This window comes from Rhinatrema bivittatum, chromosome 12, assembly GCF_901001135.1.
Source record: "Rhinatrema bivittatum chromosome 12, aRhiBiv1.1, whole genome shotgun sequence".
NCBI lineage: Eukaryota > Metazoa > Chordata > Amphibia > Gymnophiona > Rhinatrematidae > Rhinatrema > Rhinatrema bivittatum.
The window spans coordinates 52,542,915-52,664,000 of record NC_042626.1 but is presented as its reverse complement, the minus strand read 5'-3'; the positions used below and the strand labels follow the sequence as shown (position 1 = coordinate 52,664,000).

The window sequence follows — 121,086 nt, the reverse complement described above, 5'->3', positions numbered from 1 at the left end:
GTTCATTTCAGATTTAGACCTTTGTTTATCCTAAGGAGGTTTTTGGAGACTGATGATCATTGCAAGAGCCGTCAGGCTACACTTCGAGAATCTCTTATACAGTGCATGGGCTCTCCAGACAACATCCAAAGGCGTTTTTCCTCCTTTAAAATACTAACATATACATCCTCCCAAAAATAAAAAATCTGTGGCACAAGCAGGGTTTCAGCATGCTCAGAATAATAAGAGCAAAAAGTAGGGTTGCCACCTTGCTCCATGCCATAAGGACCCTGCTCCAGTCCTGGGTTTATCCTCTTGCCTACAGGGACTTGCAGTTGCGATTGTCCCATTACTTTATCTGGCACAATCAGAACTACAAGTTCCTGTATGCACTGGGATAAAACCCGGGACTGGATTGGCCTGTTCTTCAGCCATGGAGCGAGGTGGCAATCCTATCAGTGAGCCATGTGCAGCCTTTACCAATGCGGTACCCAAGCAGCGTCCTTTATTTAAAAGCAGTATCATCCTGCTACAGCTTCGCACTTTAGTAGATTTTGCAGCTGGTTTTAGTTTTCCCCCAATGCCGTTCTTGTTCTTTGCCCTAGCACGGTGCTGTTCAGATCAGTGCCTTGCTAAAGCAGCCATTGGTTAGCTGCTGCTGCAAATGAATTCAAGCGAGATAGGGAGGTTCTTTTGAATGCAGCAGCTCCCCTGCTCCCTCCAAAATCGGACACCTGCAAACTGGACGTGCCTGGGGGTGGGAACTGGGCATCTGCCATTGCTCGCACAATACATTATTACAGCATGGAAGGGGAAATTTGAATTCAGACCACACTGAAGGTGATCAAATGAGACGCTCAGCGAAAATGGTTGCTTAGTGTCCATCTTGCCGAGGCTGTATCCATCTCCTGGCTAGACCTGTGGCTAGCAATGTTTGAAAAGCAAAGAAATGTAGCTACATGAGATTGCAACTTGTCCAAATCAACTGTTTATTTGCCATTTTTCTAGCAAAAATTATTTCAACAAAATATACAAATTAAGTACATGTTAAGGCTGATATGATGGGTATAGTTTAAATGCACTGTAGACAGGAATAAGAAGTAGCCCCTAATGAGTTAATTATCTTTGTCCATGCTTGAGCATCAATGCCCCTCTGTTCAGGGGCATGTGCTATCAGTTAAATCCAGAGGGTGCCTGGGAGATTTAATGCAGATGAGTCATACAGAACTAAGATACAATGGATAAGCAGCCTTTGCACAGCTGTATGACCCCGCCCCAGGACGAGGGCCACTGCTCCCATTTTACTCAATACCGTGCTCCTTCAGCTGCTGGAAGACATTCCCAAAGTAGTGAGCATCAGGGTATCCGTTTCTGTTTAAAAGAGCACAATCAATAAAATTGTTAAAACTAGAGCAGGTTCGGATAATTCACACAATTTTGTGGCATGGGTTACTGTCACATGACCTCACTGTACTTGGCATGTGTTGTTACATGACCTCTCAACCAAGCCTAGCTTTCAGAACTTCCAGGCTGAATATTCATGAGCAGTTTGGTCCAAACAAAGAATCCAACTGAATTTGGTTCTCCCCTTCCCGGTTTCACATCTTCTGCATCAAACCAGTTGCTCCTTTTAGCTGTGGGGCTTTTAGGGTGAGGGTGATCCAGCCCGTGCACTGTACCAGCACTTTGATTATGAAGCAGGGTGGCCAGCCAGTTCTGGGTCATGGGGACCAGATGAGCCAGTTCTGGGGTTTTACCTCCTCCTGCCAAAGCCTAGGTGAAGCAGAAACAGGAACTGGGAAAGTTTGGGGTAGGGGGGGGGGGGGGAACCAGGACTGATTCAACTGTTCCTCATGGCACAGAGCCAGATAGTCAATTGATGTTAAAAATGTTTAATATAATAATAAAATACAAGGAGCTGTATACCTGCTCCTCAACCCTGCTGGTGGGCTCTCCGCTCTGGATTTTGCTTTCTTACCTAGGTGGAATATGCAAGGAATGGCTGGGTAGGGAAGGGGTTGGGGACGGATTGATTACGTACTGATGAGCTGCTTGATGATGTAATGAAAGGAAAGGCTGTGAGAGACCTACAGAATTCCTGACCCGATCTCTCTCTCCCCCACCCCACCTGCGAGTATGTGTGCCCGTGAAGGAAATCCCAGAAGAGAGATGTTTACAATCGCATGCTAAGTGACTCCGTGACTTGGATGTGTGGGACACAAGGGCGTCTTGTTCACCTGGGGTGAAAGAACAGGGGGCTCTCTGGGTGTGGGGCTCCATGGGGAAGGAATGGCAGGATATGGGGCAGTAGACTTGCAGGCTTGTGTGCAAGCCTGCAAGTCTACTGCCCCATATCCTGCACTTACATTCAGCCATGGTGCTGAATGTAAGTGGTTTAGGAGGGGTACGCATGTGAGATGGGGGAGAGTTTGTGTTGTGGGTTGATGCGAATGGAGTGGGATGGGGAGGGCGTTAGGGGGTGAAGATGGTGGGGGAACTCTTTTCCCCTTGGGTAGAGAGTTTGTGTGTGGCATACGAGCAGCAGGCGAGGTGAGGTAAGGGAAGTGTGTGCGCATTCCTCCCCGCCCCTATGGGTATGTTTGGGGTGGGGGGTGAAGGCGGGTTTATTATAGGTGGTTGTGTTGTGGACTTGGTGCGTATCAGGGGTGGATGACTGGGGGGGGGGGCACCAGTGGCTAAGCATGAGAGAGAGAAAGGGACACTTCCCCCTTCCTCCCATGTGTGTGTGTGTGAGGTGGGGTGGCTGAAAGAGTAGAAAGCGGAGTAGGGATGGGGGGTGAGAGTGTGGGCACTCCCCTCCCCCTCTGTGTGTGAGTGGGGTTTGGTGCATGTGGGGTAGTGATGGTGTAAGTGTTGGGGGCTGGGAATGGTTTGGAGGGGGCATCAAGGCAAAGGACTTCTGTGTTGGGGGAAACCTCTCTGCCTCAACCTCACAATCTCCTCTTTGCTCCCCCCACTTTGTGCTTCCTCTTCTCCGTTCCCTCCCCTCCCCATCCCTTCTGTTTCACTCCCCCTAACTTTTCCCACTCCCCCCACTGACCTCCACTCCTCCCTTTCTTCACTCCTCCTTTCACCTCCTCTCCTCCTCTTTTACACACCTGCTCTCCCCTCCCTTCGCCACCTCCCATTCATCCTCTTCTTTTCGCATGTCTCTTACCTCATGCCCTCCCCTCCTTCTTCCTGTTCACTTCTCCCCCCTCCCACATCCCAATTTGGGGATTTTCCTGCTGCCGTGGGGCCTGGGAAACCCCACCAGTCTTTCTACCATCACCACCTCTTCTCTTCCAGTGGTGGGGCCCGGAGAAACCTACCAGCCTCTGTGGTGTCAGAGCGGCCACCATAGCCTGATCCTGCCGCTCTACCCCTCAGCCCGCTGCCCGAGACTGTCATCGTGGGTATCCCAGCCCCCAGCTCTGGATGAGCACCACTACGGACGCGCCTATGCAGACACGCCGCAAGGCTTACCCGAAGCACCTAATATTTCTATAATATAGAGAGATACAGAAAAGGCCGGCCCATCGATTAACAGCTCAGGTCTTCTGCTCCATGGGTCGGTCGGGGCTGGGGATGCTGCGGAGGGATCTCCCTGGTGAAAGAGGGAGTAGTGCTCATTGCACCATGCCGACACCTAGTGGCCTGATTTAGGGTCCATGATTCCTGGGTTCTAGGGGTCCCGGGTGCATAGTCCCCGGCCTAGGACCATCACTTCAGTGACAGGGCTAAAATGTAAGTTGAGAGGGGATATAGAAACAGGGGACAAAATCCCCAGGTATTTGTGAATGAAGTCTCAGATCCCAGCTCTGACTCCAACTGAGCTGGAAGCCCACAGGAGTGGGAGGGGGGGGGGGGGGGGGGGAAGAGCCAGCTCAATCCTCTCCCCCCCCCCCCCAAAAAAAGGTTGTATTATATTTAATTTTCAACTCATTCTCTTAACCCCCAGATAGGGAACGCCGCTTCTCTTTGACATTCTGACTGGGCTGTAAGATGTATTTATTAAAAAGCTAAAAAGTAATTCAAATGGCCCCTTCCAGCCATCAAACAGAAGCGGCGCCCCACAAGGGAATCCCGCCGTTAAGGCCTCTCTTTGGTTCTCCTCCACTCTCTGACATACTTGAGTTTTCCTCCTTGCTGGGAAGTCTTATGCAGGATGTTCCACGTTAGTTGGTCCCCGGAGTGATGCGGATGGATTTTAAATGTCAGCCCTTGATCCAGGGCCCTCCCCAAGAGCGGCAGTAACTTCCGGCCTTCCTTGTTGTCCGGTAGGAATGCTTCAAAGCGTCCACCTTTATAGCTTCGCCCTGGGTTTGGATCACCAGACTTTGGGCAAAGAGAAACACAAAAGAGGATTCGAACTCCGTTACTAGTGAAAATAAGCTGTTTTTAACACTATTCTTATTAACTTGAGGATTTTTCCTTTTTATATATCCCAACCGGTTTTATCTACAGCCCAGGGATTGCAGTAACAGCCCTCTGACCATGGGCCACAGACTGCGGATCCTGTTACACACACACCCCGAGCCTGACCAGTAAATGTCACTATTGTGCGAGGAGGAGGGACTCCCTCCCAGGCCCCTTGCAATGCCTCTACATCCCCACCCCTAACCCTGGTGCGCTGATTCAGCACCGTCCCTATGCCCTGCCAGCCTGTGCATCCGCGACAAATGCGGGAACTACAATTCTATGGATGCAGGATTGGACCCGGCCCCATCACATCACATGAAGCTGACTGGTAACCATGGAGGAATGGGAAAAGAACCCGGCAGGAGAAGCACATGGACTCCAAAGGTGAGGAACCCATAGCATATCCTGACCAAACAAACCAAAAGCTGCAACTAAAATTCTCTCTCGTAGAAAAGGCCCCCTCTGATTCCATGTGGAAAAAGATCTACATTGTGACCCAGCAAACCTTATAGCCTCAGCTTGTGCAAGAAAGGCTCTATACTATAGCCTTAGGAGTTTATACGAAGTGCAGGTTAACTAAATGTCTTATCCCTTCTCTTCTCCCACTACCATAACAAGAAAGAATGTCAGAAATTCCAGGCTACTTACCCCCTGTACCCCATTGGGAATGTTGTATATGACTATTATGGTTGGGTCTCTGTAATAACCGGCTAAGCTCTGAGACAGGATTCTATACGTCATTGTGCCTTTGATTACGTGCTCAGAATTAACTGGAGGGGAACGGAGGCAAGCAATACACGTGTCTTCTGAGATGGAGAAACAACTTCTGCAGAAGGAATGCCCACACTGGGCGGTGGCTGTTCCAGTATCTGCCTTCCTGCACTGATCGCAATTCCTGGACATCTTTTCCAGTGCCTCTTGGCCAACGCTGGGATGCCTTAGCTGGGATTTGGCTGCGATCTCCTCCCGGGCCTGGTTTGTTTGGCTACCCAAGCTCAGTTTGGAAATGAAATCTGAGTGCTCGCTCAACGCCTTCTGTCCCCCATAATTCTGTTGTGCGTTATTCAGTCCTGTTGGCAATGACAGTGGGCCACCATCCCAGGGGTGAATGCTGGGTCTGTGATCTCCTGTTTCATCATGAAGGCCTCCCTTGGTCTTGTTTTTCAGAAGGTGAAATTTATCAGGAAGAGCTTTTTTGACTTTGGAGACAACCATCTCCGTGCCACCTGTCTCCAGCCTCACCAAGTCCCTTGGTTGAGTGAGGCCTTCTTTTTCGGAGGTCATGCCTTCCTGAAAAGCTTTAGCTTGCCCTAAGTAAGAACCATTTTCTGTCATCCTGTCCCTGACCTCATCACTATTCAGTGCCAGCAATTCTTTTGGTTCACTTGAATCATCCTCACCTTCCATTCCCCGAAAATCGCTGATGCTCTCTGGAGGTTTTTTTTGAGGATCAGAGTTCATTTCTCCAGTAACGTCTCTATTCAAATAGGTTTGATGGTCTGAAGTGAATAGCAAACTATCAGTATCCAAATGTGGATCAGAGCTGGAATTATGTTTTATATCCCAAGCATGACCTTGCTCTCTGTCTTCTTCAGTTCGAAGCTGCATGGATATATGTTTATCATAGACAAAAGGCTGTGATGAATGCATCAAAGCCTTTGATTTATTTAGGATAAATTTGGTGAATTCTTCTGTTACGCTCAACTGTGCCTCCTTGGGGTATGTGAGAAGCAGACTGTATTCCAGCTTGTTCAGCCTAAGGTTAGCACAACGGCTTAATAAACTGCAGCACCACTCATTTAACACCTCATCATGGGGGCCTTCAACACCAATCTCTGAGTAGCTGAAGCTTTGGTAGGTGAGATCGGTGGACAGCCTATGGTAGAGAGACTGTAAGGACTGCTTGACCGAGTCGAGCTTTGTTTTGTCATTGGCACTGAGTTTTAAAATAGTGATATCCTGTGTGTTTTCTTCATCAATCTGAATTCCACCTTCATCACATAGCTTGGTAATATTTGAGGCATCTTTCATATATGACCATAGCCAAGTGTATAAACACATTTCATCCAAAATCTTGGTATCCTTTGCCACTTTGCTGGGTTCTTTAAATTTAACTTCCTGCCAAGGTGGATTGACTTCTTTCGGTCTCCCGGCAGAGAAGCTATTTGATCTCTTAAGAGTAATTTTGGGTTTAGATGGTTCAAAGTCTAAAAAGCTAGACATTCCAGCTGTGTCAATGAGACTTAAATACTGCAGCGCATCCAAGGCGCTGTCATGGGAATACGGTTTCAAGGGACCTAAATTCTTCCTGGCACCAGTGCTGTGAAGAACCTTATTGTCCTTGCTCATACTGAATGAAGGAAAAGTCTCAGGAGTCTTGGGCAAGATGTCTCCTTTCATCCTATCTGTCACCTGAGGATCTTTCTGCCCAATCTCTCCGGCAGCTGTACCAGTTCCAGGGAAGATTCCCATTTCAATGTCTCGAATAGGATTGAGTTGAGTGATCTGTAATGTCTCTTCCTTTTTCTGGTAGTCATCCTCCTTGGACCAAATGCCCAATGAGCGCATGCTCTCAATATCAATGGAAGGTGTTGGCTTCAGAAGAGAGACCTCAACTTTCGGACTGCTGAAATTAGCTGCTAATTTGTGTTCTGCCTTCAGTTCAAACTTGGTGGGACTTGTTCTTTTTGGCGAAATATCACTTTTGTATTCCATCGAACCTCTAGAGCTGCTTGGCCTCTGGCGAGCTGCGGAGTGTGGGCCAACTGATAGTTCTGACGTTTTAACCAATCTCCCCATTTCATTTGGAGGCATTAAATCTTGAATGTAATGTTTGGCCTGGGATACATCAATTATGTTGCCGATGAAGTAAAAGAACCTGTCATCCTCAAGGCAAAGGAGAGAGGGACATAGCTTTTGAAGCTCTTCAGGCACCATTTTCAGGGTTCTTCCATCACACTTCACATCTGTTTTGCTTATTTGCTCTTTCCGAAGACTTGCTTCAAACTGCTGATACTGATGCAGAAGATCAAAGTGGGCTTTTGTCAAAGCGCCAATGTGATTGGCCGTTTCAAAGCCTGCCTGTAAGTAAAGCGTAGTTATACCATCACTGCTCACATCTACCACTTCCACATCATATTTGCATAATATTTTTTGGAATTCTGCATGGTGGAATTTTTGTATGTACATGTATATATCAGAATCCATCACCAAAGAAAAGTCATCTAACTGTTCAATGTCCTGTTCATCCTTGGGGTTTCTGTACATGGTGTTTGGGCCATCACCTTCAACAATTCTCAGATTCTGTATTTCAGGTTTATTACTTGGATTTCCCTTTTTGGCTTTGGACCTTGGATTCCGCTTCTCAGCCTTGGACCTTGGGTTCTGGGTTTCACTTTCAGCCTTGGACTTTAGGTTCCAAGTTTCGAACTTGGACTCTGCCAAGGGACAACTGACCTCTTCTGAGTTTTGAGTGACTCTAACCATGGATGTGTCAACTTTCTTGATGTTACACTGAAGTGAAGGATGTTCTTTTAAGTTCTTACTTCCAAGGCCTAACATTTTCAAAACATCATTGTTGAAAGCCTGAATTTCTGTATATTTCCCATTCACAGTGAATAATTCCTCTGTCTGATCAAAGCTAAATTGAACACCCTTGTGGATTTCCCTCAAACTCTTCATGGCATGTTTGATGCTGTCTGGAAATCTTCTGTAGTCAACTATCATGGAGACTCTGGAGAATATCTGTGGAAACACGATTTAGGTATCAGAGATAGCAAAGCTTTTCAGACTAAGAATCAAGCAAGAACCCCCCACCCAGTTTTTTAAAAACATAAGAACATTGGAGTTCCATGCTGGGTCAGACCAATGGTCCATTGATCCCAGCATCCTGTCTCCGACAGTGGCCAATGCAAATGACTTAATATAGATGTCCCAGCAGATCTTAATGGAGAGATCCATTCTCTGTTGCTCACTCCCACAAGAGGTGGTGAACCACAAGTCTACCTGGTTAATAACTGTGGATGAACCTGTCCTCCTGAAACTTGTCCAAATCTTTTTTAAACTCCGCTCTACCACTAGCCTTGAACACATCCTCCAGCAACACATTCCACAGCTTAACTGTAGGTTGACTTAAAAACATACTTTCTATTATTTGTTTTAAATCTGCTACCAGTTAGTTCGATGGCGTGTCTCCTAGTATTTTCTGAAAGGGTAAATAACCATTCCCTTTTAGCTTTTCCACACCACTTATTTTATAAACCTCTCCCTTCTCAGTCTCTTCTCTAAGCTGAAGAGTCCTAACCTGATCAACCCATATTCATACAAGAACCATTCTATTCTCTTGATCATTTTGGTTGCACTCTGCACCTTTTCTAGTTTTCTTATACCTCTTTTGCGATGGGGGTGACCAGAACTGCCCACAGTACTCAAGGTGTGGTCCTACTATGGATCGATATAGAGGCATTAGGATATTCAGTTTTATTCTCCATGCCTTTCCAAATAATTTCTAACCTTCTATTTGATTAGTTTAGCTGCTGCTGCAATCTGGGCTGAGGATTTCAATGATTTGTCCACAGTGGTCCTGTTCCTGAGTGGTAACTCCTACTTTGGACCCCAGCACTGTGTACCTATAGTCAGGAATATTTTTCCATAGGTGCATCACTTTGCATTTGTCCACATTAAATTTCATCTGCCATTTACATGCCCAATGCCCCAATCTCACAAGGTTCTCCTGCAAGTCCTCACAATCAGCTCATGTTCTAAGCTTCTCTAAATCATTCTGTGTCATCTGCAGACTTGATCACCTCACTCACTGCTCCCTTTTCCGGATCATTAATGAATACACTAAACAATACTGGCCCCAGAAGACATCCCTCAGGCACGCCATTCTTTACCTATCTCCATTAGGAAAACTGATCACTCAATCCTGCTCTGTTTCCTGTCGTCATAATTTTGGGTGCAAGTCACACCTCCCCTGGGGCCCTCGCTGGGGCCATGCTCTGCCCTGCCGCCGCCTTGAAGGCTTGCATGGCGCAAGTTCAAGGTTCTTATTGAAAATATTGTTTTTTACGTTACGTTATGCTTTACACTCCTTGTTATTTGTAAACCGGGTTGATGTGATGCCTATCATGAAACTCGGTATAACAATAAATAAATAAATAAATAAATAAATAAGACCCACCCCTGTATAAACCTCCCTCACAGTTTGCTCATGGCCCAACATTGAGCCACATTGGCTCCTTGCTCTGGCCAACCTTGCGCTTGTTCTTGTTGCTGTGTGGCCTCAGGGGGCTTTTGTTTGGACCTGTTTTGTCCCTGTTCATTTGTTCATTTCCTAGTTCCTGTCTGGGCCTCCTGGTGGCTCCCTCCTCGTCTTGCCATTGGTTCTTGTTTGCCTGCGTCTGTGTTTACCTTGCCCTGTTCTTGTGCTCCTGTCCAGGCCTTCCTGTGGCTCTCCTGCTTCCTTTGGGTCTCCTGGTGGCCCTTCTTGCCTGTGGGTCTAGGTCTCCCAGTGGCCAAGCCTGTCTGCACATCCCTGCTTTGTCTGTGTACCCAGAGTGGCTTGTTTACTACTTAACATTTCTTGTTTAGGTCTTCTTGTCTTGTTTTGTTTGTTCCTGGATTCGTTGCCTGTCTGTTTTTCTGCTTCCCTGTCTCTCAGTGGCCTTCCTATTCCCTTTGGTTCTCTCAGTGGTTCTCCTGTGTCCAGTTTAGGTCTCCCTGCGGTCTTTCCATGCCTTATTCCTGTATCTTTTCTAGGCCTCCCAATGGCTTATCCTGTGTCTGTGTTCCCTATCTTGCCTTTGTCTTGACCACGCCTCTTGGAGGCCTATCTAGCCCGTCTGAAACCTGCCATGCATCCCCGTTACAGTTTAGCTCATGTTTTTCCCTGTTCCTGCTCTGCCCAGCCTTTCTCCCCTGTCCTGCTTTTGCCTTGCCTTCCCAGTCAGCCTTCCTCAGACATATCTTCATTGTGACTCGGACTGTCTTTGGCCCTTGCCTCTGTTTGATCTTTGCCTGGAAACTGCCTGCCCTGACCACAGCCTGCCATGCACCCTGCCAGAGAAGCCCTGCCGGCCGCCAGAACCTGCAAGGTCAACCCAAGGGGGAGGTGGTCGGCCACCTAGAAGACCCTGCCCTGCTCTGCCGTAGAGCCCTGTGCTGCTCCTGCTGGGGGAATCCCCACATCCAGCATGCCTGACCATGACACCTAGCTTTTAACCAGTTAACAATCCACAGTAAGACACTGCCTCCTTGGACTTTTTAATTTCCTGAGGAAAAGGATTTTATCAAACACCTTCAGAAAATCCAGAAACGCTATATTGAACGACTCACTTTATCCATCCATACTTTTATTCACACCTTCAAAATTTTCTAACAAATTAGAAAGGCATGCTAAACTTTTTTTTAATAATTTTTTTTTATATTACACCTTTTGTGTCTAGTCAGCCACTTCAAAGCGGATTACATTCAGGTAACCCTAAGTATTTTCTTATTTCCAGAGGGTTTATAATCTAAATTTGTACCTGAGGCAATGGCAGATGAAGTGACTTGCCCAAGATCCCAAGGAATGGCAGCAGGATTTAAACCCTGGCTTCCTTGTTTTACAGCCTTCTTCTCTAACCGTTTGGGTAGTCCACCATGCCAGATGTTGACCAAACGTAGCTTGCACTCTAACCCCTCAGCCCTCTCACCTTCCCCTCCTCCTATCTGTCTCTCCTCTTTCTCCCCTTTTCTTCCCCCCCCCCCAAGCAAAAAATTAATGATAATATCAGACATAATCCAAGAAAAGAACCCTGACTTTATCGCCGTAACCAACAATGATTATGACTTATTTTCTATCCCACGCAAGTCTCGCAGAGGGGGAGGACTACTCCTTATCATAAAAAAACCTCTCTCAATGAAACTGATACCTCACAACCTTCCTAAGAATTATGAAATCGCACTGTTTGAATCGGATTTTCTACAAATATGTCTAGTTTACTGCCCCCCCCAAACTACTAAACAATGAGATCTCCCCAATCTTAGAATTCTTAATAACTAACATTAGTTTGAAAAAACCTACTATAATTCTCGGAGACTTCAACCTCCACACTGATTACAACCCCAGATCACAAAACTGCCAAACACTGCTAGACATGCTTTCCAGCCGAAACCTGAACCAACTAGTAAACAACCCTACTCATAAAGCGGGCCACACCTTGGACCTGATCTCCACCAACCATTACTTCTATGACACAACCATTTCATCCAAACCAGTCCCGTGGTCTGATCACTACCTATTACAATGCAGGACACAAGTGAAGGCCAATCACATAACAAGAACAAATGAACCACCTTCATTCAAATACAGACCTCCATTCCAACCCAGTTTACTCCAACAAGAACTAGGAAAACAAATGGCGAACCTTGACCTCTCCAACATAAATAACGCCACTCAATCTTGGTTCCACATTACTGAACAAACTGCTAACAACATAAACCCCGAGAAAGTGAAACTGTTTAAAAAAAGCAGAGAAAAAAAAATCAACCCATGGTTCAACTCTCACCTTAGATCTATGAAATCCAACCTCAGAAAACTGGAAAAAGAATGGCGAAAATCCAAAAGCCCAGTATCACTACAAAGATACCGCACACAACTCTCCACATATAAAAAAATGATTCTGAACACCAAACGCGACTACTACAGTCAAAGGATAAAAAAACTCCACAAATCAACCCAACGCCCTCTACAACATTGTAAGAAACCTCTTATATGAGAATAATAACTCCCCCACCTCCGAAACAAACAATTTAAGCCAAGACCTTGCCAGGTTCTTTAAGAATAAAATAAACAAAATAGCCAACACCTTCAACAAATCTTTGATAACAGAAGAACATCTGGACACAACAAATATAACATCATGGTCGAATTTCAACCCAATTACAAATATTGAAACTGAAAAAATGCTAAGAAAAATAAACCCAGCTCGTCATGATCTTGAGATATTGCCTTTAACTCTCGGGTTGGGATTATCGCACATCATTGCCCCCACCTTAGCAGCAATCATAAACAAATCACTCGAAGAAGGTGAACTTCCAACTAAATTAAAAATTGCAACTATCACTCCAATATAATATTAAAAAAAAACAAAACCCTTGATCCAGATGATTTGAACAACTATCGTCCCATCTCCAACCTTCCCTTACTAGCAAAGATGACTGAGAAAGCAGCACTGCTACAGCTCAACGAAAATCTAGAGAACAAAATCTTACATCCATCACAACATGGGTTTAGGAAAAATCGCAGCACAGAAACCCTGCTACTCAATATATCAAACAAAATAATAAGAGGCTTCGACAATAAACTAAGCCACCTACTAATTCTTCTCGATCTCTCTGCGGCCTTCGACACCATAGACCACAAAAGCCTGATATCAAGACTTGCAAACATAGTCCTTACTGGCAAAACCCTTGATTGGTTTACTTTATTCCTAAAAGACAGATACTTCAAGGTCACTGTGAACAACAACTCCTCTTATCCCTTCCCCCTCGACACAGGGGTTCCTCAAGGGTCAGCCCTCTCGGCCACCCTCTTTAATCTATACCTACTCCCACTCTGCCAACTCATCGCAAGTCTAGGCGTAACATTTTATATGTACGCCGACGATATTCAACTCCTCATCCCAATAACCTCCACGATCGAAGACACACTGAAACTAACAGCCAACCACCTGATTTCAATTAGAAACATGCTGAACCACCTAAAACTTTGCCTCAACATGGTCAAAACCGAATGCATACTCATTGAAAGAAACAACACAGGCCTAATGACCCCATTACCCTCCTTACAAATTGGTAACACTAATATTCAACTGAAGAATAATAGAAAGGACCTTGAAATTTGGTTCGACACCGAACTAAACTTAAAAAAAAACCATTGCAACGAAAACAAAAGAAGGCTTTCATAAACTCCACATACTAAAACATCTCAAGCCACTACTACACCAACAAGAATTCAGAACCGTCCTGCAAACTCTCATCTTTACCAGCCTCGATTACTGCAACTCGCTGCTAATCGGCCTTCCCAAATCTACCATAAAACCTCTCCAACTGTTACAGAATGCCACAGCCAGAGTTCTAACAGGCAAGAAAAAATCTGAACACATCACCCCTGTTCTGAGGAGTCTTCATTGGCTCCCGGTTGATCAAAGAATCAGGTTCAAAACCTTAACAATCCTACACAATGCAATTTACAGAGCTGATAATACCACCCTCGATAACATGATCCAAACACACAAACCTCAACGCACAAGAACCTCAAGCAAACTGCACCTAGCCATACCCTCTCTTCCTTCAGCCAAGCACTCCAACACTAGGAACAGAGCCTTCTCCATTGTGAGACCAAAAGAACTCCTTACCGGATTACTTAAGCTCACTCAGTGACATAAAATCGTTCAAAAAGGAACTCAAAACCTGGATATACAGACAAACATTCACAGATGGTGTTGGCTAAGCCTACATCTAACACACCTGAGACTCAATGACTTTAACTTGTTTTTTTCATGAAATTTACGCAGCAGTACTCGTTCTTACTCTGATTAGATATTGTTTTACACTGTATGACCTGTTTTCTTCGACTTTTTCAATGTTTTTGTTGCGTTTTTAGTTAACACGATTCCCGTTTATATCGTTCGCTATATGTAATGAGTTGTTCAACTGTAAACCGTAGTGAAGGCAGAGCGCTATTCTTCGGTATATAAAAATCTCTAAATAAATAAATAAAGTCTCCAAAATACAGTGTTTCTTCCCCCTAGCAAAGACTCCTAAATACTCTGTTATTAGTTCCCCTCCTCCACCCTTAGCTTATCCTTCCCTGTCCCTCCCTCCCCCCCCCCCTTCTATCCCTTTCACTGACATCAATGGTCTGGTACCTACCAGCCCACCTGTACATATATTGTTTATTGTTAATTTATATTTTGAATGTTCCTATAAAATCTCTTTCTCTATCCTTCCTACTGCTGTCCTCTCTCCTCCTTCATTGCTGCTCCCCTTCCCAATCCCTGTTTATTGCATTTCACTCTCTTGTTAATTTGTTACAATGTAAACCGGCGTGATGTTCCGACGAATGTCGTATATAAAAAGCAACAAATAAATAAATAAATGTTCATCCATAGGCCCAGTAATTCTCTTCTTATCAATAGCTTCAACCATTTTGCACAGCACCAGCATCAGGCTCACTGCTCTGTAGTTTCCTGGGTCAGCTCCCTATCCCTTTTTAAAAACAGGTGTTACATTGCCTACCCTCCACTACTCAGGTTCAATGGCAGATTTTAACTATAAGGTACAGTTTATCAGTAGCAGTTCTGCAATTTCTTATCTGAGTTCTTTCCAGAATTCTAGGGTGAATACCATCAGGTTCTGGTGGTTTGCTACAATTTAGCTTGTCAATCTTCTCCAGTACGTTTTCCAGCTTCAGTTTCATGGTAATTTGCTTCAGTTCCTCTGAATCACGACCTTCAAAGAATGATTCATGCATAGGTATCTCCCCAAATTCCTCTTCAATAAAGACTGAAGCAAAGAATTAATTTCAATTTTCTGCTATGGTTGTATCCTCCTCGAGTGCCCCTTTTACTTCCGGTCATCTAATGGTCTGACTGACTCACTCAGTTTTCCTGCTTTTGATATTCTTGAAAAAGGGTTTGTTTTTTTGGGGGGAGAAACTTTCCAATTGTTTTTACCTATGGACTTTACGACAAACTTCAAACAGAAAGTATTTACATCATTTCCCTTTGAAATTTGCTGTGAGCACTTTTGCACCTGCTTTTTGTATGGGTAGATTTTTCATGGAAAACATGCAAAGACTGGAAAATACAATCTGCATGCTCTTTTTAATCCTTCCCCAAATAAGCCCCCAGGAATGCCTCCCCTAAATGCGGCTATAAGTACGTTGATTGTGGAACAACGCAAGAACTTACAGACAGTTTGAAGGCTGAAGAGACAACTAACTTACGTGGATAAGTCACCATCTACCCATGTAAAGGACTTTGAAAATTACCCTCCCCATTATTAGTTTTTGCCTTTATGTCAAGTTTCTCCTCAAATTCTCTCCTGGCCTGCCTTATTAATATTTGATATCTAATTTGCCAGTTTTTGTTCTTTCCTATCTTCCTCATTAGGATTTGCTTTCCATTTTCTAAAGCAGTAATTCTCAACCGGTGTGTCGCCACACACTGACAGGTATGTTGCATGCTAACCGCAGCCAGCGAGGCTGAAGATCCGAGGATCGGTGCTGCTAGCCACCACCGGAGACCAGGCCAGCGGGGATGAAAACCAGTGCTGAAGGCCACTGCTTGAGACCAGGCCAGCGAGCTGAAGGCTACTGCCGCCGCCCAAAACCAGGCCAGAGGGGCCAAAGGCGAGCTGTTCAGCTGGTGGCCTGTGTGTTTGTGAGACAGGGAGGATCGGTGTGTGCGCGAGAGAGATGGAGCATGTTTCTGGCTGGTTGTGGCTGTGAGACAGAGGAGGCATATGTATGTGTGTGTGTGTGACAGAGAGAGAGACACACAGAAACTGGTCGTATGTGTGTGAGAGCGAGCGATAGAAACTGGTCATATGTATGTGAGAGAGAGCGATAGACACTGGTCGTGTGTGAGAGAGAGAGAGATAGACACTGGTCGTGTGTGCGAGAGAAAGAGAGAAAGAAGAGACTGGTTGTGGTTCCTAAGGAAGAGGACAGCTTCACAACTATTGCTGCTTTTGGTATGGCCTCCAAGGGAAAGGAGTAGGAGAACTGCAGGAGAGGGTAAATAAAGGTGGCTTTTTAAGTTCATTTTTCTTGATTGATTGCCATTTTAATTATTGGGTATTATGTGATGTGACTGTTTTGAAAAATGTTATTGGTGTTTGGAGAATTTTAAATAATTTTTAAGAGTTAGATGTTGTTCTGTTCATCAGCTGTTTTGAAACATTTATTCATATAGTTTTACAATTATTTCTGTATGGGAATCTATAACAGCTTGGCTTTTTCTGTTTTTTCTAATTGGAGGTGTATTACTGTTTAGGGCTTGGTTTAATATTTGTAGTGTTGCCTTTTTATAAGTAGGCTTGTTCCGTTTGAGTGCATGCCATAATGCAGGTGTAACTTTGTGCAGATTAGTTTGTGTGCATTATTGCAGATCCTGATACTATGTTAGGTGCTTCACTTCTCTTTCCATTTCTCTAGTTTTGTTCTGCATGCAGAGTGGCTTTTTTGGGTTTCTAATCCAGTTTCTGTCTCCATATTTGTAATTTGTGATCTTTCTGTACTTGGTGAACGTTGATCTTGTGTGCATGTTGATCTTGTGTGCATGACCGAGGTGAGATATTTAACTAGCATGTAGGCTAATAAAATATCTCACCTTATTTGTTGTGTTTTCTCAATAGGACATCCACTGGAAGTGAACTGCTGTCTTTTTATAAGTAGGGCCATTGTACCTAGTAGCAGAGGGAGTTTGTGTTGCTGTTATTGAGATAATACCAGAATATATCTTTTTTGTATGGCGAGTTGTATGGGGAATGTTCTAGTTCTGCTTTATACCCATTACTGAGGGTCGGGGTGGGGTTAGCCTTGTGACTGTCATGTGTTCAGTGTGTCATGCATATCAGGTGAGTCCCGACAGAAAAAAAGTTGAGAACCACTGTTCCAAAGGATGCCTTTTTGGCTTTAATAGCCTCTTTCACAGCACTGTCTAGCAAAACTGGCAATTTTTTTTTTAACTTGTGGAATACATTTTATCTGGTCTTCCAAGATGATTTTTTTTTTTTTTTTTTTTTTAACAATCTCCACATCTCATACAAATTTTAATTCTCGCAATTGCTCCTATTAGTTTCCATCTAACTCATTTTTTCATTGTCTTTTTAAAGTTAAATACTTCTACAATAGTTTTACTTAATATTTTCCTTCCAGTGATTATCTCAAATTTGATTGTATTATGGTCATTATTGCCAAGTGGCTCCTCTATCTCTTCTACCAGGTCCTGCGTTCCACTGAAGACTACATCTAAAATCTTTATTGCATACTTATTAATCGCCTAAGCTAAAAGTATAATGTATAATAAAAACACACATAAACTTCTAAATGTAAAGCTAATCAAAATATATATCATAGCACAATGTACCATAAAATACAGCATATATATCATAATAAGCTTCAATTTAAATGAAGTACATAAGTACAAAGGCTATCAACAAATAAAATAAACATGACAAAACCATAAAAATGCTCAGAATAAAACTACATAAAAGCACACAAATCAACTCGACCCCTAAAACAATGATGTGGACTTGGGTGGTAGATGCTAATTACAGTTATTAAGCCCTTATTCAGACCCATGTGCAAACAGAGAGCCATACAATATACTATGATAATTCAAAGGTCTGTCTGAACATGAATGTTTTCAACAAGGTCTTAAACATTCCATTAATTGCATGGTTTCTGGAAAAGAATTCCAAAGCTCAGGTTCAGCAATTGAAAAGAAGCACTCTCGTGTTTCCACAAGATGCATGTTTCACAGAAAGAATGTAGGCCTCTCTAGGCTGAATGAAGAGCCTGTGTCAGGCAACAGATTCATAACAGGGCATTTGCTCATGGAAAAGAATAAGTTGTCAACAAAGTACAAACAAGCACTGCCATTTTGTATTTGATACAATATTGAACTGGCAGCAAAAGTAAAAATTGTCCCCTCTGTCGGTTCCCAGATCAGCTGCTCCATGAAGCAGTCATTTATAGCATCTAGAAACTTCACCTCCCTGACATGCCCTGCGGAGACATTCATCCAACCACTACTGGGGAAATTGAAATCTCTCATTAATACTGTGCTGTCAGATTTATTAGTCTATCTAATCTGTTAGCATTTCAGAGTCTGCTGCATCATCCTCATCACATGGATGATAATGTACCCCTACTGCTATACTATCCTAGACTTTTGACATTTCTACCCATAGAGCTTCCAAAGTTGAGTTGTTCCCCGAGGAACTCTTATCCTGTTGACTCTATGCCATCCTTAATACACAGTGCCACCCCATCAGCAATTTGATCTGACCTGCCCATATATTCTGTACCCTGGTATCACAAAGTCCCATTGGTTATTCTTCTTCCAACAGGTCTCTGAGATGCCTATTATGTCTATATTTTCCTTTAGCACCATACATTCTAACTCTCCAATCTCATATTTTAGACTTTTTGCATTTGCATACAGAAAACTAAATCTATATTTTTTTAATTTGTAGTCACAATCTGCTTCTTAGCAGCTGATTCAGGTAATTCAGAATCATTCACATCTTTCTGTTCTTTGTTTAAAATCATCTGAGCCACTGACTTCCACCACTTCCTCTCTATCAGGATCCTCTAAAGCCATGCACCCCTTGTGACTGTCAGCTGTCCCCCACCGTGTGAGTGCTCTCCTTTCCCTTTCTGTCACTGACCTCCAGATTGTTACATTAATGCTTAAAAGTTCATTCCATAGCGATGAAAATGCTTGCGAAAACTGCCAAAGGGCACCCCCACCTGGCACCTTGTGCTGCTCGACCCTTAGCTGGTATCCGATTCCTCGTAACCAGTCTGATCAGCTCACTCAAGCCAGCGGGCTAAGCATAGGCAGTTCAGAGGGGTTGGGGAGCTCTCCCCTCTTCTACTAGATCTTTTACTGGGGGAGGGTGACAGGATTAAAAAAAAAAATGCCTGTGACTGAATCCTCAATGCTGTGGCATCGACCAGTTTGGTGCTCTCGTATTGAAGGTCCAAGTTTGCTCTGATAGAATATATATATATACACAAACTACCCCCCAAAAATGGAGAATGGTCCATTAATGCACTTTAGTATGTCTTAACAAACACCATACATCAAAACTTTTTGATTATATATTAAAACAGTTTTTGGAAATTTTTTTTTTTTAACATTATAACCTCCATTTTATAATCTATAATTTAACATGTGAATATTTAAGACGTAACACGTAGTTCAGCTCTCATCTGTGGTGTTCCTGATTACATTATATCCTTTCCCCTTGGGAAATTATAGATTATAAAATGGAGGTTATAATGTTTTAAAAAAATGTTTTTTCCAATGAATGTTGATTGTTAATAACAGTGTTATCATGTGGATATGATGATGAATGAATAATTCTACTCAGTCAAATGATATTTATTAACAGTGACCAATATTGCATGGTTTAAAAGGAGACATACTACATTTGAGGGTTAGATCGAGTCTAGCAATAGTATAGAGGCAAGGGCTATGATTAGTGGTATATGCAAGTTTGCACATGATTTAATGTATGTTTAAGTGTTGTTTTACTTAAAAGAATAGGCGGATTATATTCATAAGGTTATATTGGAATTGAAAATGTCTTTATTAAATTTATATTTGAAATAAAAACTGTTTTAATACATAATCAAAAAGTTTTGATGTATGGTGTTTATTAAGACATACTAAAGAGCTTTTTTCCATTCTCCATTTTTTGGGGGTAGTTTTGTTTTAATACAATAAGCCTGAGTTAGGTAGATATATTGCTTTTTCTGGGATAGATATATATAAATATATATATATATATATATAGGGTGGGGGAATGCTCAGTTTTGCAGAAGTTGCATGTTCATTATTAGTTCTCAAGGGTGAAACATGAGAATTCCTAATAAAATTCAAAATGAAAGTACACTGTACGTCCACAGAGAATCTGGGGGGGCCCGTGTACAGACAGCTCCGTAGATAGGTGCTGCTGCCTATTTATAGCACGGAAGGTCATCGCCATTGAACGAGGCTTGTGCTGCCTTCCCCCCCCCCAAATCATATTTTTGACTACTTCACCCCAAGGTAATTTTTAAAATCCTAATTTAACTTTGGAAACAACAAAACAGTCTCCTCTCACCCTATCCCCTGTCTCCCTTCCATGGCCCCCCACAGAACAAATGGAACGTACGACACCCCCACCTACCAAATAGATCCCCCTTCCTTCCCCACCCCCAAATGAAAACTCCATGTCCTAAGAGTATCCAAATCAAATCGGGCAAATGCAGCACCAGGCCTTACCTCATCGGGCCCCAGTTCAGTGGCGTGGGAGGTCACTCTCAGTGGATAAGTTTTGCCATTGACCGATAAGACGTGACCTTTCTTCTGCAGCACCCGCTGGGCCACTAAGCAAAGAAAACAAGAAACTGGGAGGGTAGTTACTACCTCGATTACGAATGGGTAGACGGGATCCGCCTCTTGTCCCATGACCTCCTGGGATACCTTCACCAGTGATTCAATAACAGCTGCGCTTTAGTAACCCAGTGGACAGACATTCAGACATATCTGTTAACTGCAGGACGCGCTCTATGGGAGCAGACCTTTTTTTTTTTTTTAATATATATATATATATATATATATAGCTCCGAAAACATGCAACATAATCCTCAAAGGAAGCTTTTGCCTGCACTATTTTTGACAGAACATCTTCCTACACCTTCAGGACTCTGACAATAGCTCCCTCTCATTGCCCCGGCTGCCCTCAATTTCCCTAAAACGCCCATCCGGATCCATGCGCCACGCACTCTGCCATATCTGGGCTGCCTGGTTTGGCACAAGCCTTACCGTCGGCCTCTTCAAAGGTCACGAGGGCATAGGCTGGAGGCTCCGAAACAATGCTGATGCTTTCTATTTCTCCTCCGCTGTTGCGGGAACGCAGGAAATGGATTGTGAGCTTGTCCTTCAGCCTTTCGAGGGGTATTTCAGTAGGCAGGCCCTCCACACGAACAGTCTTCTGTTCCATCCCTCCTTCTGCTCCACAGAAAACCATGTTTAAAAAAAAAACAAACAAAAGCAGCAACAATGGTAGATTTCAGTCTATGGTGGAGCCTGACTCACTAGGATCCTGTGTATTAAAGGGCACTTCTATCCCGATCCTAGTGACTGACCTTGGCAATATATTCTACACGCCTACAATCGAAGGAGGCCTCATTACTATCCTCAGTCCACAGCTGTATGTGGCACATTTATAAACTGGAGATCTCGGTAGAGGCCGTGAAACGTATTATTGGCTTGGCCTAGGAAAATGTTGCAGCTATCTTTCAGATGGGACCTTGACACATCACATCTCTCCATGCCGGGCCAATGAAAGGTAGCACAGCCCACCCACATCTAAGGCTCCGCATGTACGACACACACCTGTTATTAAAAAAAAAATAAATAAATATGTTGTTACAGGCAATAAAGCTGGAGACAGCAAGTGTTCTTCCGTGATAAGGGCCTGAAAAAGCCCTCTGTGCCTAGGGTAGTGCTGAGGGTATTTAAGTCTTCATGCTCCCAAGTTCACAAAAAATGTCTCCTCCCCCCCCCCCCCCTTTTCTTAGGGGACATCAGAACTACCTAACCCAGCATGCACTGGGGACAAAACCGATACTGGATTGGCCTGACCAGAAGAAATGAAGCCAGGGAAGTTACAAAAAATACTTTCCGAAGGTCACCGTGGCAATGATGGACAGGGTAATGGAACTGGCGGCTCTGGGTTTGCAGCCCGGTGCTCTTCACACATTTCATTGGACCATTCAATGCCTGCTTCCTCCCCCCCCCCTTCCAATTTCTTGTTTGATTCTTGGCATGAAATAACAGAGGAATGATCCTCACCAGCCCTCATCCCATTTCCATGCCTTCCGCTCCGTTTCCATCTGCAGCGCTCTCAGGAACGCACAGTCCTTCCCCCGCTCTTCCCAGGAGCTGCACGGAAGATCGATGTCTAGCTCAGAAGTTGAAGATCTGCTCCTTTCGGAATGGACGTTCCCCGCAGCAGGGAATCCTTGGGATGACTTCACTCATGCGGCCCCCCTCTGGGACAGAGAGGGGATGAGAGGGAGCGCCTGGAAGGACCCACAGCGAGGCTTCCGGAGGCCCAGCTGGGGATGGGGAAGAGAAGACTTGCCAACGGCAGAAAGGAAAGCCATGAATCTAGCAGGTGGCATCGGTCAGAAACATGCACGGGCACAGAGAGAGAGAGGAATGGCAGAGGATACCCAAATCCAGTCCTTGCGAATTTCCCAAACCAGTCCGGTATCCCAGGGTGCCTGGGCCGGCTCAGCAGCACTACTGTGCACTGCCCCTTGTGGAGGGATCTGGTTCTGCTGCCTGGGTCAGGTCTTCGCTGCAGAGGGAGCAGCGACAGCCACCAGGAGCCTCAGCCACTGTTCAACAGCGACACCCGGTGGTCGGATTTATGGCCCACGACTGCAGGTCCCTGAAGGAGCCCTGGTGCGTAGCCCCTGGCTGAGTTCTGTCACAGCAATGACAGCAATAGGGTAAGTTGAGGGGGGGGGTTATAAAATAGGAGTAAATCCCCTGAGTAATTTTGAATGAAGGTTCGTGGTGCCAGATCCCAGCCCTGGTTCTGCTGGGCCTAAAAATAATAATAAAAAAAAAAAAAAAAAGAACCATGGATGATTTCTATATTTCATGGGGCTCTGGTCTGGAAGTCTCGAGGACTGAATTTATTGGGGAGTGGAAGCAGAAAGGAAGGGAAGGCTAACGCCAGTTTTTTTCCAACACCGACCCTTTCAAAACCACCAGCATACCACAGAAACCTTGGACCATCTGCGAACGCATCTAGCAGGCTAACACATGGGACATACGAGGGCAGACGTTCCGGCAAGTGCCACGCCGGGGCGGGGGAGCCATTTAGTTGAGGCTGCGATGAAAGCGTCTGGGTCCGTCTGGCAGGCTGCAAGCTCGGTAATAACTAGAAGCTCTAGAAGGAAACGCAGGCGCCGAGGAGGCTGGGTCTGGCCAGCAGGCTATGCAGGAGTCCTAGGACCGGCACTGGGAGCTGTTCAGATTATTACAAAGCTTTGTAGTTAGCTGTGGGAAGGGAGGATGTGAACAAAGTGGGGAATCTCTGTGTGCTCTTTCTGCCTGAGATGGAGTGCGAATGAGGAAGACGACACAAACTGTCCTGGCTAAGGGAGAAAGATTTTATAAGCTGTCATGCTCTGTGGCTGGCAACTGGGATTGTATCCTTGCGGTGTGGAGAGGAATAACTGGACAGACTGAATGATGGGTTGATTGCTCTTTTTTTTTTGCTGTGATCTACTATTTGTAGGTTTGGGGGGGGGGTTGGCTTTTCAGTCAGTTGGTGAGTTGTGTGAACATCCACCTCATGAACACAAATCTTGGTCGAAATTTAAAGAGCCAGTACTGTACTTTGAGGGCAGGGGAGAAGAAAAGATGTGCCAGAAGTGCATGGGTTAAGGGAACGAAATTTGCGCTGAGAGCTCACAATCAAGTTTTCAATTGGGGGAAAAAAATCAAGAATATGCCAAAACCTGTAGCTGCACGAGGCACAGAATAGCTGGAGTTCGTGTTGCCGGCCAAAAATTAAGAATGTACAAGGATCCTCCCAGTTGCAGGGAGGATCTTCCCAGGGTCTGTCTGACCTTCACTCAACCCAACTGGCCAGAGCAGTCGCACGAAGCTGGGCACGCAGGAACGGGCCCGTGAGTCCTGGGGATGCCAGAAACGGCCGAGCCTCTGGCATGCCGCAAATCCTGCTCTTGCCTTTCTGGTCCGAAGGCACCTTTGTAACCAACCCAGCAGGCACCTAAACGTTTTGATGACCCTCCCCTGCCAAAAGCCGTTCTGTGAATGCAGAACGGTTACCTGGAAGCACAGAATAAGACAGGCCCGTGGGGCCTATCCAGTCTGTCCAAATCACTTCCAGGTGCTGATCTATCTTCCCAGATAATCTCTGGACTTCCCCTTGCTTTCCCACAAGTACAGATCCCCTGTGCATATCCCGGGCTTTCTTGAGTTCTGTTACTGGTTTTGTCTCCATTGCCTCCCCTGGGAGAGCCGTTCCGTGCATCCATTATTCCGTGAAGCGCTGTTTTCTGATGCTGCTCCTGAATCTACCCCCTGGAAGGCTCAGACCATGACCTAGAGCATGAACTGGGGGTACCAATGAGGTTTCCAGAATATGCCCAATGAATATGCATGAGGTGGCATTGCATACAATGGAGGCAGCCCCTGCAAATCTCTCTCATGCACATTCATTGTGGATATCCTAGAAACCTACCGGTCTAGGGACTCCTCTAGTATCCCGTTGGGTACTAGGGCATTCGCTTATCATATCCTGCTGCTCTCTCCTCTAGGTTATACATAATTGGGTCCTTAAGCCTCATCTCAGAATTCTCCATGGAGCGTGTACATGACCATCCACGCCAGAGGTGGCTGCTCACATGTCTCGACAGTAAAGCCCGTGAGGAATTGCGTTCCCCGGTGGAGACTTTTCCTGCCTCCCTGTTCTAACATCTCAGTGAAGCAGCTGTGGCCAGCCTAGAACAGCTGGTGGGGCAGCCCGCTGTGTAGGCTGTAGAAAAGGCACCAGGGGGTTCCTCGAGACAGCAGCTGGGATTGCCAGGGTGAACATCTGCAGCCTCTGGAATTTGCACCCTCTCACCTCTTAGGAAAGTTATTACCGGCACCTCCAAGAGCGCGAGGGGTCCTTAACAGTTCCCCCAAAATTCCTAGTTCCCATTTTTGTTACAAATCGGGCAAGACATGACCCCTTACCAGCTGCACCTCAAACAATAACACAAAAAACCCCCAAAAAACGGTGCCAGCTCAGAGCTCAGCTGGGGTGTGTGGTGCTGCCCCAGGAAGTAAACATGCGGTTCTCTGCCCAATCTGTCGCCAAAGCTCTGAAAACTTACCTCAAAGACACAAAACTATCCGCCCCCTCCACACACAGACAGGAAGGCTCCGACGGTTATTTTTTACTCCAAATAAAGGCACTGCTGGTGCCTTTCAGCCTTTTAACCTCTGGCTGGTCCCACATCCCTCCAAATGCAGAAGGCAGAGGTGCTCGGCCGTGGGTCGATCTGGAATCCCAGTTACCGAAAATGGAAGGTTTGTCTGCAGCTCCCTAATGTGTTTCGCCTTCACCCGGGGCAACCGAGCTCAGAGGAAAGAGTCGGAGAAATGCAGGCGAGGGCGGCCGAGCCCGGTGGCCACCTTCCCTCCTGCAGGCCCCGGTACTGACCCGGCAGCGGCAATCATGGGACCGGAGCTGAAAGCGAGCCCCGCTCGCCACTTTCTGGAGTTTGCAGCCCTGGGCTTTGCGCTCCCCCACCCCAGCAAATGGAAATATTTTAGCCTCCTCCCCCCCGCCCTTCGTTCTCTTTTATTGGTTTCATTACAGCTCCAACGCCACAAAGCATCGGGGACAGGTCTGCAAGCTTCTGCCTCTTACCTTTGCCGAAAACAACCGGGGGAGGGTGGGAGAAGGGGAGAGGAAGAGGAAAGCAGAAACGAAAGCGAAAGCGCTGCTTTCTTTTACGTTTGGTTCTGTTTGTGGGGTGGAGGTTTTTTTTTTTTTGTTTGTTTTACTTGCCCGGGCTGTAGTCCTGCGTCCGGCCGCCAGGGGGCCCGCCAACCCCGCTCCACTTTGAGATTACAAAATGGTAAGAAATCTCCGCAAGCTGTTAATAAAGGTTGCATTGTTGCTGTTATTTCGTTAGTCATATTTTCTGCTCTGGAGAATATCCAGATTGGTTTTCTGGAGGCGTTTAATTGTTTCCACGGGGTATCGAAGGTGGATCAGCCCGCCTTTCCCGCCTCCTTTCTGCTACAGCCCCGGTTCTCCTGGGCACTGGTGGGAGTAATTGGCTGCCTTTTCACGCGGTGTTTCCAGCACCCAGGGACGTGCCCTGCTCAGCTCTCGTCTAAGCTGGGGCTGCTCTGCCACCGTCAGCTCCTGCCCACCCCATCCTCTCCTCCACCTCAATCCCTTCCCAACACTGCAGCGTCTTGTTATGAGAGGGGGAAGGTAGACGCACAGTCTGATCGCTTATTTGGATTTTAATTCCATTTACACATGCCTTGCAGCAGTCTCTTTCGATGAGAGAGGTGGGCGCACGGGTAATTTGGGGCGGTGTAAATGTTCACCTGAAGCATCTTGGAGACTTCAGACCAAAATAAAGAAAAATCAGGTTTTTGGGTTTTTTTAATGCAGCCTTTCTTCATGTAGTGACCCACTGGCACTTCTCTGCAACACTGCCAGACGTGAGCATGCAGGCCTTGCCACTACTTGACACCTCAGTAACTCCTTGTAGGACAATGGGCTCCTTTGGATTATGCCACTCGCCTGTTAACGGGAAGTAGGAAACAGGACCATATTACACCAGTGTTGAAAGAACATCATTGGCTTCCAGTTTACTACAGAAGCCAATTTAAATGTCTATCAATTCTACACAGATCATTATATGGAGATAGAATAGAATGGTTGAATTCAGTTGCACAGACCGCAGCGTAATTTACGTTCAGCAGGTAAGGCCCCATTATCAATACCATCACCCAGATTGGCGCATTTAAACTCAGTCATTGGCTGGCCCAAAGATGTGGAATGTGTTACCAACAGAGATAGGATTGGAATCACAGCCGAATACTTTAAAAAAAACCAAACTAAAACCGTGGCTATTTGAGCAGGCCTTTGTCAATTAAGGGTATTCCTCTTATACTCTGCCCTTCTTTCCCACTAGTGTTAGTGCTAACATGAAGTTTTATTGTAGGAATGTTTTGTTATTTGTAGTTATTTTATAGACTATTTATGTATTGGTTTTCGAGGTTTTGATAATTGTTGTTTTATTATTTTATGCTGAATGTGTATGTTTACTATGTCACCGATATGATACTTTCTTTTGAATACCAGTATATAAAAGTGAACAAATAAAATAAATGAACACCTACTGGTGAAGGATCACTCCTGTGTGTGGCTATCTGTGCGAAACCCACCAAGGATGCCACATCACAGGCATCTATGTGGCTGACGTTTAATGCCAGCTTACAAAAAGGGAGTGAAATAGCCAGAGTTTGAAACCAGTGAGCAGCAGCAATGGCCGTTGGCCAGTAGCCAGGGTCGAAGCCATGACCATTGGTGCTACTGCTGACACGTTTCAAACTTGTGCTAATTCATCCCTTTTTGGTGTCTGTTACCATACATGAACCATTTATACAGTTGCATCTCCAGGTGACAGTGCAGTAAATGAGATTTAATAGGAAACTTCCCAGGTAGCATGCGAGAACTCGCCTGTTCTAGGGCCTGACACAGCAGTACCCAGGGTGCCCGCTCTCCCATCGCAGCATCCAAGCTTGTAAAACACAGCCCTTGCCAAAACCTTGAGGGTCCCCATGGAATAGGGAGAGAGAGCAGGTGGCCACTATAAGGGAGGGGGAGTGGCTGGACAGGCTCAGACCCGCCATTGCTTAAAATCAGCCCACCGCCAATCCCTTCTTCTTTCCAGCCCAGCAGCAGGAGAAGAGCTGAGGGGCCTCAGGCCATGGCCACCTCCTCTGCCAGCCTACATCCAACTCATGCTTTGACCACGCAGGTCAAAGTGCGATGCTCCAGTGCCAGGTGGCAGATAGGGAGGACACGGCCCGAAGCACTGCCGCTCTTCTCCTGCCCGCCAGCTGCGAGAGGGAGCAGGGAAGGACAACTCCCCCCTCCCAAATCCTCCCTTCATCCCCCCCATCCTTGAGATTTCCTCTTCCTTGCTGACTCCATCTCACCCCTAAAAACCTCACCCCACAAAATAAAAATTACAGACACACAAAGAAGGGTTGAAGAACTGATTCATTTTTATTATACAAATAATGTTACACTATTTACCATAATACACAAAATTTATGCAAAGAGGCTGCAGAATTTCCAACATTTTCCCACAGAAATGTTCTAACATTTGTCACAGATTTTATCCCTGAGCTGCTGCTGGAAACGGGGAGGCTCTGCGTTTACCCTTCTCTTCTCCAACAGGAAGGGCGCGATGGGGCTCACACTGCAAGGCACTAGTTTCAGGGCTGGATTAAGGAGTGTGACACCCAGGGGTGGATTGGCCTATTCGGGGATCGGGCATCCCCTGGTGGGCCGGTCGCTCTAGTCACGTGGTCTGCCGAGCGCGGCTGTGACAGAGCTGCGCTCGGCAGACCATGTGGTATCTCCTGGGCCGGTGACACCTGAAGGCAGGACTGGAGAGCAGGGGTGGGGAAGGGTATCCAGAGAGCAGGGCTTCTGGAGTGCCACAGCAGCATCCCTTTGAAGGGAGATTGGCACATCACTGTAAAGCACACGCCTCCTCAGCCCAGGCATTAGGTGCCTTCAAAATGTGGAATCCTTGATTGGTGCTTCTGCCTAAATCCAGGCCTGACTATAGTCTGTGGTGATGCTCCTGAATGTCTTCACCTGTTGTCTCTTCCCCTACCCTACTGGCTCCTCATTCATACTCACTCTCCATACAGAGCCCGGGACTCTGCTAGCAGGCGGCTGCACTGCCACACACAAGCCCAGCTGGCTCCTGGCTAAAAATGGCCAGCAGTCTCTGCAGAGGGGGGTCACCCAACCAAAACAAAAACAAGCTACGGGCTGGGTTAGAGCTGGCCCCATGCAGAGAGACAATACATTATCCTAAAAAGAGAGGAAAGTGAGCTAGCGGAGATAGGGAAACAACGCAGAGAACATAGCCCAGGTGTGAAGCTGTGGGAAGTACTTCGGGCGCAAACCCCAGTGACAGGAAGGGGAAGAGAGAGATACAGCAGTTTTTCCATCTACACCATTCCATGCCTATCGCACCATTTTTTATTTTTCATACACAAGGCCCTCAGCTAAGCCCCCCTGTGTGATCTTTTGCACACATTTGAACTTTGCGGTAGCAAGGCCTTCATGTTGAATGCATTTAAAAAAAAAAGAAAAAAGAAATAAAAAATCACCTCCAGTTTTTTTGTTTTTTTTTTTCCCCGCTGTTTGGTTTGGTGACAGCAGGATTCGGGTCATAAAAAGGGAATAGCAAACCTGGAAGAAGCTGTGCCCCCCACTAAATACAGAATGCACCCAACATCAACAAGGCTGCAAGAGGCAATTTATTTTGTGCAAGACAATCCGTAATCGGTTACCTTGCACGCCAGGGAAAGGTGACGCTGGAATACCGCATGGACAGCGGAGAGCAAAGCTTTAGCAGAGCCCCACGCAGGCATCACACGGCTACCTGTGGCGCATGTATTCAGAATCGACAGCCGAAGCACGGCCTCAGAAGCCACGGTAAGAACAAGCCGTGCCGGTCATCATTTATGGAGACCGCGCGGCCACAGCACTGCCGCCAGAGCTGGCGTCCTCTTCGAAGGTGGCCACGGCCCGTCTCCCCAGCGGGACGTAGGAGAGCACGTCCACCTCGCCCCCGCCGTTGCAGGGCTTCTGGAAGTGGATTTCCAGCAGGTCCTGCAGAAGCTCCTGGTCCATGATGTCGGGAATCCCCGTCAGCAGCACCGTCCGCCTGCAGACGGAAGGCCTGAACTGTACACCATGGTAGAAAGAGAGGAGAGAAAAAGCACATAACTGCTGTGGAGAAGGACTTCAGACGGGGGTCGGGCTTGGAGAGAGAGTGGGTGGTACGGTACAGCTAGGGAGGGTTACGCCTGAGCAGTTATCCATCCAGAGACAGGGGGAGCAGCAGGTTCCGATCCATTAGGATGATCACGTTCATCAGAATAATCTCATCTAGCTCACACCTTGCCCCACAGACTCCCGTACACATTAATACACCCTACACACCCACCGGATCATTCACAGCCACACGCACTGGGTGCAGACACCAACGGCACCTGATGAGTGCACATTCAACAGAGACAGGCCGATGCAATACCGTGCACAGAGGCTAGCGCATGGCTTTGCATGCAACTGGGCACGTATCTCGTGCCGATGGCGGGACGCTCGTATTGAGCGTCCGTTTTCCCAACCCTCACCGACAGCCACCTCCCCTGGGCGCCCGATGCTGAGGCAGTGCCAGGGACGCACACGTTTCCCTCCTTTTAAGTATTACAGGAGAGGTGGCTGGGCGTGCGTTGAGGAAGCGGGCTCTCGACACTGAGCGCCCGTTTTCCAAGCACAAATACTGCATCGGCCTCAAAGTGAAGTAAAAGCCTCGCCCTATAATGTAAGACTGTTTTGAAATGGAGGAAAAAGACCTCAGAAAACTGATGCCAAAGCTACCACAAGCTCAAAAACAAACAAACAAAAAAAAACAACCCCCAAAAAACCATGGTTCTTTCAGTCACAGGTCAAAAAAAAATCCTCCAACTTTTTAATTTTATTTCTATGAATTGGGCAAGGCTTTAACTTCATTTGGTAAACCTCACTGTTCTGCTTCTATTGATTGATTCACAAATGCATTTAAACCAGACAGAGACCCCGTCCCTCTCCACCACTGACCTTCATCCCCTCCCCCAACCCGGTCTCCGAGACCCACATGCGGCCAAGATTCCCTGCCCGTCCACGTTAAAGACCCCAGGATCTCTCTCCCCCCCTCCCCCACCCCCCCACTACCTCCATGTTGACACATATGCCTACCTTTAAATCCCGAATCTCTCCTTTGATGTAGGGCGTCACTTTCAGCGGGTAGGTTTTGCCGCTTTCCAGGGGAACATTGACGGAGCCAATCTTCGCCAGTTCTCTTCCCACTGTGGGGTGGAAGAGGCGCTCTGAATCCATGATCTGCGATTATCCGGCCATTTAACAAAATTGCTCCCCCTCCCTACCCCCAGGCTCCTCGGAGAGCAAAAAAAAAACAAAACAAAAAAACAACCCCCTCAGTCTCTGCCCCAGCAAGCGAGTCAGCCCAGACGGCCTCAGAGATTACCATCTCTTAATCAGATTTCCTCTTGGGCTACCTGTCCTTTTTGCTTTGCTGGCTGCCCTCCAGCTGTCGTGGTGACCTCCTCTCACAATACCTCGCTGGCTCTTTACAGCAGGTGCTCCCAAACCTGTTCTGAGGGTCCCGGTTCCACGACCACCCACCTCTCACCTTTCCCCCTCCCCCATGGTCAGTTGGGTTTTCGGGATTTCCACAATGAACATGCACCAGACAGATTTGCATGCGCTGCCCTCCACTGTATGCAAATCTGTCTCATGCATATTCATTCTGAATATCCTTGGGCCCCTGAAAACAGATTTGTCTACACCTACCCTGTAAGGAGGCCGGGGATTGGAAACGTTTATGGCCAAAGAAAGCAGCAACTCTGCCATAGCCAACGTCAAAGCCTCCAGCGGTGATACCACGGCCCACCCTAAGCAGCAGTTTTACCACAGAGCATTAAGCAGGGACCGAGAGCACCCTGTCTGGATGTTATTTCACGCCTCATCTAGAGGGGCAAAAGAGGGGGGATTCAAATGCCACAAAAGAAAAAAAAAAATTGTGAAAAGCCCCGTCCCCAGGTAAGTTGGCTGTCTGAAAGCGCCCACCCCTTAACCTAACTGCATGAAAGCACATGTGGGGGGTGGGGGGATCAAAATTGTGTACACTTCTAGGGAGGGAAAACACCACACGCAGATGACACTTTAAGAAGTCCCCGCAGAAAAATCGATTCTCCAAGAGAAAGCGTGCTTCTGCGTTCCCTTGGAGAACTGGTGCACCCTTGCATAAGAAGTGGTGGCATGCATCCCTCCCCCGCTGAGGCCTTCCGCCCACCTCCGTCTTCCAGGAAGGTGATGACCACGTTCCCCGAGTCGGGCAGGAGCTCCCGCTCCTCCACCTCTCCGCCCCCGTTCTTGCGCTTGGTGAAGAACAGTTCCAGCTTGTCCAGAAGGGCGCCGGTCTTCTCGGAGTCCGGGATGTTGGAGACCAGGATCCTCCTGTGGCACGGCTGCATCTGCACCTGCAGGGTGGACGAGACGGAGCGAGAGACGGCTGCAGCCGGCAATCCGTGCACAGCAAAAAAAAAAAAAGTCTATCCCTACTGATTCGAGGGCAACTAAACACCGTGAGGCAGCGGCCCTGCTGGGAGGAGTTAAATGGCCGGGAATGCTCTACGGTTAAACATCTCCCCATGCATTTATTTTTAAATAAAGTAATGCTAAACAGAGCCACTGCATGAATTTAACCTTTCAAAAGCCTCCTGCTCCATAGGTTCTTGGGAATTTTTCACACGACCCAAAAGTGAGATATTTGTAATAGCTCTGAAATGAAGGTGAGAGAGTGTGTGTGTGTGTGTGTGTGGGAAGGGGGGGGGGTGTTACTCCCTCTTACCCAACTACTTCTGGCCTGATCTGTAATTTCCTGCACTCTGGGAGCGGAGTGGGGGGTGGGGTGGGGTGGGTTAGAGGCCAATAGATGCTTTGGCCTCCTGTGGCCAAGATATAAAGTCACATCTTGCAGGATGCGCCTCTTATGGTGTTAAGTCTCACCTCTCGTAAGTCTGGGCAAGAGATCTACGAGAGGCAGGCAGCCCAGTGTTGCGGGAAATGACACTTGCAGTCATTTCCTTAAATTTACCCTGGATCCATGCTCTAAAATCAGGCATGGATGGTATCACTAGGTTCCATGCACCCCTGTGATGTGTTGCACTTTTAGTATGTACCTGCCAGGAGGTACGAGGGCTGTAGAGGGAGTTTCAGGAGATTGCCCTGCGGAAGCTGGTCACAGAGAGAGATCTATGAAAGAAAAAAATAAAAAAAAAACCACCTCTCCCTCTCCCATTCCCTCCTTCAGCTAGTCAACCACTAGTTGATCATTAAAAAAAAAAATCCCTCCCTCTCTGTCCCTTCCCCCTATCAGCCAGCAACATTACTACAATTACATAAGACTAGAAGAATTTTCCATACTGGGTCAATCTGTCAAGCCCAGTAACCCTGTTTCCAACAGCAGCCGATCCAGGTCACAAGAACCTGGCAGGATCCCAAATACTAAATGGATCCTATGCTAAAATCATGCAGTGATAAGCAGTGGCTATTCCCCAAGTCTACTTCATTAATAACAGTTTATTGACTTGTCTTCCGGGAACTTGTCCAAACCTTTTATTAACCCAGGTATGCTAACTTCTTTAACCACATTCCCTGGCAATGAATTCCAGAGCCCTATTTTGTGTGGAATGAAACATAATTTTCTCAGATTTGTTTTGAATGTGCTACTTGCTAACTTCATGGAGGGCCCCCTAATCCTTGTATTATCCAAAAGTGTAAATAACAGATTCACATTTACCCGTTCTAGTCCTCTCATGATTTTATAGACCTCCATCATACTTTACATCTGATGAGCGCTATTAGCTATGCACTCGACTGGACGTGCGTTTTGGACATGCTAACCTCCATTTTGCATCGGGGGTTATGGACGCACGTCCAAATTGCATGTTGAGCCGTGCACTGCCCACAGCAGTTTACTAACAGGCTGATGCAATAAGTTTTGCTTTTACCAGATTGTTTGTGTGTGTGTGTGTTCAATGGTGTAATATATATAACCACTCAGCCTAACCTTTTACACTTATCCAAGTTGAACAGCCCTAACCTCTTTAGCCTTTCTGTATAAATTAAGACCATGTAGTTTCCTAGGAAGACTTATTTTTGATGCCGTTTGATTCTTTTTAGCTGATTTGTATAAACAGATTATACAATGTAAGTTTGTTTTTATTTTACTGTATATGGAGTATATTTTTTATTTTTATGTTATATTATTGATGTATGTTCTATGGTTTGTTTGTTGTTTGTTTTTTTTTATTGTTAACCGCCTTGATATAATATTGAAAGACAGAATAGCAAATAAAGCAACCAACATGATTTTAAGTTTTTGAAAGTAAAGGCACAGCTTGGGAGTTTGAAACCTTGTGCATGGATTTTTTTTGCAGAAGCAGAGTAGTATTGCACTATCCCCACTAGCAGGGCCCAGAATCACGTTTCCTCTCCCTCCTGTAGACAAAAATCCTAGAAAGCCCATCTCATACCACCCCGGATGAAAAGAATTACATTCTCTTATATAGTAAGAGGTATCACTAACAAGATATACTAAGTTATCAAACAGCATCTGTGACATTGTAACTTATTACATGGCATCTGCCAAATTCTAACTTGTGTTTTGTAATATTTAAGTCCCCCCCCCCCCCATGGTCATGGTGGAAAAGCATCCCCTTTTTGTCCACAGTGGTACAATCCAATTTCTGTTCTACTGCACACATGAACCGAGATGAGGGCGTTGGCCAATTGTGTCATGTGTTTGACTTAAATGACTCCTCCCCTCCTCCCTCTCCAAGCTGGTGCTTCATCATGAACAAACAGAAACTATATCGCCTTCGGCAGGTAAAACTCGCTACAAACATCTTGCTCTGGACAGACAAGGCTCACCTTTAAGGCTGAGGGCATGAGCAGCTCCACAGGCCGGGCCTCTACCCGCAGGCGACACTCTTCCAGTTGGATATCGTGCATTCCCTTATCAATGATCCTCTGAGCCACTTGGGAAGGAGGCAGATATGGAGGGAATGGAGTTACGTTAGTTGCGATTAAAGAAAGACACAAACTTGGGGGGGTGTTAAGGAACAGTGGGAGGGTGATTGCTTCTTGGCCTTTCTGGCTAAGATCAAACATATGGGTCTGAGGAGGGTCCCATCTTGATCTTTTGGCTGAAATTAAAAACCTGTGCAGGGAACATTAAACCTTTTGGGTGCTGGTCAGACAGGCTTCCAGTCCTGCATTCTTGGCTGGTAGCCAAAACATGGTTAAACCAGGGCCTCAAGCTTTAACTTGAATTCAGTAAAGCTGCCCACACACCACACTTTGATCTGACGCATATAAAGTAACTCATTGCACTCTTTTCTGAAACCATCAGATATTGTTGGCTTGGGAACTAACAGTGCATGCCAGTGGGATTTGACATTGGGGTGAGGGGGCTCTCCTTTGCCTGAATACATCCAGTGGACAGTGCCGAGATGGCACCAGGTTGTCAGCTCTGGTTTTGCCGCCACTGCATCGAGGCCCTGGTGTTCTGTAACAGCAGGAACTAAAAGTCCCAAGATGTAATAACAGTAAAACCAGAACTGGCCCAGCCTGCGACATGGAGTCCTCTGGGAAGTAAATCTGGCACGTCCTCGCATCTTACCCTCTGCTTCTTCAAAGGTGATCAGAACACACCCCCCAGAAATCGGGTACTGGATCTTGGGCTTGATTGAGATGCAGTCTGGAAGTTCCATGTCTTGGACGTGTCCCTTGAAAACCACTCTCCTCTCAGGCCTGGAGGAGCTCTGAATAAGAACGCTTGTGATCAGTTACTGCAGTGTAAAGAGAGAGACTCCCTGAAGACACTCACATGGGCTCCCTCCTGTATAAGATTCCCCCTGTATGGAGCAGCCTTTCTGCTGAAGATATATCCTCCAATTCGAGCGTACAAGGGAATCCTTGTGCGGTGGTAATCTTGTACGGAGGTATTTGATGAGGATAACCGATTTGCAGTTATCCTTTCTTTTACCTCCGTCTATTATTCTTTTTATTAAGGTCAAAAATATTTTTTAAGTGCTCTTTCGTGCAATTTTTCTTAAAATCCCTTCTCCCCTGCTGCTTTTCCGACCCACTGCTAGTCTTTAGTCATACTTATCAAGGTCATCGCCTTTGTTGATTTCTCATGGGTACGGAGCTGCTTGTCCGACACGGGCCATGTTTCGGCACGGGTGCCTGCTTCAGGGACTGTGGGAGAGTGTGCTGTGTCCTATGTGGGGTTCACAGCATTCTAAAGTCTTGTCAAAAGTTTCTGCTGTCTCTCGTGCAACGCCTTCTGTGTTTGCCACATAGATTACCACCGCACAAGGATTCCCTTGTACGCTCGAGTTGGTGAATTGTTGAAAATGGAAAGAGGTTGGTTAGTGATTAGAAGATATATCCTCAGCAGAAGAAGGATCCGTGGCTCTCAAGGGCTCATGTATTCATAAGTTTCCATACTGGGTCAGACCGAGGGTCCATCAAGCCCAGTATCCTGTTTCCAACTCCTGCCCTGGTGGCCTCTCCCACCCCAGCTGGTCAGGTTTTCAGGATATCCACAGTGATTACGCAGAAGATAAGTTTGCACGGACATTGGACACCTGGTACATGCAAGTTCATCTCATGCATATTCATTGCAGATATCCTGTGGGTTCACCAAGACAGGCTTAGGAAGTGCTGAGCTAAAGATACCAGTTGGCTTCAAGTCATCAGAGCTGAGCCAGTCCTGATTTTACCCTCATTCTATGGACTCATACTTCCCCCTTTTCTAAGAAACATTGGCGCCATCAGGTCACCCTAATATTTCAATTCTCTGTAGGAGAATCTATGTTATGTTTTACTCATTAATCACACCAGTCTATACCACAGAACACCAAAACAGCTTGTGGTCCTTTTAGATGGTAAAATCATGCCCCAGCCGCTGGGGGAATAATCTGGCCCTTTTTCTGTTTTTACCTTCATCTCTTCCTGCAGCTCTCTCTTTTTTTCCACTATATCTTGCAGCTGGACCTCCAGACTGTTCTTCATCTTGAGCAGGTTTGCAGTTTCGCCCTCTGCTTCACGTAACGCAATCTGTAATCGAGAGAGGAGGGCTGAGATGCTGCTATGTGGTGGATATGCTTTGTGCGGGGGTGGAAGCAGAGCTGGCAGGAGACTGAGCTGCTAGCGGGAGAATCTAGGATGGTCCCACTTTTCTGACATTTCTTTGATGCACTGTAGCTGGAAGAAGAAGGGACTACAAATCCTAGCATGCACCAGGTGTGTGTGTGTGTGTGTGTACCAGTCATTGCACAATGGCGACACCTAGTGGCTGAATTTCAGGCTCATGAATGCAGGGTTCTGGAAAGAGCTCTGGTACAGTTAGTTTAATGATTGGACTAAAGTTAGCTGGCGGGTGGGGGGAGAGAAAAAAATCCCCGGGTAGTTGCAATTAAGCTGGAAATCCAGAGGAGCCGCAGGATCCACTCTTGCGTGTATATGCAGCATATAAAAATCTTTTAAATAAATAAAATTGCCAACTCGAAAAACAAATTAAAAAAAAAATGGGGCAACGTATCAATGTATTTGATAAAACTGAATGCTGCAGAGAGGCAGCCGGCGTGCCATGGGCGGGTACCATTCTAAGGGGGGGGGCAGGGGAACAGACCTGGTGACCCAGTTTCAGGCTCGCGTGCACCCGAGCTTCGTCTTCCACACTCGTGCTTAGCCGGAGCGCCCGGTCCTCGAGCTCGTTCCTGGTCTTGTCTGCCTCCGCTCTAGCGTTCTCCAGCTCATCTTTATCCTTTTGCAGCTCTGCATACTTGGCCTGGGGGATGGAGAGGGCAAGGCATTAAATGAACCATGTGCTTTTATGCTTCTGGGCACAGTTGACCTGGACACGTTCCAGGCCGGATTCTGCAGCCCGTGCTTGCGAGCACAAAGGGCCACAGGAAATTCAGTTTTAAACTTCTGTCCTATTAGAGCAGAGTATAAAGTAACTCGTGTGTCGCCGAGACAAATCTCTACACGTAAGAGGGACCGGCTCACCCGTTTCTTTTATCTAGAGCCAAACTATAGCTCCATGTCCGAGCCGCTCCTTCATGTAAGGGATATGCTGATCTGATTTCCCTATTGAGTCCTCTAAGAAAAAAAAAAAACCAGGGCTACATCTCCCTGCAGGCAATGCGCCCAAACCAAGAGTTGTTCAGTGGGTTCTCCCATCCCAAACATGGATTAGTTGGTCCCAGCATAACTGGCCTGGGTGACCCTGACCTTATCAGATCTCATAAAGGTCAGCGGTGTCGGGCGTAGCTGGATGGGTGACCACCAAGAAAGAACAAGTGCTGCAGAAGGGTAGATGGCAAAAGCTCTGAAGATGTTTGCCAAGACTGCTTCAGCCTCTCTCTAATGAGCTGGGAGCCTTCCTGTTAACACCCCCCCCCCCCGAACTGCAGGAAGAACCAAAGTCTTTCTACAGCCGAGCACTGGTAGGGGCAGAGGGCTCAGTCCTTGGAGACTTTGCCTCCAGCAAGGGGGACCTGTGACACCCCTACGGCTGTCCCGAAAAAGGTGACCAAAAGGGAGGATGAGATTTTTAGGACATGCAGGGCTCAGAATGGGGTGGGCAACGGCACAAAGAAAAAGTTGGAAACGGCCACAGAAAGTCAAAACTTGACAAGCCTGCAGTTGCTGGGAACGGGAAGTACCTTGTAGTTCTCAATCTCCTGTTGCATCCACTCGGGTGTCATCGGCAGGTGGGCATCTGAACACTTGTCTTCGAGGTTGCAGAGAACAAATGCCTACATAACGAAGAAAAGATTTTTTATTTTAGGTGGAAAGCACCGTCCTGTGTGCATTACAGGAGGCCTTCCTGTGTGGTAAGCTGAACAGTCCAGCCTTGCGCGCTTGGCTAGGGCATCCACTTTGCTCGTTAGTAAGGGCCACAGTGTCACAGTAAAGCAGGACCTCTAGGGGACCACGCAGGAAATAGACCCAGCCAGCAGAAAAAGTCCAGTCAAATGCATTTGTTTCAGAAAAACAGTTGCCCAAAGGAGAAGGCAGAGCCCCATGCAGACATAGCGTAAACAGCCCCAAAAAAAAATGGACTTAGAGATTCTCAAAACCAAGGGCGAGGAGAGGGTTGGCCATAATAAAGGAGTGCACAATTTATTCCCAAAAGTGTAAAACTATTGAAAAAGAACAAAAAAACAAACAAACAAAAGAGAAAGGAGACCTGGAAAGAAGACCAAAAGAGGATGCCACTCATTGAGCTGTCAGTTACTGTTTGGCCTATTTCAGTCCTTGAGGTCTGAGGGTAGGGGTTGCAGCAGCTGCCTCCAATGAGGGAAGCTTGCGAGATCTGCGATTTCCACAGTTTTATTCTCCCGACGATTCCCTCCCCCCCAGCCAATAAGCTTTCTTTTCTCTCTCTGTGCCTCCATTGTCCCCAGACAAAACAGGCCGACGAAGCGATGGCGCACGGAAAACCGTCGCTCACGATTGGGCGCCCGCTCTCCTAACGTGTTCCGATCGACCTCGCCAGGGCGCACGACGCAAAATGCAACTGGGCTGCTGCGGTAAAAAGGAGGTGCTAGGAGAAACCGCGCAACCCTAGCGCCTCCTCAGCCATCGGGCGGCCAGGAGAGGCGGCTGTCAGCGGGTTAGGAAAAACGGACGCTCGTTAATTGAGCGCGCCTTTTGCTAACCTGACCGCCGGCACATTTTTTTTTATTTGACAGTTTTTGTGTTCCTCTGACTTAATATTGCTACGATATTAAGTCAGAGGAAGTACCGAAAAGCAGTATTTTCTGTACACGTTTTGGGCTCCTCACAAATTAACGCCTGCTCCGGGCGAGTGCTATTAGCCATGCACTCGATTGGATGCGCTATCCCCCATTTTGCATCGGGGGGAGTTATGGACGCGCATCCAAAACGCGTGTCCAATCGTGTGCACGGTATTGCATCGGCCTGAAAGAAAGTAAGATTGTTCCTACTTCCCTGTCAAGATACCACAACTTGGGTAGCCAGACACGACACCCCCTCGAGGTGGCTGTACTCCCAAGTTTCTGAGGTGCTGAATTGTACCAGGTGAGCTGGGATCCTGTTTGGATGCAAGATTCAGTCTAAACGCAGAATGGTGTGACCCGATGAGAGGAAGAGAGCAATTGTAACCCAGGGGCATAGGCTCTCATGGCAGGTCTGGATCATTAGGAGCACCCAGCCTCTGCCCGATGTCATTCCTGGTGTGAATAAAGACCGCCAGCTGATCTCTGTCTTTTCCCTTCACTTAATCACAACTAGGGATGCCCTGCACTTACCCCCGGGCTAGCCTCCACCACCTCCCCTGGGAGGCTGCTACATGCATCTGCCCACCCTTTCAGAGAAGAAATATTTTCTGACATTGCTCCAGAGCCTAACCCCTTTGGAGCCTCGTACCGCGACCTCTTGCACTATAGCATTGCACGTACATAAGAAGGTTTGCTTCTTATGTACGTGCAATGGGGTAGATTTGTTCGCGTAACCCGGCGCGAACAAATCTGCGCCTGATTTTATAACATGCGCGCATGTTATAAAATCCAGGCTCGGCGCGCGCAGGGGGGGTGCACAATTGTGCAACCTGCGCGCGCCGAGCTGAGCAGCCTGCGAAATCGGAGAGGCCTCGGAGGGAACTTTTTCCGGCCCCCCCCTCCCCTCCCTAACCCACCCCCCAGCCCTAACTAAATCCCCCCCCTACCTTTGTTCAGAAAGTTATGCCTGTGGGCCAGCTGCCAGCGCGCCATTCCTCGGCCCGGGGGCTGGTTCGGAGGCCTCGGCCATGCCCCCGGGCCAGCGCCATGACCCCCCGACACCCCCCCCGAAATCCGCGCCACCCCCGACACGCCCCCAAGCAAAGCCCCGGGACTTACGCGCGCCAGCAGCCTATGCAACATAGGCCGCTGGCGCGCAGGGCTTTTAAAATCTGCCCCAATGCTTTTTGAGGTGTTTGAATGGGCCTATCATATTCTCTCTCCTTGAGGGCTTCCTAGTCATGCTGTGTTGGTCCTGCAGAAATCTGTGACACCTTTTATTACCCCAATATCAGACTTATTTAAAATATGATGTACGAGAGCTTTCTGGACCACAGGGTCCCTATATCGGCAGAGATACTTGGAGTATCCAACCCAACCAGCCAGGGAAGAAGTGTAAGGGAAGCCGAAAACATCATCTCCTTCTCTTTCCTATGTCAGATTTACCTCAGTACTCCAGTTATTCACATCCATTTCTATCTGAAAAAGAAACAGAAAGGCTTTCACAAACTGGTTAAAAATGAAATGTGGCAAAATCTCTGAGTCTTAATGCTTAGGTTTTCATCCTTGTTTTGTCACAATACACCTGAATTAAAAAAAATTAAGTTAGGAATATTGCTAAAGCCCTTCCCAGAGTCCATTCTTCAGCTGTTTATACCACATTCACACATTGCATGTATTAAAATCAATTGGATTGCCTGCATGCTGCTCTGATTATGATCAGCATAGCAGCACCCTGAATTACTTAAGATTTTCCTAATGGTGGGACAAATATATTCATAAGAGGTTTTAAAAACAATATTGTAAACGATATGTGTTTTTCCTCTTGCATGTAACGAAGGAAGGGGCAGTGATATTTAAGAGAATAAGATATGCCATACTGGGTCAACCAAGGATCCATCAAGCCCAGCATCCTGTTTTCAACAGTGGCCAATCTAAGTCACAAGTATCTGGCAAGTACCCAAACATTAGATAGATCACAAGCTACTATTCCTTACTGATTAATAGCAGTTTATGGACTTCTCCTCTAGAACTTATCCAAACCTTTTTTAAACCCCATTACACTAACTGCCATAACCACGTCCTCTGGTAATGAATTCCAGAGCTTAACTATGCATTGACAGGCCGATACAGACGCATGTTTTCAACACGCTAGCTTTACCCCTTATTCAGTAAGGGGTAATAGCGCGTCGAAAACGCGCGTCCAACCCCCTCGAAACTAATAGTGCCCACACCATGCAAATGCATGTTGATGGCCCTATTAGTTATTCCCGCATGATACAGATAGTAAAATGTGCATCCAAGCCGCACATTTTACTTTCAAAAATTAGCGCCTACCCAAAGGTAGGCGTTAATTTCTCTCGGCACTGGGAAAGTGTACAGAGCTCCCAAAAGTTTAAAATAATCAAAAATAATTTTAAAAAATTTTAAAATCGCCCTGCAGCTCGCAGGTTGAAAACCGGACGCTCAATTTTTCCGGCATCCGGTTTCCAAACCCGTGGCTGTCAGCAGGTTTGAGAACAGACGCCGGCAAAATTGAGCGTCAGCTGTCAAACCCAGTGACAGCTGCCGCTGAAGTCCAAAAAGAGGCACTAGGGATGCACTAGTGTCCCTAGCGCCTCTTTTTACCGTGGGCCCTGATTTGAATAAATTATTTTTCTGAATCGCGCGCACAGGAGAGCGGGTGCTCGCCCGCTGTCCCGCGATTTTTACTGTATCGGCCTGTGAGTGAATAATAATTTTCTCTGATTTGTTTAAATGAGCTACTTGCTAACTTTATGGAGTGCCCCCTGAGAGAGTAAATAACTGATTTAACATTATTTCATTTCAATAGCTCTAGCTATAGATTTTTGTGCTAAATCCAAGTGGACACTGGAGCCAGACTGCACAGTCTGATCAGTTGATCTAACCCCAGGGGCTGCTCCTGGTTTAAAGATAACTAAGTCACACTTTAAATAAATATTCATTATTTTAATATGCTCTTTATTAGCAAAGAGAAGAAAAAATGGAATTCTGATCAAATAAAAATCTGTTACTTAGCTCCCTGAATTGTGCCACTGTTTATCTAGTACAGTAACTTTTTAAAAATATTTGTTAATTTGTATCCATGTTAAGGTGATGTCTCACTTACAAGTAGGTCCATAGTAACTAAAGAGTAACTTTAGCTATGATTACAAATATTTTAGTCACAGTAATTGTGTGTTGAAAACAGTTTATAAGGGGGGATAACAAACAATAATGATGCACAGAGAGGGTGATGGATGCAGGGAACAGTCTCTCTGGGGAGGATGTGGTAGTATGGCAGGTAAAGCCAGAGATGAGGTAGGGCTCTGTGGCCATGTCCCCTCTAATTTTTAAAAGGTTATATGCACAAAATTGTTCTTTTGTGCAGTTGTTTTTTTTTTGTTTTTTTTTTAATATTGAGAGTTCAAATTTGTGCATGGGGTTCATGATCTGTGTGCACCGCACCTCTTAATGGGAACAGTGCAGCAGGAAGAGAAGATGGCCAAACACTGGTTGGACTTGTGTGGTCATTTATCTGCCATCAGAAGAGGCAGTCAAAAGCCCCTTCCTCTTACCCCCTTCTCAGTTAACAGCACATAAGCAACCTCAGTTCCTGCAGGAAAAGAGGAGGAAACAGGGTTTCCTCCATACATTATCTCCTCCTTCTCACTCTGCTCCCCTCTTTCCACCTTCAGCTGCCCTGCTCCCCCCATCCTGAAGCTCGGGCTGCTATATAACCACTTCCAGGGCTCTGAGCAAACGCTTGTGGATGGGCACCTTTCATTTATTCCAGACTCACACTCTCCTCAGCCCCCTCTTGCACCACCCACCCAATCGCTGAATCCCTCCCAGGTCCTGCACTCCCAACTCTCTATTTTATTTCCTAGGAATAGTTTGGGTGGCTGAGTGGCCCTTTTAAAGAGCAGTGACCCTCTTTTATGCGTCTGTGAGGCTGAATACAAATAGCCTGGGTCTTGTCACCAGGAGCACAGGAAATTGATCTGGAAACTTGTTCTGATCCTAAACCCAGAACTGCAGACTTTTAACCCCTCCCTCATTTTTTATCCTCTTTTATAGCTTTGGTTTTGTTAGCAGGAGATTTAATTCGCCTTGCGTTAGTATGCAAAGCGCGCAGACACCCACACAGCAGTTTATTCCATCTGCAGAGAAAGCAGAGTATTCTAGATTAGGATTCTCCAGATTGCGGATTTTAAAGGGAGACCCGCCATAAAAAGCACCCCCTCCCCTTTTACCTCAGTGCTCAGATGCCAACCAGATCCTCTCCTCTCCCAGGGACGTCTCCTTTCACTTTCATTTACCTTTAAAGAGAAACTGTCCAACGCCAAACCCACTTTCCAGCAGGCCTCTCCCTCCTGCCCGCCCTCGCCACTAAATTTAGCTACAAGGCTTCAAATCCTACTGTAACCCTCCCCACCCCAGGACTGGACTTAGGCACAGGCACCATGGGCATTGGGTGCCAAATCCCCCCCCGCTTTCCAGGAAGAGGGCATCCCTTGCCCTCGCTCCACTGCCTCTGGGTGCCGTCATTTTAAATCTTGCCCTGCCCCCACTTATGGGAGGGGCAATATAAATAACTCCACCTCTCAATTGTGTGATGTGGCATGGACGTCTGTAGCAGACCCACGCAAGTAAACGATCGGCCGGGGATGGTGAAAGAAGCTGGAGCAGAAAATAAAAACATAAAATAAAATAAACATGCAATATCACTAGGGCAGGTAATAGAAGCGAAATCGGTGCATGCATATCCGCATTCTTATGTTCTTATAGCAGGGCTTCCCAGCCTTTTGGGGAGCGTGGGCGCTTTTTCAGCCTCTAAACCTTTTCACAGTCTCCCCCAATTGTCTCCACTTTTTACCTGCAGTTTAAATGCCGCACAGTGAGCTGATTAATGTAATAACAGTGAGCACTCCCCCCTCATTTTGTAATCCATGGAACTCTAGTGCCTCCTAGTGGTAAGGCTTTGGTATTTTTGGCTGCTATAAAAGACAATGCGCCATTTTGTTGTGAGATGACTCCCTGAGAGTCTCCTCAGCTTCCAGCATGCTGCCCTAGAGGAAGCCCGGGGTGCAGGGAGGATAATGCCAGCTATTTTCTGGGATTCCTCCTGTCAAGGCTCGGGGATATCCGCAGAGAGTGAGTACGATGCGGTTACAGCAGTTCCACTGGCAGTGAATTCCCTAAGCTAAGAGCAGCACTTGCCCGAGTTGGACTTATTTTATTTTATTTATTTTTATTTAGAAAAATTTATTAAACGCCTAACACAAAATGGCCTAGGCGCTATACAAAGTAAACAGACATAATAATAAAAACAATAACATAAAAATAACATACATAAATATGGGTTTCATAGAAACTATCATAAAATGTTCCAGACTATCATTAAGGACATATCCCTGGGAAATCGCTAAATTGCATACGTGAAGTAAGCTTATCAGGGAAATTCAAAAGTTGACACTCCATGAATTCACAATAGAATTGTAACACATTAACATTGTAATTATGCAATATTAAATGCACGAATTAACAAATAATTCTTAAATACCATCTTGAATTTTTTAACATCATCCAACACCCGGATTTCAAAAGGGATTAGGTTCCATTGGACTGGAGCCGCAATAGAAAAAGAAGTTTCTCTAGTATTAAAGAGACGTGCCTGACGAACTGTAGGAATTTCTAATAAATTCAACTGTGAGGATCTTAAAGATCTAACAGGTTTGTAGATTCGTAAAAGAGCATTAAACCTTGGAACTTAACAACATTGCATCAGGCAGTAATGTCATCTACGCACCTGCTGATATTTTCTGGGATTCCTTTGAATGTATCCAACCTGCATTCTCTGTGCTTAAATGTGCCAACAAATACACAAGACCGTTGGATTCAAAGACGAATGCATTATGTAGTTTTATTTTGGAGCTGCACAAGTGCATGGTATAGAGCAGGGCTTCCTAAACCTGTCGTGGGGACCCCATAGCCAGTCAGGCTTTCAGGATATCCACAATGAACATGAAGGAGATAAATGTGCATATACTAAGTCCCGATGATCGACAGGGGCTGGACAGAGTACACCCAAAGCTTTACCCCTGTGAAAATCTTGCTATTTTTGGAAGATGGTGTACTGGCAGGTTACAATTGGTAATGTATAAAACTTAATATTTATGTCAAAATGGTGACAACCACACCAGTGAGATCGCACCACAGCGATATCACTTCAACACTGTCCTCCCGGTGGCTGGCACCATTTTTAAAGTGACCAGGTATGGCTTCTGCTTGTCTATCACCAGGATCAAGGGAAGGGGGAAGTGAGGGGCTGGAATGGGAGCTCCCCAGCCCTGACACTTTTAAACAGTGGGGATGGACTCAGCCCCAGCCTGGTTCCAGGCAGGCCCTGGCTCAGAGCAGTTGTTGGACCTGGGAAGGTCCAACCAGGGCCACTGGAAGCCCTAAAAAAAAAAAAAAAGGTTGGTTTGGGTTTTCTTTCTTGTTAAATTTGTTTTGGTTTGGCAAATGAACCTAATAAAAATGAAAACAAACAACTCCCCCCCCCCCCCAACACACACACAAAATAAAACAAGAATTTGGGGACAGCAGCATCCTACTTGCTTCTGTGACCCCCTCCTGAGGGCTCACCTTCCCATTCTCTCCCTTCCCTAAGTGCCTTAGCTCCTGCCCTGCTTGCCCCCACCATGGCCCCATCCCAAGTTCATTCCCTGCCCAATCCCCGTGGCTCCTGTCCTCTCTCTCTTACAGCCACATCCCTGGCCCTCTATCCTTCTTTTTCCTCATGGCCCCCATCCCCAGAGATTTTATTTATTTAGATTTATTACCTTCCTTTCAGGCCAATACAGAAAGAAACGCGGGAGAGTGGGCGAGCGCCCGCTCTCCCAGCACACACACAGGCCACTCCCCTGTGCGCGTCCCTAGCGCCTCCTTTTTGACAGGAGCAGCGGCTGTCAGAGGTTTGACAGCGGATGCTCAATTTTACTGGCGTCTGTTCTCAAACCCGCTGACAGCCACGGGTTCGGAAAACGGACACCGGCAAAATTGAGCATCCGTCTTCCAACCTGCAGGCAGATTAAAAAAAATTTTTTTAATTAAAATTTATTTTTTTTTAGGGCCTCCGCCATGATATTAAGTCGGAGGGTGTACAGAAAAGCAGTTTTTTCTACTTTTCTGTACACTTCCCCGGTGCCGGCCGAAATCAACGCCTGCCTTTGGCAGGATTTAGTTTCTGAGAGTAAAATGTGCGGCTTGGCTGCACATTTTACTTTCTGAATCACACATGGGAATAACTAATAGGGCCATCAACATGTATTTGCATGTTAAGGGCGCTATTAGTTTCGGGGGGGGGGGGGGGGGTTTGGCACCACGTTTTTGACGCGCTATTACCCCTTACTGTATAAGGGGTAAAAATAGTGCATCAAAAACACATGGACAAACGTGTGCTAACAGAGCGCTCCACTGGAGTGCACTTTACAGTAATAGCCCGCTAGTGAATTAAAAAAAAAAAAAAAAAAATCAACCAAGGTGGGATATAACTAGGGACCTTCATTTTCAGTTTTTATTTTGTCCCAGGAATTTATCAAGGTTTATTTTGACAAAGAACAAAAATGGAAGAAAATTCAGTGCAAAAAAGCGACTTTAATTTGGTGGACAGAAACCTCCCACAGCCACATCCCCTCCCTCAACTGATTCTCCAGCTGATCCCTTTATCCCTCACCCCAGCATTTCCCTTTCTTCTTCCCCTCTTCCATTGTCCCCCCCCCCCCCCCCCCTTCATTCTTATCGGCTGTGGTGACTCCGGGCGCCCCCCCTCCTCCCCCTCCCTGTGCAGCAGAGTCTGCGCTGAGCCAGAGAGGCAGGGATCCCGTCAGAAAGCTCCTGGCTGGGTTGCTGTTCAGCAGTGCTTGGGTGGGTGACTGTGAAATCAGCTGGAACCGAAGCATCGGCCACAGCTTGGCTTCACAGTCGCATAAAAGGAGGGTGAAAATCAGTTTAAACTGAAAATGAAGGAGCCCCTAGCTAGAACATATTTGAAAGGCAACCTTTCTAGTCAGAAGGAGCCTTCAGTAAGGACTAAACTTCATATCCACAAGACTAAGACTACACCACATCTCAGTAACACCACCACCAAAATCTCTCGGCACAGCACTAGGTTGCAGCAGCTCTCAGATAAATTCAAACGTTTCAGTAAACCAGGCTGCAGCAGTGCTATTAAGACATTCCTATAAAGGTAGCCCTTTAGAGCACTCTCCCCCACCCCTCCTTCCAAGCATTCCCTCTCCTTCCTGTTCCCCCTTCTCCACCTCCTTCAGTGCTGATCCATCCCACTATGGTCCCTTTCTTCCATCCCCACCATCCACCTCCTCTCGCCAAGCAGTGGGCCGCTAGCAGTATCAGTTAAGACACCTGAAATTTCAGTCATCTGTCTGTCCCAGTTTCACACTCTTATAAAGCTATAAGCTCTTTTCTAACACATGACAAGCCACGTGTCACCCACCATTAGCAAATAAACCCAAACCACTCCAAATACACAAAATGCAAATGAATAACTTATCTTGCACACTCGGAGATGAACCTGAAAAATTCTTTTACATTTTGTGTATTTGGAGTGGTTTGGGTTTATTTGCTAATGGTGGGTGACACATGGTTTGTCATTTGTTAGAAAAGAGCTTATAGCTTTATAAGAGTGTGAAACTGGGACCGACAGATGACTGAAATTGCAGGTGTCTTAACTGATTCTGCTTGTGGCCCATTGCTTGGCGAGAGGAGGTGGATGTATACCGTGCTGCGCTCTTCTGTTGATTTGTATTTATTTATTTTACACTTTAATTTAAAACATGTTTCATCCTGTGTTTTGTATTTATTTTTTAAATATGAATTATATGCATAAATCTATCATTTTAATGTGGACCAAGCCTTTTCTGTGTGTACATTTTTGGGTTTCTGTGCATTTTTGACTCTAGATACATTAGTATACCATTAGCTTCCTGCATTAGATATTAGCTTATACATTAAGAAACTGTGTGCTACATTTCAGCAATTTTAACACGCAGCCTGTTACAGCAACTCTTTAAGTTTAATCACTGCCCAATAGTCCCAAGAAGGGAAGCTATGCAGCAGGGCTCCTTCCAGAACCTTGTTATCACCTTAACAATGACCATAACTCTTCCCGCAGTGCAGAGGTTGTGAATACTACCTCAGCAGCAACCCCCCCTCTCCCCCAAGGGTGTAGAAGACCCAAACTGGGAATTCACTCTAGGCCCCTCTGCATGGCAGTACACAACACTGCCACTAAGCCATTGGGTCAGCCGTTTGAGTTCCAATCCCAGCTCTGCTCTTGATTCTATGTGACCTTTGGTGTCACTATTTCCATCTGCGCAAAGCATGTGTCTTTTTCTACTCACCACATTAAACAAGAACATGGATTACTAGCAGTTTTTCTATTAACTTATCTCTGCCTATAACCAAGAGTATTTACTTTTGCACCATTTTATTCTATTTTTTTTTTTTAATACTGATGGTAAAATGCTCCCCAGGGGCACACTTTCTATTTAAAAAAAAGTGAATACATAAATTAAATGGAGCTACTAGCTACTTACTGTTTAATCACATAAGCAAAAACATTTTTCCATTAATTAGATCACATTTTATATTCATTAAAGTCCACCAGGCCTCCTGGAATTTCATCTGGTTTAACAGCTTAGCTCCAAGGTTGTCACCACTTGAAAATAGATTAGGGTCATTTTAGAGGGAAGAGAGAGGACACAGGAACATAGAAAATGACAGCAGAGACAGACCAAAATGAACCATCCAGTATGCCCAGCAGAAGTTTTAGGATTGTATCTGCAGCCCGATGCAGGTTATCCCTGTGCAGAAATGTTACACCAAAAGTAACAATATATAGCCAAAAAGAGCCCCATTCAGAAAATATACATATATCTTATTTTCTAAATAGGGCTTGCATCAAATTAATGGGTATTAGCAAGCTGGACACGAGAGATTAAAAAAGCATCCTGTCTTCTCAATCATGTACCCCAAAGTCATTCATAAATATTCACCTTTGTTTTAAATATTTTTCATATACAATTTAAAACTCACATCTCTAAAAAAGCATGTTTCTTGAAAGCCAACTGTATTTGCACTTTACCCCTGAAGCAGTTAGTGTGTTAACAAAATACAGGCTGACATCTGGTTATAGTACTATTGTTGGCTTTCAAAAACCATGCTTTAGAGACTTTATATGAATATACATATAAAAGAGGTGTACAGAGGACACTGATCTATGAATGACTTTGGGGTACAGGATTGAGAAGACAGAAGAGGACAGTTTTTTTTAGTATATTGTTGGTTTGAGCTGCCTAACTGCACTTTTGTATTTTTTGAATACACCGAAAGTAACCAGAGGTTCTTCATTTCTATCCTCCAGCCATTTGGGATCCTCTATGTTTATCCCATGCCCTTTTGAATTCTATGACTGCTCTTGTTTTCACCACTTCCAGGAAGGCACTCCAGGCATTCAACAACCCTTCTTGTGAAGAAATATTTCCCAACATTGTTCCCAAGACTGCCCGCTTGGAGTTTCATATCATTATCCCCTAAGCTTTTGATTCTGGTACATTATTAATACCTTTTAGGTAATTTGAAAGTCTGTATCTTATCCCATAAGAACATAAGTTGCCACACTGGGTCAGACCGAGAGTCCACAAGCTCAGCATCCTGTTTCCAACAATGGCCAATCCAGGATACAAGTACCTGGCAAGTACCCAAACACCCCCCCATTTCTTCTCTCCTCTAAGGTATACAGATTTAGGTCCGTAAGAGGAGGACTTATTTATGGAAGTTTGCTGACGAACATAATTATTTTTCAGGCCCAAACAAGGTAATTTTTTCTTTATCTGAAACAGAGGCACTGCCCCTCCCACTGCAGAATAACTGGCAACTGGAAAGATCATGTTCTCGATACCATATGAAAAAACTTTTTTCACCAGTGCAATGTCAAAAAGATAAAGGCAAGCAGCACAGAGCAACACGATCAAAGCGAACCACGTGGAAAACAATCCAGACAAAATAATGCATAACACGGTGCTTTATTTTCACTTTCCACAACATCTGTATAAGTACAACAGTCATCTCATTCCATATATGCACAGAACTGACAACTTAGATAGAAAAGTAACACCAGAAATAACAGACAGGAAAAAGACAATTTCCAAAATTGCACTGTAAAACATTAAAAAAAATGTTCATTCCTAAGTCTGTAAGGAAAGAAAAGAACCCTGAAAAGACAGTGATATTCTGCAGCATTTTAAAGCATGGCAGACTTTTAAAGTCTAAAATTTTCATACCCTAACTTATGGATCCACATGAGCAGAGATGTGGCGCAGTTTTACAGCCACTGAGATTAAAACCCAATAAGCTTCCTTCTTGCAATTTAAGCTCACTTCACACTGTGCCTTCTGGCAATCTGTGACCAAGTGACATTCCACTCACTCATATTTAGGCAGCCCTGAATCTCCCTGCAAAGTAGATCACAAGCAGCAGTTGCCACATTACCCCTCCAGTTCCACCGCCATTCCTTCAATCCTGGCCCTGACGTGGTGGTGGTGATAATTTTCAGTTTGAACTTAGAATCGGTGCAACAGTATTCACGGTCCAACTGTTTTATTTCACACTAAGACATTTTGCTGCTTTTGCATATAATCTTTGCCAAAAGGATTGTATTAGTAGAACATAATTAACACTGGGTATAACTGGAAATGGGGAACAGACAGTTGACTAATTTTGATGTATCACTGATATAAAGTCTGGTAAATTATTTTTATGCATTTTTTTTGTTTAGCTTTATAATAGTTTGTGCTGCTGGTGAAATAATTGTTAGAACATACCACTGCTGCTTATGAGCAATCTCTGCTTACTGAGTGGGCAGTGAAGGCCTCTGGAAGGCGCTATCAGCAGAGGTCGTAGTAACAAAAACAGCATCAGAATACAGACATGCTTGGCACAGATGCAGAGGGAGATGATGGTGTCCTCAGTAGATATGGGAGAGGCTGGGCAGACCAAGAGGTCTGGCAGCAGTTAATATATTATTGTGTCACGGTGAAACTCCCACTACAGGATTGTGCTGCAACTCAATGTATGCTTATTTAATTAGGTACTCACAACCATACAAAAATGGGATGCAGAGAAACTGCCGCCACAGCTGCAAATTCTTAACTTACATTCTGTCACATCTCTGATACATATTCTGCAACGGCAAGTTTCCAGGACAATGCAGGGTCCTCCTTGCACCACTGTATTTTCCCATGAAGTGTCAAGCTTTTTGGTTTATTTTCTGCATTCTTATTCTTAGCTTTAAAAAACATCTTTAAAAGAATATATTAACATCTATCCTTTCCAATAAAATAATCTTTTATTTCCCTTCTCTATACAACAGAAAGATACACACTTATGTAACATCGTATATTTAACATTTCATTATAGATGAGCATGATCAAAATACCTGGAGCTTTTTTTTTTTTTTTTACAAAATTCTGTAAGCTGTGCCCTCTTCCTCAGCAAATAGCCACAAAACTGGATCCAACTGGTGCATATGAAATGGGACATCACCAAAGAATGCAAACACAGAATCCAAGCCTGTGAGAGGTAATTTGGGACACTGTTCTAAACATGGTTGCTCTTAGGCATTCAGGGAAAATCACCAGGAAGCAAAGTAAAGTCTTTAATACAAGATGGATACAAGGAATTGCCATATAGACTTCTGAATCGCCATGCTGCTTTTAAATGACCACAACCTTGAAAAAAAACAAATCTTTATTTTGGGTCACAAATGTACATGCCTGCATCAATTTACAGCTGGCAGTCCCTGTGGGGCTCTCTTTACTTTGATCTTTACCTGGTGCTGTATTCTAGGAAGCTCAACATATGTTATGGCAGCATAGCTTGGTATTTCTCTAATATTCATTTATTAATTTAAAATATGTTACCCACCCTTCCATGGTTCAGGGCGGGGTACAACCAAAAAAATATATTCTCTGATATTAGCGTGAAGCATCTTCCAATCTAATTGGTCAAAATTGGTTCTGGTTTTGCTGAACTGCATCTTTAACCTGAAGGGTGAGAGGCCAGTTTAAGGCATTCCAGTACTGGATAACTGTGAAAAGTAATCTTGTACTAATTTCTTTTAACAATGGTTTTATCATTTTCCTGTAGGGCACAATATTCTGTAACTATTTTGCTGCCATGGAACTGGCCTGTTCCATGTACAACAATGTAGATGTTTTGCTTTCAGTCCAAGAATCATGCTCAGCTGTTCTACAGAAAAGCTCCAGGATCCCTGACTGATGGTTTTCTTTGCCTTTAAAGCAGCCATGGGTAGTCTGCTTCCCGAAGAGAAGAGAAGCAGCGTGAGGGAGCCCAAATGCTCTTTCAAATACTTAAAGTGCTTGTTTCTTACTGATCTTAGTCAACTGTTCTTTGGAATTATATTTTAACATTTAATACAAATGACCATAGTATCTACATTTTGCTGCATCAAGTTTACCTTCATTTAAATATATATAGCACAGTAAATACTTTCACAGCATTTTCTCCAATGGAGCGCACTGGGTTATTTAAGACAGCAATGCAGCACTGTAAGTGCCTGTCCCAGATTCCCACTGCAGAAAGAGAGGAGGGAGCAATGTTCTTATAGAGAAGCAAGGAGCTCCTGGAGAAGAAGGGGAATGAGGAGGTCAATCTTAGAAGCTTCCCGGTGAGAGGGTGCATAGAAAGAGAAAGAGAGGCCGACACTTGAGGGGCTGGATGAAAGAGGGGAGGGCTAAACCCAGGGTGAACCACACCACTGCTGGACCCGATGGCTGCTCGTCTGTATTTAGCCTAGAGGTTATGCTGGCAATAAAATAGCTTTCCCCATGTTGGTTAGCTTGGAAAATAAAGCCTTGAAAAAGGAGAAAACTGAACAAGATAGAGCACCACTTGGGAAGGTAGGAGGTAGCAACCAACCCTTGTCCACAGGAAAAGAGCAGATGTCTAATCGAGTCCAGCTGGCCCCAGGTCGCTACCTCTTATGGGCATTAGTTTTTAAAAGAAAATATACACTTCTGGGGTGCTCCCATTAGAACGACAGGGGGAATATGTAAAAAAAAAAAAATAAATAAATGGGAGGGGATGGGGGAAGAGCATACTGACAGCTTGGAACCAACTATAATTTTCCAGCCAGGAGCTGCTGCCTCCTACCACTCCACTTAGGTTACGGATTCTGGAGGAGATGTGTGCGACTGTGACCTGAGGGAATTATTTCTTCCTTAAAGGCGCATTTCAGTCTGGTAAATCCAATGTTAGCAGAGCTGAAAATTGCCCCTACGGAGGGGTTAATGGTTTAGTGCTAGCACTTGTCTATGCTAAGTCCCACAACAAGCCTCTTCCTTCCAATGTTCTTGTTGCTGCCAGTTCCAGCTCCTCTCAGTTACCCCTGCTCCCTTTCTTGGGCTCAGTCAGAGAGGTACTGGCGGCATGGTGGGGGGGGGGGGGATGCAGCCCAGCAGGGAATCGCAGCACTGCCCAGGATGAGCGTTGCCGAGACTCACCAATCCAATAATCACAAGGTGAAAACATCTTAAAAAGTAAGATGAGCCTCTAACACTCCATGTTAATTAATATCACCCACCAGGCGGGGGAGTATTTCAGCACAATCCAAATTTGCAGTCAGTTATACTGAAATGCCTGTTTAAAGGCTATAAAATTGAATTTGGAATGGGTAGAGAGTTAAAAAAAAAAATAAAAAAGTTCAAAAAGAATGTTTTGTCCATTTTTGTGTTGAGGGAATCAGGAAAGGCCTCACCACTTAAAAAAAATAACCTAACCCTGTACCCAAAGCATCTTCTGTCCTTAGCCACCCATCAGGGGATCGGGAAGGGGTGTCAGACGTGGTCACAAGGCATCTTCTTCGATACCAAGAAAAAACAATTGCAAATTAAATTTCTAGTTTTCCATTTGTATGCTAGGAAAATCTTCAGTCAACAGAGAGGGTTAAACAGTTTTGAATGTCCACCACAGTTTTAGAAGATTGTGGATATTTTATTAAGTAATTCTTGTGATGTGTCAGCAGAATAGCCAAAATCTTTAATACAAGTCAGCAGTCCCCCAACATGACCGTGTTTCATGGAAACTGCATCATTGACTTGTATTAAAGATTTTGGCTATTCTTCTGACACATCACAAGAATTACTTTAATAAAATATCCACAATCTTCTAAAACCGTGGAGGACATTCAAAACAGTTTAACTCTCCCTCTACTGCATGATGATCGATGCTGGATGGTTGGGTGTATCATTGTTTTAAGTTTGCCTGTGCTAGGAAAAGCTTTACAATTTTTTGAATTTTCCACTTGTCCTGCTGCTAGCTGCAAATGTAAAATTCTGCAGCATGCAGGGGACACTGTTGCCTTAAAGAAACTCATTCTGCATCTACATATACATCAGGCCAATTCATTGTGTTCTATATGTGCTGGTAAGAGTAGTATTCACCTGATGTGCTATTTGTAAGTAAGAAACAGCATCCATCACTGAGCCACTGAAGTGCAACCTTGAGAAGCATCAAGGTCATCTGTATAGGCACTAAAGGGTCCCATTTTGCAAGGGATTTCTCCCAATGTATGCCTCTGGGAATAACCTTTGCTAAATCAGGCCCAAGCTTTTAGAAACACAAAAAGCTACAGCCTACTACTTATCCCCAAACCTAGGGGTACAAACACTGGTCCGTGGTCACCCAACCCCGAGTTGAGTTTTCAGGACATCCCTAATGAATATGCATGAGAAATGTTTGCATACATAGGCGGTGTATGCAAATAAATCTCATGTATATTCATTAGAGATCCTAGAAACCTGACTGGGGGGCTCCCAAGACCGATTTGAGTAGCCCTGCCCTAACAGAATATTGCTATTTTCTCACATAAGAACTATAAATAAATAAGGTTCTGTCAAAAAGCATCTTTGATATTCTTTAGCTGACGGACTGCTAGATCAACAGGCAAGTTAAATTTTAAGCGACTGAGCCGACTGAGGATGTTGAGGGCACTCTCGAAGCCGCTGTTGGCCATATAGCTCCAGGGCTGGTAATGAGACTGAATTAAGAACCCCGACTTACAGATCAGGTTAATCCAGGAGACCAAGCGCTGCTCATTCAAAGCCATGCAGACCAGCGCTTTGAATTCAGAGTCAGCACTGCGCTTGAAAGGGTCATGCTCGGTCAGCACGGTGTGGATGGCCGACAAGAGACTCTGCTTGGGGGTGACGGTGGCACTCCCAGACACTGGCAGGGCAAAAGACTGGGACAGTTTGCGAGCTGGGGACTCCACGAAAGCTCGGCCATTCTTAGCATTGTAATATTTCACGAAGAGTTCCCAGGGGTGCATGGTCTGGGGGGCAGTGGTGAATGCTGGGATCAAACAAGCAATTGGGGCCATCACCAAGCTCATGCCTTGTGAGGAGGCATAAAGCCCATGGGCCAGCAGGTCTCGGATGGCTACGGCCAGTTCCTTCCTGACAGCCATCGTCAGGTCGTCTCGCCCAGCCAAGGAAGCCTCCTGCTTGGCAGTGTAGCTGATCACGTGATCTGTTTGCTGCTGGTGCTTTGAGGCCAGCTGTTGCACTTTGTGCACGGTGGATTCCAGTTTCCTAACCAAGGGGGAATAGTCTTTGGTGGCCTCGTCCTGCTGCCACAGATTGTGAGGGATATGGCCCATGGAGCAGCCAAACTGGCTGATGGCAAAGATCTGCAGCACAGCCAGAGCTCGGCGCAGCAGCTGCAGCCCTGTTTCTCGCATCTTTCGTGCTTGTTCAGAGTTCACTGTATAGATCCAAAATGAAAAAGAAGAAAGAGAAGAACAGTAATAGTTAGTATTCAGGTAGTGCCATCAGCATACACAGCAGGGTTACAGTCTTATATTTCAGCAGGTAGGGGTTTTGTGACTTGCTCTAGACACAATAATGAAGGGAGATTGAACCTAAAACTAGAATGCACAGTGAGCCCACTTCATGTGGTCATTACAGGAGTAATAAATCCTCAAGGTACAAATTGACTATGTGCATAGAGGCATATTGAAATGTAGCCTTGTCAATTTTAACTATATATACTATAATTAATACATTTCCCAAAACCTCCTGTGTGTCTTAACTAGACAGGCCCTGTGCCATGGAGCTTAGTCTCTTATGTGCATTTGTACAGCCTTGCATATGTGCAGTAGCAATACAGAAATGACAATAATAGTAAAACATAGTATCCCAAATATATGCCATTTTTTAAAATCAACCTTAATATAAGAAAACTGCATTTTCTGGTTACTCTTCAGGTGCACTGTGCCTTTTCTTTTCAAGTAGGTAAGCCTCAAGCAGTCCCTCAAGGCTCTCTGCTCCTTACCTTTCCAAAGAGAAAAGGAGCCCACTCCACTCCTCTGCCACATAATAATGCTTTAACAGTAAATTAGGATAACAACATCACGCAACAATCACAAAGCTCTGGACCTGGTGTGTCTCTTAACAGGGGGCGTTCAGCAGTGCAGTTTTTCTGTCAGTTCCATGACTGTTCTGACAGCGAGAAGCATGACCATTCTCCTTTTAGAACAGCAGTACCACAGCCACTACTTGCCCCGATTTTGTGTAAATCAGAGTGGAGGATACAATGGGGTCTTTTTTTTTAATCACCTTGGTAAATCATCTGGTCAATTTTTCCATTACTGTGTTTCTTGTAATGAAGAGAAAAAAAATCAGTTTTAAATACTTCTGTTTTTGGGGATTCATTTCAAAGGGTCCGCTCATAATCTTGCTTTAATGTGCAGCTACCCTGCCCCTTGCATTATCAGATCTGCTGAAAAGCTGGAGATGAGGAGAGGATTCCTGAGATTACTCCAGCTGCACAGAGCAGAAAGACAGAACTGGTTGGACTGACCAGAAAAAAAAAATGCTCTTAAGAAAATAAAGAAGTCTCAGAGGAAGGATATAAAAAGCCTTACTTAGGAAGGCAAAGAAAAGGGTTAGTTTCCGATTAGGACCCACCTTTTCCGTTTCCAGGGGGCTTCCTCACATTCGGCTTGGAAGAGCCTCCTCCATCACTTTGGTCTATTGAGCAGTTGCAATGCTTCTCCTCACTCAGGGGGCTTCCAACTTCATCTACAAACAGCAGGGAGAGGCACAGACGTGAATTAATTACCTCTGACTTCGGAGAGTGTCCCCTTGGCTAGATCAATCAAAAGGGAACAGGTTCACTATCTTTGACTGCTTTTTCAGGAGAAAAAAAACAAATCCCACTTACCTGATAATTAAGAACATAAGAACATGCCATGCTGGGTCAGACCAAGGGTCCATCAAGCCCAGCATCCTGTTTCTAACAGAGGCCAAACCAGGCCACACATTTTCTTTCCTTTATTCCTGCTACACCAGTCCTGAATGCTGGGATTTTATCCCACTCCCAGCTGATGGAGGCAGAATTCCTTTTTTTTTTTTTAATATGGCATCACCGATTATTTAACCTGCTTGGGGAACCCAAATGATCCAGTATTCAACTGACAAAGCTCAAAAATCAAAGTTTAACTAAGTTTTAAAAACTTGTTAAATAACTGATTAAGGAGACTTCTATTGAAAGTTTTTTAAAGGTAGGGTTTCTGCGCCGGTGTAGCAGAAATAAAGAAAATACATTTATCAGGTAAGTTTAATTTTTTCTTCCTTGTCTTTCTGCTACACCAGTCCAGAACGTTGGGGATGTACCAAAGCCCAAACTACTTCAGGTGGGTGGATTTTAATCCCGCTTTTAGAAAGCTTGCTTCATAGTTCGCGTCTTCTTTATGTAGTGCCTTGAAAATATATGTAACCATGACCAAGCTATGGCTTTGCAAATTTCTTCTGAATTTACTGCACTCAACTCTGCCCATGAGGAAGCCTGTGCTCTCAATGAATTGGCCTTTATCCCATCTGCTACTTGTTTTCCTTTCAGCACGTAGGCCGTCAATTTACAGTTGTCACCTTGGAACCGATCTCTCCTTTGTTTTGTTCGGTGCTGTTCACAAACAACTTTGTCCGTTCTTTGAAATGAATTTGTGACTTCTAAAAAACACCAAAGCTCATCTGAAATCCAAATACCTTAGGGTCTTCCTTTTTCTTTACAGTCCTCTTCTGAAAAAGGTGGCAAAAAAATGGCTTGATTTATATAAAGAGGAAATGACTTTTGGGAAAACGGTTGGTACCGGAGATATAATTACTGAATTCATGTCAATCCTCAAAAAAGGATCCTTACATGACAAAGCTTGAATATCCGATATTCATCTAGCCAAGGTGAGCGACACTAGGAACAGTTCTCGGTGTTAGATACTTGATGGAAGCCTGCTGTGGTGGTTCAAAAGGCAACGTGGTTAGCACCCCGAGTACTAAATTTAGGCTCCACTGTGGAATTAATGGATTAAAAAGGAGGTCAAGATCTCTTTACCCACTTCAAAAACTGCATAATATCAGGATGTGAGGTTAGAATAAGGCCCTTAATCTGCTCTCTGTAACAAGATAGAGCTGCCAACTGGACTTTTAATGAATTGTGCACCAAGTCCTTGGATTTCTCCCTGCACAACATCATAACCTTATATAAAAGTTAAAGATATGAAGCCTTTTCTTGTTTTTTTAAATAATTGTTTCCTCTCAATAGTCAGGCTGTAAGACAAAATGGAGAAAGATCTTCCATTTGAACTGGTCCTTGGTGTAAGAGACACAATCTTAAAGAATCAAATAGCACATAGGAACTGTGATGTTTTTTCAATCCCCAGAATAAATAAACGGGGGGGGGGGGGGGTCCAATGCTAACAACTGAAAAAAAAATTCAAATATAAACTAATACCGACAACACCCCCAAAAAACCATGAAATCACCCTTTTTGAAACTACCAACTTGCAAATATGCTTGATATACTGCCCACCTAGCCTATTAGAATTAAATATCTCCCCACTAATTGAATTCCTAACAACACACTTAAATACTCCAAAACCCACCATTGTACTAGGCGACTTCAATCTACACATGGACACAAATCCCTTATCTAACACCTGCCAAACACTAGTGGATAATATGACGGCACTAGGATTCACTCTAACCACTGACAAGCCCACTCACAAAGCAGGACACTCTCTTGATATAATCATTCATCAACCACAATCACCTAGAACACATCAAAACAGACTATACACAAATCTCTTGGTCAGATCACTTCCTCATACAATCCGCTATTAAATACATTGAACCCCAATCAACACAGGAAAAAAAAGAACCCATTAAATTTAAATATTGACCACCTTATAACTTAGAAACACAGAGACAATTCAGACGAAATTAACAAAATTAGATCACACCGACTGCTACTCCACTACCACAGCATGGATGCAAATAACCCAAAATCTAGCCGATGAGATAAACCCAATAAAATGTATTAACATCAAGAAACCCAAACAAACAAACCCCTGGCATAATGAAAAGATAAAGGAAGTCAAAAGAAATCTAAGGAAAAAAGAAAAAGAATGGAGAAAAGATAACACAACCGAAAACCTAACTAAATACAGAAAACATCTAGCCTACTATAAACAAGTAACTCTCAATACAAAGAAACAGTACTACAGCACTAAAATAGAGAAATATGAAACAACCCAAGAACTTTATTTTCCATAGTAAGAAACCTAACCAATGGCAAATCTGACTCTCCACAAAACCCACCAGTAAATAGATGCAATGAAGTAGCCACATTTTTCAATGACAAAATCAAAGAACCTAAAAACAAAAATTCCAAATACAACAAAACAAGAAATTAAAATGAAAAAAAGAGATGTTAAAAAATGGACGACATTCAATGAAACATCAGAACAAGAAATCGAATCGATGCTAAAAAAAAACTAAATCCCTCCCCACATGCAAATGACACAATACCAACCATAGACATAAAAAAGTGGCAAACACAGTATCCCCAACATTAGCAAAGATCGTTACTCTATCCTTAGAGGAAGGAACCATGCCAGAGACACTAAAAGGGGCAATAGTAAAACCAATTCTAAAGAAGAAAAACAGCGACCCACTTAAATTGAGAGATTACAGACCAGTATCTAACCTACCCCTAATTGCAAAATTAATAGAAAAAACTATACAAAAGCAACTAGCGGAACACTTAGATAGCAATAATATCCTGTATCCATCACAACATGACTTTTGAAAACACTATAGCACAGAGTCACTACTGCTTGCGCTAACAGATTACATCAGGAGAGGTTTCGACAATGGTAAACATTACATTCTTGTGATGCTAGACCTATCAGCAGCCTTTGATACCATAAAGCAGTCATACCAGTTGTTAGGGGGGAGTTCGAAAATAACATTAGACTCTTTGGTCTGAAAAATGGAACTGAGGATGTTTATATTTTATACTATATATATATGAATGTTTTGTATCTTCTGGATATGTATGTTCTGTGCCTCATTCCAATAAAAAACTTAAAAAAAAAATAGACTAGAAGAAATAGGATTAAGTAACAAAACTATCAAATGGTTTAGATCATATCTAAGCAACAGATATTTCCAAGTACAAATCAAAGACGCAATGTCAGAAAAGATAAACCTTCAAACAGAAGTACCACAGGATTCAGCCCTATCGGCCACACTCTTCAACATATACCTCTTACCGTTATGTCACCTGCTGGCTGGTATGGGCATCACACATTATATATACGCTGACGATATTCAATTAATTGACGACACAATTGAAAAAACATTAGACATAGCTAACATGTATCTAGATATCAAACAATTACTAAACCAAATGGAATTAATTAATATAGAGAAAACAGAATTTATACATTTACAACGAAAAAATATTGAGATCATTCAAAACCCAATTATACTCAAAAATAACCAAAAAATAGAATTAGCAGAAAAAGTAAGGAACCTAGGAGTAATAATTGACACAGAACTAAGCTTAAAACATATATCTTTACAAGTAAAGGAAGGATACACCAAACTCATGGTGCTTAGAAGACTTAAACCACTTCTAACAATTGCCAACTTTCGATCAGTGCTGCAAGCTTTGATTTTTGCAAGCACTGATTACTGTAACACCCTTCTACTAGGTCTACCATATACGTCACTAAGACCATTACAAATTTTACAAAACACAGCTGCTAGAATCTTGACCGGTAAAAGCAAAAAAGAGACCACATCACAGAAACCCTGGTGGAATTACACTGGCTGCCCACTGAGCAAAGAATTCAGTACAAAACACTATGCACGATACATAAATTAATACATAACGAAAAAGCAGAATGGCTGAACACAGCCCTTCGCGTACACACCCCAACAGAAACCTGAGATCAGCCAACAAAGCACTCCTAACTATTCCATCAATCAAAACAGCAAGACTAATACAAGTAAGAGAAAGAGCACTATCACTGGCAGGACCCATACTATGGAACACCATGCCACTGGTGTTAAGATTACAAAGTGACAGCAAAACCTTTAGGAAAAAATCTAAAAGCCTGGCTCTTTAAACAAGCTTATCAAAAAGAGAAGGAAGAATAGTACCCAGGGAAATGCAAGGGACAAACAATTTGAACACCCACACACATAACCAAAATCAATATGTGTGTAGTTTTTGTTATTTTAGTTTAATCTTCATTTTTTTCGTTCATCTATAAAGGATAAAAGTAAAATGATAAAGCTAATCTTGTATCCAAAACTGATTCAATAAGAAATGGACATGATTTAACACACTTACCAAATAGTATTGTTTACAAAAACTATGTTACCGAACCTTAATGGCACCTGTGTAATTTGATATATTTTAACATTTTTATGTGCCTTATTGTAAACCGTTGTGACGGTACCCATCTGAACAACGGTATAGAAAAAAAAGTTAAAATAAATAAATAAATATATTTTTGAGCATGGATGGATAATCTATGTTTAGCCTCATTACGTCTGCATACCAGGTTTCCTTGGCCAATTCGGATAAGACTACTTTTGTCTTTTCTGTCTCCACCTTCGTTATGACTCGTCCTATATGCCTTCCTGGGGCCAGGACTGAAGTAGAGCATCTATCCCCTTGGGACGTCTTTCTATACTTTGAAAGAAGAATCATTTTACCATTGTATTTTTGTAAGTGGCCATTAAATTCATTTTTGACATTCCCCATCTCTGCCCTATTATCTGAAATGCTTGGGTGCTCATTTCCCATTCTCTCAGATCTAGGGCATTTCTGCTCAAATAATCTGCTCCTATATTCTGTCTCCCTATAATGTACAGGGCTAAAACTTGTTGCAAATTGGTTTCTGCCCAAGCAAAAAGAAGGTGGTTTATCTCTTCCAATACACTCTGACTGTGTTCCCTGTTTATATGGGCTGCTACTGGTGAGAGAAAGAGAGAGCGTGCCTCTGTAGAGGCTCACAAAAAAGTTAACTATTTATACCACTGTAAGAGGGGGCACTTTTACATACGCAGTCATACTTACAGACAACACAGTTACCAGGTCCCCCTGCAATTTATCACAAACCACTTGTGACTTAACTATTCTGAATAATTTTGTGTCATCTGCAAATTTGATCACCTCACTGATCCCTGAGAAACTCCACTGTTTTCCACGGAGAAAAATCACCATTTAATCCTACTCTCTGTTTCCTGTCTTTTTTTTTTTTTTTTAATTATTTATAACTTTTTTAAAAATTGTACAAACCAAATACCAGTTCATAACAGAAACAGCAGGTATCATACTTAATCCAAATTTCAAAAGAACATAAACTTAGGACAAATCAACATTACAGTATGACATCTTAATTTTATCAATGACTATTTGGGGCTGAAAAAAGAAAAAAAAAAAAGGGAGTATCTTATTTTCTTAAAATCTTTTAGAGGATAAACTTAAGATAAGGCGGCATAAGACAACCTACATCTTTAACTTAAACCTCTGGCGATGATGTGGGTTGTTTTTTTAATTCTATGAAACCTGCTAATTGCTCTGGAGTGAAGAAAATATTGCATTCATCTCTCTAACTAAACATTTACAGGGAAAATGTAAAAGAAACGAGTAGCCTAATGCAATAACTTCTTGACGAAGATTTAGGAAACTTTTCCTTCTCTGCTGAGTTGCTAGGGTTAAATCAGGAAATATTTTAATATTTAAATCGTGAAATTTAATGGGATATTTCCTAAAATAGACTCATGATTTTATTTACTTCGAAATTTGTTACAAGAGAAATCAATGTTCCCTTATCTATAACAACCAATTCAGAATTTTCCCAAAATGTTTGTCAAATCACCTTGAAACGGGATGTTGATTTCTCTATTTCTAGTAATAGGTAGGAAATAACAAGTGTTAACTATTGGCATATCTATGTCAGAAAATCCCAAAATCTCTGAGAAAAATTTTTTCAAAGTAATATAAGGAGTCTCTCCTATAACACGAGGAAAATTTAGTAAACGCAAGTTCAAACTTTTTGCATTATTTTCGAGAGTCTCCATACGTCTGTCGAGCCTTATTCGATCTTTAGCTTTCATAGCTTTAAATTCTTGATTCTTTTCATCTTTTTTCTCCAAAATTAACACCCTGCTATTTGTCTCAGTTAGTTTTCTTTCCAGGGCAGATATATCTTGATATTGTTTGGCATTAGCTTGACTCAAATTTTTACAAGCAATTTTCATTTCGAATCTAAACCCTACCACCAGGTCCCAGAGGCCATCTAGAGTCACCACAGTGGGACGGGGGACGCCATTCTCCCTGAACCTGCATCGCAGCCTGGTGAGAGGTCGATGGTGCTTCCTCCAACTAGCTGTCCCGACCTCTGCATTACACTCGCACCTTGCTCCTCTCCCTCCGCGGGGTCCGCATTGACGTTTACTGACTGAGGTGTTGACAATCGCGGTATCTCCTGGTTGGCGCTCCCCTCAGGCTCGAGGGCAATCCCGGAAGCACAAACATTTCCTGGGTCATCTCTTACGTCCTCTCCGTCACCTCTCTGTGCCGGTGGCTTCCTTAGATCGGGACTCAGCGATGCCTCATCCAGGGGCGCGAGAGGCTCTCCCACGCCGCTCCGCCCAAAGGGATCCTCGGCTCCTGGTTCTCTAGTAGGTGTTGACAAAAAGCGAATAATTTCTTGCTGAATAGGTGAGGGTAGAGGCTCCATCGGGTATACCCTCACCTTACCTTTACGTTTAGGCGGCATGTTAATTTTATTAGCAGAAAAACCAAGAAATTCGCTCGCGACCTTAGCAGTGTCCAGCTTGTGCCGCCATCTTAACTGGAAATCAGCCCTCTCTGTTTCCTGTCTTTTAACCAGTTTGCAGTGCATGAAAGGACATCGCCTCCTATCCCATGACGTCTTAGTTTTCGTAGAAGCCTCTCATGAGGGACCTTGGAGGCTTATTCTGCTCAAATTTCAGACTGTCCGTACTAGTTCAGAATGCCTTACTTTAATGGAAACTTCCAAGGATCTCTTAGTTTTTTGTTTTTTTTTTTAAAGACTTCCTTCAGGGAGTATTTTTATTTATTAGCTTTTTTTATACCGACATTCGTGGGTACATCATGCCGGTTTACAATATTACTGAAGGAGGAAAATACAAAAAACAAGGGTGGGGGGAGGGGAGCAGCTAGGAGGAAAATAGGAACGAGCGAGGAGAGGGAAAAAAGGACAGATGGAAATAATATAGGAACAGTACCTGATGGAGAACAAGGTACAGAGGGGGCACTTTTACACTATAACATTGCAAATTATACATTCAAAAAGCACTATAAACAACCTTGCAAATATTGCTATCAATAAAGGTAAGGGGTCTAAGGGCTGGGAAGGTATATACAATGCTGCAGAGTTATGTAAACATAACAGGGCACAGGTAAAAGGAGGGGAGAGGGGAGGAAAGGGGAAGAAGATAGTGGAGGAGGCACTATATACAAGCAACCGGATTATACGGTCGGCAACATGACAAGGGAAAGATGAGGTAAAAGGAGAAGGCAATAAGTACAATAATGACAGGGCTCTTTCTCTGGAGGAAGAGAGGGAGCAGGGGGATTAAGTAGGATCGGGGTCAGGGTAAGCCCATTTAAAGAGCCTTGTCTTAACCCCTTTTTTGAATTTCCGAATGCATGGTTCCAATCGGAGCTCAAGTGGCATGGTGTTCCAGAGGGCAGGGCCTGCGAAGGAAAGGGCTCTTTCTCTAGTGGCATGGTGTTCCAGAGGGCGGGGCCTGCGAAGGAAAGGGCTCTTTCTCTAGTGGCATGGTGTTCCAGAGGGAGGGACCTGCGAAGGAAAGGGCTCTTTCTCTAGTGGCATGGTGTTCCAGAGGGAGGGACCTGCGAAGGAAAGGGCTCTTTCTCTGGTGGAAGTGTGGAGTGCAATTTTAAGGGTGGGGGTGTAGAGGGTTCCTGTGAGTGTGGTTCTGGTGGGACGACTGGAGGAGTGGAAGCGTAGCGCATTCTCAAGCCAGGAGTGATTGTGGTTGTGCAGGGAGTTGTGAATAATTGTGAGAGTATGTATCTGATGCGGGAGGAGATAGGGAGCCAATGGAGTTCCTTAAGAATGGAGTAGAGGCTAGGCAAAGCAGATTGCAAAATGAAATGGCACTGCTCTCTAAGTTACCACTATAATGGAAATTTCAAGTAGAAGTACATCCTCTAAATCGGAGATATTTTCTTTCTTTGCTCTACCAAAACTTTGGCTATGAGGAAGGGAACATTAACTAGGTTGGCTCACTTCAGCTACCTTTAGGTTGGAGCATAGCTACTTTCTTTCAATCAATTTTTCCTTTTGGTTTAGGAGATTAATGTCTACAAATAAAAAAATAATTTTCTGCTAAACCATCAGAATGTCTACTCAACAGCTGGAGGCAGAAAATACTGGATCACTGGGTTCCACAAGCAGGTTAAGTAGTAGTAGTAGTAGTAGTGATATCATACAAAAAAAAGCAGCCATGGAATTCTGCCTCCATCAGCTGGGAGTGGGACAAACCCCTATGTTCTGGACTGGTGTCGGAGAACGACAAGGAATAACTAGTTACTACATGTTAGCGGTGTTTGATCATCAACACTCAAAAGGCCAAGTCTCATCTGACCTCAACTGCTTATGAAACAGCATTTACTTAATTAGTTCTCATTCCTCACCAATTAGGGGATTTTTATAATTTAACATTAAAGCTTTAAAATTAGTCCTTTCATCACCATTAGGATGTTCCCTTTATTCGGAAGGAGCCATTTACATATGATAAAATATTTGTTTCTGCATTCTGACATATACTAATGACATATATTAGGTTCCTAATGCTGAAAGAAAAATAAATGAATTTCCAACAGGAAGTCTCTCTTTAAATGAGTCTAAAGTAAATCAGTAACTAGTGAACTACTGCTGCTTTGCAACAATCAGTTGTAACTGTAACCAGTTGCTTTTATAAGATAACCAGTATCTACAATTACCTCAGTTGCATATGAAAACAGACACTGACCTTGAATAAAATTGATGAACATTTCCAAATCTCTTATTTGCGTCTTTAGCTGGTCCACCAGCTGCTCTTTGACCCTTGCTGGATTTACTATTTGAGCGATGGCAGCATCCACACGCTGTCGCAACTCTTCCGGCGAGAGGGAGTCAATATCCTCATTTAAATTCATATCCAGTTTCTTTATCAGCTCGTCTATGATCACCTAGAGGCACAACAATGCAGCAGCCAGCATCACAAATATGCCTCCAGGATTTGACACAAGAGGCACAGATTGGATTTAGGTGGAGCTAAACCCCGTTTTAACATCTCTAAGCCACAGCCAATGATTTGTAAGGCAAAAGGGATTAAATCTGTTTCTGAAAAAAAAAAAAACACTTGTGTGCAGGGAGCACAACTGTAAGCGTACAACTCACTGACAAGGGGCATTAGATTGACAATTTTTAAAAACATCAAGGTGAATTTTAAGACTCGCACGCGGGCGCACATATGCTCGCGTTTGCCGGCACGCGCAGATGGACACGGTGATTTTATAACATACGTGTGCATTATAAAATCGGCTATGCGTGCGTACACATGCGACTTTATATTGACACGCACAAATGCCAACTCGAGCGTGCACGTGGAGGGAATTTTAGTAGATATGTGCACTGACGCAGTTACCTGTCTCCTCAGATCGCCCCAGTAAAGAGAGGATTTCCCTAAACCTCCTAGCTAACTTGCCTACCTTTTACCCCATTAACCCCAACCCTTAAATCTAGCCTAGTTTTTATTTCATTACTTAAATGCCGTCCATAGCAGAAGTACAGTTACGCAGTAGGAACTCCAGCACACATTTATGTGTTATATAAGTTATGTGCAGGCTTCATGGTACAGACTCTGCCCACACAGACCCCGTCCCTTTTTTGAGCTTTTAATTTTGTGCATGTACTAGGAGATACGTGCGTACTTGCACGGTTCCCAAAATCCGCACACTGCGCACCAGGCCGAGTCACGAGTGCATCTCCCGGCTTTGGTGCGCATAACGCTTTTAAAATCCGCCAGATGGTATTTAATAAAAATTGTGGCGATTTCTATGGCTTTATTTATTTTTTGCAAAATTTCTCAAAGTCAGATCTGGCCTATGCATATCAAATCCAGTCTTGCCTTTCCACCTCAGAGGGGGTTAATATGTAGTTCTTCAAATCATCTCATTAGCTTCAGGATTTTAAAGCCAGATCTAATGCACAGAGCAGAAGCTTCCAAACAAAAAAAAAAAAAACCAACCAAAAAAAAATCTACAATAAAAATGTGATATGGTTCATCCCACTGGTGAGTATAATAAAGTATATAACCAGGAAAGGACCAGAAATAATGTGTTTCACTGCATCAGAGCAGACTTAGAAAGTTCTTCCTAATGTAGAACCTAACTGAGAAAGCAGTCAGACCCAAACAAATTTCCTACCCACTTTGTAGTCTCCCACTTTGCAGTTTAAGAGATCAGACAAACATTTATCTGGGATAGGTCAGGTACAAAAGATCCTGCCTGCAGGCACAGCAGGGATGGACTAGACCTCACAAGGTCCCTCTGTCCTTTCTTTTTATGAATCTATGATGATTTCTAATTAAATAAAGCAGCACACAGTTTGCAAGGAAAACCACAGGAAAGGCAAAAATAAAATGTAAAGAAACTAAAAGTTGTGGACTTGGTAACTTTATTGTGCCCACATATTTCCAGTTACTCTGCTCATTGCCCCAATATCTTATTAGTCAAGTTTCCTACAGTAAAACTGGTTTTATAAGAAGATAAGGTCTGTCGTCCTACTTGAACTTTCAACCAGTTTCATTCAGGTCTCTGCCACACAGAACAGAGTACACCTGGTTCATATTTCCCATATGCCCCTGATATTCCTGACACTTAAATCCCTTTTTCTCTCCTATAGGGGAACAGGGCAGTTCAGTTGAAATCTCAGGTAGGTCAGAGGCACTTTGAAAGCTGCCTTGCCGTTGGTTGATAGTGATAACCAAATGCAACTTTCTGAACCAAAGTAGTGGCCATCACAAAATGTTCACACATTTTGTCTTCCCATCATCCCAAGATAACTACTACGCCTTCATAGCTACTAGCAAACCCAGCACCAAAATAGTATTCTATTTATTGCCTAGCAACTACTTGTCAGAAACCAGTTTTGTATGTTCACTAATACACACCCACAAGAATGTACAGGAGAACTTTTATTTAAAAATCAGATCCTGGGCACAGCTAAGTTAAGACTAGGTTCTATCCTGCTGAGCCCAGGACTCAGGTACAGTGCTGTGACCTGACTTCATAGGCAAAGAGGAGGAAAGGCTCATAGTGCAGCTTCTCATGAACACCTGCTGGCCAGCTTAGGGACCAAAGGGAGAGACAGCAGGTCTCCTTCAGTCAAAGAGCTAATGGTGCAATACCTGAGCTAGAGTGAGGAAATTAAGCCATTAAAAAGGTGACAAAATCAGGCCCAGATAGTCAGACACAGGGGAACCAATTTCCAAAAGCCCCTTTGACACACAGTGATCATGTCGTCACATAGTGGTGAAAACTGGTGGTGAATTGGAAAGGCAGGGGTAAGGGGGTACATATGATCACTACTGGCCACGCTGACTGAATCTAAATGAACCATTGTAAGCTATGTGTTGTACAATGAACAAAAAGTGCCAAAAAATCATTTCATCCTCTGGCCCCAGCTCCACTGTAATTAGCCCCTACTTTATTTTTACTAAAATTATTTTGCAACAGAAATATGCATTTGCTGACTGTTCAATGTCAATAAGTTAAAAAAATAAGTCCAGAACAGGTTTTTAGTGTAAATTTTCAGGCGAGCCCCTCCTGACTTTATCTGCTGTCATTTACCAAGTTACTCTGCAGTGAGGAGAGAGTAAGTCACGTGAATCAGAAGCCCTCACCCGCTGTCTTTCCATGACCATGGATTGTGGGAGCGAGTCGTAATTCCCCTCCTGGTATGCAAAGGTTTCCAGGTCATCCAACTGCGTCTTCAGCTGGACAATCAACTCCCGCTGCTTCTGGCGCTGAACTTCGATGCGCTCCCGCTTTTCCCGCTCACTCTGAAACAGGTTTTATTGGGAAAGGAAATTTAGCATGTTAAGTGGCAAAGCTAGAATGGAGCGCTTGTGTAAGACAGCAAACTACAGTACCTCATTTAGTTCCTCATATTCCCTGAGTGGAAAAATCCAGGCTGACTCCCCTCTCATAACCTGGAGTCAAACAGCTTTTCTTTATGGACTGGTGAAATGCTTTTGCCAAACAAACTCACAAAAAGCTGACTGAAGACAGCAACATTCTGGCTCCTGCTCCTGTTATTTATTTATTTATTTATTTATTTATTTTACGTTTTTTTTTATACCGATTTTCCTGCATAAAATGCATATCAAACCGGTTTACAATGAAACAGAATGAGCAGGAAGTAAAATTCCTTAGTCTAATACATCTGTTACCATCGAGAATGTAAATTTGTACTTAAAGCATCACTTACCAAACCCTCCAGGCGCAAAGCATGAGAATAAAAATAAATCAGAAATGTTTAATTAGCTACTCAAGCATTTTCTAAAATAAACAAAAAGTTTACAACTCTGGAAAAAAAAGCAAGCAGTAGTGGTTAGAGCAGAAAGCTTGGGAGTCCTGGTATGTATTCCCCTCCCCCAAACCCTCACCTTGTTTGACCTTGAGCAAGTCACTTAACCTCCCTGTCTGCAAATTGTGCATTGTAAATTCCCTGGGGCAGAGAAATTGTAATCATATTAAAATATTTTAAACTAATTTTATCTACAATATCAACATTAAATGGATGTAACTAATTACCTTATTGAACCAATCTGACCTGCAATCAGACAGCACATGTAAAATAAGCACCCCACTGCTGTATGTTTGTCAGTGTAACATGATTTTTATTTAGTGAAACACAAAGCAAGGAATTTGAGAGGGTCGATTCATCAAAAAAATGAACTTTGGCATGATGAATTCTAGCCAGACTGTGCAATGGTCTCCAAATTCCTTTATATATAAAATTAAAAGAATGAGGTAACATTCCACAGTACTCTGACTTATCAGTGACTGCCATGATCTTATCTGAGAGAGTTACCAACTGGACATGCTGGGCCAATTCTGCTTATACCTCCCTGCTTTTACTCAGATTCTTCCTGTGCCTATTTCCAGCTCAACCAGAACCAGGATGAGGATCCAGATGCCATAAGGTGAAAGTTATGCTTACCAGATAATTTATTTTCCTTTAGTCCTAGCAGACCAGTCCACACCTACGGGATTCCCCTGCTTGCCAATAGGTGGAGGCAGAGAACGTTTTCCATCTTTGGTTTTTTTTTGCTTATGCCATTCACACTATAAATCCTGGGATAGCTAGGAAGTTCCTCAGTAGCATCTTGTCCTAGCTTATTAGGTTGATGTCCCGCATTTTGCTTTTTTTTTTTTAAACCCCACCCTTTTTTTTTCCTCTTTCGGGAGGGTACTTGAATTGGTCTGCTAGGACTAAAGGAAAGGAAATTATCTGCTAAATATAAATTTCACCTTCCTCTTTGTCCTACAGACCAGTCCTCACCTGTGGGATGTACCTGAGCAGTAACTGAGGCCTTAGAGGCCCCCAACACTGCTTTGCTAAACTTCAAATCCTCTTCTACCTGCAGGTCTAGCCTGTAATGGTTTGTGAAAGTATCCCAGGAAGATCATGTGGCTGCCCTACAAATACCCTGGGTGTTCCAGCACTACTCTCCACTTATGAGGTTGCTTGAGCTCTAGTAGAGTAGGTGCACAAGGCCCTTAGGACCTGCTTCCCTGATCAACGTATGCCGCCACTATCGCTTCCCTAATCCAGCATGCAATTGAGGGCTTAGAAGCTGCCTGGCCCTTCTCTGGCCCTCTAACAGGGCAAGCAACCTGTCTGACCTCCTAAATTCATTGGTGACCTTTAAATAATGTAGCAGCGTTTTTTGGATGTCTAGCAGGTGAGGGCTGCTCCCTGCCTATCCCCCCCCTGTCCTCCTCAGAGCTGGTAAAACAGACTCCTGGTTTGTTTGAAACTGACAGCACCTTAGGTAAGAAGGATGGGACAGGACGAATAAATACCCTGTCCTTGTGAAGTGACAGATAGGGCTCCCTACAGGACAAAGCCTGGGTCTCTGAGACTCTTCGGGCTGAGCATATTGCCACTAGAAAGACTGCCTTTAAAGTAAGATCCTTTAATGTTGCCCCTGTAAGTAGTTCAAAGGAGCCTTGGACAAGGCCCTAAGGACAACATTAAGGTCCCACGTGGGTACTACCTGGTGCTTCGGAGGCTGCGTGCGTTTTACTGCCCTCAAGAAATGAGCTATGTCAGGGTGAGCCCCTAGGGAGCTTCCTTGCACTTGGCCCCTAAAACAGTCTAATGCTGCCACCTGCACTTTGAGAGAGTTTAGGACTAACCCTCTCTCTAGGCCAGGGCTTCCCAAACTTGTCTTGGGGACCCCACAGCCAGTCGGGTTTTCAGGATATCTACAATGAATATGCATGAGAAATCTGCATACCATGGAGACTCAGAATATGCAAATTTAACTCATACATATTTGCTTGTGGATATCCTGAAAACCTGACTGGCTGTGGGGTCCCCAGGACAGATTTGGGAAGCCCTGCTCTAGACCATCCTGCAGGAACTGCAAGATTTCCCTTGTTTTCACTGTTTTTTGGGAGACTTTCTTCCCTTGCAGCACTCCTCAAACACCTTCCAGACCCTACCATACGCCTGGAAGGTAGAGTGTCTCCTAGATCTTTGGCTACTACTGCCATTGAATAACCTGTTCCTCTCAAGAGCCAGGCTGTTAAGATAATAATGATCTGGCTTTCCCCACTTGACTGGGTCTTGCCTGAGCAGGCTCTCAGCTTCCCCTAGCTTTAGAGGTGCATCCCTGCTCAGCCTCACTAGGTCCGCATACCATGACTTTCTGGGCCAGTCAGGCACCACTAGAATGAGCCAGCCCCCGTGATCTGCTGCTTTCCTCATACTCTTGCTATTAAGGGCCACAGCGGAAATACATACAGCAGCTGGTCCACCGGCCACCCTGTTCCTGGTGCCTGCGGAAAATTTTTCTGCATTGGCATTCTTTCCTGTTGCTATCAAGTCTTATTCTGGCCTTCCCCACCTTCCTACCACTCTTGAAAATGCTTCCTCCACTAATTCCCATTCTCTGTGGTCTAGTGCATGCCTGCTGAGGAAGTCTGCCTGCGTGTTCACCTTCTCTGCTATGTAACTGGCTGTTAACCCCACCAGGTTCTTTTCTGCTCAGCTCAGCAGCTGTTCCGTTTTTTCTTCTAACTGCCAACTTCATGTCCCTTCTTACCTGTTTGTATAGGACACTGCTGTGGTGCTGGCAGAAAGGACTCTTACTGCTCTCAGCTCCAACAGGTTCGTTGAGGCCTCCCTCTCCTTGGCTGACCATCTGCCCTGCACCACCTGTTCTTCACAATGTGCCCACCACACCTAACCTGCTGGCATCTGTCGCTACCATCACCCAGTCTGGCAGAACTAGACTGAACCCTGCTAATAAGTTGCTTTCTATTAGTCATCAACGTAGGCTGGCTCTGGCCTTGGAGGTGAGCCTGAGCCTCTCTCCATATTTTTGCTTGCTGGGGTCCCATCTTAAGAGCAATGCTCTCTGTAGTGGGCACATATGAGCCATTGTCCATGGGTCTACCTCGATGGTCATTGCCATTGACCCCAACACCTGCAGGAAATCTCTTGCTGCCGGTTCCTGGTCCCTGTAAGCTTCCTCACCTGGTAACTCAGTTTTGTCTGTCCTTTTCCACATCAGAAAACACCTTTGCCTGCTCGAAGTCAAACTGAGCCCCCAGGTGCCCTAACTTTTGGGCAGGCTGCAAACTGCTTTTGGCCTTGCTTACTACCCAACCTCAAGGAGCGCCCTCACTCTCCTTGTGAAGCTGCTGCTCTCCTCCTGTGACCTAGCTCTGATCAGCCAAGTGTCCAGATATAGGTGGCCCTGGAATACCCTCCTTCCTTAGTGTTGCTTCCACTACTACCATCACCTTTGTAAAGGTTCTTGGTGCTGTGGCTAGCCCAAACGGCAATGCTTTGAACTGATAATGGTTCCCTAGTACTGCAGGTCTCCGGTATCTGCAATGCAATTCTCTGATGGGGGATTTACAAATATGCTTCTGCTAGGTCCAGCACAGTCAGAAATTCCCCGACTGCCCTCAATGTTTCCATTCTGAACCCCCTCAACCTTGAGGGCTCCGTTTACCCTTTTCAAGTCTAATACCAGGCAGAACGCCCCTTCTTTTTTGGGTACTACAAAGTATAGGGAGTAACAACCTGTACCCCTCTTTGGGACTGGAACTGGTACTATCGCTTCTAGTGCCACCAGTTTGTCTAGGGTCATTCTGATTGCCTTGTTTTTCTCCTGTGATCTGCAGGGGGGACTCCAAAAAGAATTCTGGAACTGTGGTAGCCAACTCCAGGGAGTACCCTAGGCAGATCACCTCCAGGACCCACCTGTCCCTGCTGACTCAGGCCCACTCCTTGAAAAACAGTGTTAGGTGACTGCCCACTGGAGGAGGCTCAGGGTGGGCCCCCCGACTTCACTTAACCCCTTTAAGTTAAGTCTTTCTGGCGATTCATAGCCTACACAGCGGCAGCAAAAGGAGCCTGTGATGGAGCACCTCCTTTTTGTCCTACATTGCACGCATTTCCAGTCCCTCTCAGCTATCGTCTTGCCGCTGGAGGGGGGGGGGGGGGGGGGGGAAGAGTCTGTGTTCCTGCCACTGTGGCTAAGGACACCAAACCGTTCCCTATGAGCTTGTGCCTCCCCCTCCTGGAACTGCCCTCTGCAGACCACGGCTTGCTTAGGACTACTACTATTTCCCCCCCCCCCCCCCCCCAAAAGGTGAGTGGGGTTCCTCCCAGAGTCTTATTATCTTGTTCTGTTTCTTCTCTCTTTTTTTTTTAATAGTTCCTAGCTATCCCAGTATACACTTCCACCTAACCAGAGGCAGAGAACTACTGAGGAATCTCCCAGCTTTCCCAGGATATATAGCCTGAGTGATGTAAGCAAAAAAAAAAAAAAAAAAGTGGAAAAATTTCTCTCTATTAGTCTCTATTTAAGTCTCGTTCATTATATAGTTTTTTTAATTTTGTTTTATTCACTGTTTTCCTATAAGTTCTATGTAAAGCCTCTGTTTGCTGATTTTGAAGTTATAATGTAAACCGAACTGATGTTATCCTATGAAGTCCGGTATATAAAAACCACAAATAAATAAATCTGCCTCCACCTACTGGCAACTAGGGGAATCCTGAAGGCGTGGACTGGTCTGCAGGACAACAAGGAAACTATTGTTTGCGACCATTCATGGATTCTTCCCCGCTATCTTATATTACAGTTATCACCGTGTCAGTCCTGGGCCTGAGGCCATGCAACAGGCTTTCTGGAACCTTGCAATCATGGGCCCTAAATTTGGCCACCAGATGTCACCATTGTGTAATAACTGGAAAACCCCCTGCCCTTCCTAGGAACTGGGAATGCTGCCTCCACAGAATCCCCTATCCCCATTTATCTAGGAAGTGGAAGACCTAAACCAACAATCAAATCCAGGTTCTTTCATGTAGGAATGTTTAGCATTGCTACTTGGCTACTGGGTCAGCCCAGCTTTAAATGTTTCTAAGAAAAGTAGGACTATAAGTCAGTCAACAGATGTAATAGAGTCAAGCCAGCATTTGCTCAGCTTCTCCAAGTGGCATGGAAACAGATGGTAAAGCTAGGCTTGCACTGCTAGAATCCAAGTACAGTATGTTATGGAAACAATGCATTAATGTACTTGGGTCCGCAGCTGTACAGAAAAATACAGCACGTGTACTGGACACAGAGTGACACGCAAAAGGTTGAATTAGCACATTTGAAACATGCAAGGAGAGGCATCCATTGCAAAGACTTCAGTGACTAAAGTTCAACAACTAACACATTGAGCCTTGCCATGTATTGTGCACAGCTCCTCAAACAAATTTTGCCTCCTTGCTAACTTCCTCGGAAGGCAAGCCATGATATTGCTCCCTTATGCCTGCATCAGTAGTATTGATACCAACTAGAGCAAGGGGGGGGGGGGGGGGGGGGGGGGGGGAAAACATTTTAACTCAAGAGCCACATGTAGGGCCATGACTGGAAGAAGAGGTAGTGGAGTCCAAGGGCCTCCATCAGAGATCTGCTGAGCAGGGTGGAGAGGGGGTGGTCCCAAGATTGGGAAGTGGGAAGAATCTGCAGAAAACAGGAGAGGAAGGGATTGTAAAGCTGAACGGGTGGTGTGGATAAGGAAGCTGAATGGGCCATTTGGTCTTTATCTGTGGATCCATCAGGTCTAGAGGAAGTGTATAAAGAGGAGGCAGCAAAACACTGCACGGAGCGGCAGTAGCCACAGAGGCATTCACGGAGCAGGATGCCAGTGGCCAGTGGTTGGTGTTCCACCTTCACGGAGCGGAAGGATGGAGGCCTGCCATCTCCAAATTAAAAAAAAACAAACAAAAACAGGGGTGGGCAAGAGTATGTAAAATTAACGAAGAGTTCATAAGCTATAGGTATTACCAATTATTAGGCTTATTCAATATTTGTTGATAGATAATGTGGCTTTCAATGCATACTTCACTTTCAATACATATCCAACATAGCTCTCTGCTTCAACAGCAGGGGAGAAGAAAAACTAATAGTTCACGCATATCCAGCATAGCTCCTTGCTACAACGGCAGGGGAGAAGAACAACAACCAATAAGGGCTGAATAACATAGTCTGGGTATATAAATAAGTATGTGTGTAGCTTGCTTATTGTGGCGGTTACTACCCCTAACTAATCAAGCTTGATATTTCACTTGGATGCAGCTCCATCACTGCTCTCTGCATTAATGGTGGGGGTGAAAGGGAAATAGAACCAAAGGTTACTAGGAGCCAAGAGAAACAGATAAGTATGAGAAAAAAAGAAGTGTGAGGCTTGCGGGGCAGACTGGACGGGCTGATTGGTATTCTTCTGCCGTCATTTCTATGTTTTTGTTTCTATATATTCTGTTTCTATGGCTCTAGTGCAGGGGGTGTGTGTGTCCATTTGCGCTTACTGCTAGCCCACAGTGCTCCACAGCAGGCCTGAACCTGAGGATCATTCTGATCAGTTGGGCTACGGTGGACCCACAGACCATAGTTTGGACACACCTGAATTAGAATATATTGTCAGCTTATTTTGTTTTCTTTTCAAAAGGACTTCCAATTTTACAGACAGCACAAGACAGCTGAATTTAAGCTCTGTCTTGAGATTTAATTTAAAAATGTATGGGTCACACTATCCTGTGATCTAGGTGGCTCACAAAAACATTCATAAAACAAAACATTGCAGAATAACAGAGCTCCCTTCTTCTAACCTGGCAGCTTTGCTATCTAGACCAGCAGGTTTGATCTTGGGCGTGTGGCCTGCACCAGCCTACCACATTATCTGCTGCTGAGTCCTACCCCATGAATCATAAAAAGCAAGAAGTTTGGCATATGAAAGGAGAGGCTATGACTAAACACAAAAGCATTCTTCTGGTTAAAGCAGCATGCTCATAATGTTTTCTCAGAGTCACCTTTTACATATCCTGCAAAATGTAGTATCTTAGCTTGGGTCCTTTACACTACAGAATCTCTGAAAAGGAACAGAGCAGAAAGAACTCTAGGTCTCAGCCATACGCAACACAGCATTTTGAGACTCCACTCCCTGGCAAAAGTAGCTTCCAGAATGACTGCGGGATGTAGGGAAAATATTTATCAACCTTAGGGGTGACCAGAGGTGATAACTTGCCTGAGTGTTCCCACATCCACAGTGATCCAACTACACACAGCATGTAGGTCACATTTAGGGTCCTTTATTTTCAGTTTAAACCAATTTCTACCTGTAAATTACAATTTAAACAGATTTTCACCCTAATTTTATGTCGAATGAAGAGCTGCAAATGCGTTTAAGCACCTTCTGTCACTGCCAGAAGCCAGTGCAGGCAGAAGAGCATGCTATATTTCAGGTCCCACGCCCCTGGCAAAAGTGGTTGCTCTGCAGTGCTGGGGATGCGGCATTTCAAGTCCCGACCTTCCAAACACCTTTATGTCCCACCCCCTTTCATCCAGCCAAAGCACCTGCTGCCCTGTCCAGTGCCACCAATGCGATGCACTGCTTGAAACTCCCCCCCCCCCCTTCTGCAATCACTTCCTGGCAATGCAAACGCAGCAGTTCAGTGCAGGGCTGCACTGCAGAGCACAGAAGCCACATTATTAACATGCTACTGGAAGGAGCCCGAGCAGAGGTCTGGATCCACCACTATTAACAACATTCAGTGCTGTCAGGGGGTGGGAGGGAAGGCGTCTTGGGGGAGAGAGGGGCTTGTCTGGATGGGAAAGTGGGGGATTCTTGAGGAAGAGATTTGGAAAGAAGGGCGACAAAGAAAAAGCAGGGGAAGAGAGTGAGAAATGTTATCTGTTGAGGATATATTAATGCACAGTGGCATAAGTGCTTAGAGGTCAGTTTCAGTTCTACAACAAAGGACTGTCAATTGTAATTATTAAAACAATCTACCTTTTTTTTTTTTTTTTTTACTGTCCTGGCTTCTGTCCATCAAAATAAACTCCAATATTTACCTAGAAAACTAAGTAATTCCCTTTTTTGTCATATTAAACCTTGATAAATCACTGGGGGGGGGGGGGGGGGGAGGGAGGGAGAACCACAAAAATGAAGGTCCCTCGTCAAACTAACACTATCTAATGGTTTCCACCACTTCAATGATGGGGAGCCTATGGAATTAGCACTCCAAGTGACACACGAACAGTTCTGCTGGCATCAAGTGCTCCAATTCTCGGCTGTAAATCAATTAGTCCTACTGAAGTAGACACCCATTAACCGGTTAATTTTAGATGTCCGCATTACATGGCACTTGAGTTGCATGTGGTTCTACATCACTGCTGAAAATCTTGACCAAATTCAGTAAGCACCACAAGCCACACTCACCTCCTTATCACTGGGCACACCAGTGATCACCCAGCTCAAGCTTATTACACTACTGCACAGCTATTTAGTCCAAGGAATGTGGTGAGCACAATGGCACTCAACTTTAAACAGAAGCTAATACAAGAGAAACACAAGCTAGGGAAGCTTTCCTTTACAAATGTCTGGCATTATTTCTCTCTCCATTGTTACAACTTGACTCATCATTGACTGTGTCCTTGTACAACACTTATTCCCTTGCAAGAAAAACGGAAGGTTATAGTCATAGGTAAACTTGCCCCTTGACACTCAAATTTCAAGTTTAAAGTGTACAAATTCAAGGATTGTGATCATTGTAAATCAAAGGCAGGTCAGCACAAATACTGCTGCCAGACATTCTTAATGAAGAGGGCGTGTTAGGGTATTGGTTTTGGCTTAACTCCATCATCAGAAGCATACCTTGAAAGCATTAGCCAATACTAGTCTCACATGACTGAATGAGCACTCTATATGCCATATGCGCCATTCCAAATTCAGCATGTTATAGATAGCACTGAGCCTTAAATCATGCACAACTTGTAAATCAGGTTGTGTTTGGTTAATTATAGATCTGACCTAAGGTATCAGCCCATGAAGTGTATGCCCCAGCGTACAATATACTCTTAACAAGCTAAAAGGCAAGAAGGGTAACATGCCCTTAAATCTGGGCACAACAGCTGAATGGGTGAAAGCAGAAAAGGAAATACGCCACTCTCTAGGACTGATCTATAATCTATTAATGACTACCAGAGGTTATTATAAGCAGAGTCTCATTTATAGTCACACATGGGTTCAGGACAAGAAAACAATAAAAGATGTGCAAGCACTCTGTCTTCTAGTCAAGGGTAAAACGGACATTCAACAGATATTATAATGTACTGTAAATTAAGACAAAATGAGTCTTTAATGAAGTTGCTAAATGGATTTACAAATTATTTCATTATATGGCACTTGGGGCACTTTGTTTATTGAGAGGTAGTTTAAAGGAACCTTCAGGCCTAAGAACCGCCCAAAAGGAGTAAATGACTCCCTGTAAATCATAAACTGATTACTGCATGAGCCACACCTTCAATCTTCAAACACCGAGGTTTCTCTGCTATGCAATCTATCAGTTTGATTTTAAGCTATAGAAATTCACATGCTGCTTTGTTATTCGGCATAAGAGAATGGAATCTGGCTGGAGCAAGGCAAGAAAAACTAGACTGCCTATTGAACTAAGAGCCTGTCACGCTACTTTGATCATCAAATATTTCTTTATTCTTAAAAAGTGCTCACGGTACAAGTTCAAATAAAGAAGAAACTCTGCAACAGACACTCTACCTTGGAGTTGCAACAAAAAAAATAAATATTATTTTACTATGCAAACTTTATGCCGAATAGCTACATGTTCCAATTGCTGGGTTCTGCTGCTTTCAATCCTCCCTTTCCAGAAGTGCAGTTACATGGAAAAACAGAAGCTGACAGCAGATAAGGAACCCATGGCCCAGCCAGTCTGCCCAGTTTCTTTCCTGGTACAATGCCAGAGACCCCGGTTGACCTCTGGCTTTCCCCCTCATTTCTTTGCAGATCCCAGGCTTTCCTGAAGTCTGTTACTGTTTTGGTTTCCACCATCAACCCTTGAAATCTGTTCCATGCATCCTTCACCCTTCCTATGTAAGAAGTATTTTCCAATATTATTGCTGATGCTAGCTTGCATTATGCCTCATTCTGTTACATATATCTGGTTCTAGAATTTCCTTTACACTGAAAAATGTCTCTTTCTTGTATATAATATGTACCTTTGAGGTACAGCAAGTTTGCCTACTGTAAATGTCCAGACAATAATGGGATATGAAGGCTTTCCCCCCCTTCATAAGTGTGTCTCTCCTTGGAAAGAACATGGGTAGCACAAAAGACTCGATTTATATGAAAAGCTGACTCCACTTTTGGTAGATATTCAGGGTTGGTATGGAGCACCAGCCTGTTGTAGAACTGCATAGATGGAGTGTAAGTGTACCACATGCTGCTCCTTGATTCTAGGCAACTGTTTCCCTGAGCTTGTCTCCAAAAAGAGACGATCCCCTATGCAGAGAACATCTGCCAATTTGTCATGGACATCATCGCACAAACTGCTGGCCCATAGCCAACAGTATGCTCCAATGGACGCAGATAATGAGCGGGCTGTTGTATTAAATGCCTTGTATATTGATCAAATGAGATGTCATATGCATTCCTCTATGTCCAGGAGAGGCTGCAGAAACCCAGTGTGGTCCCCATCAACTGAGCATAGCAGCAGCTTCAATTTCTGAATGCAATTATGTAAGTGCTGTACCATGTAGAACTGGTGCATGGAAATGCAAGCATTAAGCTCTGGAATACCCTTTCCCCCAAAAATCATCCAGCAGCCTGGGATCTTTCCCTAGTGGATCATATCCTGGTTTTCTTTGTTGGCTTTAGTGCCAACTCCACAATGACTGATTGATGGGACAGCTGAATCACTCTATACTTTTAAGTCTAGTTTTCTGATTACTGGAGCACAAGAAATCAGATTTTGCCACTTTGTCTGTAACTTTTGCAGGACCGAATGTATTGGAATTGCTGCCAACTGTTGGGGTATCTAGGATCTGGAGAAGGCTGAAGACCTCCATGCAAGGATCCTCATCCATCTGAATATTGGCTCCCAATGCCTTACCCAACTTATCCAGAAATCTGGAATATGACAGGTCAGCGGGTATAAATGAGTATTCTAGAGGCTGGTGTCAGGGCTCAATATGCTGCTCAATGGTGCTGAGGCTCTGAGAAGCGCTGCTTCTTCTTAGCCCTCACAGAGTCCTGTGGCGCCTACAAGGAGCTTGCAGACGCCCAAGAATGGTGTTTTCCTAAAGTGAAGGAGCCCAAGGCCTGCTTGAACAGCTCCTGCTCAACTCAGCACCTGGGGAGTTAGAAGAGGCTCCACTGTCGGAGTAGGAACGGCTGCAGCTATCTAAAAACTTTTCCCTGTTACAGGCCGATACAGGACGGTGCGCTCCGGTGGAGCGCACTGTTAGCCCAGGTTTGGACACGCGTTTTCGATGCGCTAGCTTTACCCCTTATACAGTAAGGGGTAATAGCGCGTCAAAAATGTGCATCCAACCTCCCCGAAACTAATAGCGCCCGCAACATCCAAAAGCATGTTGATGGCCCTATTAGTCATTCCCACGCGATACAGTAAGTAAAATGTGCAGCCAAGCCGCACATTTTACTTTCAGAAATTAACGCCTGCTCAAAGGTAGGCGTTAATTTCTGCTGGTGCCGGGGAAGTGCACAGAAAAGCAATAAAAACTGCTTTTCTGTGCACCCTCTGACTTAATATCATGGCGATATTAAGTTGGAGGCCCCAAAAATAAAAAAAAAATTTTTTTAAAAGTAAAAATTAAAAAAAAAAAAAATTAAAACACGGCCCGGAAGACGGACGCTCGATTATGCCGGCGTCTGTTTTCTGAACCCGTGGCTGTCAGTGGGTTTGAGAACAGACGCCGGCAAATTGAGCATCGGCTGTCAAACCCACTGACAACCGCCGCTCCTGTCAAAAAGGAGGCACTAGGGACTCGCTAGTGTCCCTAGCGCCTCCTTTTACCGCGGGCCCTAATTTGCATAGGCCACCCTCCTGAATCGCACGCCCAGGAGAGTGGCCTGTGCGCTCGCCAGCTCTCCCACGTGTTTTTCTGAATCGGCCTGATAGTGAGCTAACTAAGCCTAACAGTTTGGAGGGCAGTTAGCCAGAAACTACAGTGAGAATAATTTCAGATAATGTGCTTGAAGTTGAGAGTAGCTATTTTCTATCATATCTGGTAGTCAATTACATTTCTGTGATGTTTTCAGCAACACTGTTAAAAAATATATTTTTTTGGGGGTGGGGGAATGCCTTTTTTGATATACTGATTCTCTACAAGATCAACTCAGAACAGCCCGAGAGGGAGATCTGAACACTAAGGGCCAAATATTACTAAAAGAATTGTTTTCCTTTTGGGTCTATGGGAAAAATTCTTAATGCAGAGGCCCCAAGGTGTGTCTGCAAATACTTTTGTCACACTGTTGCTATAATTGTTCTGTTGCCTTGTGTGATTAAAGACTCCTATTGAATTTTCAATAATTAAATTATTCAAAGCATCAAGTTGCCAAGATTTGTCCTAAACTGTTTAATCATTATTTCAAAATACAAACATGCAGAGGTGGAAAACATAGGTGGCAGTAAAAATTCTCTCCTTACTTTTTCTCATTATTTTGTTTGGATTTTTATTTTGCTGGGTTTTTTTTCTTACCTATTATTAGCTTAGTGTTTTATAAAATGGTTGGTCTTCTCTTTAGTTTTATTTTTGCTATCCTGAATTTTAGGATTTGGCTTCCAGGATTTTTCCAGCTGTGCCCATAGGCACAAATGTTACCAAATTGCATTTTAAGTCCAACAGCTGCTAGGTGCCCTAGCCAGTTCAAATCAACTAAAGTTTACTTTGCTTTAACCAACTCTAATTTGCATATTCTCTGCCATTTTCAGGACTTGATTTCTACTTAATTCAACAACTACATCACTTACAAGCCGTCGGAGCTCACTGTTAGCCCGCGTTTGGCCGTGTGTTTTCGACGCGCTATTTTTTACCCCTTATACAGTAAGGGTAACAGCGCGTCAATAGCGCACTGCCAACCCCCACCCCCAAACTAATAGCGCCCGCAACATGCAAATTCATGTTGATGGGCCTATTACTTATTCCTGCGCGATACAGAAAGTAAAATATGCAGCCAAGCCGCACATTTTACTCAGAAACTAAATCCTGCCAAAGGCAGGCGTTGATTTTGGCCGGCACCGGGGAAGTGTACAGAAAAGCAGAAAAAACTGCTTTTCTGTACACCCTCCAACTTAATATCATAGCGATATTAAGTCGGAGGCCCCCTCCCCAAAAAAAAAAAAAAAAATTAAAAAATCTGCCCGTGGCCTGCAGGTTGGAAGACGGACGCTCAATTATGCCAGTGTCCATTTTCCGAACCCGTGGCTGTCAGCGGGTTCAAGAACAGACGCCGGTAAAATTGAGCGTCGGCTGTCAAACCCGCTGACAGCCGCCGCTTCTGTCAAAAAGGAGACACTAAGGACGCGCTAGTATCCCTAGCGCCTCCTTTTACTGCGGGCTCTTATTTGCATTTTTTGTTTTTCTGAATCGCATGCCCAGGAGAGTGGCCTGGGTGCGCACTGGGAGAGTGGGCGCTCGTCGGCTCTCCCACGTGTTTTTCTGTATCGGCCTGTTAGAGAGTTCTCAGTTAAGTGATTACTAAAAAAATAGGTGTTATTTATTTATATAAAATCAAAGAATTCAGGCTTCCACTGTATACAAGTCACCAGGAAAATCAGCACATAGCCAACAAAACTCTGAGAAATCCCCAGAAGAGCTCTGTAATAAAATACCACACAAAAATACACACAGGATTCCAGTTATACTTTGGAAGGTAGAATGGTCCAAGCAACACAGCTTAGAAGTATTCTCAAGGTTTTGGATGTAGGATACTAAGAAGCACAATATTTCGAAGTAGTTCACGTTGCTGGGTAAGGATCACACGATCAATCCAGTCTGCCCATTTTGTATAAATAAAAGTTTAAATCAGAAATTGCTGAAATGTTATTGCGCCCTTGAGACTATTCACTTTGTCAAAGCACTGAAAAGCATTATAGATATTTGAAACACTCAAAGTAAAGGGCAAGCAAATACTTTCTATCGAGATCTGCCTGGTACTTCCAAGTGACGAAGACTGGATACCGATACACAAAATGTTGGGCCGAATGGACCATTGGTCTGAGTCAGCATGGCATGCTCTTATGCCTGGGCATAAAGTGCACAATTTGGTACATTTCACAAATAAGAGTTTTTAAACAGTGCAATGGGCAACGTGGAAGAGAGTAGCAGATAAGAAATAGGTGCAGGGAATATTGGCTGGTCTGGGGAAAGACAGACAGAGATGCTCTTCGCTAGTACTCTTAACAACTTGTGCAGCTAAGTTAAGAAAACGGGTACAATGAGTGTGTGTACAGGTACAGCTAGTACATACTTTTGCTTTCCTGAAAAAAAACAAAACAGGCTGGATGGGCTTTACTGGGATGAGAATGTTGCCTTTCACACGGATGTCTTTTTTTGAATACTGTTAGTCGACAGCTTACATGTTCCCAAAGAAGGGGTGAGCCGTTCCTAGTTTTGCCCTGTAGTTACAACTTCTCGAAATTTAAGTTGATTGATACAGTAGTCAAAACGGGTCTAGCTGAATCCCTCACCTTTGCTAATCCTACTTGGCAGTGTTTTCTCTGGGTTTCTCAATCCACACCTCGATCAATATGATTTACAGGACATTCACAGAAAGGGTTCTGAATGCATTGATCAGACTTGTCAGTGAAGGTGGTGGAGACAAACAAAAGAATTCAATAGAGCGTGGGATAAGAATAAAAGACCCTGAATTGCAAAAGAAATTCAGGCTTGTAGTTGGTCCACTTGAACATATAGAAATAAGGGTCAAAGTTACAGTTAGTATCTTTGTACTGGACACCAGCGATACATCTGCGGCGAGCTGTAGAAAGCCAGAGATCAAATGGGAATCTATGACGTTCCATCAGGAAAGCAACTGGATGGGCTTTGCTGTGTGTGTGTATATGAAGGGGTGGGGGAGGTCCTTACACACCACCATAGCCTATGCTTCCATGACATATTTCGTGCACGCTGTGCCTAGGCAGGGATCTGGCAGCTAAATGTAAACATCTCCTCATGCATATTCATCACTCACCGAGCTGTCCAGCTGGCCGGTGTCCTCAGCTCGGCAGCCTAGCACGTGCGGGCAGCCGCGAAAGGCGAAATCCTCGAGCTCGCGCAGGAGCCGCTCCTTCTCGTCGCTTTGCGCCGCGCGCACTACCTGCCGCAAGCGGAACTGCACCTGCGCGAAGTGCGAGGTGAGCGCCAGCAGGGACGAGTTCAGTAGCTCCTGCTCGTCCTCCAGCCGCCGCAGCCTCTCAGCCACGGCGGCCGGCAACGGGAATCCCTGCCGCCGCGGCGGCTGCTTCTCCACCTCCGCCTCTGCCACCGCCCCCCACCGGCGCCCCAGCGCTCCCCGGCCAGCCCCGCTTCCCGTCCGACAGGGATGGCTCTTCCTCCTCTCCTGCCGACATAGTGGCCGTTAACCCTTTCGCCGGTTAAAATTTAAAAGAAAAAGAGAAAAGCGTTCATCGAAGGGGCTTCCTCCACAACTCGCCGTCCACCATCTTGAAAGCAGGGAGAACGTGACGTCTCCACCGGCGCGCGTGCGCCCCCACCTCCAGGCCGCCGGGGGTAGGCGGTGAGAAGCGATTGCGTCTCGCGTCTCCATGACAACCGCACTTCCGGGTCTCGGGCCCCGCCTCCCTGGCAGACCGGTAGGGTAGTGGCTGCTAAGCGGTAGAAGTGCGCATGCTCCCCTCACCTTCACATGCATACGAAGAGGTGCAACTGCTCCTCTATAGAAGATATAGTTTTTTTCTTTTTTGTCTTTGGCAGTTTGGGATATCCAAGGTGGGGAGGCGCTGTACTTGGACACGTGGGATGTTAAAGATCGCAAAGCTTGTGTGCGTGTGTAATGTAGGAACCTGTACAGAAGACATGTGTACGGGCTTTGGTTTTGCAGGCTGTGCTTGCTATTTGAACCATTAAAATAGGGGACTGTATAGATTTGGTCAGGGACACGCTAGATAGCGCCTGATGCAGTAAGGAGATTCTCCAAGAACAAGCAGGATGGTAGTCCTCACACATAGGTGGCATCATGAGATGGTGCCCCGGTGTGGAAAACGTATGTCAAAGTTTCTAGAATTATGTCAAGAAGCAGGGAGGCACAGGATCGTACCTCCTGTGTCAGAAAGCAGTCCACATATGGTTGTAGGCACTGTCCCATGGGATGGTGCTCAGGGCCGTGTACTTGGCCGGAATGGAGAATGTGTTAGTGGACAGCCTGAGTCAAGTCTTGGACCAGGAGGGCGGGAATCAGATATTTCACCTCTGAGGGGAGCTTGGTTGTAGATCTGTATGCGTTCCCTTCCAACAGGAAGGTGCCATCTGTGCAGGTCAGATGGCAAAACCAGCCTCGGATACCCTTGCCTGTCATTGGGACAAGTGTCTTTTGTTTGCATATCCTCTGATTCCCTTAGTGGCAAAGACTTTCTTGAAGCTTCATTAGGACATAAGAACATGCCATACTGGGTCAGACCAAGGGTCCATCAAGCCCAGCATCCTGTTTCCAACAGTAGCCAATCCAGGCCATAAGAACCTGGCAAGTAACCTCCTGTGCCTCCCGAGTGCAATCCCCGCTCCCTCGCCCTGGATGCCATTATCTGCATAAAGGGGCCAGGCACCGGAGCTCCCCACTCAATGAACCGACTCCGACCATTTTTCCAGGAATTCCTCATCCCAGTTGATCCATGTCCAACTCTCGTGCTCCTGGCATGCTTGGAGAATGATGGTTGCACAAACCAACATGGGTCATGCCGCAAGAGGTCCCAATGTCCCACGACGCCTATCATACCAAGAAGGGCCTCCATCCAGCTGACGAATTTGTGTGGATTCCTCGTCTCGCTCTCCCGTTTCCGGTTTATCCCCCACTCTCCCTCTCTCGCCTGATGTGCACAGTCCATGCAGGCCGGAAAAAGTCCGTGCAGTTTTTAATTTTGATTCCCTTGCGCATTTGCCTGGGCATGCCCTCTCCCAGTTCCCGTAGTGTGATGCTTGTGGGCAGGCCCCCGTCTTCCCTGTCCGTGGAACTGCCACCTGTGGAGTCCGAAGATGACAGGAAAAAATCTGTTTGAGCTGGGACACCCCTTGTGCTTGTGTCTCGCCCCATGCTCCTTTTCATCCGTCGCCGCTTTGTCCTCTGTCCGATGGAACCCATCCTCTGCCCTCTCCTCCAGTCCCCATCCCCAGACTCTCTAGCATTGTCGTCTCTCATCTGCTGTCTAGCTGGGTCTGCTCCCTCTTTGAATCCTTCCTTCCAGTGTTACAGTGACTTGCCCAAGGTCACAAGGAGTGACAGCAGGACAAAGGGACTATGATTCTCATAGCCTCTCCACTCCTATGGGAGTTGTCCATCCAGAGACCAATCAGTCTGGTGACTTCCCCAGATCTCATCACGCAAGACCAGGGCAGGCTGCGGCATCCCAACCTCCAGGCCCTGTCGCTCACAGCCTGGATGTTGAGAGGTTAATTCTGCAGCTGCTTAATCTTTCAGAAGATGTGTCTCAGGTCCTGGAGGCTTCTAGAAAGCATTCCACTAGAAAGTCCTTTGGACTGAAGTGGAGGAGGTTTTCCGTGTGGTGTGAGAAGATGGCCCTAGATCCGTTCTCCTGCCCCACACAAAAACTGCTTGATTACCTACTACATCTATCGGAAGCTGGCTTGAAAGCCAACTCCATTAGAGTTCATCTGAGTGCAATTGGCACATATCACCAAGGTGTAGATGGTATGCCCATCTCTGTACAGCCTAAAGTTGTACGGTTCATGCGGGGTCTGCTTCAATTGAAGCCTCCCCTAAGGCCTCCTGCTGTGTCTTGGGACCTCAATATGGTGTTAGCTCATCTGATGAAAGCTCCTTTTAAGCCGCTGCACACCTGAGACCTGAAGTACCTGACCTGGAAGGCCATATTTTTGGTGGCTGTCACTTCAGCGCATAGGGTCAGCAAGCTCCAGGTCTTAGTGATTTATCTACCTTACACTAAGTTTTATCATGACAGAGTGGTCTTACGCATGCATCCTAAGTTCCTACCTAAGGTGGTGACAGATTTCCATCTTAACCAGTCAGTCGTCCTGCCAATATTCTTTCCCAGGCCCCATTCACACCAAGGCAAACAAGCACTGCACAGTTTGGACTACAAGCGAGCCTTAGCCTTCTCTCTGGAGCAGACAGAAGTCCATAGACAATCCACACAACTTTTTGTTTCTCTTGATAAGAATAGGTTGGGCTTTGCCATTGCCAAGCAGACACTATCCAATTGGCTAGCAGATTGCGTCTCCTTCTGTTATGCCCAGGCGGGGGTGCATTTTGGGGGTCATCTCAAGGCTCATTCTGTCAGAACCATGGCAGCATCGGTGGCCCACTTGCAAGCAGTTCCCTTAGAGGAGATCTGCAAGGCTGCGACGTGGAGTTCTTTCCACACATTCATATCTCACTACTGTCTGGATAAGGATTGCCAACATGATAATAGGTTTGGCCAGTCTGTCCTTCGGAACCTGTTTGAGGTGTAGAACCCAGCTCTCTCCTGCCTAGGGCCCACTGTTTGGGTTCAGGCTGTCTCCCCCTCTGTTACCAATTGTCCTGATGTTATGCCCATTGGCACCTGGTTGGGTGTCTGTGGGTTCCCTTTTTGGTTGGGGGGCAACCTATAGCTAGGGATTCACCTATGTGTGAGGACTACCATCCTGCTTGTCCTTGGAGAAAGCAGAATTGCTTACCTGTAACAGGTGTTTTCCAAGGACAGCAAGATGTTAGTCCTCATGAAACCCACCCACCACCCTGCGGAGTTGGGTTTCTCCTATTTTTTTATTTTAATTGTAATTCTATGTTATGAGACTGAAAAGAGACCTTGTGTGGACGTGTGGTATAGGGCATGCTGGGCAGGCTCAGTGTCCCTAGTCAAAGTTCTAGAAACTTTGACATACGTTTTCTGCATCAGGGCTCCATCTGATGATGCCACCCCTGTGTGAGGACTAACATCTTGCTGTCCTCGGAGAACACCTGTTACAGGTAAGCAGATCTGCTTTAGTGCATCCAAAATGTGCACCCTAACAAATGCATACCTGATAGCACCTGTCAGATGTTAATTGCATGTAGTTGAGGACATTAGCTATTACCTCCGATGTGGTAAAGCACTGGGCGCCCAATGCACACTTTTTAACGCAGCAAATTTAACTCCTGCTTGGAGTTGGAGTAAAGTTGGCTTGTAGTCAAGGGCTCATGACAAACATTAAAAAATAGGTTCCGAGTGTTATGATAAGTGTTTCCTTCCTCCTATTATCATCGTGACACTTTAATTTACTGCTTTTGATGGAGAAAAATAATTGTATATTTTCACTTCATTAAAAAAAACAACCCACTTTTCTTATTGTCACACAATTTGGACATCCATAGCAAGGGGCGCCTAATATTTTGTTGAGGTTGCTGAAATAAATTATAGCAAAAAAAGAAGCGGGATCAAAATGGATGCTTATTGAATGCCCCTTGCAACTGGGTGCCCGATGCAATAAACTCTTGAGCGCTACAGATGTTCAAATCTCCATTAGTGTGCCCTTTTTAACACTGCCTCTCATTTAAATATTGCATCGGGCGCTCAGGGGATGTGGCTGCATGCACGTTAGGAAGAGCACCATTTTTCAGCGTGCGTCTTATTGCGTCGGCCCCAAGTTTGGTTGAGTTGGGTCCAGATGATCAAAATTTATAAGGGGGAGAGGGAGGCCCACAGAAAAACAGAAACCACAACATATTCAGATATCAGTATGATTTCATTTTGTGTTTATGTCATCTGGTCTGGACTAGGCAAAATACAAGCATTTTAAATACATAAATAAATAAGATTTGATATTTATTTATTTATTTATTTATTTATTTATTTAACACTTTTCTATACCGACCTTCATGGTAGAGACCATAACAGATCGGTTTACATCGAATTGGGAACTGAACCAAGAACAGTAACCAAAAAACAATAGGTTGAACATGAAAAAACAAAGTTACATTTAACAGGGAAATTAAACTTGGAAGCATAGACTGCTGGAAGGAAGGAAAGGCTTGAGATAGCGGAGAAATTATTAGTATAAACAAAGCAGAGTCCGGGCTCTTATTCTGGATTTAGGGGTAATATGGAGATCAATTGCTCCAAAAGGAAGTTCTGTCGACTATTGTGTGTCATGGGTATCTGAGAAGGCTTGGCGGAAAAGCCAGGTCTTAAGTTTTTTCTTAAATGTTAGTAGGCAGGGTTCCATTCTGAGGTCAGCTGGGATGTTGTTCCAGATAGTTGGGCCTGCTGTTGAAAAGGATCGGTCTTTAGTTGAGGTGAGACGTGTGGCTTTTGTAGGTGGGGTCTGTAGGGTTCCTTTATATATTTCTCTAGTCGGTCTGTTGGTGAGGTGGAGATTGAGGGGGAATTCGAGGTCCAGATGCAAGTGATTGTAGATGGCTTTGTGGATTAAAGTGAGTGATTTGTGGAGGATTCTGTACTTCACTGGGAGCCAGTGTAGGTTACGTAGGATGGGAGATATGTGTTCTCTCCGGTTGGTGTTAGTCAAGATTCTTGACTCTCCGCCTGTCGAACCAAGAATATAAAGAGTTATTTTCTGTAAAGTCCTGGCCATTTTAATTGGCCCCCAGCAGAGGGCTTTCACTGCAAGGACCAGACTGGGTAGCTTGGATGCAGTGCCAGTTAAAGTTATAGCAATCACTGGGCCCTGCCTTTCCTGGGACCCAACGTGGAGACCCTGGGAGGTGGTGTTGAGATGCAGTCTGTATGTCAGTTGGGTAAAATGGAACAAAACTGGAGATTTTGGAGGGTGAAGGCTACTTACTGTAAATGAAAGTGAGCGGGCAGTGGAAGACTGTCTGTTGTGAAGGTCCTGATGTTAGTCATCCGTGTTCAGGATGAACAGTCTGCTGACTCCGGCAGCTGTCCCACTCTCCTCCCCACAGCAGTCCTCATAAGAGCATTAGAAGTGTCATGCTGGGTCACACATCAAGCCCAGCATCTTGTCTCCGACAGTGGCTGGTCTAGGTCTCCCAGTATAATATACCACAGTATACCTCATGATATGGCTGTAACTTTATTTTATCTACAAGTGTTTCTTGCGCCCAGGGCCAGCACATTTGTGTTGCATCTCCTGTGTCCCCCCCTTTCCACCACCACCACCCTCCTTGTAGTATTGCTTAAGGTCACAGAAACAGCAGACATTTCAGATAACCCCCTTTTCTCACCTTCTACTTGCGTGTGGCTGATATAAAATACAAAAGAGGCCTCTAGGTGCCCCTTTCGCCTCTCTCCCATTGGAGAAAGGTGAATAGTGGAGTGCCCCAGGGATCTGTTCTGGGACCACTGCTTTTTAATATATTTATAAATGACCTGGAATTGGGGACAGCCAGGGAGGTGATAAAATTTACCGATGACACAAAATTATTCAAAGTTGTCAAATCACAAGAGGATTGTGAGAAATTGCAAGAGGACCTTGCAAAACTGGGAAACTGGGCATGCAAATGAAATTTAATGTGGAAAGCTGAAAATGATGCACTTAGGGAAGAGTAATCCAAATTATAGTTACACAATGCAAGGTTCTATATTAGGAAAAGGATCTGTCATCATTGATAATAAGTTGACATCTTCTGCCCAGTGGGGTAGATTTTCAAAGGGTTACGGGCGTAATATACGTGTGTAACCCTTTAAAAACCCTCCTGCGCGCGCCGAGCCTATTTTGCACAGGCTCGGCGGTGCATGCAAGCCCCGGGACGCGCTTATGTCCCGGGGCTTTGAAAAAGGGGGGGGGGGGGGAGGGAGCGTGGTGCAGGTCCGGGGCGGGACTGAGGCCTCCGGCACAGCGGGGGATGGTGCACTGGCAGCCGGCCGGCGCGCGCAAGATACTCCTGCCAGAGGCAGGCGTAAAAAGTGAAATAAGGTGGGGGGGATTTAGGTAGGGCTGGAGGGTGGGTGCGGAAGAAAAGTTCCCTCTGAGGCCGCTCCGATTTCGTGTGGCGGCCTCGGAGGGACCGGGGATTTCGGAGCAGCCTTGGAGGGAACAGGGAAAGCCATAGGGGCTCCCCTAGGTCTCGGTGCGTGCAAGGTGCACAAGTGTGCACCCCCTTGCGCGCGCTGACTCTGCATTTTATAACATGCGCGCGGCAGCATGTTATAAAATTGGGTGTACATTGGGTGTACATTTGTGCGCGCCGGTTAGCACGCACAAATGTACCCCGCGCGCGCCGAATCGAAAATCTGCCCCAGTGTGCAGCAGCAGTCAAGAAAGCAAACAGAATGCTGGGGATTATCAGGAAAGGATTGGAGAATAAAACAGAGAATATCATAATGCCTCGGTATCGCTCCATGGTGCGACCTCATCTTGAGTATTGTGTGCAGTTCTGGTCACCACCTCTCAAGAAAGATCTAGCAGAATTAGAAAAGGCACAGAGAAGGGCGACCAAATGATAAAGGGAATGGAACAATTCCCCTATGAAGAAAAGCTAAAGCGGTTAGGACTCTTCAGCTTGGAGAAGAGACGGCTGAAGGAAGATATGATAGAGGTGATATGATATCATATAGATATGATATGATATATCATATAGATATCATATCTATATGATATATGATATCATATAGATATCATATCTATATGATATATGATATCATATAGATATGATATCTATAAAATATTGAGTGGAATGGAACGAGTAAATGTTAATCAGTTGTTTACTCTTTCAAAGAGTACAAACACTAGGGGACACACAATGAAGTTACCTAGATAATACATTTAAAACTAATAAGAGAAAATAATTTTTTACTCAATGCCTAATTAAGCTCTGGAATTTGTTGCCAGGGGATGTCGTGAAAGCTATTAATGAAGCTGCTTTTAAAAAGGTTTGGACAAGTTCCTGGAGGAAAAGTCAATAAACCATTATTAAGGTGGAGTTGTGAAAATCCACTGCTTATTTTTGGAATCTGCCCCTTGGGATCCTGCCAGGTACCTGTGACCTGGCTTGACCACTGTTAGAAACAGGATGCTGGGCTTGTTGGACCTTTGGTCTGACCCAATATGGCATGTTCTTATGTTCAAAACAAAGGTTTGTAGAAGGTATTTCTGATTAAGTTTCTATGTCTCTGTGACTTTGATGGACACCCCCCCCCCTCCCCCGGTGCTCCCTGGGGAAGAGAAAGGTGGTGCATGTTTTTCCCACAAGTAGGGAGAAGCTTCAGGGGGACAAAATGACATCCAGGACCCAGGTTACACTCAGTGCCCCCCTCTCCCCTTTCCCTTGTGGGACCTGCAGACTGACTCAAAAAGGCATCCAGGGCAGTCTCCCTTGCAAGGGCCCTGTGTCTGGGAGACAGTGTGCGTAAAGGAGAGTGTGTTTGAGTAAAGGCAAATGTTCAGCAAAGAGTATGAAAGGGATTTGCCTGAGTAACCAAGCAGCTCTCCGGATAAATTCCCTGGGCCAAAAACTGCATGTATTTCTTGGCGGTGGGGAAAAAGGGCAGAGGAGATAAATTACACCCAGGGACTTCATTTTGAAATCCCTGCGCACACTTTACCGCACGTAATTTGCACCCACTATAAGGCCGATGCAACCTCTGCCAGTGCTTTTGTAGCTGTGATCCCTGCCGGCCTTCAACTTAGGAAGGGACACCGTGGGGGGGGGGGGGGGATTTCCCTTTTGAAAAATGACAGACCTGCCAGATCCTCGTGGAGTTCGAGAACTGCCCCCATTATGATGAAAGGTGTGCTAAGGGAGAAGCCGGGACGCCGCCCCCATGAGCTTCTGCAGTGGCAGGGCCTGTAATAGGACTGTGCTCTGTGATGATCTTCTGCAGGGGGGTATCGAGTTGGGCCGGGCCCCAGTGCCCTGGACCTGACATCACACTTTCCCCATTGCCTCCTCTGTCCTAACTGGAATATCAGAACACCGGTACAAACCAGGGAATACCCAGAGCTGGGACCCAGGCTGCACCAAGATCACACGGGTGGGTTGGGGAGGGGGTGCCAGAGCAGGCAGGCAGACTCCACAACACCAGGGCAAGTTTACTGGAAAGCGGCCTTCGCATAGGCTTTTTAATGCCTTTGACACAGTGAATTATTGCTCTAGCTTTGTTTCTGCACAACACATCTCTTTTTCTCATTGTTCTGCTGAAAGGGTTTTTCTTTATTTCACAGCAGGAGACCCATTCCTGCTGGTACTCAGATTACAGGGAAGTAAATTAAAGCTAATTTATTTTTTTTTCAAACCAGGCAATTTCCTCTGTGGAATGAAAATATGTGAACTTGGAAAGCAGCATTAATTAACAGGATGAGGTGGTTTTGTTTGTGTTTAAATTATTCAGATGCTTTTTGGCTTTCAACTTTCCATTTTGTTCATGAGGTAATACTAGTTATGGACTGGATGTTTTAAAAGCTCAGAAGAAATCAAGGAAGTGGTAAACTGAAGAATCCCTCCCACCCTTCTTTCCCCTGAAAAAAACTGGCTTCAGTAGAATCCAAAATATACAGTTTAACAAGTTCTTAGACCAAACATATGCAAGATGCATTTCATGAATATTCTGCATCTCTTGGATAGTTCTCCAGCATTGAACTGAGCACATGGGAGCAGATGTCAGGAGGACAGACAGATTCTAATCCTGACACATTTAGTTTATCAGTACTGCTGCTGACAGACTCCAAGATCAGAGGTGGGTCACTTCAGATAATTGCAGTTGGCTAGTAATATTATCACTCTTGTTTCATTGTACGCCTATGTATGGAGTTACTGTGCCGTAACCCTACTACTCATAAAATTACTGATGCCTACTATTAAGCAGTTGACTGGGAACATTCCAAAGAAATGTTGTGTCACTAATAAAGGAGGCCAGGTTCTGTGTAGCTATGCTTATGCCCAGAGTTATTCTTTACTTTTCAATAAAAGCATCCTTGGGGAGGCATTGCAGGTGTGGGTATGCAGGACATGGAGATTTGCACATCGGTGATGCTGAAGCACATCATGTCTAAATCAAAAACCTATCAGATTTTCCAGTGACCCCACAGCCAGAGCCAATATGGAAAGAAAATATCAACAGTCACTGGCCTGACCGCCCAAGGTTTTATGACTGATTTTTCTAATGGAATTCCTTATCTTGTGCTTCACCTGCAGCTTTTCTCTTTTGAGTATTTTTTTTCCATTTGAGCTGGCAGTTTCCTCCTGTTCCTCTGAGCCTCCAGCCCAATCAGAACTGAGGCTGTGATCTGGCACTGGGAGTCTTCATTCACAGCTACGCTAGGATCGTTTCACCAAATTTTTCTAACCCACCCAACCATCAACGGCTTAAGAAATTTTTAGGATAAATACAAACACCTCTTCCCATACACAATTTTTTGGCAGAAAAATGTATAACTACATCCTACACCTGGCTAGAAGAAAGAATTTCATCCTCACCTAACTGCTCCTGTCTCTTTCATCCCACATTTTGTGGCAAATAAAATTGTTATCCCTTTCCTGCCTGCCTCTGTATTAACTCAGCTATCTCTGCCTCCCTTTTTTGTCAAACAAACAGAAAATCACTTCCCTGTCTTTGCAATGCACTTCAGCTGTGCTAGTTGCAAATTAGAAGCAACTCAAGGCACATTGGGAGCTATATCTCATCCTTGCTCCCAGTCAGACTGCTTAGGGCCTTCAGGAATGGCAGAGCCCAATGATGCTATAACCTTAAACCAGCACTGCATCCAGTGTACTTAAACTGGTCCTTGTATTGGGCCCATGCACCAGGGCTCTCTCTGGAATCTTGCAATCCCAGGCCCTGAATTTGACCACCTTAAGCAATGACCATGACTCCCTCCACCCGGGGGCTGTGAGCGCTGCAACGCCCCCAGCCCTGGCCAACCTGAAGGACAGAGGATCCAACCCAGGGACTGAGCTGCAGACCTTCCACATGGATCTTTCTCTTTTGAGTTTTGGTCCATCTACCCAGCCCACCAGCCAGAACCAGGGCACTAGACTAAATTCACTCCGCTTACTCCCAAAAACATTGACATTGCCCCTTTTGTATAGGAAAAATAAATCATTATAGCATGAAATACTTCCTAATGATGAACGAAATTAAAATATACGTAGGTAACCTATAACATCCCAGTTAGACTTGACATGTCATCAGTGTTCAAAGATGTGGCAAGTCAATGAAACAGCAGTAACTGTTCCCTTTCTGCTAGTACATAAGAGTCCATTGGTACTGACAGTCCTGTAATTACTTTATTTATAACATTTATATTCTGCCGATCTACAAATCTCGGCGGATTACAAAAGTACAAACATAAAATAGTGGCAGACATAACTTAACATCTATAAACAGTAGCAATATAATATAATAAAACACTTCAATAAAACTAATAAAATAATCAGAAACACATAATAGTACTTAAAATAGCCATTCCTGTTCACAACTTCCCTCCTTTGTTATACCCACTTCGTAAGCTTGTCTCAAGGCTCTGTTTTATGCGCTAATGAGAAAAAAAAAGGGTTTTCAGGCGTTTCCTGAAACGTAGAAATTCATTTTCAGACTTCAGGGAATCAGCTGGCTCATTCCAGAAAATGGGGGCCCTGCTACCCCAAAGATTCACCCTCTCCAGATTCTTTTAGCTGAACCTCTAAATGAAGGAACCTTCAAGAGGTTCTTAAACGAGGAGCGTAAAGAACACGAGGGATAGCGGTCAACAAAGTCAGAGGAAAAACAAGGCGCAGCCATTCTGTGTGTGTGTGTGGGGGGGGGGGGGGGGACGGGACACCTTAAAAAACAAAGATAAAATATTGAATCCGCCGGAAGATAGGGAGCCAATGCAAATCTGCTAACACCGGTGAAATATAAGACCGTAATGGGCAACCTGGAATCAAACGTGCAGCAGAATTTTGTATTAGTTGCAAGGCCATTAATGTAGATTGTGGTAAAGCCAAGAAGAAGGGAGTTACAGTAATCAAACAAGGATAAGATCAAAGATTGAGTAACTACCTGAAAATCCGCATACCCTACAAAAGGTTTCAATGTGCGAGGAAGAGAGAGTTAAGAAAAGGAGATCTGAATCAATGATTGGACCTGTGGACAAAGGGTAAGAGAAGAATCTATGATAATCCCTAGGTCTCGAATCTGTGATTTAATCGGAATCATGGAACCTGCAAAAGTCCAAGAAGTAGGAGCATCACTTACCTCAGAGTGAGATAGCAAAAGGATCTCAGTCAGCGATATTCAAGACTAAGCTGTTGTCTGTAAGCTTAATAAGCAGTTCATTGTCATTGTCACAGCAGATAATAAATTCCCAGATTTGCAGGCCGATTCAGTAAAAGTCACGGGAGAGCAGGCAAGCGCCCACTCTCCCGGCGCGCACACATGCCACTCTCCTATGCGCGTGATTCAGTATTTAAATGAGGGCCCACGGTAAAAAGAGGCGCTAGGGACACTAGTGTGTCCCTAGCGCCTCTTTTTTGACAGGAGCGGCCGCTGTCAGTGAGTTTGACAGCCGATGCTCAATTTTGCCGGCGTCGGTTCTCAAACCTGCTGACAGCCCGGGTTCAGAAACCGGACACCTGCAAAATTGAGTGTCCAGTTTTCAACCCGTAAGCTGCGGGCGATTTAAAAAAAATTTTTAAATTATTTTTAACTTTTGGGACCTCCAACTTAATATCGCCATAATATTAAGTCGGAGGTTGTACAGAAAAGCCGTTTTTACTGCTTTTCTGCGCACTTTCCCGGTGCCAGCAAAAATTAACATCGGAGCACACTGTACTGTATCGGCCTGTTGGTTTGCAAATGAGAAATCCAAATGAATCGTACAGAGCTGACAGCATGAAATGACCAACTGTTCCAAGGAAAGAAATGAGAAGGTCTGCATTTTAGAAAGTATTTTCATCACCACAAGGAAGAAAATCCCCATGGACCAGATCCAGACCCTTGTACTGGGTTACTTGTTCAAAAATTGTAGAATTTCACTTTTCTTCAAAAGATTTATACTAAAGTGTTTGCACTGGAATTCAAAGCGTTGGCCCAAAATAAAGTTTTGATGCCAATCTCCCCAGCTTCACCTTTTCTTTTGGCTGGCTAGTAGCCCCCTGGACTTTCAGCCTGCTTGGAACCTGCCCTAGCTTGAAATGGCAGCATTTTGTTGACTTTTCTACTGTTGGGCACATCTGCAATATTTCGACGTTAAAGGAAAACTATTACAAATTGACTTGTACCGATGTAAAATGTATTATGTGTTATCACTGACATTTCAATGCAGAAAACCTGCATCCCCAAGTATTAGGAATGTCCTGGTGGGTAGAGCAATGGTCTGATAACCATGGAAACCAGGGCTCAAATCCCACTTCTCCTCCTGTCGCACTTTGTGACCTTGGGCATGTCACTTGACCTCCCGTTGCTTCTGGCACCACAGATTATAAGCTGTTTGGGGAAGGGACTTTAACCTTTATGTCTAATAGTAGCATTAATACTATTACATTATGATTCGATTGCCTAGTTGCATTCCTGTTGCTGCCCATTACCCCTCTGATTACACTCTGAACTGACAGTATTGCTCCTTTAAGCTGTTCCATGCAGTTGATCCCTGTGGGCCATTTTTGGAATTTCCATGCTGGATGATTCCAGCTGTGCCCCAGAAGGCCAAGTGGAATGTTGGGCTCGGAATGATCAGATCTGCCTCTTTTTGAATGAAAACGACAAACAGTGGCACATCGGAGAGCAAAGCACGCGGAGGCAGCCAGCAAGGGGGGAGGGGGGTTCTCCCGTCGCTCCCCCAACCCCACAATCCTCTTTCCGCTAAAATGCATTCCCACAGCATCTCGAATCCCTGGTTCCCCTACTTGTTTTGCAGGACTTCAGAAGAGCATCAGTGGAGCTCTCTGAATGCCACGAGCAGCAGAGGGCGGCTGTCCACCCCTGCCCAGCAAGAGGATTCGAAAGCCGAAGACCTCCTCTGTGTAGTTCCTACGATCATCTTCTTTTTAACCGTCAGAATTATTTTGGAAAGGTAAACAGCTCATCACCATACATGTAAGATAGGTGTCAAAAGCTTTTAAAGGTGTGGAGGTTTAGTAGCCATAATGGGCCAGCCTGGAGAAAACAGGTGGGGGGGGGGGGGGGGGACCGTTTGAAGGACCCATAAAAAAAAAAGATGATGCAGCCCACGAGCTTTTGAGACCACTCAGATGCCTTCTTCAGATGAAATGTTCTTAAAAGGGTCAGGTTACGAGATTTTTATTTTTAAGGCAGTTAACACAGACGAGCAAGACTACAGCAGTACAGCTGAAAAGCTATTTTAAATAATGCCCACGGCATCTTTCATATTTTTATATAATTCCTTGGAAGGACAAAGCATCAAAAGTTTGTGATGGCTCTTCTTGCTCTGTCATCCTCATCACTTTGGAATCGAGTAAGTTCGGCTGGTGGCCCTGCCCATCCGTGCCCCCCGCCCACCTTACCATATGTGTCAGCACTGCTTGCATTAATTTCCCACAGACATTCTGTGCTGTAGCACTCCTTTAATACACCCACAGTGTGTACATCACATAAACACGGGTGACTTAAGGGGAGACCTTCGAAAACTGGGAGTATTCAAATGTCACCCGAAATGTAAGACATTTAAACAAAAATCTTTGGAGATAACTAAAAGCAAACCAATAAATAAGCAGGCAGTAAGAATAAATAAAGAATTATGAAAAGAGTAGGGCCTGATATATAGTATGTTGTTATGACATGCCCAAGGGATGGTATTTATTTATTTGTTAGACTTTTATATACCGTTGTTTTAGACTAGCCGTCACAACGGTTTACAAATATTTCAAACATGTACAAATTCGAGTAAAATATATCAAACAAAAATCTAAATGTTGTCCTAAAACACAGTAAAGAAAGCATAAAAAGCATAATGTAATTCTATGATCCTAAAAACAATAAATCAATTAAAATGTACAAATTAGATAAAAAGTCAATAATAAAGCATAAAAACGCTATGTAAAATACGGTCTTAAGAACAATTAATAAATCAATTAAAAGTGTATAAATTAAGTAATAGTCTATAGAAATAAGGATTTATGTCCTGGTTTAAGGGAAGACTACTGCATCTTTTAAAAGAACATTTCTGTAAATGAACACTTTGCTTGCTTACCATAAAGGCGGCAGGCTTTTGGTGATACGATATTGGTCTCCTTTTCAAATGTATATATATATATAGTAACACTAAATATATATTGCACAACCCCAATAGAATTTTGTACTACTTTCAAACAAATTTCCAATGAAATGCTTTTATTAAATTCCTTATAAATATATTGCACATGCTATTAGACCATCACCCCTATTAAAAAAAAATCAGCAGCCCCGCATCTTATTATAACAATGCTCTTCTATGCATAATAATTCTCAATAATCCTTTTTCATGTTATTAGGATAAACGCCACCTTTGAGCAACAACTTAAAGTTCTACTTATGAGTTTTTCTTATAGATGCTTTTTCTTCTTCCCGACATAGGATGTTCAGGGTTTGTTAGTATGCCATTGGGTTCTTCTGCAAACACTCAGGGGCAGATTTTTAAAGGAGCGCGCGTGGGGTACATTTGTGCGCACTACCCGACGCACACAAATGTACACCCGATTTTATAACATGCGCGAAACCCTTTGAAAATCTGCCCTATATATTTAGTGTTACTGTGTAATCTTTTGTGCATATACCTGGAAATTTGATAGGTGCCAGAGTGGTTTGTTTTGAGAAGGAGGGTGGAGGCCAAGTGGTTTCACATTTTTATAGATCTACAGGGAGTGGACCTTAGATAAACTCTGGTTACTTTGGGGCCACTGTTGGAGAGAGGATGCTGGGCTAGATAGATCATTGGTCTGACCCAGCTTATGTTTTCATGAAACCCCTCACCTCTGATCTGAAGCGACTCCGGCATAGCTTCCTTCAGCATGCTGTTCCAAGGACCCATGATTGAACTTCCTCCGACACTGCACTGCATTTATAGGTCCCCTAGCTGGGACTTCCAGTGGCACTGGCTGATGATGTCACATCCTCCAGAAGTATATAAAGAAGTCTCTTGCAAATAGCCAGAACCTTAGCAACAGGTCTCCTGGTGCCCTTGTGGTCCTATCCTTGTCTCAGTATTACCTTGTGCTTGTGTTCCTGTTTTGTTTCCTTGTGTTATCCTTCCTTCCCTGTGCTTTGTTCCTTGTCTGCCTGCCCTTGCTCCTAACCCTGCTTGTTTCCCTTCCTTGTTTGTCCGGTTGGCCTTGTCTGTCTTGTCTATCCTGTTTGTCTTGGACTGACTACCTGGATCCTGACCCTGGTCTGGCCTCTGACCTTCCTCTGTCTGCTGCCTGTCTTGACTTCTTGCCTGTTACCCATTCTGCTGTCTGCCTTGACCTCTGGTCTGTTACCTGTTCTTCTGCTGCTGCTTGCCATGACCGTTGCTCAGATTGGACTTTCACTCAGCTTAGCCCCAGGGACCCACCTAAGTCCTGCCAGGTGCCAGAGTCCAAGGCTCAACCTGTGGGAGAGGCGGCTGGTATAGGTGAAGCTCCAGTTGGTCCCGCCTATGGGCTTCTCTGTCAGCTGCCGGGTTGGGCCTGGTGAGTTTGCTCAGTAGGTGGTGCCAGCTATGCCGCAGCACCACCACCCACTTCCTTGATAGCAACCCAGTTCTTAAATATATATATTTAATGTGGAGCTGTGATGGAGGGACTGTGGCATTTTTGTATTTCTGTTCAAATGCAGTCCCTGTGGTGATATCATTGCAGCTGCTTAGGCAGAATAAGAGCAGATGTCAAGGTCCCACTGTCACCCTACTACATGAAAATAAAATAAAAAAGGATCCCTGTATCGAATGAGTAACTGATAGTTCTTCTTGGGCATTATATCCATTATATTTTATGGTCCATGTTATATCCTCCCTTCCAGCAGATGGAGACAGGCACCTTACCCACAGAAATCTGCTGTCTGAATGTTACCCTCCCTCAATCTGCCTACTATTGCATATTGTTCCAGCCACATTTGGGAGTAGGCCGTGTTCCCTGGGGTGTGACTGGACAAATAACACACGCAAGTTATATTTTCAAATCAAGGACGGTTATTTTCAGTGTCAGAAGCAACCTGCTCAAATAGCCCATGGAAAAAGTTTCAAAAGGGAAAGCATGTGCTTACCTTCCTTTTAAAATCTGGTGCAAAGTCCATAGGTACTCATATACTGAGCACCAAAAGCTGAGAATTAACCAGATGGTTGAGCCTCCTAATTCATTCCATCTGCTGCAGCTATTGATTATTTTAATTCTACTCCTTTTTTTTTTTCTGCATTTATAGATTGGTTTGCAAAGTCTTTGCGCGATGTTGGGGTTCTGACCAGGGCAGCCCCACCAAGCCACAGCCCAGTGCTACGCTGGAGACAGCATCCGGTGACACGCATAAGGTGAGACCCGTGGATGTGGGGCAAACCTGTAAATTATTTGCAGAGGATGGGAGCATCCTGCAGTGCATGCAAATCTTTCTCATGTATATTCATTACAGATATCCTGAAAACCAGCCCTGTTTTTGTGGCTCTTGAGGCCCAGAGTTGGCCACTTCTGCTATATGTAGTGCTACTAGATCAGGGGCAGGCAGATCCAGTCCTGGAGTGCCACAACCAGGGCTGGTTTTCAGGACATCCACAATAAATATGCATGAGATAGATTTGCACACAGTAGAGGAAAAAAAAAATTTAAAGCAGATTTAAAAACCTGGCTGTTCTCTTGTGCATATTCCGAAAGCAGTCAAAACACTTCCATTTAGTTTTAGAGCAGTATTTTAGACTTTCTTAAGATACATTAGTTTTATATAATATAATTTTAGTGCCTTGATGTAGGTATTTAATTTAAATGTATTAAGGAAGTTACATTTTCATTTTATTATATTTATAATTGCAATAATTGTTTTGGTTTTAGTATTTGTTTTATTAGGAAATCGGTTTATTTTATTTTGATATCTTATTGTATTTATTGACTGTGATTTTACTGTCAGTTTATCATTGTAAACCGATATGATGGAATTCCCGATATGTCGGTATATAAAAGCAATAAACTATAAACTAAACTATAAACTTGAATCCATCACTGGATATATATGCTTTCTCATTAGGAAAGAGAGCAATTCCTAACCTAAGGCATAAATAAATTACTTGTTAATTGCCCTTTACCCTTTAAAAATAAAGTCCCTTTACTTCAGTCCTAGCCAAAGGATTACATTCTGGCTCTCGTTTTCCCCCAAGGTCAAAGTTCAAATCCCACATCTGCCACTGTCATGCTCCGTGGTCTTGGGCAGTCACTTTATCTTCCATTGCTATAGAATTCCACGCAGATTGTGTAAGCTCTTTAGGACGGGGATTTGTGCCCATGTGTCGTTTGCCGTAGAGTACTCTGGTGCCGTGTTAAAACTGCTAAAATAAATAAACAGCCCTACATTAGAGTTTGCGCAAACTGGCAGCTCTGGATAGATCAGGTCACTTTGCCAATGCCTTCTATAGCCCAATATTACAATCTGTACCACATCCCGTCATGAGTTGTTACAAATGTGTCAAATGCCATATTTGTGAACTCAATAACCATAAAGTACATTTTATTCTCTGACTAATCATTAAAACCTCTGTTCTACAAAATTCCTGAGCTGTGTAAATGGCCATGAATCCAAGCATTTTGTATGTAACATTTTCTTCCAATGCTGCAAAAACGAAAAAAAAAAAAAAAACATTTGATCTTGAGCCCAGACTGGGAAAAGCTTGGCTAAATATAAAGCTTATTTATTCTGGTGAATGATGTTTTTGGGAAGTGGGTGCCCCTCTGATTTTCACCGAATACCCACATATGCAAACAATTGTAACTATGCAATAAATCCATTTTATTTGCTTGATTACAAGAGTGCCAAGCACTTTTTCTATGGGGTAGACCCTCCCATAATAAACCTTCTTCTAATGAAGCTGAGTTCTCCAAATTAATGTGGCTGGGAGGCTATGTTAATCTGAGCAACAAATAATACAGATTGCAGCAAAGCTCACAGAGACCTGGTTTCTGGAGGGAGGCTTTTGATTAGTCCTGTATTTTAAACCTTCATCCTAATGCGCTGTGGGATTTGTAGTTCCTGCTTCCTCAATTTGGAATTAGTGCTGCAGGTGAATATATTGGGGGGAAGGGGTGCACTATCATAAAATCAGGGCGAGTCTAAAGTTTTCCTCCAGAACCTTTGTGCCAGGTCAGAGCAGGTTTCAGATCTGGAACCTTTTTGAACTTGCTTTCTCTTCCCCTTTGCAGATGGTGTGGAGGGTAGAGGCCATCACTAGCCCTCAACTGGTTGCTTTTTTTTAAAGAAAATTTCCACCTCTGGCCCCTCTGTCTCACGTAGGCTATAGGTTTCTCCTGCATGTATCTGGAAAGAGAGCTAATCTCCAAGGGCACCTTGTGTAATTTCCCGCATTGCGGTCCTGAGACTGAGGATGGCAGATGCCCCGGTTAAAGAGGATTTCCTATAACTTGGAAACCTTTCTCTGTCTTCTTACAGAAACCCCACAAGAAGCATCAGCATGACCTGGCCAGACAATTCAAACAGCAAAAACTTCAGGACCAGCTCAGCATTGAAAAAAAAATTGCTGAGAGCATGTATGTAAAAAGCTTACTAGCGTTCTCTTTTCCTCTCTCTTTTCCCCTGCCTCTGTTGATGCCTGAACATACAATCATTGATTGACTTAATACAGTCCTGGGACCCATTGCATGCATGGACTTCTAGTACTGATGGCCCTAAGAAAAGCAGGCACTACATTTCCCTGCATGCAGAGGGGTAAAACCAGTCCTGGCCTTTCTTCATTGACATGGAGCCAGCTGGCAATCCTACCAGAGCATCACACCTTTATCTTCCCTTGTTCAAACAACCTGGAGGACGACTTCTTTACTGCAGCCTCATGAGACAAATTAATCATCCAGATTTAAAGTGATGCCATCTGGGCTGGTGAAAATCCTGCCGGCCTTCGTTTACAGCTGTGTTGGGGCAAGAATGAGTCGGAAATTAGAGTAAGAGGACTGACTTTTGTTGTTTCAGTTTGCAGGTGTTAGTGCTTGTGGTGTGCCTCACTGCATGCCTGCAGTTTCCATTAAAAAATAAACCTAAAAATGTCAAAAAGAAACATAAATTGTAGCTAAACATTTAGCAACAACAAAAACAAGAGATTTCTCTTGGAGAAGTTGTCAGATTATTCATTTTAATATATGGAGCACGCTGACAATACACCGGCCTTTGAAGATGCAGACCCATCCATGGCAGAGCAGTAAAATCACCAGGTTTAAGATGAACATTTATCAAACTGAATAGAAGAAGATTTACTGGGCAGCTTTTAGAACACGTAGATTCCACCCAAAATTAACTTCCTAGGAGGGTTTCTAGTAGAATGGATAGACCCTTGGCTTTGATGCCTGAGGTCTGTGACCTAGCTAGATTCCTTTCCGTGGATGGCAGATTTAACATAAGCTTATAAAGCTGATCACACATTATCACATCAATACAAATACCACCAAAAGCATTGTAGGTGTGGACACTCATTCTAAAGGATATGTGGACTTACAGGGGGGGGCAGGGCGCTGATGCTGCAGTGCATTCTTAATTTCTCTCCTGCCCCCGCAAGCATCTGTATAGCCCTTGGCACAAAGCTGGTGCTTCTACATGAGAAACAGCATTAACGTGTGGAGATGTGCTCATAAAAGCCCCTTTAGATGGAGTCCTCCCGCTGTCGCTGGCTTTAAAGAATTCCCCTCCCTCTAAGAAGCAGGTTCAGCTGCATGGAACCGGCAGGTGCATGTAACTGTTGTGTATTAACCTTTCTTGTGCAGGTGGAGGCTGCTCTTCTACAGCTGGGCGGTCATCTATTCTTTCAAGTTTCTGGTTAAGGTAAAGCAAACAGAATCTAAATACATAAATTATTGAGCCTGGGCAGAAGGGGGGCAATGAAAGGAGAAGGGTCTTCTTCTTTTTTTGGGGGGGTTGGGGGTGGGGGTAGGGGAATATTGTAGCCGCGTTCTCTTTGAGGGAAAGTACTTAAGGGATGCAGGCACCTGTCGCTGATAGGCACCCGCCACTTGCAAGGGCTGGCAAAGAGTGCAACTCATGTTGCTTTAACTGCAAACAAAATAACACTGCTTTGTTAAACTGCCCACCTTGGGAGCCTGAGGATCTCCTTATCTGGAACAAGAATTACCAAACTTGAGGTCTGACCTGCCTTTAGGTTGTGCAAGCCTCTGATGTTGTCACAGTCTGCTGAATTTAGGGATTCTTTCCCTCTTGGATTACTTTGAGACCTTCCCTGAATCTACATCCTCACCCCTCCGTCTTCTTTGGTCATCCCCAGCTGTCCTATCACACTCTCCTGACCTGGGAAAGCTGCAGGGAGTGCTGTAGGATTACAGTTTTGTTCACTAGGACTGCATCGCCTCCCCCCCCCCCCCCCCCCACACACACACACACACAGAGAGAGAATGGGAAAAAAAGTCTTTAGTGAATCAGCTCCCAAATGTATGCCCTGGCTCAACTCTGGAGAAAGCTACAATGAGAACTGCAGAATGGTGGTTTGGTGCATTGACTGGGCTATAAAAAACCGCTGAGCAAATAGATTGGCAGTTCCATACCTATCTTGATTATCTGTGCACTTAGTTTTCAATAAGTGCACCACGTCTGTCTTCAGACAAGCTGATAACACTAACAAAAGGTCGCACTTAGTGGGGAAAAAAAAAGGAAGTGCAAAGATGGTCAAGGTAAGCATATGATGCAGTCAGCTCTCAGAGTATTTCTTTTGCTTATTTTTTTGAAAACAGAGCTCTGAGCCTGGGAAAGCTGCAGTGAGTGCTGCAGGGTTACTGTTTTGTCCACACTGAATGTTCTTTCCAGTTTGCCTTGTTCTTGATTCTACTTTTGAAATATTTGGGTGCCCTTTCTTCATGAATCCCCTATACTTACAAGTGGATGACTAGTTATGAAAGGCAGAATATAAATCAAAAAGAAGAAAAATAAAGAATACAGGCACTGTTATTATGGACAAGCAGACTATGACAGAGCTGAGTTGTTCTTACACAACAAGGATTGAGCTCTATAGCTAACTCATTTCATATAAAGCACATATTTATTTTATTTTTTTTATTTATTAACTTTTATCTACCGACATTCGTGAAGCACATCATGCCGGTTTACAATGAACTCAGGTGGGAGATACAGTATAACAAAATGACAATAAAACAGTATGAAAAAACTAACGCAAGAGCAAAAACAAACCCAAAACCAAATACAACAAAATAAACAATAAATGGAACCAAGGAATAGAGATTTGAGGGGGGTAGGGGGGGGAGAAAGGGAAGGGGTAGGAGGTGGGTGGGAAAGGGGGATAAGGGGGGAAGGGGGGAGAGGTATAGATAACAGAGGTAAAAGGGAGGGAATAAAGCGGAAAAGAGGAATGCTATGTACAGATGCCTAATGTACAGGAAACATTTGATTAAATAGGAATAAGGAACAATTGAAACAGGAGGTAATTACTGGGAAGGGTTTCTTCAAGGGTAGGTAGGGGGTGTGGAGGGCAGGGGAAAAGGGGAAAAAAAGGGGGGGGGTGTTTTATTTATTATCTACCTTACTTTATATACCCTCCAAACTTATTTCAGCCCAGTCATTGCAAAGATAGACCTCGGCAGGGGCCGGGCACCGGGGTTCCTTAAGGAACTCTCCTATCATGGCTCAAACTCTAGCCACTAGGTGTTGCCATTGCACAAAGACTGTGATTCTTCCCCCTACTCAGAGGCTGTGAACGCTGCTTCCGCAGCATCCCCAGCCCTGGCCAACCTGAGGAACAAATGACCTGATCCAGGAATCCAACCCGGATCTTTCCACACGGCAACGCAAACAGCACAATCACTGACCCCCCCCCCCCCCCCGGGCTGACTCTTATAATAACAAAAAAGGTTAGTATTAGTCTGAGGCCCAGCAGCAGCACTGGGCAAAGCTGTGCAAGCAACCGGGGTTCAAGGTTTGGGCTCATCTCCTGCTTGTCGGGCCAGCTGGGCTACAGGCTGCAGTTTACAGGGAAGTCCTAGCAGGCCCTGGCTGACTGAGGCATGCCGGCACCCGTTTTCCAAGGTAGCCATGGTCCGTATCCCTCAGCCAAGAACTGTAGTTGCAGTAACTGTGCTAAGGAAGGGGGAGGGCTTTTAATTGGGTCAGAGTCACCTCTGGCGACTGTGAACAGAAAGACTCAGCCTTTCTGACCATAAATGGCAACAAGCAGGGTTGGGACAGATTCCAATGAAATCAGCTGTTGCTCCTTCCCAGCCCCCCAAAATAAAGTGAACACATGGCATAATAAGGGCTTTCCACTGTCAATGTGTTATATGTTGGGTAAACGTTATCTGGTTTTCTTTAATTTTGCAGAAAAAGTGGATGTGGGACAGCAAAGCTTCGTGGGCCAATAATGAATCCTACGTAAGAGCAATGTTTGGGATGCTTTGTATGTTTTCTGTGCATGCATAAAGAAGTGGCATCTGAAGAGACTAGTTTTTGCCCTGGGGTAGAACTTTGCTAAATCTGCCCCACTGCGTGCTGCAGCAGTCATTCAAATAGGGGGCAGCATGGCTTCCTTTCAAGGTTTGTCAAATATTTGTGTATCAGAGTTATGGGATTTTAATCCTCAGGAGAAGCTACGGACACCAGATGTCCTCTCACCTCTTTTGGGACTCCCCTGATGCCTCTTTTGGTTTTATCCCTGGATCTCATTTCTCTTTTGTTCTAATTTAGTTTCTCTTATATTTCTTTACACTTCTTTTTTGGAGTAAAAGACAGATACTTGTTGTTTGACCACAGCCTCTCTTTTGAAAAACTCATCCCAGGCCAGCAGGAGAGGCAGAGGTGAATTAGCTGTCCAGCTAAGGTTGATAGGGATCTCCTACTGCCTGAGCTGCTTCTCTTGCCATGGAGCAGAGAGCCACCCTGGTTAAACGTGATGCCCAGCACATCCAGCGGTGGCTGCAGGACCTGAGGTGCAGGGTGGGGTTGCCGTGGGCTTAAGAGGACATGGGATGGAGCATGACAGAAAGGGAGCACGTTAAATGATTATTTTCTTGACCTTGAAACGAGAAAAACCTTACAGTCGCTATTTATGAAAGCGTAGGATCCCAGTCCATGATGATTTTTACTGGAGTTACAAAATGGCAAAATTCAATTTTGAGTAAAGCATGATGGGGAAGTAGGGGGGCAAAATGATCTGGGACGGCAGCAGCCCTGGAAATTGTTTTCCAGCCCTTGAAAGATTTTAAGAGGCAGTTTGAAGAGTCCTTTGCCTCCTCTCATCTCTGTGCTTTGCTGCCATGTTTTACAGAAGCTCACCAGTGAAGAGTTTGTGCATTACGTGATGGAGCTGGCTTTTTATGGCTCCCTGCTCTTCTTCCAGTTTTTTGACATCAAGAGAAAGGTAAGTGCCAGGCAAAAAAAAAAAGAACCACGCAGGGAAAACCCAGTTCTTACCAAACCATCTCTAGTGGTTTGTTGGGATGCTTGCACCATGGGAAAAAAATAACAAACTATCACAGAGAGAAATGCCCCATATCCTACTGCCTTTCTTGGAGATGGCGGAGAGCGAGGTTGACGTTATTCAAAGACCTGGAGGTGGATACAGCTTTTTTGCACATCTACGGACAGGATTTTAGGAACCAAGAATGTAATAGGATGCCAGACCATCTTGGACAAGGTCCCTTACCTCTGTGGGGATACATTACCTTCTTTGCAAAAGTTAGGGAGTACTGATTGATAATCTGAGGAGGGACGGGTGAGGGGGTGAAGGCAGGAGGTGGGGAAGAGGAGTAAGGGGAAAGGGGTGTTTCTATACAGATACTCATTTGACTTATTTTCCAATGTGACATTTTTTGGTGCTTTTTTCAACTCATGCAAAATAACACTTAGGGGCTCATTCAATCTGTCCATCTGCTCATCTATTGAAGGCATGCTAATTTCCATGAAAACTCACCAATTGAGACCAAACCTGGGAAGAGGGAGCATGGGCCAGGCACCCACTATGTTGAATATGACCTTAGAGTGAGTTGATGCTCAACAGGGTCAAAGTTACAAGTGGTAGAAAATCCACAGAGAAGCATGGCTTTCACTTTCCTCCTTGTTTAGATTTGTTTTGCCTCTCTACAGGATTTTTGGGCCATGTGCATTCATCACAATGTCACCATATTGATAATGGTGTCTGCCTACATACACAAGATAACCCGCTTGGGGTCCTTTTGCTTGATGGTACTGGACATGGCTGATGTAATTTTAGAGGTAGGTTGTGTTTCTGTTTTACACAGTTTATATTGTTTCAGCCTAAAATAAAGGATATTGGGTATAAGAAGCACCTTAGGACAAATCATTTGAAATAATATGGCTTTTGAATTAAAAAAAACCCAAAAACCACAGAATAATTTCCAGCCAATCAACTGCCTGCATTTCTTAAAATGCCGCCCACTCCCCCTCCAAACCATGTGATTGGCAGAACTGTGCATTGCAACGTCAGGTTTCTGTGGTTCCAAAGTTCTAGAACAGAAAGAAAATAGAACATGTATGATCATGGTTTCTCCTGTACAATTACCGTGTAAGAGTCCACACTATCAGGGAAAGCCACTGCTTCTCCCTGGGTGTTAGCAGCATGAGATCTTTCTATTGTTTGGGATCTTGCCAGGTACTTGTGACCTGGATTGGCCACTCTTGGAAACAGGATGCTGGGCTTGATGACCCCCAGTCTGACCCAGTATGGCAATTTTTATGTTTAAACATACTGGTTGCTTGTGGGTTAACTTTATTTCTGCACATGTATCTTTTTCTTTTATGATTTTATGATTTCTGTTTATTTGGTTTTCTGTTTTCTAACTTGGGGTTGTCGTCAAACTCTGTGGGGCAAGGGGCAGACTGAGACAGTCCCGGTTTTGCCCTTTTCCCTCTAAGGACTTATAGTTGTAGTTTCTCTAAGAGTGAAAGAGGGGCAGGCAGGAACTACAAGCCCCTAAAGGGAATGGGGAAAAACCAAGACTGGCTCAGCCTGCCCCGTACCTGCCTCCACGACATGGCACAAGCTAACCCAATCCTGGTTTTGCCCTACTGCATGCATGAACTTGTAGTTCTGATTTTCCCATTGACCTCCCGCAGAAAATCAGAACTACAGATTCATGCATGCAATGGGGCAAAACCAGGAGTAAATTAGCCTGTTCCCAATGCAGTTCTGTTGCAGTGGTTCCCAGACTTGTCTAGGTGACCCCATAGCCAGTTGGGTTTTCAGGATCTCTACTATGATAATGCAGGAGATACATTTTAGTATACTGGGTCTGCAACGTATGTAAATGTATCTCCTGCATATTCACTGAGGATTTCCTGAAAACCCGACAGATTGCTGGATCACTGGGACAGGTTTGGGAAGCCCTGGAATCTGGCAGTAAGTATAGACCGAGATCAAGAGGCTTTTTTTTATGTTTGCTGAGGCAACTTGGATTCAAGAGCCGCTCTGTTCAGTTTTGCTGTCCTAAGCATCCCCACATCCCACGGAGCACTGCCTAACCCTGACAGCAAGTGGGATGCCCCACTGGCGGTGACCACAGACACCTATAAAAAAAAAAGAAGTTTAATTTCTCAGTTCAGTCTGGGGAAGGGCACACTATACGCATTTTTCTGTTCGACCACGTGTGTGTGCTGGACCTGGTGCCAGTCATGAGGTTCTAATGTAACTAAGCATTAGTATTCGAACATTTGCACAGTGAAATAATCCAGAGACTGAGCAGAAAGCATGAAATTAGCACAAATAAACCCCAACCAGAACGGAAAGTGGACTTGGGGGCAGGCAGTTTATGAACATGGTGGGGGGGGGGGGCTCAACCATGATGAAAGGTGCACACGTCTTATTCTAACAAGTTTTAGAAACATAAAAGATCGAACGGCACAAAGTAGAAAGAAGAGGCAATCAACTGGTGCAGTTTCTGGAAGTTTTAGGAATTGGGATGCTTCGGGGATTAATTCTTTAGGGCAATTATTTGAGATTAATAAGCTCTGCTCTGCGGAGAGCATAAAGACTAGGCTTGTTTTGGAAATTGTGGAAGTCACCCCTTCCTGATTTCAGGGATGCTAAAGCTGATCTATCTAGGGGAAAATCTCTTTCTGAACATTTGTACACGGTACCTGGGAAAGCTGAGGGCCATGTTTTGAAAATCTATAATATGCGTAACGGGGAATGACTTTGGCTTGAGCGAGGAATCTTGGGGAAGAGAATCGATGGGATCTCTGCTTTTTAATTAGTGGAAGATGCTGTGTTTCTTCTCTTGTACCTGACCCCAGAGAGGTTGCATAGGATGTAGCCAATGGTACCAGCTGTGGAAAAGGAGGGCCCTTTTTTCATATGTGGTGGACTTGCCCAACAAATTCAGAGATGTTGGGATTCTGTATTGGATTGAATGTACGACATTGTTCGGGTTAGGATAACAAAGGGCCCCAGTCTTTTTATTGGGCCTACCGGATTCAAATGTTCCCAATGAAACAATGAAGCTTGTCGCTCAGATCATAACAGCTGCGAGACTGGAAGTTGCTGGATTTTGGAAATGTGCTCTAGTACCTCCTGTGGCTCTGCTGCAGCAGTGAAGTTGGTGAGTGTATTTCCTTAACGAGCTGACAGTGTATAAACATAAATATGGTGGCTAAATTCAGTGCTACTTGGGAACCTTTCCAAACCTGGTATGATAAGCGATTTAGAGTGTGTTTGATTAGGCTTTATTTTTACTCTCATCCTTTGCTTCTACTGCTGTAATGTACGGTTGGTGGGGTGGGGAAGGATTTCTTAAGTAAAATGTGCGAACCAAGTTGTATGCTTTTATTTATTTATTTTTTTAGATCTTCCTGATTTAGCTTGTGGGAATCATCTTTGGTTGCACTGGCATTGTTTGTATAATGCTTCAATAAAATTTAAATTATAGAAAAAGAAACAATCAAGTCAGTGAACAGGTCTGCTGATACTCTGAGCAGTCAAGCAGCTAGCATTACTGCCTTCAGGCCCCTGACCTTCTCTGACATACAACTTTCACTGCTGAGCAAATACAGGAGTGAATTATGTATGGCTGTGATCTTCCGAGGGTAGCAGATGTGTTATTGTGTCCTATCCAGGCAACCCACGCACACAGATGTAAACTGTAAAATCCTTCTGAATAAAGGATGTATAGTCACCATAGACACTGATAGAAATAACAAGGGGTATGCAGTTGTCATGTTGCTAGTGAATTTTGCTGCTCATCAGAGCAGGAAATTCTTTTGTAACAGTTATGGATTATGCCAGGGGGTCCTTGAACCCAGCCTACCAATCTCATTTTTCTAGACATGCCCACCCCAAGCTTACCCTTTGAAAGGCCAGATCTGGCCCTCTGAAAAATCGTTATTTTTAATAAAAAGGCCAGTGGAGTCAGGCCCAAGCAGTACCAACTATGCCAGTTGCTGGCGGGGAGGCCAGGCCCCACTAGTAGAAGAAGACCATGACCATCCAAGAACTTGAGCTGCTGATGGTGAGGCCAAGCCAAGCCCTGCCAGCTGAAGAAGACTGTCAGACCGCACAACGTGAGCTGCTGGCGGGCCCAGTCCTCGTTAGCAGAAGAAGATCGATGGACCCATACCAGTGAAGAGCTTTTCTGAGGGCAGGTCAGGCCCCACCAGCATAAAATGGGGGTTAGGGGGAGTAGAGGGATGAATGGAATGTAAGTTAGAAGGGTAAGAGAGGAAAGGAATGGGAAGGGGAGGTGAGTGGGATGGGGTGATAGGAAGGGATGGAGTATGAGAAGGCACAGGCAGTATGGATAAAGTGATGAGAGTGAAAGGAAGGCAATGTGAGTGAGAGAAGAGGAGGAAAAGGGAATGAGAATAGGAAAGAAAATGAGTGAGAAGGGAGGAGGTGTGAGAGGAAAAGGAGGGTGGAGGAAAGAGGTGAGAGAGAGAAACAGAGACCCCAAGAGTGTATTGGGGATGTTGTGCCATAAGAACATAAGAACATGCCATACTGGGTCAGACCAAGGGTCCATCAAGCCCAGCATCCTGTTTCCAACAGTGGCCAATCCAGGCCATAAGAACCTGGCAAGTACCCAAAAACTAAGTCTATTCCATGTAACCATTGCTAATGGCAGTGGCTATTCTCTAAGTGAACTTAATAGCAGGTAATGGACTTCTCCTCCAAGAACTTATCCAATCCTTTTTTAAACACAGCTATACTAACTGCACTAACCACATTCTCTGGCAACAAATTCCAGAGTTTAATTGTGCGTTGAGTGAAAAAGAACTTTCTCCGATTAGTTTTAAATGTGCCCCATGCTAACTTCATGGAGTGCCACAAACACATTCACATCCTGCTCCCCCAGGAGGCAGATGCAGATCCTGAGGCTTCCTGAATGTGTTGCAGGGTTGCCTATTTCCTAGAAATATATTTACTGTCACCTTATCCATGGGAACCCTGCCTCCACCCCATGCTGTAGCATTTCAAATCACCGAAAGAGACAAACTCCAAGGAAAAAACAACCCTCTGCCCCCAGCCATCTTGGTGATTTGAAATGTTGCTTCCTCTTCCTTCTGCTCCACCAGTCCTCTCATCCAGCAGTTTGGGGAGCCCTGGTTTATGCAGGAACTGTAGCTTTCATTCCTAACCTAGGCCATTGTGAAAGAATTGCAGATCTGCTGACAGAGCAGCAGCGTGGTCCATCCTGTCTGGATGCAAAGTCACCTGGGTCCACTTCGGTTGTTTCCCTGGCGTTCCCAGACTTTTGACAAAATGATTGTATTTGCTGCTGCTAGCAGAGGACTCTTGCTCATGGTATCAGCTGCAGGGAGTCCCTCTCCCAGGTGACCTAGGTAGAGATCATCATTCGCCCACTGCAGGGCAAAGAGAAGAGTTATTTCTTTGAACATGGAGCTCCCCTTTCACTCTCAAATGTCAGAAACCATTTTCTCGAATTGAATCAGAAAGATGGGGAAGAGGGGACCTCATGTGGCCATCTGGTATCTAACCCCTGCTTCAAAGGTAAATGCCTGGTACCTAATCTATCCATGCAGACGTGTTTAGCCCACTTTTAGAAAGCTCTGACACAGAACCCTTCCCTGAATAACTTGTTCCTGTATCTGCATGCTCTCCCTGTTATAAAGTTCTTCCTGCCAGCCCAGTGGCGGTGTTGTGCACTTCCATGTGGAAGGTCCCTGGTACGAGTCCCAGATCGGCTGTTTTGCATCCTGGGTGACTGGGGCAGGAGGTGCTGCAGAGGCAGCATTCATGGCCCCTGGTTAGGGAGAAGGGGTGAGCAAGCCATGGTCATTAAGGGGAAACCTGGTGGTCCGATTTTTGGGCCTACAATTATAGGGTTTTAGAAGGAGACCTGGTTCCCACACCACAGGACTTTTGCTGCAAGGTCCAGACTAGGAATAGCAGGAGGGGAGATCTATTAAAATAGGAAAATATAAAAAAAAAATCCCCAGGTGGCTGTGACTGAAAGCTCCTAGCACCAGGTCCAAGCCCTGGTTCTGACAGAGCTGGAAGTAGAAAGGAGCTGCCAAGCCTAAAAGAGAAAAAGAAAGATCTTTCTTTAATCGACATCTCCCCTGCTGCGGTGTAAGCCCAAAAGCCCCATCAGCGCAAACTTTCATAAAATGCTCTGAAATATCTTATGTTTGGCATTCAAAGGGTTAAAAAAGAACCCCAGTGCATATTTGTAGGTATCTCATAATCTTAGCTCTTATATTTTCTAGGCATCCAGCGGAATTCAGTGGAGCAACCTATGTCATTTCTTCTATTAGAATATATTTCATTCTGACTGACTGCACCCACACCCCCTTCCTCATTCTAATGCAAATCCTTAAATAAGAAAATGTTTTCCTGTGTTTTCTTTTCTCTGAATTGCTTAGGCTGGAAAAATAGCCAACTACCTCCACTGGCGTAAGGCTTGCAATGGGATATTTTGGGTGTTTGCCATTGTTTTCCTGGTGTCACGCCTGGTTCTGTTCCCCCTAAGGTAAGCGAAGCCAACACTGTCGGAACTCAGGGAAACTTCACAGAGGAGATTAGAGCAGAGCTAAAAAAAAAAAAAAAAAAAAATGACTGTACTGGAAGGAGACTGCAGGCCAGTCCTAGCTTTCTGACCCCTGCCTCCTGTTACATTCTGCTAACCTGCAATGCGGATTTCCCCGCAGGTGAAGCAGGCAAACCCTCAGTACACAAGGTTGTAAGATTTAAAAAAAAAAACAACCCAAAACCCTAGCAGGATTGCCCAAAGTCTCCTGCCAGAAAATGTGGTACTTGACAGCTCTGCTGGGAAAGTAGAGCAGTTCCTGGAGTTCCCTCATGGCTTCCCTGGGGAGTTTGACACACACGGTAGGGAGGTGAGAAATGCTTTTCTGGCACATACCATGACCCTGACCAGAGAGAAAATTAACTTTTCACTTTCTTTAGTCTCCAAACCTGTCCTGAGAATCTCCACAGCTAATTGGGTCTTCAGGATATCCACAATGAGATAGGTTTGCAAATATTGCCTCTTCAGTGTTTGCAAATTTATCTTCTGCATATTCATTGTGGATATCCTGAAAACCCAACTGCCTCTCTAGGCCAGGTTCAAGAAGTTGACTCCAGGTCATTAGGGACAGGCTGAGCCAGTCCTGGACTTGCCCCTCCACTGCCTCCATGTGGACTTGCAATTCTAATTTTCCTACAATCTATGGTTGAAAAGTTTGGTTCATTTTTCTATTGGTCTAATAAAAAGGCATCGTGGCCTGCAGAAAATCCTGTTTTCTGCAGAACCAGATACAGTTCCTATCTGTACACTAACTACCCTTGACCCCAAGTCCCAAAGACGCAATAGGGCCGAAGCAGGACAGGCCCAGCAGCGTACCTGCGATACCCTGGGCCTTTGGTGGGTGCATAGCGCCATGCTGTGGTGCAAGTCACCCTCCAGTAGCCCTTTCAGGTTTAGCTATACTTGCCGAGGCACACAAGAGACATCAGGAGAAACAGAAATCATAAGGTAGAGAACAGAATAAAATGTAAAACTGCCAAAAGCTCTCTCACGGTCTTTCTGTGCTCTGGACAGGTGCGCAAGCTCTCTTTTCCAAGACTCCCAGGAGGTTCTGGGCAGAATTGGCCGCTGGGAGTATTACATTATCATTCTTGTCGTTCTTCAAGTTTTGCACCTGTACTGGTGCATCCTTGTTGTGCAGATGATTTACAAGACACTCAGGAAAGGAGAGGTAATGCTTACACTTTTCATCTACTCCCGTCCCCCAATATATGTGCCAGATTTTGTAGAGGAGGGAGACGCCTTATAACTGAAATTCCTTTGAGGACAACAAGGTTTAAGAAAACGCTAACCCCCAACTCCCCCTTTTGGGAGGGGGGGGGGGCTAGACAAGAAAGAGGGAGATTGGTGACTCTGCCATGATGTCAAGTCAGGATCCTGATTTTAGTTGCCTGCTTTTCATGTGCTGTCCGTCCCCTGCCCTCTTTTGGTGTGGAAGGAAGCTTGCCTTGCTCTCGATAAGTACAGGCTCCCTCAGTTTTCCAGTGGTTCGTGTGCTGCATGCCCCGGTAGGGAGACCCGAGTTTCTTTCCTGGCTTAAAAATCAGGAGCGAAGTCTTGCGTAAAGAGAAAAAGCCTGATCTCTGATGGCAGGAAGCAAGACGAGTGGCTGTCTGAAATGCCACTCTCTTGAGAGCCAGATGGGCAGGAATAATGAGAGACGCTCTGCATGATGATTCTCTGAGGAGAGCCATATGTGAAGGCCTGGGTTTCCAACCTCCACTTTACGAAATGTGACCCAAAGAAGCGTCCACTCGTGCTCCATTAGGCAAAGATGAATTTAGATTCATGTGTCTTGCAGGTGTACAGAGATGTGAGAAGTGATGATGATGATGATGATGATGGCACCATGGAGGAAGAATCTGAAATTCTGAGGGACAAATGAACCCCTGAAACCACCAAAGCGACAGTCTGACTCCAAAATGGCCAGAGGAGGGCAGCCCACCTGTAGCTGTGTTCCAGTAATGCACAGCCTTTATTTAAATAATTAGAGTTCTGAACATTCCATGATCAAGGTGGATCATAATAAATCATACATCACTTATAAACAGGTCTGATGAGACTATTTATTTATTTATTTATTTGCTTTTTTATACCGACATTCGTTGGGGTACATCACATCGGTTCACATAATAACAGGTTAAAAGCATGACGGGGTCAAGCTGTTTTTACATTGTAACATTAGGAACATAGTAACATTAAAACATTAGGGGATTGTAACTTTAATACATGCGTAGGAACAGTTTAACAGTGAAACACAGTGGAACAAAGAGACAGAATTTATACATAGTAACTGATAAGAATCAATTGAGGGGAACTTCATATATAGTGGCTTATTATGCCTTACTTATATACATCGCAACCTTTAAAGGTGTTAGGTCGCAAGTTGGTAGGCTTTCTGGAACAGCCATGTTTTCAGATGTTTTTTGAAAGTTAGGAGAGAGGGTTCCAGTCTGAGGTGAGAGGGTAGTTGGTTCCAGAGGGGTTGGACCGGCTACTGAGAAGGAGCGTTGTCTAGTGGAAGTCAGGTGAGCAAGTTTTGTGTGTGGGATGACCAGGAGACCAGTGTTTTGGGAACGTAGGCATTTTTGACTATGGTGTAGTTGGGGAGGGTGTTTTGTCCATTTGGTTTTTTGGTTGTTGATGGTTTTGTGTAATATGGTGAGGGTTTTGTATTGAGATCTGTGTGAGATGGGGAGCTAGTGTAGGGCTTTTAGAGTGGGGGTGATGTGTGATGTTCGGTTGGTGTTTGTGAGGGATCTGGCTGCGGCGTTTTGGAGTAGCTGAAGTGGTTTGGTGGTGGAGGTGGTAGACCGAGGAAGAGTGAATTACAGTAGTCAAGCTTCGATAGTATGAGGGATTGGAGTACTGTGCGGTAGTCGTGGTGGAAAAGAAGAGGTTTGAGCTTCTTGAGGATTTTTAGTTTGTAGAAGCCTTCTTTGATTGTCAGGTTGATGTGTTTCTTCATGTTGAGGGTTGAGTCAATGTGGAAGCCTAGGTCTCTGACTTCGTTGGAAAAGGTGGAGGGTGGCTGGTTGGGGGGGCAGTTTTTGCTAGAGTTGGGAGTGTTTTTGTTTGATAAGTAGAGGATTTCGGTTTTTTTGTGGTTGAGGGTGAGTGATATCTGCGTGAGGAGATTTGATATTTGGAGGGAGAGCGAGGTCCAGAGGGAGATGGTGTTGGTTATGCTTTCTTTGATGGGGAGGAGAATCTGGACGTCGTCAGCGTAAATTAAGAAGGTGAGGTCCAGACTGGTGAGGAGCTTACAGAGGGGAAGCATGTATATGTTGAATAGGGTGGATGAGAGGGAGGAACCTTGAGGTACTCCGTGGGGGAGGGGGAATTGTTCAGATTCGCTGTTGTTGAAGTGAACTTTGAAGGATCTGTTAGATAAGTAAGATCGGAACCAGTTGAGGGTTGTTTCGGTGAGGCCAATCTCCACCAGGCGAGTGGTGAGTATGTTGTGATTTAGGGTATCGAAGGCAGCAGAGATGTCGAGTAAGATGAGTAGGAAGGATTGACCGGCATCAAAGCCTCTTAAGACAGTGTCGGTGAGTGATAGAAGCAGTGTTTCGGTGCTGAGGGATTTTCTGAAGCCGTGTTGGGTGGGGTATAGGATGTCATGAGTTTCAAGGTGTTCGGAGAGTTGGAGATTGACGTGTTTCTCTATGATCTTGGATATGAATGAGAGATTTGAGATAGGTCTGTAGTTGGAGAGATCGGCGGGGTCGAGATGTGGTTTTTTGAGGATGGGTTTGATGATGGCGCATTTCAGTGCTTCTGGGAATATGCCTTGCTCGAGTGAAGTATTTATTATGTCAGCAATAGGTTTGGCGATGGTGTCTGGGATGAGTTTGAGAGACTTGACTGGAATGGAGTCGATGGGGTGAAGGGCTGGGTTGATTTTCTGGATGGTCTTTTTTACTTCAGTGGAGGCGATGAGATCAAAGTTGGACCAGGTAGATGGTGCTTCGTAGTTCGGAGAAGGCATTTCACCTGATGTGTGCAGGTTTGGATTTATGAGATTGTTGACTTTATCAAAGAAGAATTGGGCAAGATCTTCACAGGTCTTTGTGTTGTCGTCTGTGGAGGGAACAAGGGGGGGGGGGGTTGCGTCAGTTTGGAGATGAAGTTGAAGAGGGTTCTTGGGTTGTGTTGATGTTGATGTATTTTTTTTCCAAATAATTCACGTTTGGTATTGTCGGTGTCGGTTCTGTAGATGTAGAGGAGCGTCCTGTATCTATCAAGGTGCGAGGGG

General features: G+C 44.6%; 4 protein-coding genes across 8 annotated transcripts; 1 reads left to right on the top strand and 3 right to left on the bottom strand.

The window, feature by feature from the left end:
* Positions 1-947: 947 nt before the first annotated feature.
* On the bottom strand, positions 948-25,555 carry LOC115074610. 5 transcript variants are annotated; one of them, XM_029574193.1, is made up of 7 exons: positions 22,026-22,774; positions 21,317-21,566; positions 20,994-21,179; positions 20,451-20,554; positions 5,050-8,145; positions 4,112-4,317; positions 948-1,350 (listed from the first exon to the last, which is right to left on the bottom strand). In XM_029574193.1, the coding sequence occupies exons 3-7, from the start codon at positions 21,169-21,171 to the stop codon at positions 1,281-1,283; spliced, it is 3,654 nt and encodes a 1,217-aa protein (XP_029430053.1). In that variant the 5' UTR covers positions 21,172-21,179; positions 21,317-21,566; positions 22,026-22,774; the 3' UTR covers positions 948-1,280. The 5 variants fall into 5 exon arrangements, with proteins under 5 accessions (XP_029430053.1, XP_029430052.1, XP_029430054.1 ...); XM_029574192.1 differs by lacking the exon at positions 21,317-21,566 and having other exon boundaries at positions 22,026-25,555; XM_029574194.1 differs by lacking the exons at positions 21,317-21,566; positions 22,026-22,774 and adding an exon at positions 25,097-25,555.
* A 2,444-nt stretch (positions 25,556-27,999) lies between these two features.
* On the bottom strand, positions 28,000-43,831 carry IFI35 (interferon induced protein 35). The gene is made up of 10 exons (XM_029574197.1): positions 43,685-43,831; positions 40,875-40,907; positions 38,349-38,441; positions 37,310-37,468; positions 36,619-36,735; positions 35,291-35,432; positions 34,540-34,646; positions 31,898-32,084; positions 30,781-30,890; positions 28,000-29,727 (listed from the first exon to the last, which is right to left on the bottom strand). The coding sequence occupies exons 2-10, from the start codon at positions 40,899-40,901 to the stop codon at positions 29,503-29,505; spliced, it is 1,167 nt and encodes a 388-aa protein (XP_029430057.1). The 5' UTR covers positions 40,902-40,907; positions 43,685-43,831; the 3' UTR covers positions 28,000-29,502.
* Positions 43,832-50,520: 6,689 nt separating this feature from the next.
* RUNDC1 (RUN domain containing 1) lies at positions 50,521-86,147 on the bottom strand (the record flags this gene model as incomplete). Its single annotated transcript, XM_029573149.1, has 5 exons — positions 50,521-56,297; positions 57,503-57,616; positions 66,944-67,142; positions 69,860-70,018; positions 85,761-86,147. Coding segments are annotated over 5 exons (1,728 nt in total), but the record flags the coding sequence as incomplete, so codon positions are not given.
* A 213-nt stretch (positions 86,148-86,360) lies between these two features.
* Positions 86,361-118,870, top strand: LOC115074054 (ceramide synthase 6-like). The gene is made up of 10 exons (XM_029573150.1): positions 86,361-86,382; positions 103,036-103,141; positions 105,259-105,356; positions 106,578-106,635; positions 109,153-109,203; positions 110,096-110,188; positions 110,914-111,042; positions 116,665-116,771; positions 117,843-117,999; positions 118,630-118,870. Coding segments are annotated over exons 3-10 (681 nt in total). The 5' UTR covers positions 86,361-86,382; positions 103,036-103,141; positions 105,259-105,354; the 3' UTR covers positions 118,714-118,870.
* The last annotated feature ends 2,216 nt before the right edge of the window (positions 118,871-121,086 follow it).

Bases quoted from the DNA above. Each gene is read 5' to 3' on its own strand.
- IFI35 (XM_029574197.1), bottom strand. From the start codon at position 40,901: ATGGATGTGAATAACTGGAGTACTGAG. The intron at 38,442-40,874 runs GTAAATCTGACA...TTCGTTATGTAG, and splicing joins TGAATAACTGGAGTACTGAG to GCATTTGTTCTCTGCAACCT. The intron at 32,085-34,539 runs GTGAGCCTTGTC...TCCACCCTGCAG, and splicing joins TCATGCCCTCAGCCTTAAAG to GTGCAGATGCAGCCGTGCCA.
- LOC115074054 (XM_029573150.1), top strand. The intron at 109,204-110,095 runs GTAAGAGCAATG...CATGTTTTACAG, and splicing joins GGGCCAATAATGAATCCTAC to AAGCTCACCAGTGAAGAGTT. The intron at 111,043-116,664 runs GTAGGTTGTGTT...TGAATTGCTTAG, and splicing joins TGGCTGATGTAATTTTAGAG to GCTGGAAAAATAGCCAACTA.
- LOC115074610 (XM_029574192.1), bottom strand. The intron at 4,318-5,049 runs GTAAGTAGCCTG...CTTTGCCCAAAG, and splicing joins TTCCCAATGGGGTACAGGGG to TCTGGTGATCCAAACCCAGG. The intron at 1,351-4,111 runs GTATGTCAGAGA...TCTTTTAAACAG, and splicing joins CAGCAAGGAGGAAAACTCAA to AAACGGATACCCTGATGCTC.